Raw genomic sequence first — 144179 nt, 5'->3', positions numbered from 1 at the left:
GTGCAGTAAAGTAGACAACCTGCAGAAAGACAGGTGTGAGGGGATCCACAGACCTCCCTGCAGGAACACTGGACAGACTTTAGGCTAAGGTCTGCTGATGCAAAAGAAAAACAGGCAACCAGGGAAGTGAACACATGCCAACCACCAAACCATCTGGCTTAGCCGGTTCTGGAGCTGCATTCCAGCAGAAGCAGAAGGCCCAAGCCACATATCCACATTTCGGATTGCACTTGACCAGTTTCAGAATTACATTTTTCTGACGTGATTTACTGCTGTAGCAAGGTCTGGACTCAACTACCATAGACATCTCTTGCTAAGCAGTGCTTCTAGCAAGTGCAAACTGAAAGCCAGGAAAAACTAGGCAACTAATTTTGTGGAATTATGTTTTGTGGACTAGGTGGAATTATCTCCTGATGAGCTCCCTGCTACTCCCCACCACCAAAAAAAAAAAAAATAGCCAAAACAAAACCAATATTTTTTTAAAGTCAATGTTCTGGAAGCTTTCTTTACAGGAACAAGGACTTTTAGGTTCTCTCAGACACAGATCTATTGTGTTGTTGTTTGATCATTGACTACAATGGGATCAAGGCCAGCAGTAGAGTTCTTGTGACACAGGCCACGTTCAACAATACTCTGGTTTCTTGAGTCTTAGTTTCAGTGTTAAGCAGACATAATTTACCCAGTACTGCTAGTTACACCAAGCCAGAGCATTGCACCATCATGTGGTCAGTCTGACATTTCTGAAGACCTCCTTCAGGCTTGCCTAGAATAGACAATTCTCTCTGCTTTTCATTTGTCTCGTTCCTGCCCTGCTAGATTCTTCCAAGTCTCACCTTACTTTTCAAAGAGGATTGCCTTTGTGCCAGAAAAGAAGTGACAACAGGCAGAGCCAACTGCCAGGAACCCAAAGAACATGAGATTAAGAGGAGCCATGCAGCCAAATAACTGAGGCTGGGAAGGCACAGATACTCCACACCAAAGCACTGAAACAAGGGCAGAAAGCTCCAAATAGAAAGCAAAACAGGAGGAGACATCACACTGAGCAGAGGAAAGCAGGCAGCAAGGAACCAAAGAAAGGCACAATGACAGAAGGAAAAGGGGAAAACGAAAAATCTGTGCAGAAAAGTTGAACAAAAGAACAAAGGCAACTGAGGCTGAAGAAGTAAATGATGGAGATGCAACATGAAGGTGAGAAAAGAATATGAGGAGGTAGGAACAAAACCAAGAAAAGGGTCTCACGTGACAAAGGATGAAATATAGCCTGCCTGAAGTCAGCCTAGCCCAAGAAAAACTCCAGACAACCATGCTGCAGCTTGCGGAAATAGGAGCTCAGCGGAGGCAGATTCTGAAAACAAGCATCTAAGTACCTTGTCCCTAAACACTATTTCAACTCTTGGGAATAAACAACATTTCACAATGTGGCAGGAACCTGCACACACACATCTGTTCACAGGACCTGACCTGTATTGTCCAAACATCTCAACCAGACCGGAAGTACAAAATAATCACCGGGTGTTCCCAGGGCGTGTGCCCACGTGTGCCATCACATGCACCCTTCCATCACGCAGCCCAGGCAACTGCTAGAACTCACCTGGAACCACCAGCATAACAGCAAGATCCCAAAATACAGGGCAGCCTGGTGGAGTTGAGGCCCAAGTGTTAAGTAATGGCTGTAATCAGCACCTTACTCACATTTTATGTAACAGTTATGAAGCTGAGGAGCAGGAGGGAAGCCAAATGCTGAGCCCAGCAGAGGGGGTGTGCTAGGACTGCATCCTGCCTTGAGCTAAACTTCCCTGGTCCAACTGACATTGGAAGGGCAGATTCAGGCCAAAAGTCATCTCCTTGCTCTTCCTAACATACCTTTCCCGAAGATTTTATTCCTTTAAACAGGGCAGCTGCAACAATGATCCAGGAGAGGAGGAGGCAGAGGGCCAGGTACCAGACGATGCTGCCGGTCTCGTCCAGCCCGCTCGAGCGCTGCAGAGTCACTTTGCTGAAAGCACACGATGCTCTGGTGAGGAGGGGCTGCAGCAGCACACACACAAACACACACAGCTCCTCTCCTCTTCAGCTGCTTCTCAGGAAAAGCGAGTGGTGTGTGTGGCTATGACAAGACTGCAGCCTCTTCTAAGAGCATGCAGTTAGAATTGCACGATTGGCATCGAGAAACTGTACATTTAACTGCATTTTTTTTTAAGCCTACCAGCTCTCATCTCTCCACACATTTTCTGTAAGACCCACCTAAGATATTCTGTGTTAATAATTAAATTCTGACAGGAAGAGAAGAGCCCATACGAATCAGTTTCCAGGAACCCAGGGAACATGAGGCAAATTGAAATCATGGGGCTATAAAGAAATGGCAATTTCACAACAGGCCCAGATTCAGAATAAGGTGAATATATTTTACACAGTAACTCTTGAAAAAAAATAAAACTATATGCTATACGTAAAGATGCCAAGTATTGCCTACCAGGACTCCAGAGAAGAGGACTTCTTTAAATTGGAGTATTTTTCAGTTAGTTAAAGGTTGACTGACTTACTTCTCTTTCTATACATAATTTCTCTTACAAAGGCCAAACTTATCAATTAAATTTTAAGTCCTCTCTCTAGTGATTTGCATGCCTGTGTCCCTTGATTAGATTTTTTTGTGGACTGCAAGATAAGACAAAAATAAAAGGTACATCCAAAACCACAATGAATAAAAAGGTATTTTTAGTAATTTCTTTAAAGTATTTACTTACTTCCAGTATTGCTCACTGGGAAATTGCACTGGTTTGTAGTTTATGGTGCCATTTATACATGTGAGATTGTAGCTCGTGATGAATGAGGAGTTTGCACGAATGATTTCCCCACCCCAGGTTGCATTACAGTCACTGACTGAAATAAAAAAAAAAAAGAATCATTAACACTGGGATGATGATTATTATTATTATTAAAAAAAAAAAAATCAGACTGATACAGCAAATGTGTTTCCTAAGCAATTACAGCTTCAGTTTGCCTGCTAACAATATTTAGAAACAATGTCACTTGCAGCTATGACTTCACTACTTGACTGTAAATCTAAACACTAAGAATGTGTTTTACATATCCTCAAGAATACTCATAAACCTCAGAATTGAGCATAGTTAAAATTGTAGCCTTGGTTACTCTATGAAAACCTTTGTCCCAAACCAAGGAGACACGTGGATAATTTGGTATTCATCTTATTGTGGTAGAAAGCTTATTAAAACACTTTAAATATTTTCCTTGGAGCAGGGTTGGAGGAACGGAAACTAGAGTTGGGAATTTTTTGCCAGAACATACAATAAAAAACACTATCAGAGTACGTATCAGCATTTACTAGAAATACTTGTTGAAGCATATTTCAGGACAGCTTCTTCTGTTCAGTTTTGTGTTCCCCCAAAACTTACAAATTATGTACTGAAATATTTTTTGTTTTGCCAATAAATAATCAATCATCAACTTTTTGTTACATAAGGCATCATAGAAGAGATTTTCAGATATATGGTTGAGGTATAGTTACATTAATACTGAAAACAATGTAATCCATCCTGACCTGTCCTTGTTATTTTAATAATCACTGGTTACCTGGAAGACATTTGCAGCTGCTAACTGGTAATTACCTCCCCAACTTCACCTTTTGCCTTAAACTGGTCTGGTATGGAAACTGGTGATAACAAGTGTTTGGCCCTACATCTGCTGTCAAACACAAGAACAATAGTGTAGAGATACATTCTGAAGAGTTAATGAAGTGTGAAACCAATGCCTCAATGGTGCTCAGGATTACCATTGCCACAGGGGAGGCAAGGGGTAATGAAAAACCTCGATAAAAACTAGTGCAGTAGTTTGTCTCATGGAAGGAAAGTTTTTTCGCCACGAAGCCTGATTAAATGGGTACGCAGTATTTCCAGGGATTGTATGTACTAGAGAAAAGCTGAGGTTTTAGAAAAGAAAAAAAGGATCCAAAAAGGTGATTTCAGCTCAGTTCTCCGTAGATTTCCCAAGCACCCACAACTGGTGGCAGGGAAGTGGATAAGCATCACTCCTCTGTGTTCAGATGCAAATCTCCAGGAAGGATTTTTGAAGCCACAGGTAGATGTACTGTTCCTATACTTCCATCCCGAAAAAACAGTCCAATTACCAAAACCTATAATATTAAACTATCTGGTAAGTATTGTACCTATTCGTGTCTTGCTGCAGAATTCATCTGCCCAGGAAAAGCAGTCTGACCATGGCAGCACTTTTTGAAATGAGGCAAATAAGTAGTAGAGTGCATAAGCAATGATAACGTTGTAGTAGATAGTCACAAATGCCGAGATGATGACCATTGTGACGCCCACTCCTAGGAAAGAGAAAGACACAATGTCTTAATCACCCCAAACTCAGGTTTTTTACAAGCCCACCGAAACAAATAGCCTTCACTTGACTTTTCAAAGGTTACTTGGGAAGAACTTGAAGTTGTATTTTGTTTGGTTTTAAAATTTCTTTAACAACAAACAAACAGTGACATTTTAAACCCATTAATGATGGATATGATCCAAACCGACCCTCTCAAACATGGTTTTGAAATAGAGTTTGAATTAAGCCCATAAAAAAATTGGATTATCTGCAAAGTCTAAAGGAGAAATTCAGTATTTTATTCTCTCCCCACTTAGAGTGAAACTTAGTAAAATAAAACAAACTGTACTAGGACTGCCCAAGCCATTTTAAAGATTCCACTGTAATGAATGCTTTAAACTACAGTAAATCTTGCCAATACTACTGTTCTCCCCCTTGTTAAAATGAGTTTTGTTTTGTGAGTTTGGGAAAGCCTGACAAACCGTACCAATCATCTTGGAAACTATATTTAAGTTTCTGTCTTCACAGACACATAAATGCTGTGTTTAAAAATTTTTGTTTTAAAGGTAAACTCACTGCTTTCATGAAAGGTTCTTGTGCTGCAGAACAGAGACTTGGAAAAAGAGCAAATGTTGGGGCAACCAATTTCTGTAGGTGATGAACAAATTCTTGTTGCATCAGAAGGAAACTTCCTTGTTCCTACATTAACTCCTCTGGTAGATTAAGACAAACAAAACCATTGCATAGTCCTTTACTCCCATGGTACAGGGCTGGGATGGACAGGTGTGAGTAAAGCACGTGCTTAATTGTTGCCAAACAAATCTCACTATGAAATACAAACCCTCACTATCACTACAGCATGCAGTGATTTCTCTTATCACAAGAGGCAGCTCACTTTACAAAGCCAAAATCTAGGCTGTTTTATCACACCAGCAGATGACTCCCAAGGCAGCAATGATTGTGCACAATATTGCACAGAGCACCCAGACGTGCACCTGCACTGGCAGCCAAATACAGAATTAATCCATCCAACACACAATTGCCTTGCAAGCTACACTGGACGTGAAGCATAAAAAAAAGCGATAAACTCAACCTCTAAAATTTATTTTCAATCTGTTGAACACAGTACACCAGTTGTTTTAATGAGGTTTTCCCTCACAGGAAAACAGGGATATTTCCTTCTGCCTGGACAGGTGGAGTGAAGGTGATGTGCTGCTTAACACTGGAAGAATCATCGATAAAACCTTTCATAACCAAGAACTTTTGGGGAAATCTTTACTCAACATCTGTTTATTACCGAATAATGAGGAAGTATGTACCTGGGAACATAACACTGACCCTGTAACAATGGGAATAGTTGCTTCACAGATATCGGTGTCTCAGTAACTTTATGAAGAAATCATTAATTCACAAGGGTGTATTACTGGAATAAAAAAGATCTCAGAAAAGATAACAAAACCAACCTTGGAACAATGGTAGTATTCTCCAGACGGAAACTGGCCCTAGACTGGCAAACTGCCCAAGGGAACATTCCATGAAAAATAAGGGCAAGCCAGCTAACGCCAACATCAGGGTATAAGGGATTAGAAAAGCACCTGAGAGAAGGAGACAAAAAAAAAAGGGGGGGAGCACAGTCAACACACAGAGAAAGCAATGCATATTTCAGCATTTACCCCAGTTCTACCATATTTTATACTCCCCCTTCCCCCCTTGCTCAAACATCCCACTGTAGAGGCTTTTTTCAAAATAGAGAGATTTGTTTCTAAGTCCTGTTTTCTGTAAGACTAAATAGTACCTGCAACCGAGAGACACAGACTGTCAGAACTGCTGATTTAAAAACAATGGCTTCTCTTATAAAAGTAAATTAATTTTACAAAACCTATTGAAGTTGTGCTCATATACAAGCAGGAACACTGCTCGGCTGTAGGCACCATAGCCTTATCCACTTTCTATTTAATCTTTCAGCTTTTAATTTAAAGAGGAACAGAAACATTCTAAACATTTAGCTATGTTTTGCAACTGCCCTCTTAAGCAGCTACTGGACATCAAAGCATGAAGATTATTTTCTACGGTTGGCCGATTCCTGTGTCAAACAACATCTCAGGATGGCTCTTGTTCAAGTCCATTTAAAAGTGCAGGTTAACCTGATATCAGTGAGCGCCCTGCTCTGAGAAAGGGACTGGCAATTCTTTGTGTGTGCACAGAAGACAGGGAAAGCGAGAGCACAAGTTTCATAAACACAACATGATATCCCTGCAGCAATCTGTCCTCATCACTCTCAGTGAATTTAAAGCAATCAAGGACCCAGTTCTGCAAGGAACTGCAAATACCTGATGTAATTTCAGGAAGCAAATTGTCCCAGAGAATTAACTGGATTGCTCCCGTGTTTTGAAACAAGGATGTAACAGTTGTCTTTACCATGCCAATCATGGGCAAGGGGCACAGAAACGGATGCAAGCAGCAGCACAAATATGCTTTAAATGCAAAGTCTCTGCTGCAGCAGATAAGCAAAAATATCAAGTCCAAGGGCCGACATCACAATTTATTTTGTTCTCACAATTTTCTTCAATCAAACAGTAAGTAATGCAAACCAGCCAAGCTTACTCCAATAAAAATTCTGTACTGAGAATGCCTCCTTATATTTCATGTGCATCTGTGTGGACTGTACTGCATTTACAGTCCAGAATTCTACTTCAACGACTGTTAAGCAGAGCAAACAGGTACATATAAGTAAGTTCTCTGCAGTTACTATTCACACACTCTTTAATTACCAGTGGTAGCCTGGCAAGTAGATAAAGCTCTGGAATACAAGCCAAGGAAGCCAGTGCCTCTGCTTGGCTTTGCCCCTATCTCATTGCGTAACTAGGCAGAGGCTCTCTCTGTCTCACACTTCCCAAGTGTCTAATCTGGGTAATTATTAAGCTGGGATAATTATTCCAGTTTATATTGTTTGCATGCAAAACCAAAGGTGCAAAGGGGATTCAACTGTTCTCTATAAACATACCAGGTATGATATATAACATAAACTTACCAGGAGGTAAGCACTGATAAGAGAATAGGTGGGAGAACAGCTATTTAGACAAGTAGAGGGTATTGGCACATGGGTGAAAAGGTGCATGTTGGTTGTGAGTAAATAAGAAGAGTTCTGGAATTCTCGGGTAGAAATTTGCAATTCAAAATGAATACTATTTCCCTTCTCAGCCAAAAAAAGCACATAGATGCCTCTTACTCCCCTCTCCCATGAGCAGGCTCTATCCCAGTTCCCGGGGTGATGCACTTATCCAGCTTTGACAGAACATGCCCAACCTCAGAGCTGGCCATTGGGGCTTGCCCTCCTCTCTCCCGGGGATAGCAAGGTGTGCCCACCCGACCCTGCCATTCAGCACAGGTACCTCCTCCATTCTGGTAGGTGAGGTAGGGAAAGCGCCAGACGTTGCCCAGGCCCACGGCATAGCCCACCATGGACAGCAGGTAATCGCCTTTCTTGGACCAGTTGCCACGCTCCGAGTTCTCATCGTTGTCACTAGAGTGGGCATCTTTTTCATTTGTCAAGCTGAAGTCCTTGGAAGAGAAGAGGGAAGGCTTGTGATCACCCACCAGGCAAGAAAGGCAATCATATCCTCATTTCTCTGTCCAGAGACGTACCATGGGAGGGCAGGCACAGCCAGCTGTGCTGCCAGTCCAGCTGATCTCTGGCAGGACAGCATAGACCTGTGAGAGAGGGTCCTACCAGAGACCCCAAACACCTCCACAGACAGATTTGCTTTAGTCCTTTGTGCTGTCAGTTCCTGGGGGCAGCTTCAGGAGACTCCCCTATTCTGCCCCTGCACGTTGTTCAGATGTTCACATCAGCACATACCTGTATGCCCACTTTAAAAAACACCTGTCCTAGTGCCTTTCACACATGCCTAGGTGCTCATCTCACTTTACCTTCCACTACCTGTTCGGATCTCACCTGCCCAGACAACTTCATACCTGCCCACAGCTGCCGACGTACCCGCACCCTGCTCGCCCGAGTGCCTCTACGCCCACCACAGCCCACCTGCTCAGGTGCACCCACACTTGCCTACGTTCTCGCGCACCTGCCCAGGTGCCTCCAGCCAGCCTCCCCCCGCCGCCCTCACCTTCGTCTTCCCGCAGGACAGAAAGCCGGGCAGGCTGAGCATCCCCATGTGTGCCGCCGCAGCCGCTGCGCTCTGCCCGCGCCGGCCGCCGCCCGGCCCTTTATCGGACCGGCAGCCGCCCGCCCCTCGCTGCCCTGCCGGGAACCGCAGTCCCTGGGCTGCCCCACGGCCCGGGCGGGGCCGCCTCCCGCCCCCGGGGCAGCCCCTCGCAGCCCGATGCCCGCTCACCCCGCGCCCACTTCCTCGGGAACACCCACCCGCCGAGCCCTGCCCGGCCACCTGCCCACTTCCCCTCCTAACACCGCCTGCCCTCCACCCCGACCCACTTCCCTGCCGCCAACCTGCCTGGGCTCGCTCCCCCAGTCAGGGCTCTGCAGCTCTCCTTGCACCCCTGCCTCTCTGTCACCCACCTCCTTCACTTCCAGCGTGTCCCCCCACTCCTTCCCCTCTCCCTCCTCTGCCAGGACCTGCCCGCACACTCTCCTCCTTGTCTCCTACCTCCAGGCTGCCAGCTCCCCATCAAACACTGACCCTCACCTGAGCAGCTGACCCCACTGTTCCTACGGAGCCACTGCCTGCCTCACCTACGTTCACTGCCTGGACACCCTGCTCCACCCCTACCTGCTCCACGCTGGAGTCCTGGCTCAAGAGACGCCGTAAAGGAAAGGACACTAGAGGGTTAAACACCACGGAAATTTCAGCTTCTGAACGCACCTTTCAAGTACAGGCACAGAAAGGGCAGGTCATAAAAGTAAAGTAATTTTTAGAGGAGGAATTTGAACAGAAGGACTTAAAGATTCTTCCAAAGCTTCAGCCACTGACGTGGCTGTGACATTTCACCCTTTAGGGGAAGGGATGTCACAGTGACCTTCCCCAAGCATTCCATAAGGTCACACAGGGGGACACTGGTCAAAGCACACTCTGTGTGCAGACATAAGGAGACATTGATTGATTGACCGGTCGCTTAACTGCTCTCCTCTATTTATAAATGGTCTTTTCCATGGCTCTTTCGGGTCCACAGCTTGACAAATATCCTTTTCTGTCCAAATTAGGGGTACTTTTCATTTAGCAAAGTGTTATCCAGCCTGTCTCCATCTAGCCACAGCTAAGAGGTACAGTACTTCTTAGTTGGTACAGGTATTCCTTAGAGTACCAACTAAGTACTAACCAAGTACCTTAGAGGTACAGCTACTCCTCCAGGAGTGAGGAGGGACAGCGTCTGAAAGGTAGGAAGGTAAAATAAGATTGTATTTTATCACCCTGTACAGCAGATTCTCAAGAAGATTTCTATTTTAGATGCTGGAAAGATGCCATAATACTCTTACCTTGGGAACAAAAAGCTAGTACAGGTGCAGCGTCCTGACAGGACACAGGCTTTCGGAGAACATAATAAATAAAAATTAAAGAAAACACTCCTTTACAGGCTGCCTGCAAAATCGGAATTGAAGTGTCCAAGCTGCAACATCAAGCACTTCAGGCTGATTCTCTATGGAACAATACAGAACTCACTCAGTCCAAGGACACACTGAGAAATGAGTCCTTATTCTTCCATCTGTCTGAACTGTATGTAAACTAAAACCACACTGAATATGTGAAAGTTTTGTTTGAAATGCATTTTCTGTATCTAAAGGAGAAAAGTAAAAAATCACAGCACAGAGTTAAATCCAGGAGTGAGCAGTGGAGAGATGAGGATCTCCAGAGAGGATTGTGCCTGAAGCAGGGCTGTGTTTCTCCTCTTAGCTCAGCAGCTCCACTTGCATTCACTAGGGGCTGAGTCCATCAGGTTGATCCCTGAAGGCTGGTTCCTCACAGCTGGGGTGGCCACCAACCAACCAAGCACCATGCCAGCCAGTCACCCCTGGAATGTCTCAGCTAGGAATACAGAATTATCAGCCTGGCTCTACCATACATGAGATATCCCGTCTCCTGACCAGCAGCCTAACTGACGTCATCTTTCTAATTTGGAAAGCACTCCTGGATTACTATCAATTCCACTTACTGAATCTTCTGTTAATCCAATGGGGAGAAAAAATAATTTAAAAATAAATTAATTATAATCTTAACATGCTGAGAATACAGCAAACAATTCTGACGTTTCCTCGCAGCAGTGAGATACCCATGTTTTCCATTTGGTTGCACCAGTGCTATTATCAGATGTTGGGTATTGCCCTTAGCTAACACCAGCAGCTCTGGTGATACAGCAGATTGTGTTTGATGTGCTTATTTAAGAATACGATGAGTAAATTCTGTTCTTTAACCTCTATCTTCTGTGATAGCTGTGCTTACTAATACTGGCACCTGGCACAGACATCCAAAACTGATTCAGCAGACAAAGCTGGGACTCATTCACCTCTCCCCAACTGGCATGAGTTAAAGTCCAGAAAACCCACTTTGAAAATCACTTTAGAACACACTAAATCCTGGCAGACCAACAACAGCAAAAAACCTCATGCTGGCCTTCAGGATCTTAGGAAGATGACTTAAATCATTTAAATGTCTATTAACAGTATGTAATTACTCTCATTCAGAACTGAACATCTATGTTACACTCTTTAGAGGAGAGGTTCAGAAAGACAGACAGGACTGCTATAAACTGACAGGTGAAGCAAGGCAGAAAACTTAGAATGTTGACTCTTGCAGCTGCAAGAATTATCCTCTCCTTTACAGCTGAACAGAATCAAACCCTACAGTTCACATTTACATTAACGCTTTCTGCCTAAGAAAGCATCAACCTTGATTTAAAGACAAAGTGATAAAAAGCAAGACAATTTCCTTGGTGTTGAACTGATCTACAGGCAACTTAGACCAAACCTTTACTGCTAACTTAAAAAAAAAAATACAAGAAAAACAATCATTGGTCTAGTAGCCCATGAAAGCAAGGCAGCAATCTCCATCTGGTGAGAAATGTCTTATTTCACTGTGAGCCTGCTGTAAGCAAGGTGGAAGTGTACAAGGAGGCATGTCAAGAAGTGGCCCTTCTGCTTAGAAGACAGAATGGAGAGGTGATGATGGTGTTGCCAAGAACAAATTACAAAGGCAATGGTTTCTGAAGTGGCCATCAGTAGCTTCAGAGAGGTACCTGTGGAAGTAGACAGGGTTTATAGCAAAACACAGTGTGGGAATTACCTGCTGAAGAGGCCTCGTTCCAATACTGGCTTGCCTGGTTCTAATGGCCCCCATCCAACCATTTGTGCAACCAAGGTACGAAGCAAATTTTGCTTCCAACTCTGCCAATCCCTTCAGGGTGATGAGGTTTTCCTCCTGGGAAAAGGACTTGACATTTTATATATCCTTCCTGGATCTATTTTTCTTCATCAGTTTTTGTTTTTCTCTGTAACTGGGATGTTCACTGTTGCTGCTCACCAGGCCACCAGGACACATCTACTCAATATGGATCTCTACCCACAAACTTGTTCTTATCAAATGGAAATCCTGAAAAAATCTGAAAGGGAACATCGAAAGTTTTCAGTAATGTGTGATGAGTTTGGTTCACTAATATAAAAGTAAATAATACACACTATTATGAATTATGTAATCATATTGAAGACCTGTATTGGCAAAATATCAATGAGGTGCTTAATCCAATTTTCCTTCAACTTCAGGACTTCGGGATTCATCTCTAAGGCCACCTCAGAGGTGAGAAATGCAGCAAGGTTGCTCCTACTTGCCTCTATGAACAATCTGCTATCACAACCCAAAAGAAGCACTTCACTCATTTATCATTTAGTTGCAAAAGTGCTATAATGCAAAATGCTTCAGCCTTCGAAGTCATTCTCATAGGATGGGTGGAGACTTGAAACTACATGGAAAGCAAATTTGCCTTCAGGCCTTTTCAGCATGTTGCAGCCTGCAAATTGTTTATATTATATGCAGTAATCAAGTTAGTGATGGGGAAGTTTGACATATGCATGTAGGAAAAACTTATAAGGCAGAAATAAATTAAAATATATAAAAAAAACCCTGAAAGGTTCTGCAGAACTGTTCTTCTACAACACTGAGCCTGGAAGATTTTGTTGTCCCAGCTGCTCAAGAGGAAGCCACAGGTCTCCATCCACAAAATTAATCAAGGCATTTTCATTACTCTTGGCAAGACTGACAGTTCTGCATCTATGGTACTTTAATCTCCACTTTAGTTGATTTTATTCAAGACCCGGAATGTACTCCTCAATCGCTTCACCCTCTGACCAAAGCCCCAGGATAACATGGTCTTTCTTGTAGCACTGTCCCTCTCCAGTCCCTGAGAGCTCATCAATCTGTCAAAGATTACTGAAGCTGTCATACAGGAAAATATGGTTGTTCTCGAACACAGAGCTCCATATAGAATAAGGAGAAAAGATCCAAAAAAGGACTAAATGTTGATAAACATGGAAGATGTTGAAATCAAACCATCTGAAAATCTCTGCTGAAATCCAGCCCTATATTAGAGTTACCAAAGCACAGTGAACAACAGCATTTGTGGCCCAGGGCTCCTAATTCCCTCAGTTTTGCTTCCACTTTTGGTTCAGAGCATCTCAGTTTTCCATGAATCATTGCAGCCTTGTGCCAAACAAACATCCAAACCCTTCCAAGATGCATCAGGCAGGTGTCACTCTACCTGCCCCCTCCCTGACCATCCTAGAGGCAGGTTCCAAACACGTTCAGCTTTGAGTAACTGAAATGCTCCGTAAACACAAAACCTGGGGTATCACATGAAGGAAGACATAATAACAGATACAACAAGGAAAAGAGAAGAGATAAAGTATGGGAAAACGAAAAACTGGGAGCATGCAATTATCAAAACTTAATGATCAGGGAGCACATAGGTGTCAGAGTATAATGACTTTCCTATTAGGAAATATTTCAGAGGTGGGGCCAATAGAAACTAAGGAGTCATTTTTAATTGAGTAAAATAAAGCTTAGGAATGAGTACAGTGGTAATTTTCAAATATGCTGTACTGAGTTCATCAATCTCATTAACAGTTTCATTCTTAAATTCTTCCCCGACACCAAGTGCCAATATTTCTGGAGTTCAGCACAGCCAAGAGATGCTGGTAGGTAGTTTTCTTCCCCAACCCCCCAGTTCTATACTTTCTTGCTAGTTGCTAAAAAAAAAAAAACACCTTTTCACAGAAGATAACATAAATGCATATTCTTGAGAAGCTTTTGACTAACAGAAAGGCTTTGAAATACAGGTATTGGCTATCACACAGCAAAAAGAAGACCTTTCAGCTCAGTCCTTTCCTTGAGGTAATTTTACATATTGACATGCAGTCTTGCTATGTGATAGCCAAGAGAACTATCTTTGTGATTGCCCTCCTTCACAAAAGGACAAAAGCCGGGCTGTTAGTCCTGCCTGATATCTTTGGAATGGAAATACCTCCATCAACACTTTCCTCTGTGTGATACCTGTTCCTGCAGGTTAGCAATTACTCTCAGAAAGAGCTCATCCAAGTCAGTGGGGCTTCTCAGGTAAGAAAAAACAATCTCATATCAAGTAGTGACATCATACAGTCACCTGTTGCAGTAACACAATTCTGAGTCCAAAATGAAAAAAGCAAGATTTGCAGGGACACTAGAACAATTACTTAGCCGATCATTTTCACAAATTGGGGGAAAAAAGGGCATTTAAAAGGATTTAAATAGTAGAGGTATTAACATTTTTCCTTCTGGTATCTGGATTTCCTACAACTCTTTTCGTCATTATTCCTAGAAATCCTTTCTAAAAGAAACTGGTCTTTTTACCTTGTTTCAAAGACGGTAGCAGAGGTAGGGGTCAATTATTAATACAGCACAAGTTTAGCAGAGAGCATGTGGACTGCAGTGGTCACCAGCACTAGACCCCATAATTTCTTTAGCTTCACCACAGGACCTCCTCCCCTCTAAAATCAGGGAGTGCATTTGTATTCCCCTTACACAGGGAAGAAAGCTGACCACCCCAAAATAATCCACTACTGACTGAGAAAAAAAAAAAAGCTTTAACACGAAACACCAGAAGCTGTTTTACTGCCCACAGCACTCACCCTGGTTGCCACAAATCTGGTCACTCCCCTGACATTCCTTTCCAGGCCCTCAGGCTCTCTCCCTCTGGCTCAGGCTCTCCTGAGCAGCCCATCCTCACAGCCCAGACCATCCTTTTCTCCTGCAGTATCAGGAACAGCCATATCTGACCCCAAAAGCCCAGGGAATGGCTGGGTGGAAGGGATGTGAAGGCAACTCCCTGTTTCCCATGGCCCTGCCATTAGCAAGGCAGCAGTGGCAACACCTGCCCTGGGGTGGATCCTCTCAGCACACTCTCACCTGACACAACAAAGAGATGCCATTTTCTAATGAAACACCGATTTTAACTAAGCCTCTCAGACCTCCTAACACTGAGGATTTTCCAGATTTTGCCTGACTTCCTGTTCCTGAGCTCAGGGCCACAGATTTTTAAACATGTTAGGCAGCATCTCAGCATGAAGCTACTAGGGTTACAGTTTTGGATTTGTGTTCCACCTAATTGCAACATCAGAGTGGTAATTTATTTGGGGGAAGGGCTGAAATCTCTATCAGGCTTCAAGAAGTCTCAATGTAGAAAGATTAGGGTCTGGGTACTGTCCTGATGTGATGTCCCAGTGCAGCTGTACCTCTGAAAGGTGAATTGCTGAAATTATTAGCATACCCAACAGCAACGACCTGCTTCCACTAGGTTACAGCTGCTCTGTTGTGCAAAGGGTGCCCACTCCAGCAAATGTTTTACTCCAGAGGATAAAAAAACATGCACTCCACTTTCCTGAAAGCTGAAGACTAGTGTATTAAATTTTACACTTATTTTTTTCTAATTCTCAAAGGACCTGCATTTTCTGTGGCTGGCTTTTATGTTCAAGTGAAAAAAAAGTACTATTAAGAGATGGGATTTTTTTTCTTAAAGCTGGGGCAATTATATAAAGGCTGATATCTGGTATATCAACATTTGGCACTCATCTGGACAATTCTGGATTGTGAAGATTTGCTAACTTTTATATAGTCATGACTTTCTTTGCATAATCTTGGTCTGGCAATCCTATAATCTGTCAGTACAAGCTTCTCCTTGACTAGCAAACAAGGGAGTAAAGTTTGAACAGGAGTGCAGGAAGGCAAAATAAGGAAGTGCACTGACGTCCTTCCCATGAGATGAAGCAAGACACATGAACCTGTGCTTATGCACCTGGCAGGGAACACCAGGACAAGTCAGAGACACAACTAAAAACACTGGATTAAGCAGTCCCTGGAAAGTTACCATATGAGCTGTGATGGACAGCAAATCGTGCTCCACAGGGGACTAGCTGTGGGAAATGCTCTGGTTTATGGTGAAGTCTGGGTGTGATGGCTGTACAATGTTCTGTTTCTTATCTCCCAAGGCTCACCTTCTCTCTGTTGGTTTGGTTTTGGTTCTTTATGAAGAATTGCAAAAGCCAAAGGAGACAAGCAGATTTTCTGTCCATGATGGGAAGTCTCCAGGACTGTTCCACACAGCACAGAGCATATGCCACTGCTTTTAGGATCATGTAAAAATGCTCTACAGATTTATTGCTGACTCATGGTACCCAATAAGAAGTTACAAATAGTAGCAAGCCCCAGAGTTTAGGCAGAACGGCTACTTCAAACCCAAGAAATGTGCACAGGGATTGTATTTGTTTTCATATCCAGATACGTGTTTTGCAGCCATACCTCCCACACCAGTACACGTAGGAGCATTTGCCCTGCTTTAGCAGCTTGAGGTATGCAGGTAAAACACATTATATTTTCAGGCTACTGAATAGAGAGGACCCGCCTTGATTAAAGAATTTAATCAAGTAATGTGATTAGATGATTTATGCAAAGCAGATCCTGTCCTACTGACATCACATAACATGATAATTTTCCCAGTTGTAAAGTGCAGCACCTGGAAAAAGTCCCAGGAAACTTCCCTCCGTTATTCCACCCAATTCCATGCACTTCTGAATTGATAACTCAAGGCTTAGTACAATCACTCCAGAGCTGTTGCAGTGAGGAGAAAATTTGAGACAATAATTTTTGAGTCTTAATTTTCATTTAAAAATTGATGGTTTATGTCCAAACCATATTGATCATCACTTTGCAGAATTTCATTTACTAAGCACATATCACTTCCTTCGACAGATGTTTCAAGGTAGCATTTAATTTAGGTCATTCTGGTGGTAGATATTAACCAGAAGGTAAATATACAGCATTGTTTCCCGTGGTGTTTTCAGTGCCAGAAAGTGTCCAGTTTGTGGAAGAAATGTCAACCTTGCTTATACAAGATTTGTGGTTACAAAACACTCCTGTGAGGCAGGGCTTTGTTAGTTACAGGAAAATTTGCTTTCTCGTTGAAATGAGGGGTTCCCTTGCTGTTGTTATTTTTTTATTTGCTTCCTGGAAAGTGAATGTTGAAGTTGGGATATAGTTCCATGTAGAAGGAATTGCTCAGCATGTAACTTGGTCACCTCTATTCTGATACATGTGCAGGGAAACAGAACAAGCTTTTCCTGAATCTGAGTATTCCTAGGGTATAAATCATGGTTTCCTTCTTTACTGGGACACTGGGGGGTGGTCCCAGGTATGTCTGCAGCATTGAGATGACACTGATACCAAAGTAGGCACTGGTAGTAAAAGGGGCAACACATGGACACAAGTCCTTCCAGCTTTGGGCTTAATACTGGCTGCTTTCGTTTTCTGATGTTTCAAAGCTTCCTGTGTCTTGGCTTTTGCCCATAGCAGTGTGGCTTTACAGGCTAAATCACACAGCTTTGTGTTCTTCCTTTTAGTGTCCTTTAGCTAAGTGAACGTTGAAGCAGGAGGGGAAACATTGTGTGTGGTAGAAAGTAAAGCCAGACAAGAGAGCTGTGTTTACTCCCCTGCTTAGCTAAGAAGATAATCACGTTTTCTCCTTTGTATTCAAATTTTATGCACTTGGGACTTACTCTGGGTGTATATACCTGAAACACTAAATAAATAGATATTTTTGTTTGTTAACCTCAACGAGATAACAAGGAGGTTGATGGTGTTATAAAAGAAACATTTTTCCATCAAAGACTAAAAGACTACTGGTGATACGAGTTCAATCAGAAATCCTGGTACATTTTTCTTGACTGCTTCCTAAGGCTTTCCAGGGTTCACTTGACAGTGAATATTCTTTCTCCATGGGCATGCATTGGCTGATGAAGTGGATGTGGATGGTGGAGAGGAAACTGTAACCTAGAGAAGAGTTCCATCTGCCACGCTAGCAAACACATTTACTGCTATGCTGCTGGCTGGTTTATATAAAGATTGAGGTCAGGTCCTTCCTTATTTGCCTAAATCAAGGCCAGATAACATCTCTACTGGTTTGGATATTTCAAGCACAATATTTAATGGACATTTGTTTTAGGCCTTTCGTTTAGAAAGATAATGATTGCAAACACAAGAACACAATCACCACGTGGAACTGAGCAGGGTCAGGAGATCCACAGGCACACTGAGGTCACAAATGATAAAACAGACTGCAAATGGCTAACTTGCTAGCTTTGCTCCAAAACAGGAAGGGTATTTGCCAACTTGGCACCTGGATCTTCTTTACCAAAAGAAGGTAACAAGCATTCCTATTACAAGGTCAGGGAAAAAAATTCTATAAAAAATTGTTAGAATGGATGATCTGCAAGGGTTTATCCTAGTTGGCTTCTGTAGTAGTAAGGGTCACTGTGGTGTCAGGAGGTACAAAGCAGGAGTTAGGAGACAGGCAGATCTAGGCTGTACAATTGAATATTCTTGTGACTAGTAGTGTCATTCCATTCCTCTCAAAATGATCAAACCTCAATTTAACCTGGTAAGATTTTCCACCCACTACTCTAGAGAGAGCATTTCTCCAATCTGGCACCTCAGAAGACAAAATGTTCCTTTAACAACTGTACTTGTCCTTAATTAACTTTCTTTTCCTCCTTTGATTTTCCCCCCTTCTCCCCTTTCCTTCTGTCTTTCCTTTTGCCTTTTTCTACTGAGACCTGTCATGTCTCTTCTCACTCTGGCATTTCTAAAGTAAATAAACCAAATTCCTCTAGTCACATCTCAGTTCCTGTGGTCATTCTGACATCCCTTCTCTGCACATCTTCCAGTCTGGATTAAGCTCCTTTGAACATGGGTAACCACAGGCTTAGGGACAAAGAGCAGGGAGGACAAGGATGTAAACTTTGAAGACAACCTAAGCATCCTGTTTACAGGAGAACCCAAACAGAAGAGGCACATTCTCAAGCCATTTGAAAATGGCTTTTGATCCTAGAAGGGTGATAAAGTAGAACCAGTAAGCCTAAAGTCTTTATCAGGTTAATACATTTATTTATTAAGGTGTTTCTTTGGTTATTCTTTGAAGGTAGTTTCCCACTGGAAACAAAATAAACAACTATATTTGCAGAGCATTAGATCATATTAATCTGCTTTTTGACGAGAAAAGTATCTAGGAGGAAGTCACTGGAGGTGATATGTCTATTTTAAATGGCAAACTCTATAGAACTGACTTTCCAAAGAACTAACTCATCTCCAATTCAACAAAAAATTCAGGCACTGGAAAAAAAATTAAAAGGGAAAAATACTCTAGCATAACTTTTAAGCTTTTATTTGCAAAATATCTTTTAAATTTTGTTGTAATTGCCTTTATTTTTTTTTCTTTCAACTTAACCTGAGCATTTATATGACGACTGGCTCAGACACAGAACAGCTCAGGCAAGAAAATACCTCCAATCCAGACTCCTGCCTATCAGATGAACGGGTTTTTCCCTTTTTTTCTATAAAATTAAGTAAAGAGGATGGAAATCTAGGCTGAAGCAAGCAGTCAGGTTTTGTTTTACTCTGAAACTATTTTTACCTTCAGAAGACAGCCAGGAGAAATAGCTTTTCCTCACCTCAGCGTTCACAGGGGCAATCAGAGGTGGCCTGCTTTAATATTGTCAAACAAACATTTCTGCTAAAAGTTCTGAGATCTATTTTACTGAACCTGTAGTAGTGCAAATGAGTTTCCTGAAAGAGAGAAATTGAGAAAAAACTTCCATACTTAAAAAATCAATACCAAAGCAAAACCCTGCTGGAGATGAGGGAAAGAAAAAAAATAGTGAAATAGAACAACTAAAAGCTTCGAACACCCTAAAATAATTTAAAGTTATAGAAAAAATTAAAACAAGGCTTTGATAGTCACAGAGAAGTAATTCAACAGGAAAAGGCAAAAAAAAGTCAATAATGTTTCTGAAGCCCAGAGATGCAGTTTGGATATATTTTGGCACTTCACAGGCTCAGCAGGCAGAAAGCAGTACATAGGTCATCTCCTCATGCCCTATGAAACAGAAATTTTTGCCAGACTAATGCCAGGAAAAGAGAAGATACTTTTCTGAGAAAAAAACTAACAAACCCATTAAAGACCTGAAGCGTTTCCCCTCCTCAGCTCTTCTGCTGAGATGACATTTGAGATGACATGGGAAACTGAAGACTTGAGAACAGGCAGTAGAACAAGAAATCACAGCTGCTATTGCTCCAGAGTCACTGTTGTGTATCCCATGCTTAGACAATATGGTAGATTCATCACATACACAAATGTTGTGATGATGCTATGAAACCTTTTAATAATGAAATAATAACACTGTGATGTCATCCAAACCCTTCAGTTGTCTTTCTGCAACTCTCTCTCTCTGACTCAATTGGCTGTATCTATTCTCATTGGATTGAAATGTATTTCTAAGGCACTTTTATCAGGTCACAGTACCTGATTTCTCACGTTACTGAAATCTGCTAGGCTCTAAGGTCTTTGGCCACACTTACTTTGTGTCCTGAATGAAGAATTTGCAAATGAAGTAGATAAAGTGTGGGGGAGGTGTGTATTGGCTATTTCCTTTTCTCTTCGAGAAATGCCTTTGCATCTGCTCTTGTTTTTTCCAGTTTGGACCGACTAATATATAACCCAGACACACTTTAACCAACATACACAAAACCTAAGCCACATGCAATCACAACAGAAATTCCAATTTCACAGCAGGATGGTGAGAAAGAGACAAAGTTCAAGCTTGATTGTGGAAGAAGGATAGCAAGCACAACTTGTTTGTTTACTATCACTATCTCCATTCCTCACCCCTCTGCTGAGATGCCGAGCTTAGCCTGTGTACAGGCAAAGTTGAGGTGAGCCTTGGAGCCTGTGTTGGCCACGTTGGTCAAAGACACTCAGATGACCTCCAAGCTCTTTCTAAAAATACCTACTTCTTCCTCTTCCAGAACATGACAGCTGTTTTCTGTAGGAGGCTCACTCGTGTTTACAGCTGCTGAAGAAACCAAGATGTGTTAAGAGGACTGAAACCCACAGGGCTGGTTTTGCTGATGACAGGACCAGTCTCCTCCTCCTTCTCCTTGGCCAAGTTTTCAAACCCCAGCAATGATTTGGGACATTCTTGGACAGGCAGTTTGAAACACCTTGCAATGATGAATGTGCTCTCTGCTACAGCAGCACCTGCACGGGCAGCCCTTCAGTGCTGGGAACGATGGCTCTTGGCTCTGCTGAGGGGCAAATTCAGAGCCAAGAACTGAGAATTTATTGAGAATAAAGCTGTTTGTTCAATAGCAACCTTTGAGTACTGGAACAAACTCCCATGTAAACCATTTTAGTTGTGTCTATTGGGCAAAGCATCTACATAAATTGCCAGTGGAGCAATCCACAGCAAAACACCTTTCTAAATATTTTATTCTTCCTGTCTCCCTTCAGCTCTTTTTATGACAAAACACTTGGATACCATCAGAGGTAGAGTCTCACTCAGTGAAGAAAAGTTCCTTTTTAGATAAGCCTTTCCCTCTTGTTTTTAGAGGTAAGATAGAAGTTGGATAGCATGGACTTATTGTTTGCTTAAGCTAGTAATCAAAGAGTGTTTACATCTTTTGTAAAAGAATGTGATTATTTTATTGTATTTATTCAAAATGAGAAATTATCATCAATTTCCTTCTATTAGCATTTTATTTTCTTCCACTGAATTCTATTCCTTAGATTCAAATAATGTAATGTTTCTGTGCCTACTATACTATATTTTCTCTGGATAAGACTGTTTAGACCATAAAAGAAACATCAGGCTTGTTCTAATTCTTTGTTTAACTACACCATCATCTGTCAGGTGGATGCCTAACAGATGATGCCATTTTCTTTTTTATTTGCAATATATGCAGATCACAGGACTTCTGTATGAGCAAAGAGAGTAATCACAGACCAGGTAGAAAACTGGATTCCAAACGGCTACATAAAATTTCTTTTATTTCCCAAATGGGACACAGTATGTCCCCATGGAAGTTACCAGATTAGCTTAGGTTCCATTCAATTATATCTATTTTCACAAAGCCTGCTAAATAGACCCTATGAAGATATTTTAATTGCTTGAAATATTGCAGTAACCTCCTGCCAAACTAAGCCAAATCTTTTAGTCTGCAATGTCTTTTCCTTGTTCTTCCAAGCTCTGACTCTGTCAGCAAGTCTTGAACAGAGGAAAACTTTAAAGCCTCCTGTGTTGCAAGTCCATGCTGAGCTGAGGAATCATAGAATTATAGAATAGCTCAAGTTGGAAGGGACCCATAAAGATCGAGTCCAACCCCCTGCTCCTCACAGGACTATCTAAAGCTATCCCATATGACCAAGAATGTTCTCCTGACACTCCTTGACCCCTGACAGGCTTGGTGCCATGACCACATCCCACCGTGGAGCCTGTTCCAGTGACCAGCCACTCTTCCAGGGAAGAGCCAGCCACTCTTCCAGTGATGTACCTTCTCCTACTGTCTAATCTGAACTTCCCCTGACACAGCTTCGTCCCATTTCCTCACACTTTGCTGGTCACCAGAGAGAGGAGATCAGCTGCTCCCCTTCCACTGCCCTCCCTGAAGAACCCATAGACTGTGGTGAGGTCCCTCAGCCTTCTCTTCCCCAAGCTGAACAAACCAGGTGACCTCAGACACTCCTCCAAGTCTTGCCCTTGAGACTTTTCACCATCTTGGTTGCCCTCCTTTGGACATGCTCTATAATTTAATGTTCCTCTTACAAAGAAGCATCAAAAGTGCACATGGGACTCGAGGTGGAGCTGCACCAGCACAGAGCAGAGCAGGACAATCCCCTCCTCAAATGGCTGCTGATGCTGGGGTTGATGCACCACAGGACATGGTGCATATTCAGCTTGCCATCAACCCAAACCCCCAGTACAGTTCTCAGGAGTTAAAATACTCAGAAAGGCCTCAGGACCAGGAATGCCTGATTAGAATTAACCATTTCAAGATGCCACAAGGTCTATTTTGTGATTTTGCTCAGCATCCCATGTAACGAGAGGGACCACCAACAGGCAGGTGTGGTCCTAAAAGCAGCAACCCCACTTTGCTCCCAGAGCCCCAGAAACACACACATGCTGTGAAGCCCTGCTAGGTGTAAATGTGGGAGGCTTTAACAGCTGTCATGGAGCTGTGTAAAGAGGCAGCTCCTACATACTATCAATTGTCTGGCTCTGTTTCTGTTTTCTGGCTGGTTTCTTTCAGAGGTGTGAGGTTGTTTTTTTTTTTGAACTTTCCTTAAAGTTACTTGGTCTGGCATTGAGGAAGGTAATTTATTTACATAGAAGGGGCTGGAGTTTAGACACAAAGATGACCCAAGATAGCCTCCCCTTCTCTGTTTTACCCAGAAGGAATTTACTGAAAGCCTTTATCAAACCCTCTCCTCCCACAGACTTGAGAGCACTAAGAGGCATAAATGGATTAGTGCATGTTGCACCTGCAGCAGTCACAGAGTAAAGGGCCAAACAGTGAAAAGTTCAAGAAAGTAGGTTATGTTGTCACCTCACAAAGGTCTGGGGACCGGGTCGGTTGTGAAACACACTCACAGCATGGGGCTGGCCCAGCCTTTGAAGCAAAAAGCTGAAAACAAGATTTAGTCTGACACCACAAGGAGAGGAAGCACTCGAGCTCGATCAGGAGGAATGTGTTGTGTTGCAAACTGCAGGGATTTGTTGCAATTCCCTCCTCCAGTAAAATCACAAGTGGGGATGAGGGGGGCTGGCTCTCTCCCCATCCTTGGCACAAGAGGCAGCTCTTGGCTCTTCAGTCGTGTCTGCTTAAGCCTCTCCTGTAGCTCTGCTGTGCTGGGGTTTAACCCCAGCCAGCAGCCAGGTACCACAGGCCACTCACAGCACTCCCTCACCTGCAGCACTGGGGAGAGAACTGGAAGGGTAAAAGGTAGAGAACTCAGGGGGTGAGAAAAAGTTTAATAGGGAAAGCAAAAGCCATGCACATGAGCAAAGCAAAACAAGGAACCAATTCACTGTTTCCTTGGACAGGCAGGAGATCAGCCACGTCCAGGAGAGCAGGGCCCCACCACACGTAACAGGGACCTGGCAAGACAAACACCATCACTCCAAATATTGTCCCCTTTCCTCTTTCTTTCTTTCTTTCCCCTACTTTATATACTGAGCATGATGTCTTGGGGCATCTTTCTGCAATAAAGAACAGTGTCATAACAGCAAGTACAGTTGCTGCAGAAGGTCATTATTTCATCTGTTCAGAGACATAACCTCACCAGGGCAAGGATAAAGTAGAAATGAATGTGGAAATGTATACCTCCCTCACAGCTCATTTTGTGTGTATTTAGCACTCCAGTGCAAACTTGCAGCTAGTTCTCTGTAGCTCAGTTGTATTCACTGTTTGCTGAACTTTTCTTCAAAAATGAGCAAAAGTTCATGGCTAAATTTGGGTCAAAAGAGAGGACAGTGCTGAGATTTCGATTCAACTTTGTTTATGTAACTGGAAGCTCATATCAGCATTCCAAGTCTGAAAGCAAGACTCAAAATCAGGCAATTTTCATTTTGGATCCTGCTCAGAAGAATCTAGACAGACAATCTCACAAATAAATAAAATTTTGACATCATTATGAGCATCATTAACAACTTGATTGTTTTTCTACAGCTGTCTCTCTGCCAACTGCCTGAAGCTAAATGTCCAGAGTCAACAGGAATATGCTAAAAGAGCTGCAAGAAATAGCAACTTCGTTTTTTCAAACAACATCTGATTGGTATTTTCTGAAGATTGAAGATAAATAAATATCAAACTCCCTAACTTTCCTTTAGCCTAGAAAATCCTGTGCATTTATGAAAACACACACACACAGAGTAGGATTCTATTGACTTAGGCAACATGGGACTTCACCTGTTGCTTGGGTCTATCTTTCTTGCAATTTCCTTCTCTTCAGATAAGAGGAAGCTCATGTATTGCTTAATACAAGGATTTAGGTCCTACAGCTTGTGCTCCTTCCAGCAGCCTCCTCTTCCCACCTAGCACAGCCTTAAAGACATGTAATGTTCTTCCATAAGTGCCAGCAGCAGGGTTCAACAATTTTTCACTTTGTTTTGGTCTCTACTTCACTTACTGCTCTTACCATGACCTGATCTGTCCCAGGATTTACCACAATTAAAACATATTTGTTTTTGTAAGTAACTGGCCTGCAATATTAGCTAAACTACTGATGCTAGAAAGGGGCTCTGTATTAAAAATAACATGCCTGAGATCATGCTGAACACAAAGGATCTTGGAAGTCACATTGTTTTGGAATAAACACACCACAGGGCTACCATTTTTCATTTACAGGTGGCTGGATTTGACTGCTTTGGCAGTGAGTGCCCAGCAGCTGCTGCCTGTGAGTGCTGAGGAGTTGGCACCTGTTAGAGGAAATTCAGCATTAAACACTGTGTTATCTTGCCCTCTCCCTTGATTTGCATAGATAAAAGCTATTCATGCATATGTTTCTGCATTGTCCTAGACACTGATCTGTGGACATGAACCATATCATGGGGGCAAACAGAGCCTGAGAGCGTGCACCAGAATGCTGCTCACACCAGGCAGAGCTCGTGGCCATGGCAGGGAGCCCTGAAGGAAAGGCTGTGACTAACAGAGCTGCAAGAACTGAATGTGAATCACCATCTCCCGAAGTATCAAACTCAAAACACGGCCAGGTAACAGATAGACACACAGAGACAGACAAGCTGCACTTCCCTCACCAGAGCAACACAAAGTGCACTTATTATTATTATTCACTTATTACCTGTTGATAAGCAATCAACACATAATTATTGTTGAAAAGTACACATAGGACCCTCCCTCCCTGTGACAGCACTGCCCCATCCTACTCTTCATATCTGCTACTCCTGCCCACCAAAATATCTGTGTATTTGTGCCGCTGAAGAAGTGTGGGCAGCAGGAGCAGATTGAGCACAGAAACACAGAGGCTGTAGGGCTGCCTGGCAGAGCTCAGCCAGCTCGTGTGGGAGGGGCACCCATTCTTGTACCACCTTTCATCACCATCACCGTGGCATTCAGGTCAAGGTTAGCACAGCCTCAGTCTTCTCTTACTAAATGCAGCAATATCAGCTGCAGGAGTTTGGGTTTTTTTAAGTTCCGTTTCTGCTTCTGATATTGATTTTGTTGGTGCTGTGCGTGCCTGTAAGAGGGATAACACTACATGAACTCAAATGGCAATGGCAATACGAAGATAGTTTGTTTGAAGCACTATAAAAACCTTATGAGATTACACACACAGTTGAGAGAACGTGCAAACAAAAATAAATGTCTTGTATAAGCTGCTACAGCATTCTTAATCAGGAAGCTGTTATTGCTGTCAATCTTAGTCATTACCTTCATTGTTAATTATAACCCTCCCATATTTTTTTTCCATATGATTCTTAAGATCTAGGCTTTCTGACTGAGACAATCTTTGAGGCCAACGCCACAGTATAAAAACCTCTGAGACAGAAGTGCCTGTCTATAACAAAAGGTACAGGGAGGTCAGTCCAAATAGCCAGGTAAAACTTACTGTGCATTGTGACCAACTTCATGGGTAAAAGCTCTATCTGCTCCTAGTAATTTCAATTTTAATATTTTGTTCTAATACAAAGTTACTGTTTCATATTATCTGTAAAACTTATTAAATGCAAGACAAATGAAAATTCTAAAGATTTAGTAAAACTTCAGAACAATATTTCACTTTGGCTGAAGTCACAGTAATCTAAAGTAGGAAATGGGAGTGGACATTAACACTAGACAATGAACAATTTGTTCAAGCAAGTATTTACAATTTGTGAAAACTCTAACGTATTGTGCAAAACACTAGTGAAAAACCCTTCATCCTGTGGTGCAATATCCACACTTCTGCCTAGGTGTTACATGCATATAGATCTTTTGGTTGCTGATTACAGTGACCTCTGTCCATACTTCAGCTCTCAGACTGAAGTGTACTTTGCCACTGAGTTCTCGCTCTTCACGTAAAGGTGGTGTAATGATTTGTATGCTGTGAAGAAATTTTATACTCATTATTAATATAGCAGGATTTCCGTACTTTGAACATCATCTGAAAGACAATCTGTATAGTTTTCAGAATTAAATAATGTGGAAAAAATAAATCTATTGATGTTCCAAAGTTTACTGAGAACAGAATTTATGATTGTTTATGTGCAATGCTCCCTTTTCAACTTGAGAGCACTCCAACAAATATCTAGATTCATTAGGATAGGCTGTCAGGACTTCAAAACTCTTTATGGGACTGCACATAGAGGAAAAATTATAAACTTTCTCATTCTCTAAAGAGATTAAATGCTATGGAAAAGTTGGTTTATCTGAACAACAACTAGGAAACAAGGTCAAGCTCAGAAGTGGAGGCACCAGACAAATTCAGAACCAGAGCTCTGAACTGCAACCCAGATCTTATGACTGAATTTAAATTTGCCTTAGGTGAAATTCCATGTCCTTCCACAGAGCTGGTCAATTAGATTAGAAATCGAGTAGGAAATCATATTTGATGAAGAATTTTTTATGAAGCCATGTACACATCTTAAGCAGAAAGCAGCTTAAACAAAACTGATGGTCACTACTGACTATTTACAGTGCTGCTTTGATATTAACTGGTAGGGAGAATTTGGTTTGGCTTTTGGCAAGGAAATACTTACAGAGGTTATCACAGACTACCACAGGCAGATTGTGAAGTTTGGGGAGTGAGCAAGGGGAAGGATTCTGGGAAAGGAAGAAGGAAAAAACTGGAAATAACTATCAGGTCAGAACCACTTATTCTCTGGAGAACTGGATTTCCCCACTGTAGTAATAACCTGACCTGATTTAGTGGAAATTGTTTCAAGGAAAGGCAAACAAAAGCACACATCAGAAAGCTGCAAACAGAACTGACACTGCAAGATCAGGATTTCATCACCTCTAGGAAAAGACAGTCTGGGCATTTCCCGCAGGGAATACCAAAACAATCTCTCTTGCCTACAGGCACATGACAGGATCCAAAGCAATTGCAGAGGAGAATCCAATCATGTGCCCTTCCAGCAAGGGGCACAGACAGCTCTCAGTAATGCCATGCCCACAGCAGTTACCAAGGATGAACTCAGCAACTACTCTAAAAATAATTGGCAGTTGCCAAACGAAATATTCTGAATGTTCTATTTGTTTCATAACTTTATGTTTGTTTCTACCACATTGCTATGAAAAGCTGTGGCACTTCTCATTAGATGTCTCCAATTCTAAGTTCCTGTAAAAATTATTTGCCACAGAGTCTTAGGGATGATGGAAAAAGCCCACCAGTCTCATTCTTTCAATTGCTGTTAGATCTAGCTGGAAATTCACCCACAGAACAATTTTCCAAAAGAGCAATAACTTAGCAGTGTTGTGTAAGGGTCTTGGGCAACATTAATTTTGTATCTGTTCTCTACAGAAGTATTTTGTTTTGACTTCAAAGAATTCAATGTTAATCTTTCTTTTAGTCCAATAGGATTAAAAATCTTGGGTTTAACACTGCTGAAAAAGCAATGAAATGCCTTGATCCAGTAAAATTAATTATCTTTATCTTGATCATTTAGAAGTAAAATGTATCAGAAAAATTTAATTGTAGTAAATAAAAGTCAGCTTTTCATAATGATTCCAAAGAAAAGAATTCTTAGAACTTCTAGTCAGAAAAAAATTATTTTTTTATTACATTGTAAGAGAAGGTGAGATTGATGGAATTATTCATCATTTCACTTTCTCGTGGCTCATAGGACATTCTTACAAATTTTAAATCAGAGACCATGTAGTTTGCCAGACACAACAGGGAACTGGAAACTGCAAACATCCATCCTGAGTGTGACACAGACTCACTGCTGCTCAATTCCCATCTTCTTGCTCAGCTCTCAGGGAGCCTGTGGGAGGCTGGGAAATGCCTGGAATGCAGACACGTGGCTCAAGGGGGCAATTTCATCTTTCTTTTTCCTCCTATACGGGAACTGGGAGAACTATTAAGCTACAGATCTAATCTAAGATAATCCTTGCACGGCACTTTGTAGTGCTGAGCAACTCAAGACCTTGCACCTGTTTGATTTATCAATAGGACCAGTACAGGGTTAAAGATTATGAGTGATTATTCAAAAAAGCCATGCATAGACGTGTGTTCCTCAGTCCTGACAGCTGATGTGCCTCAACAGAGGCAGAGCCCAGAGCCCTTCCAGAAGCTGAGTGCAGTGAAGACAGAGGCAGAGGTTCATCATATGACCAAAATCTACAACCCCTTAACCTTCCTTCTTCCCTCACCCACCAGCCAATCTGCCCTGGAATTTGGGGGCAGATACCCAATCCCCTGTGGGGTGCTGGCCTGTGTTTGCAGAACATTGAAAGCAAAGCTTGAACAGCTGCCAGCTTGTTCCCAGCTTGTTCCCTGATGGCTGATGAGGATCACACTGGTGGTAAAAATACCAAGACTACATGCTAGGGGAATGACTATGGACTCTGCAGCCCCTGAAGACAACAAAACTGAACTTGAGGCAGGCTCAGAAGCTGATAGCAGACACAGACAGACTGGGGACGAGTGCCAACAACACAAGGAAATACTTCAGCTTTTGTTAAATGGTCATGATACCACAGGGTGCAATTAAGTGTTAGGACAGTGTGGGCTCTAAGGGCTATACTTGTGTATGGGAGAGGGGTGATTTTCTCCCTCCCAAAATTCATGTACACATTCCTCAGCTCCACTGACATCACTGAAAGGGTGGAGACAAGTGAGAAGGACTTCAAAAGATAGAGTCAGTAGTAGAAAGAAAGAAAGGGCAAGACTGAGACTTCCTCCTTCTTCCAGACCCCTATCCCACCATATTCACCCCCTGTTAGGATTCCCCTATGGTCCTGCATTTCAGGGAATTTAAAACCCCACAGCCTGCCTCCTCCAGACTGCATCTGGGGTCTTGTGCCTGTGGTGCAGGTTGGCACAGCGAGTTCCCAGAGTGCCAAGGCAGGGGCACCTCCCCACTGCTGTGAGAAGACAGAGAATTTTCCTCCTGCCTAGGAAAGTCCTTCCCTCAAAGGCTTCTCCCCTCAAACTGATCAGCTGATAAACACCCCTGGGAGCTTCTGTGACTCATACATGGATGTAGTTGGGAAGAAATGTTCCCACTCATCTGGGGCTGGAATCTGACCAGGATGGTGCCTGATTTCCCAACACCAGTTCTCAAGTGGTGCTGGAGATCTGCCAGCTCAGCACAATGCCACAGCCTGGCTCAGGCTGCAGAGGAACAGCCCGTGGTAGATGTTGGATTTGTAATTCTTTGCCTTGTGGTTACTCTGTGCTCCAGCTGGACCCTCCCAAGGTTGTCCTGCTCCAGAGAAGGAACAAAACTGTTGCTCAGTAGGGAGAGTTTTGTGAGTGTATGAGACAAAGCTTCCAAGAAATTGGAAGGAAACCAGGAATGCTTTGGTTGCCAGATTAAAAACAAACACTGAACAGTCCTTCTCCATCCCTCCACTCAAATGTAAACTCAACACCAGCCTTTTCCCCCACCCCACACCCCCCATGTGCTCCCAGCAAGTTTCTGTCCCATCCAAAAAACAAGTAACAGTAAAACCTCTGACCTGCTCCCTGGTGGGAGAAAGAAGAGGAAGCAATGTCACTGACTTTGTTGAATGGTGTCCCAAGGCACATTACTGAGAATTATAGAAATATCTGTTTGGGTGATTAAGACCAGCAAAAAAGTTTAGAGGATTACACTGAAGTAATACCTAACCAGTTTGTCAGGAAGTACTACACAGATTTTTCATGTCAAAATTTTTGAGGGTAGTTTTCTGTGTAATCTATGCAGAGACCCAGAAAAACATCCATAGTAACACCTACACAAATAGTGACTTTTTATGACTCACAGAAGAAGTTTAGAAGGCCAATTTAAAAAATAAATAAATAATAATTAAAAAAAAAAAAAAAAAAAAAAAAAAAAAAAAAAAAAAAAAAAAGCTGAGCTGTAGAAAGCTATTAGATCAAAAATCTTCGACAAACACCACTCTGTTTCCTACGTCAGGCAGTGATCAAGAAAAAAACTATAATACAGAAAGACAATTACGATGAACTAAAGAAAAATCCTCTGGGGAGGTGTCTTCTTGTCCAGTACAGAGCCTGGGACAAATTTAGAAACAGGCATAACTACTGGATGGTTGATTTAGAGCTTTCCTTGGATTTTTCTCAGTGCAGTAGAGAAATGTATTTGCTAAAAAGTAAGAAAATTCTAACTGCAAATATTTTGTCTTATAAGGACTTTCTCTACATGTTGAAAGTTGCAGAAAGAGGATTTGATGCTGGAGGTCAGAGTTGCCTTGACAGCCCACCACACCCTTTCTTCTTAAAGAAGATTTACAGGCTTTACTGGTGTTGCCAAGCATTCCAACTGCAAGAAACTTCATTTTCTGAAGCTGAAATGGAAGAAGAAGCTGAAGGAAAGAAAGAAGCCATAGCCCCCCACTTTGTAAATCAAGCAGCAAAGTCCAGACACTGAAGGAGGTGATGTGGTTGTTTATTTAAAGAAGTACAAGGCAGGACTGCTGTGTTGTACTCTAATAGCTACATGTGCCATCCCAGCACTACTCTCATCATCTCTGTGGTGGGGTTTGAGGGAAGGAAGAGCACAAGGTTAACAAATTTGGAAGAAACTCACTGTAAACAACCAACTCTCAGATCTGACCATGTGCAGCTTGCTGCATTGAAAGTTAAAATCACTCAGCAAAACATGTTTTTTATCAGAAGGAAAACAAATTAAAGCTTACTGGTTCTACTAAACCAAGCAAAGCCAGGAAAAATGAACATGGTGCAGGAGACAAAAGACAAGTAAAATCAGACAGAAAATTCAACTTCATGTCTGAGGAATGCAGTGCTAAAGCTCTGTAATTGCTGTGGACCAAGTAGTAAGGTGCGTGAGTAGAGATGGCCAGAGATTTGCAAAACAGAAAAGGAAAGCTTAAAAAACAGGAGTAGAACCAACAAGGACAAACTGGTTCAGATCTGAAACGCTGGCCTGACAGCTTTGGTAGACTGCACAAAAGCAAAAGGGAGAAAAGGGAATGCAAAGAAGATTTGGCTGCTTCTGTCTTCCATCAGGAGTTATTGTAGTGTATGATACTAATGGGCAGCATCAGATTTCTCAATATTAGCTTTTCTTTGTGTGGCAAATAACAAAAAAAATCTGATAGTATGGTGTTAAACAGAATCTTAGAGAAGAATGTTCCCTCTTGGCCGAAATATGCCATTTTTGTCTGTGTGTGTTCCTTCTACGTGCAATTTTTATCTGTATTATTTCTTCGGTTTTGAAAAGTTAAGACATTAGTACCAGGGAATTTTGAAGCTTATCAGAAAAGCTCTAGAGCATTCCTCCAGTTCTTGTATCTCATGAGTTTATGAACATTTCCTCAGTTGCACAAGACAGAAAACACTAGAGGATTCTGCAGGCAGAAATTAGAGCTGCTGATAAATCTACCACATGGTATTTATTTACTCAAGTAATTACTTTGCTTCAGATAGGAAAGAGAAGAGCCTTTGTAAAGGTACCAGAGACAGACATGGCAAATCTGCTTCTTGTGACCATATATATGTATAGGAAAGAGAACCCCACAGCTCAGCTGCTGCCCAAAAGGTCCCCAGAGGAGGGACTGCTCCTTGCAGTGTCAAACACACCTTTGGTAGACTCTGATTGTAGTGCATTGTTCCTGGACTGTGTTCTGGAAGGGGACACGAAGATAAAGTCTGCTGCTCCCTTCAAAGCTGACAAACCTCCAACAAGACTTCCTAGCAGATAAAGATCGTAATCAGCAAACAATTTGTTTACCTGAAGTATACTAACCTGCATGTAGTGAATAATTTTCTTCTCCATAATCAACCCAACTGGTTTGCAAGTAATACTGGTATCAGTGGCTCATGGGTGGAGGCAGTGCTGTGTAGATGTACAAGGATCAAAAGTGGTGCCTATGACACCTTTTGACTTAAGAGTGTGTGAGTTTGCATGTGCAGGTCTTGTCACATGCACTTTAATTTTCAGCAGGTTCAAATCCCATTCCACCACACACGTCATGGTTTTCCAATCTGATGGAAAGCACAGCTCTGTGGTTTGGCATCTCTTGCCCATGATCCTTGCAGACTGGTGGACTACTTCTACAAAGAATAATTCTTAAAAAACAGCCTTGTAGGACTCTCTCAGTCTTGCACTTTCATAGGATTTTTTTTTTTTTTTTAGGATTCCTATATCCAAACAGTTGGAAAAACACAACCTGGCTGAAGTAGGACTGTGCACGAGATAAGAGTAGTCAATTATAAACATTAGAAACATCCCTCTTATCTTAAAATCTTGGAATTTCAGATATTAGACAGACATAATGAAACCCTTTAGTTCCCACTAACCTATGTGAACCTCTTCAGAACATGTATCCAAGAGCATACCTGGGATGGACTTGATATGGGTCAGATAACTGGGAGGCATTAAAACCCAGCTCCAAGAACTTCTGTCCCTATTAACTTTTGACTAACTTTGTTTTTTATTTGCTGTAATCTAACTGTTTTGCTCTGGAATTTATTTATTACCCACATAGATGTCAGACTGAGTTAGAGCTTCTACTGAAATATGTAAAAGAGCTGGAATTGCCACATGAAACTGCCACACTTTCCAAACATAATAAATAATTCACTTAGGAATAAAATCATATTCATATTTGTGGATTTTGTCACAATGAGCTCTCTAAATATAGCATTTTCTCTGAGGTTATGCAAGTTTAAAAAAGTATTACTATTTTTGCTATTATATTGCTATCCCCATTGAATCTGGTACACAACAACTTATGCCTGCAGCAAAATGCCTCAAACACAGAACAAAGCTGATTTCATCAATATGTAATCTTACATGTAATCTTACCTTACCTTCTGACTTACCCTTCACTTCTATGTAAATTTTTTTGAGAAGCCTTGTACAATAGAACCCCATTCTTATTATAGCTACACAATTAAACTGAATTAAACTGACCTACTGGAATTCCATGTCACCAGGGCGTGCACAGATGACATGGGCAGTCCCATCAGGGCATCCCCTGTGCTTGCAGAAATTACTAAAGCATTGATGTGCATAGTGAACATTTGTAGGGAAGAGGTATTTTCATGATACTGGTTGCATAAACTGATAGAGGCACAAGTGCACAGAGGCATTGATTTTGGGCACCTCCATCTCTGGATGTTTCAAAGAAGTTACTTAGGACCTAATCTGGAAAGTATTAAACTTACAGAAGGTTCCAGCCATCAGTGACTGATGAGTGAAACTAAGCACCAAAGTATGACAAATCTAACATTTAAGAACTTTGTTTCAGCTATCTTTTTGGACAACACTATGGCTCAGGAAGGGACATGGAAAAGTGCTTTTTCTCCTCTCAAGGAAATTGTTTTATGTTGTGTAGATGACTCATTTCAGACAAAACCAGGGATTTACCTGTTACCCTGAACTGTTTACCTGTTACAGATTCACCTTTGAAAGCAAAGGGTGTCACTGGAACTCTGATTCAACACTAAAGCATGCAATAGCAGTATTTAACAGAGATGCCTGATACATGCCTTGGAGGATTATTCATGCCATCTACCTTTGTTATCCAAGAATGATAAGAACAGTCTCCTAGGAGAACATTTCCTCCTGCAGACAATGCATGAAAAGCCAGGTATCTCCAGAGGACAACAAAGACACCTTAGGTCAAACCCCATCAGTTTAGGCCCCCCTCCAAACATAGCAGTACCCCCATGCCCTCATGACAGTCAGTGCAGAAAGAGAAGCAATGCCAGCAAGTAATTCAGATTTATAACAAACTGTGGGGGTACCTTTTTCAACACTGAATATAAAGCAAGCCAGAGATCCTGCAGTGCCAGTGGTATCTCTGCAGCCCACAGGGGTTTTCTGTGGTGCCCCAGCAGCTGGGCTGGCACCAGCAGTTATCATTTATGAACATCTGTTTCATTGCTGAGCTGTGGCAGAGTTCTGTGGGGCACTGGGGTGTTCACAAATGTGTTAGGTTAATTACCAGAGTGGGTACACTGAACTTTCTGAGTGCTACACTGAACTTTCAGGAGCTTACAGACTCGGTTTCTTTGATAAGCAGATCCACCTGTAAAACAGACACACTGAATTTTTAAAGTATGGCTAATTGAGATCTGATTTTTAATGTCTAAAAATCTTGTTGTTTTCTTTTTTTTTAACCTTCCACAGGTTGTATTATTATTTCATTGAAGTTGTTTTCATACCTTCCAAGCAGACAGTCTTCTACAGCAGTCCATAATTCAGCACTAGGTGGCCTCTTTCTTCTTTCAAAAAAGGTCTGATACATCATTACACCACCTAATGACTTAACCAAAAGTAAAAAACATTAAGCAAATCTAAAGAACTTTGTTCAGTGGGATTTTAAGACAAATATTGCAAAACTGCTCATTGTTTCCTAACTGGAATGCATTCACTGCAGCTCAGAATACAGAAATTATTTTCCGTAACTTGGCTTGCAGCCTGAGCCTTGGGCAATGTTTTATCCACACAACTTCCTAGGAGGTACACATAGTATTTTATTCCTGAAAAAAAGCCCAAAAACACAATGTGCCTTAACCCAACTCATAGATGCAGGAGCATACAGAGGGGAAGAGGATGTGAAGATAAAATAATTACACTTTTCTCCTTGGCTTAGGTTTTGCCAGGTGAGATCCAAAATAGAAGTCAGAGCTTCACCTCCCCTGCTCTGAGCAAAGCTCATGCACTCCAACAGCCTGTGCTCTTTGTGCCAAGTGGTCTGCAAAAGCAGAAAACTCTGATGAATAATGGAACATTTAAGAGACTCATGGATGGTAAAAAAATCTAATGGGATTGAGGTTTCTAATGCAGAGACCAGCATAATTGTTTAATTGGAGCATTTAGCTTTCTTGAACAGGCTAACAAGGAAGTGAGCATTGCCTACAGCAAGAGAGCACTCTGGCAAAATGGCCTCAGGAAAGGGGTTCTTAATTTGCCTTTCAGAATTTCCCAAGGACGAAAGCACAATCACTTCATTGCAAAATCACTGTGCTTCTGCAGGATAAGCTTTGTGCTAAATAAATGCAGCAGTATCTGCGATTAGGTGAGATCATATGAGGAAATAAAATATGTTTTGCCATGGTGTGGCTGAACAGCAACTTCCTCTATCCGCTGAAATGGGATAATTTGTTTATAGAGCAGGTAAATGCTTCTTGGTAGGCAAGAATGAAGACTGGAGCCTATAGAGGTTATAAATGTGAGCCAGCAAAAGGGTGATTTATGAAAGGTTGCTTCTCTGGGCAGTTCTATGGACAGCCTCATGAAAAGGAAAGTAGTGACTTCTTGTTCTGTCCCTGTTGTGCTGCTCTGCCTCTGGCTTTAACACCTCTGCTCCTCTGGAGTATTTTACTTCTCAAACAAGTAACAGAAAAGCTTTAAGACCCCACTGAATTTGAAGAGAGATTTCCTTTATGTATTGTCATTAAATGTTTTGTCTGAGAAAGAAAGGAAGCAAGGCCAAAGGAAATGCTCTCTATGGCAGCTTTAGGTGTCAATTGCCAGCATTGCCCTACTTTATTATGAGTTCAGCTATTATGAGCACTACTGCACACCTGCAGTAATGTTACAACAAAGATTATAGGACAGGCACAGGTGGCATCATGAATATATCAAACATTAATGACAGGATCCACGCTAGGAGGGAGCTCTGGGATCTGCCTCTCAATTCTTCATGTGTGTTCAACTCCATCTAACTCAGGTCCCCTGGTGTCACATAACCAGTGTGGCAACACTCAGCACTGTCACCTGCCCTGGGACCAAGGAAAACCCGTGGACACTCCTCAGTAATTATCCAGAGGCTTTCAACAGACCCTCGTGCTGAATCCACCCTGTTCATTCCACATGAATCTCTGGCATTTTTTAAAAGGTGGATTTTTTTCTGATGGCATGCCTTACAAAAGTCTTGCTTAACCCAAATGCTGTCTTTGCAATCAACAAGTACATCATTCCCACCCAGCTTGGGTATGGATAAAATCTGCTCCTGCCTTCAGCATGAAGACTGCTCTGGGTGCTACTGCAGCTGAATTAGCTACAGAGTAGTCCAACATTAACAACTTTTTTTTTCGTTACCGATTTGTGTTCATTCATCCTAAAGTTACCTGCGAAGTATCAAACCTCAGAATAAACATAGCTAGAAAAGCAGCTTGTGTCATAGTTCAGATTCATGTTTGACTCAGAGATGAAGGAATAAACATTCCTGACTCCTATTGATAATTTCTTTTCCGGGTGTTCCAGTGGGTGAAAGAAAAATCTCCGCATTCCTGCAGGGGAGGAAGATCAACATAAAATCAGATGAAAGACTGTCAGATCCCAGGCTGAGTGCCAATCATGTCCACAGGGGCTTTACCCAGTTAATACAGCATATTTAGTGTCATACTTTAAAATCTTTTTTACTTAGATTTGTCCTTGAAAATAACTCCCTTGGGTTGTATAATTTCCCTAGTAAAAGCCCATATATACTGAACTACAGCAGTCTATTAGGACAGATTTAAAAGAAAAATAGTGAATCTTTTCACTATTAAACATGTTGATTACATTACAAAGTCTGTCTTGGTCTAGAAGTACATTCTTAAGTACACCTTTGTCAAACATTTTTACTGCACACTCAATAGAGGTGGAGGAATCCTCTTGCAAAGAAGCACAATCACTTTGAAGAACAAATTCTGCACACTGTACTTATCAAACAGCTTTTCAGAATTTCCCAACCACTGAAATGCTGGGCAGTATTGCTAATACAGTAAAACAAGACACTCAGCACTATATGATCAAAAGGGATTCATAATCACAACAGTAGAGATATGTATAGGGAGACAAATTGCAGAATCCTTCCCTTGGAAAAAACCTGGCTGCAATCAGTGGAGGTGTTTGCAGGGTGAGATGGAGCACATGAGTTTCATAAGATCTATTTCACTCTGTGTAAAACTCCTCAAAGCACTCACCAGAGCAAGTCAAAAACCACAAAGTAATTCTGCTCAGCATCTACTGAAAAAAAACTTACTGTACTCCCCTGCAAGTGAAGGCCCTAAAGAGTTGTATGTCACACAAACATCACCTCTTGGAGAGCTCCATTTTCTCCAGAGACTGGGTACTTGCTACACATTTCCCACCCTGACATGACACAGCTGCACGCCTAGCACACTCTGTATTCGTCGTTTTCACTTTCCTGTCATTGCGAAAGAGCTCGTGTTTGGTTGCTGTCCTGCCTGCTCCTGCAGATGTTCTGCTGTGCTTGTTGGAGGAGGCTTTGCTTTGGGTATGGCACTGCACCCTGGCAGTGGGGCATCCCGGGGTTCCTGGGGCTGGGAGGCACAAAGGGCCAAGTTTAGGGCACAAACCACTTAGTTCAGAGTCCAGCACCATGCCCCCAGCACAGCAAACACCTCCACATGCATGCACTTCCTCCACGATGAATGAACTGCAGAACGTGTGGGCAGACAGATTCATTGCACAACCTCAGGGGCATCACCAGGGAATGCAGAAGACACAGTAAAACCCAAGTTTAAACAGGAATAATTAAATGCTGGTTCTCTCTCCTCATGGATATATTATATGAGTGTGACATCTTTTTATTCCATTTCATACAAGCTCTCTGACACATCGTTCGAGAGTAATTGCATCTCATATATCCAGTACATCCCTGTCTAAATGCATTTAATGATTATACCATTTCCCTTCCTGTTAGAAATGCTTCTTACAGTTGTTGCAAGGCAAGTGTGATTTTTAGAGACAGCCTTGTCTCTGTTCCATTTTAGCTTGTCTGTCATGTAGACTTGACAGCTGTGTCAGATAAGTCACATTTGCACTATTGCAGTTGTTGATTTTCTTATTTAAATTTACAATACTAGAAGCCAAAAATCACACTGGATCCTGGCTTCCCATAACTGCTTGTCTTACAGGGATGAAGCAGAGCTTTGTGATTTTATGTTTATTTACTCCGAAGAGCTACTGGTTGTCAGAAGGGGATAGGGGGCAAATTCAGATCCACCTCATGGTGGGGAAATTCATGTCATGATGCTCATCCACTTCCATATCCCTCTGCTTTGTCCCTGTGAAGTGCTTTGAGGATTAACTGAGTTCTATCCGGAGCTTACAGTGTCAAATCCAGGCTCTGCCTCAGCTGAAGAGGAAGTGGAAAGTAAACATTTGAAAGAGGCAATGAGAGAGATTGGCTTGCTCCCTGTCCTGGGACACTCCACTCCAGGACCCCACTGTTTTCAATAAACAAATCTCAATTTTTATCCCCTTTTAGTATTATTTTTTCTTTCCTATTTTGTTCTAATGAAACCTGGTAAACAGGAGGGAGCATCCTCTCTCAGACAGGTACCTCACTGGATGCCACAACCATAGCAATGGGCTGAACACTGATCCAAACCAGAGGATGTTGAAGACAGCAGCCTGGGCTCCTCCTGTAGACAGGTATCTGGTAAGACAAAGCCATGGGAGACTCAAAACCCTTCCTGGCAGAACCCGCGGGCACAGGAACAAGCCCCTCTCTGCTGCACACAGCTGGATCCTGCAGATGTGAGAAAAGCACATCCCAGGACCTTGGGAATGGAGCAGCCCTTCCCAACAGCAGCAGGCATTTTCCTCCATGGGAAGGAGGTTTCAGATGAGATCAGCAAGGCTGCCAGCTTCGAGCAGAGGCTTCCAGACCACCTCAATCCCCACGCTTCAGCTTTCCTGCATTCCTGCCTGGACCACTCAGAATACCCAAAATACCTCATTTTCATGGGGAAACATGAGCAGTTCATTTGCTCCGTGGCACCTCCTCACCCTTCAGCCAGGACAAGGGGAGGTGTGAAAGAAAGCCAAGTTGTGGCAGTCGGCTGCAGAGTGGCAAGATGATATTCCTGCTCCGAATCTGGCAGGAGCAGGGCTAAGTGTGCTGAGAGGGTGCCAGCACAAGATTCAGGCCGTGTTGACTTCTCAGGGAGAACATGCTGTACCAAACATTTCTTATTGTATATCTTACATAAACAAAACATTTAGCTCACCACCCAGCGCTAGCTCAGAATAAAAAAAAGCCAGTGGCTTTTTCTGTTGTGTACATTGTAGTTGTGTAGTCAAGTCAGCTTAGGGATACACACAGGATGCTCAGAGTCGTCTGAGCAATCATTTAAGCTGAGAGCAATCTACTAGAGCTAAAAAAGGAAGCCACAAACAGATTTTGCTGAGCAAATACAGCAGACTGACCCGTGTAGGAAACCATCCCTTCCATCTCTCTTTGGGGAAAGAGCATCTGACAGATCCAGAAGTGCTCCAGGACATTCCCCTCCCCAAACCCATCAGAATTTCCATATGGTACATCACAAAACACCCCTTCCACAGTGGGCTTTCCTCTCCACTGATGCTGTTGCAACACAGCAGAGCCAAAACCCAGTGGTTGCTCATAAATTCATCTTTCTGCACTTGCAGAGTGGGCAACCCAAAGCGACCACACACTCTCCCAAAGTCCCTGCCAAAACTGTGTGAATGGCTCCAGTGTCCCAAAGTCTGGGTGGGAGCTGTGGGATGGCCAGGCTGATGTGAGTAGGTCCCAGGCTTGCACATCCCATTAAAGGGTTGCAGGACTCCTGCCTTGGAGAGGGGTCTCCATTTTTTATGAGACCCTAAGGCAACACAGGGCTTGCAAAGAACCAGGGTGGGAGATATATTGGGGTCTGACGGACAGAGGTTGCAGCTCTGCACAACTATCAGAATCATTTTAAAATATCAGCAAAATTTTCTCTTGAAAGGAAAAAAGAAGCTTCTAAATTGCAAGGAAAAAAAAATGCTTAAATTTCCATCCACATTCTTTTGCTGAAAATCACAAAAAGATAAACACAACATGCAGAAACTGTGAAACCCCTCCCACACACACATTTTCTGTTAACAGTCCCTCAAAAATCTCATGAGAACTTGATTATGATGGAAGAAATTCTTAGAGCTCAACATTAATCAGTTTGCTCTAAAAATAAAGCGAAATCCTTGATACAGAACCTCCCCTGCTTCCCTCCTCTTGAGACAGAGTTTTTGGGATGTTTGTTTAACCGCACTGCTCAAATTCATGACCTATTAGAGGTACAAGGCAGATCTAGCAAACAAAAATGTCACACTAGGGTCACTCAGTTTGTCACTCTTGCAGAATATGACCTTCAGGGCAGGCTTCTTTTGAAACTGCATTTTGAAAGAAAGAATTTTCCTCCCCTCCCAGTTCACCTCACATTTAATACCCTTTTTTTGTTTCCCCATTTCTAGGAAAGTGACACTGGGTGCAGCTCCCTCAGCCCCTGCAAGTGGCTGTTATCAATCCCTGCCCTCCAGGAGCCAAACATGAGTTTGTCCCACAACAGTGGGAGATGCTGCATTGCTGCTCTCTCATGGGGAAAGCTTTATTCTCATTTTCTCCAGCCTCTCACAGCTGTAAATGCAACTGGATTTCAGATTCCTGTAGTATTTCCCTACCAGCATAAGTGTGCACACCAGGCAAAAGGCACAATCCTTGTTCAACACTGTTGCTTTTTAGCAGGTCCAACCTGACGTGCAGAGAATGTACAGCCCGTGCCTCCTCTCAGGACAGGTAGAGCTGTAGCACAGGTACCACGGAGGTCAGATGGTGCAGGTTAGATTTTGTTTTGAGACTCCAAAGACATCAATTAATGTCCCACTTGTGCTCATTACTGACCTGTATTGCAGCAAAGGTAAAAAGCTTCCACAACCTCTTATTACCCCTCTGAGTTTGCTGCCTTGAACACCTGGTGATTTTCTAAGTATGCTGGTTTGTTTTGCTGTAGCACAACTGTGTCGCTGTTCTCATTGCTAAGCAATTAACAGTTTGTCCTTCCAGAAACATCCAATGCCCCGGACACTATTAGCTCCTCGGAACATTTTCAACAAAAACATTCCAGGGGAGCTGCTTTAGTAGCTCTGCCACTTTCAGGGATAAGCATCTCTCCAGCCACATAGACCACTACAGAACACCAGAGCAGGACAGGGAGAGGGGGTTACTCACGGTCTGTTCCTGTTCTGCCAAGTTCTGCAGGAACTTTTCATCTCACATCACTCTGAGACTGGCACATTTCCATTGAAGAAACTGAGCCCTACCTTTCAGAGAAGTGAACCTGCACCAGGTTCCCATGCCTTCCAGCCAGCTGGGACTTCCAGAGAGGACAGCTGGACCCCCGGATCAAAACTGTGAATGCAAGCCTCAAGAGTAACTCATCAGAGACAATTCCCTGAAACTAATGATCATTTGGAAAAAGATCTGGAAAACCTGCAGGCAGTGGTCAAAGGTGCCAACAAACCAATCTTTTAGACTGAGCCTGTCAAAGAGTCCAAGAGGACCAGTATCTCTCCACCAAAATAAAATTAAAAAAAAAACATCAAAAGCAACCTCAAAATAGAATCAGTATTTCCCAAATACTATTTTTCTCATTCATTCTTTTAGTTGGAATGAGTAAACTCACACCATGATTTTGCTTCTGAGTGACAAGACAGAGTCCTCAGGATTTCTGTATGCAGTACTCCAAGTTTACATTAGTAATTGACATTTTAAATGCAAAAAGTCCACACAATCAGCAAGTCCTTTCCATGAAAGCTGCTGGACAGTGTGTGGGGCTCAGCATGCCCATGTAGCAGTGGGACACTGCATGTTCACTTCCTGCAGCATTTTTGTCACAAGTGACCACACTGAATCAAAGAAAGGACCATCTGGCCTGTGTACATGTTACCTGCTATGAGAAAGGTATAAAAAGGTGCACTTGGTGGCTTTACTTTCCCAAAAGAATACCCTCCTACCTTCAGCAGTCTGCAGAAACGTGTCTCCACACATTATCAGGATCCCAGGCTGAAGCAAGATGGAAGGATATTTGATACATTTTAAATACGTCTCTAGCAATTTATTTTAAAAAATTAAAATATACAAAATAAATGTCAAAATTTTTTTTACAGGTAGGTACAAAAGTATCTGCACTGCTTTATTTACACATTCTCTAGTGAGAATCTCTTTTAGAAAATCAGTTTAGGGCATAATGCTCATCACGTATGCAATTGTAGCTATGGTGTAATGGTCCTTCAGTACATTTAGACTTCTTGTGTTACACTTAACACTCGCCTGATCTCAGCCATACAAAAAAGCTGATATTTAAAATGCCATCAGTATAGTTATTTGTCAAAACCTTGCCTCTGTGTAAAACTTGAGTTCTTGCTGTGAAAAGGAAGGAGGAATAAATCCCCATGTATGACAAAAACAGATTCTCCTTCAAACAACTGGTGAAGGAATGGGCACAAAACAAAGGGAAGAGGAGAGAGGAATGTCACCACTGCGGGGACACCCAGCTGCACTGACATCAGCCCACACCATCCCCAGTGCCTACAGGAAAGACTCAGGCTCCCCTTCCTTGCCCATGGGGGTTTCAGCATCCCTGAAGCAGCTGCCCTTCCTGGCGGAGGAGCTCTCGCGGTGGCTGTTGAGCTGATAAACTCTCCTCTTGAACAGGCGGTGCAGCTTCTCCTGGAACTGGTTGCCAATGAAGCAGTAGAGCAGGGGGTTGATGCAGCTGTTGGCAAAGGCCATGCAGATGCCGAAGGGCAGCGCCGTGTCGATGACCCCCAGCACCTCACAGCTGTCGATGACGTCCATGTGAGCCAAGGCATTCAGGAACGTCAGGACGTGGAACGGCAGCCAGGAAATCAGGAAGGCCATGACAACGGCAGCCACCAGCTTTAGGACTTTGTCCCTCTTCTGCCTGCTTTTCCCAAACTCCTGTGCTTTCAGCAAGTGCCTCCTGATGCAGATGTAGCAGGTGGTGATCACTGCCAAGGGGATGAAGAAGCCCAGGGTGTTTTTCAGGAAGGCGGTTGCCACCGACCATTTTGCATAGTTCTCATAAGGAAAGGCCATAATGCAAGCTTTGACCTCCAAGCTTTCTACATAGTAAGTGTCTCGGAAATAAAACGTTGGGAGGGAGGACAAACAGGCGAGGCCCCACACAACCAGTGCTACAAAATAAGCTTGTTTTGGAGTTCTCCTCTGGGAGTGAATAGGATGGACAATGGCGTGGTACCGGTCCACGCTCATGCACGTAATGAAAAAAATACTTGCAAACATATTCAGACACAGGACAGAACTGGAGATCTTGCACATGAGAGACCCAAAGAGCCAGTTGTATCCCTGAGCATAGTAGGTGGCCCAGAAGGGGAGGGTGGCCAGGCACAGCAGGTCTGCCATGGCCAGGTTGAAAATGTAGATATTAGCAACTGTCTTGGGGCCAGTGTGACGACAGAGCACCACAACCACCACACTGTTACCAACCAAGCCAAGAACAAAAACTGCAGAGAAGAGGGCTGGAATTAGTGAAAACTGATAATCTGAAGAGGTGAGGGGGCAGGGAGGGGATGAGTGTGGCACAGCTGATGAGTTTGTCAGTGCTGTAGACAGGACATGGAGACTTTCCCTGGTGGTGACAACCAGGGAGTAGTTGCTCTGCATGTTGGTGCTGGTGGAAAGGGAGTTTCTTCAGGAAATTCATGGGCTGGCAGCACTTTCCTATCACATCACTCACCTGCAGAACAGAAACCATGTTAGATGTGCACTCTGCAGCTGTCTTAGCCCTGAAACCACACAGATGCAATAAAATAAAAACCATTTGAAGTTACATCAGCAAGCTGAGTGCTAAAATACCAGGCAGCCCTGCTGAACTCCTTACCTCCAACCCACTGACAAGACACAATTAGCCCTAGGGAGGTCACAGCACTTTTTAATTAGCCTGGCAGAGAAGAGAGCAGCTGGGGTTTATCTGTGATTACAGATGGTGCTTTGTGTGGCCAGCGGAGCAGAAGGATTATGGACTCAGGAGCTGGAAACACTTTGGGAACTTCTGTGACCCAAAGGCCACGCTGAAGCTCCTCATGATTCTTTTCTCAGTTTTCTCATGCTATTTCCAGCACTCTGAGCTGTTAAAATAATATAAAAAGGCAGCAGTCATCAGTGGAGATCAGGTACGTCACACCTGAGGGTCTCCTGGGGCTCCACAGGCATGAAAGCAGCCTTTTAACAGGACTATTAGGAAAGCAAGCTGTGATTTATTATTATTATTATTATTATTATTATTATTATTATTATTATTATTATTATTTTCTAATCACAAGGCTGGACACAAAGACATTGAAGGGTTTGCAAAATGTCATTATATCTGCATCTCCTTCCCTCATGACAGCTTTAATCAGAACAGTATAAGAGAGAATTTCAATGTAGACACAAGCAATAAACTCAGTCCTTGCAGGCACTGGATTTAACAGTACTATGTGCCATTCGTTTAGAAATATCAGGACTGGATTTCAGGAGGGAAAATGTAGCTATAAAACAGCTAAAATAAGAGAGTTAATTGACAGGTCTGTCTGTTGCATTTCAACAGCTTGTGTCTGCACTCCGAGCAGGACATTTTGCAAACGTTAAGACTTTCTAAGTCAATGAAGAAGATATCATACCCAAATGTTTTATTTTACATACTAGAAAGAGGCAATTAATTTTTAATTAAGTTTTTGTGGAACCAAAAGGCATTTAAGAATTCTCAAGGAGCCCTAAAAATAACAGAAATTTTCACCAAGACAACAGATTTGGGTAATGATCTCTCATTTAACAGAAGGCAACTGATCATTTCAAACATATTTTTCTGTATTAACAGTTTAATGTACTGTAGCTTATCATTTGCTCAGTGCAAAATATGCAATATACTACTTTGTGTATACTGACAAAAATTTAATTTTAAATTGTCTCAACAATGAAAATTCAGCAGGGGAATTCCTGCAGAGTGCTGGTATTTAAAGTCACAAATAGTTGATCATAAGCCCATGGCCTGTATTCAAACAGGTCCTAAACCCAATGAAAGCTTTTTTGTTTGGGAACAAAAATATTCAGAGAGAGTCTGGAGTCCCATTTCCCCCTTTATGTCCTGAGCCCTTTACTTTAACATATAGAAGCTGAAGTCTCAGAACCAGTCACAAAGCATTACATCCCTCACTGACTCCCAGCAGAGGCACCACACCTTCATTACTTGTAGTGCATTACAGAGAACAAGGTTTCATTGACAAACACACTCCCCCCCTCTGCTCATCAACAGCTGCTGCCTTAGGATCTGCTCCGAGCTCCTCATTCCTGCTCTCGCTGCAGGCATCAGACATTCCAGCACAAACTGAATCCAACCCATGGAAATCGTGTTCTAACAGCAGATAGGAAACTTACCTCTCAAGCCTCGCATTCATCTGGATGTGGCTCTAGAATTCCGTTCTCCTTTTTTCCCTTTTTCTTCTGTGAGTATCACCACCAGCAATCTGCTCTCTCATATCTTCCCTTTTCCCACTGGGAGGCTTTAACCTACATAACTCCAGAACTCAAATATGAATGCCTGCCAGCTTCTTTTCCTTTTGGAAGCAAAACAGTTTGAGAACCCCCCTTTCCAAGGCCACGTGAGCACATGCAGTAAATCAGGAGAGAGTAATAAGACAGCCAGGAAAAAAAAAAAAAAGCAAGCAAGAAAAAGGAAATTCACACAAATATCCCTGTGGTTTTCTACTGCAGCTCTTGGGCCAGGAGGATACACCCACACACAGCCCCTTTCTGCCCTCCACGTGTACACACAACATGTGGGAGCCTCCACGAAAGGATTTGTTCATCTCTGAGGGCTGAGGGATTCCCATGCAGTTCGTGGAGTCCTAGCACTGGGTAACACATTGGAGAATGAAATAGGCTATTAGTCCTGGCAGAATTGACTATAATGTGAACACAGAGAGACAGATCGTGGAGGAACACCACTGCATTCACAACAGCATTGCCTGTGTAAGGAGGCTGATCCCATCTCCCAGTCAGGATGGGAAAGCCACTGCAGGGACTGAGGAGGGCAGCAGGACAAATCTCAGGATTTGTCTCTGCTGAGAGCAGGCTTGGTTCTGAGGCTGCACTGGGGTAGGACATGATCCAAACGAGCTCATGCCATCTCCCATTCCCACAACACAGAGGTTTTACATCTGCCCCTTCATTGCATCACATGCTGTGCCTGGCCCCACCCTCCTCTCCCTGGAACGAGCTCCAAGGGGGCTCCTGGAGGATAAGAACAGGAGCAAAGGAAACACCCATAGGCTTAAACATTTTGCCCTGATGCCTGAGTGTGATCTCTTGTGCAACAACTGCCCATCTGTTGGGGGCATGTGTACTGTGCTCCCCAGCAAGGCTTCATGTGCCAGACAGAAGCAAGCACTGGAGTCCCTGCCAGTGATGTGTCCCTTTGTCCCAGCCTGGCTGCTGGCTGCTTCTCAATCACTAGCCAGAGCTGGACCCAAGCACATCCCATCCTTGGAGCACCAGCACAGCCTTGGAGTGATGTGTATCCACCCGTGGGGCCTGGGAAGCCCCAGTGCCTGCCCTGACTCCAGGACCGTGCAGCACACCAGCAGCCATCACCAGCTCTGCTTATACCAGAGTGACCCCGAGGACAGATGGAAAAGGAAAAACAGCTTTTAAACAGCATCTTCAGGGGAGCCAAGGGCTGAGCAGGCTGTGGAGAGCAGTCTCACCAGTGCCACCATAGCCCAGCTGTGTCTTTGACCAGAAAAAGCTTCAGTGTTGAAAAAGCTTAGCAGCAAACTCATACACATCCATCCCCTGGAGGTGAGTGCTACATTCAAGGAAGAGAGAAGAGTCCTCAGAACAAGTCTTTATCTGCCTCATAATTCAAAGTCCAGTTCTTAGCATTTTCTGTGCTAAAAGGAGACTGAGTTATTTAAAGAAAGGGAATTCCACGCAGCATTTCATTACCACAGTGCAGCGATTTACTGCCCCAAGGACACAATGGCAAAGCAGTTGGTGGTCAGGATGTCAGGCTGCAAATACACAGTGCCTGTGCTGGGAGCAAACACTGGAAGAGAAAGTCATGAGTGCTCCTGCACAGGAGAAGAGCTGCACCTTCTGCCACCGATTTCCCCTGTACACACCCTGCCTGGGGGGTCTGCAGGACTGCTGGCCCACTGGTGAATGACTTGAGATGTCAGCACTCACTCTGAACCATATTTGTTAATTTATTTGGTAACAGGACTTGCTAGGACACCCTCAGCCAGGAGATATTACTGCTAGTTGCACACAAACAATCCGTAATGGTTTTCCTCCATTCCTCAGCAAACACCCAGTGAAGGAAAAAGGTACAAGAATATTTATTTTTCAAAAATAACAAACCCTAGTTGTTTAGGCTAAAATATAAAGTTTTTCTTTCCACGCAACTTTTGATCCTTACAGATACTGACTGTGTTTATTCTGTTTTGCCTACAAAACTGAGACTTTAGCAGACAAGAAATGGCCCTGATGCACCCAGTGCAATGGGGATCATACCTCAGGCTGCCCTTTGACAAGTCCTGCTCCCACTCATTCCCCTGCCAATGCTCAGTGCATCTGATTCCTTATCTGATCCCAAAGCTTCCTCTCACTAATGTACAAATCTCTCTCTCTTCTATTTCCCCCACCATTTCTTTCTTCCTCTCACTATTTCTGAGCATCTTGAATGGCTGTGAAACAGATGCCCAAGTTGTCCATGCACAAAACAACCTCATGCCATGTAGTGCTGCAGCTGAACTAATGCCCCTGAGCCTGTGGGATGTGTTTTCCCCTGCCAGGCTGGTAAATCCAGCACACAGCTCAGCACAGGCAGAGCCTTTTCATTGCTCATCTGGATGCAAAGTTACAAAAGCTGCAAGTTTTCAACACAAGACCTGTTTGATTTTAAATTAGTAGAAGCTTGAGGTTTCTGGGGTTTGTATTTGAGGAATGATTTTAAGTATGTCTTTCACACCAACTAAAAAACTTCACAGTTCAACAGGAGCAAGAAATTTGCTGCAGGGTCACATACAGCCCTTAGGTTTGTCTTTCTATCCTCGAGCCTATGCACCTAAAGAGGTCAAAAGGTGACCAGAAGTGTTTTAAAAAAACCAACAAACCCCAAAAGCCCAAAGCACCACCACCACCACCACACATAATTCAAATAGCACCTTCTGATCAACTGTACAAATAAAAAGGATCCATGTACTCCAAGTCCCAGGTCTTGGACTTTGCAGGGAAGTGCTGCCTCTGTCAGGGATGGAGTATTCCAAACAAGCAGCCTGACTGTGCCAGCAGGCTGTCAGAGCCACCTCTTGAGGTTAAACCTTGCCAGCCTGCCAAAGGCTCAAAGTAATGTGAGATCCAGATGCAAACTGTATTCATGAGCTTGATTTGATCCTTTTGGAGAAAGCAAGAGGAGAAAGAAATCTTTTATAAATGTGCTCCCCTGGATGCATAGATCACATAGATCACTGTGGCTGTGTTTGGTGTTGGTTTACAGCAGGATCCCCTGACTCCCTGGTCCCAGGGCTGGCAGCAGGAGCTGGGGATCCAGAGCGTGGATGGATCATCATCATCAACAACAATGATGATTTTCATCATGCCAGACCCTGGGATTAGCTCAGTTGGATGGAGTATGGTGCTCATAATGCCAAGATTGCAGGTTTGATCCCTACATGGGCTGGAAGAGCTGGACTTGGTGATCCTTGTGGGTCCCTTCCAACTCAGAACATTCTGTTGTGCCAAACAACAGGCCTTCTGTACACAGTCTCCAAAACCATCCTGCCTGCAGCTGGGCTCCCCCAGCATTCCATAAACTTTTCTAAGCATTCCTCCTTCCTGCATTTGTTTGTTTAAGGGTTTTTTTTAGGGATTCATATCTCAATCCTACAAGTAAGATTGGAGAATCTACTTCACCCTTCCCCAGCCCCAGAGCACTCCTTCAGAAAAAGCTGATTGCCTGCATCTTCTCTGGGGACTCAGGGAAGGGGCACTCGTGAGCAATGACCTTGAAGGTTGAAGGCTGAGGCAGTGAGTCCTATTCCCATCCAGCATCCATGGTTATTGCTGGGTCAGTTCTGGGTCTTAGCACTGTCTTGTACCTCTGAAGCAGGATCAGTTCTGGCAGTGGATGTCTGCAAACCCAGTGTTTGGTCAAAAGGGAGAAGGGAAAAGGGGCAAGTCCATGGTCAGTGTTTCATTCTCCCTGCTGGAGCCATGATTCCATGTGGAAGAATTAAGCAGGCCTGGGGAAAGTGCTGCTTTTTCACTTCACAGCAGCACAGCAGTGACCACAAGGGCCACCCAGACAGGGCCCATCAGATACTCAGAGTATCTGGTCCCATTGAATAGACTTTCTATGCTGGAAGGAATCAGTTTTGGAGCAGTTCAGTGAGTGTGACAGAGGCATTTTGGAGGGAAGAGGGATGCCTTTTCCACCTCCAGCATGCAGAAAACTTATCCAAAGCCTTATTTTATGAGAGATGTTTGTGTCCAGCCCATAGCACTGCCAAGATTGAGGTTTCCTCCATGACATTGTTTGTTCAAATTATTGGCTGTAAGCATTTTACAAGCTACTAAAAATAATAAAGAAAACAAGCACATAAGTGATTTTGAAAACAAGCTGCACCCATTGCTATTAAAGGCAAGGAGTGCACACACACCCTGGCACTGCTGCCTGCTCTTGGGGCATGCCTGCTCTTGCTGAAGGCAACAGGACTTGGTCAAAACTCCACTCCTGAGTGCTGCACAGCTCCCAGCCATGCCCCCAACACAGATAAACCACCGGACTCCAGGGCTTGTCAAAAACAGGCACAGAGCCTTCATGGCCATAGCAGCATCAGGGGCAAACACAGCATTTCAGCAACTGAGATAACACAGGGACCCACAGTCAGCTTTCATAATTTATCATCACAGGTAATTTTCTCCTACTCACTTCTCTCAAACCAGGTGCTGTGATGAGCAGCAGAAGTCAAGACACTGGTGCCCACAGCTTGTGGGAGAGAGCTCCTTCCTGTCTAACTTCTCCTTTATTTGTACTAATGCAGTTGTATATAGCCTGGCATTTAAAGGATGTGGGAGAATGCTTCACATTTCTTTTTAGGGTCTCAAGGTGATATTTAGGAAGAGTTAGGACTCTGTGGAAAGTTTTATGGAGTTACAGAGCACCCAAAGGGTCTTTTTCCAGAGATCTTTTAAAAATAAAAATCTTCCTCACTTTGCTATTTTGAACTATAACCACTGCAAACAGCTTTCCCACTTTTTAAGTGTTTTTGTTAGAAATTTCTCTCATGTTCCAAGAATACTGATAGACACACAAAAGAGAGTTCACTAGCTAGATAAAGCTTTGGAGTGTCAAATTATTCCTGACATTTGCATATTCCACCTGATTTAACCAATCATTTAACCAAAAAAGCTATTGAGTGATTCTACTCATTCCATCTTTTTCCAACAAAAAGTTTAAAGAAAGCAAACCTTGCTCTTTTAACTTATTACACCAGCAAGACCATCCCAAAGTAGATGTTTTGACTGCTACCCTCGATCTTCTAAAGAAAATTCATCCCCTTAAAATCTACAGTATTAGGCAAGGCTCTTGACATCAGCTGCAAACAATTTCTGAAGGGGACGTGCTGGACTATAAATCCCAGATGTCAGATAAATCAGTGACTGAAAAAAAAGACAAAAACACCACCATGGTCATGTGGTGGGTGGAATAGGTTTTAACAGAAGACCTGCAGTGGTTCAGCTTTTCCATTAAAGCCGGGTGGATGAGCCACCTCAGCCAAACATGATGCACTCCAGAAACCCTCCAAGCAGATGGAGAGAGACAATCAAAATCCCTGCACGTGGAGCACAGAGAGCTGAGCCAGGAAAAGAGAACCCAAGAGCAGGATGCTAATATTTGAACGGACCATAAAGGGAAAGTTTGTTAAAAAGGCAGGTAACAACTTGTGTGTTCTTCTCAAGGAGCATGTCCTTACCTTGTCTCTGCAATCACTGTAGCAGGGATGCTCAGGAAGCTGGAGCTGCACAGGCAATGCTGAGCACTTCTTGCACAGGGCACTGCAGCACACACAGGACATTCCTGTGGCCATGCTCTTGGGCCACACAAAGCACTCAGCCCACATCAAAGGTTTAGCTCTCCACAGTTTTGAGTGTTGCCATATCACTGCATTGCTTCTACCCAAGGGCAGCTGCAACCAGGGCTGCCATCAGTAAATTCAGGCAGCCACAGCCAAGATCCTACAAGGCAGCTGCCACCCCACCTCCATGCTTAGTGGAATCTTTACAGGGAGAAAATGGAATTGCCAACACTGACAAAGTGTAAAAATCTGATCACTTTGATACACCTGGGCTTCCTTGACCCTATTAGGCTCTAAAGCAAGGAAACATTCTGCAGCTCTATGGTCCTGTTCCACCACAGTGCTTTAGTCCAGTTAAGCAACATCTGGTAGCAATGAGCTCCAGGAGCTGCATGCTTTTGGTCTGAAAATTTCCACTATGAAATCAAGGAGAGTTACAGAAAGCACTGGGCTTAACTAAGAGCTAGAACATGGTAACACTGCTGGAATTACAGCCAGAAATAAAGCCTGTGTAGGATAAAAGGAACACCAGAGCAAGAGATGCATTTTCTTCAGCCTGAGCTACAAACTTCAGCTAAAGGCAAGAGCATTCCCAAGCACACAATGCAGCTCACTTGTCCTGCACAGAGATCAGCAGAAACCTGTCTCCTTCACAGGGCTGCACTGACAAAGTCATGGAGGGGTGGATATTCCTAAGCTGTGCTGCATCAGGAGGCAAGAGAAGCCATGGAGATCTCAGTAGCAGGACACCCCTGCAAGGTGATGTCCTCAAAGGAGCAGTCCCAGCTGAGCCAGGAATACAGAAAACAAAGATTCACCCACCAAAACCTTCAGCCTGACCCCAGACACATTCAGCTGGATGGGATGAGCAGTGCACATTTCCACCTTCCTCTGGGGCTCCCAGGACCAGCCCCTGGGCACAGTTCCATCACTGCTGCTCTTGGTGGAAACCAGATTTTGGCTCCCAGAAACACTGCACCAAAGCCTGTCTAACTAAATAAATGATGTTGTTTACAGCTGGAAGATGGTCACCATTACACAACATAATAATCCTGGCCAAGCTTCCAGGGAGAAGCTGCTCTTCAGGGGATTGTTGCTTGAAAAAACGAAGAAGAAAACAGAACTAGCTAAAGCCAACATAGCGATTTAACAGCACAGGAAACATAATCTGCTTCTGCTGAGAAAACAACAGAGCTGCAAACTTGTCCAGGTCACACTTACTGTTGGGCATGCTATATATTTGGGGGTTTAGCCACTGTCTGGACAGAGCTGGCAGAACAGGGAAAAGAAAACCCAATCTGTAAAACATGAAAAAAAGCAAAAAGCTGAGACAGACCAAGAAAGAGCAAGGAAATGCACTGGAAGGCAGGGGGCTGACAAAAGGTGCTTTAAGCACATCAGAACACATGAGAACTCCAGCAGAGAGTGCAAAAGAAAAATTAAAAGAGTGACAAAAAACAAGAGTAGCAATTGTGTCACTGTCTGGCCCAATGACACATCAGCTGCAAGTCCTGGATTTAGTCCTCCTGTCATCATAAGTAGAATGATAAAATAATGGAGATTGCTGATCCCTGGCCATTGAGTTCATCACTCAGGCCTCCAAATGCACTTCTCTTTGCACTGTGGGTATACGATAAAAAACAGGGCAGGGGAAAGGACACAGATTTTTAAGGACACAGATTTTTAAGGACACAAATCCAGCTCCAGGTGCTCAGTGCATCTTCAGACCTGCTGGAGACAGGCCCTGGGAAGGGACAGTGTGCCATTGGGGTGCTCCATGGGGTTCATCTTTCACCTCTCAGAGATGGCTCAGGGCTTATTCCCAGAAGAGGCACTGCCAGGACACAGCACTCCCCTGTGCTTTCCCAGCTGTCAGAGAACATGAGGCTTGCACAGCTCCTGGCAGTCTCCCATTTTACTGCAGAGGAGTCACAGCCATCACCAAGGCTGTGCTCAGGGCTTGGTCACAGCTGCATTTCCCCGAGCCTGAGCTCAGGGCACGTGTCAGTGTGTGCAGCCACGCTGGGGTGAGAGTCTTCACCTCATACCTGGATGGCAGAGTCATCTTACACTGCCTTTGCTGAAGCTCTAGCTGGAGAAAATCACTAAAACTCCTCCCAGAACAGTTTTTTTGCGCCAACTGCCAAGCAGACTCTGAGAATGAGCAGGAGCAGGAGCCTGTCCCAGACAGGTGCCAGGGGAAGTCTGTTACCTGTTGCTGTTTGCAAAGGGCAGGAGGTGGGAAAAACCACTATCAGAGCATGATGCTGGGCTGAGAAGTCTCCCTGCCTCTCAGGGCAACGCTTAATCAGCTCTGACGTGTCTAAACACTTAATCCCCACAGGGCTGCAGCAGGAAGAACCAGCTGATTTATTTTCACCATCGGGGCACAGTCCAACCAACCCTGCCATGCCCGTGGTTCACCTGCCCAAAAGGTACACGTTCTTTTTCTTGCCTCCTTCTCTACTAAACATCAAGGTATTAGATGCTGTGGCTGATGTGTGGCTGGTCATGTTCTTTCTCGTTATATTTATATTTACTTGTGCAGCAAAGGGTGGGCTGAGTCTGAATGTCTCCAATTCATGCCCAAGCATGTGTAAATGTACACCTGAAGAAACCACACTCTGCCAGAGAGCTGGACTGAAAACCCTACCTGGAGAAATAGCAGCATCCACCATCTCTCTAAACCTCTCCAACAATTATTTGCGGATTCTCAACACCAACACCTTCAGAAATCTGACTTTCCTTCACAGCCTCTGGCTAGATGGGAACAATCTGACTTTCCTGACCCCAGGAGCTTTCCATGCCCTCAGCAGGCTGCAAGAGCTGCACCTCAGCAGGAACTCACGCCTCACCTACCTGCATGCAAACACTTTCAGAGGACTATTAAACCTCATCAGCCTGGATTTGTCCCACTGCAATATCTTCGAAATCCACCCACTTCTATTTTCACACTTGCCTTCTTTAGAAAGGCTTGATTTAGCCTCCAATAACATGAGGTATGTCCCACAAGCCTTTAAGAACCTCTCCAACCTCACGAGGCTGTCCCTGGAGGACAATCACATAGAAGCCATCGGCAGAGATTCCCTGAAGGACCTGGAAACCCTGTACGATCTGAATCTCAGGAAGAATCGGATATGGATCATTCAAAACGGAGCTTTCGCAAAGCTTCTCAGATTGGGCATGTTAAATTTAGGACACAACTTCATCACTGATCTGCCTAATCAGCTTTTTGAAGGATTGATCCAGCTCAAGACCATGCACCTTGAAGCCAACAGAATCACTGCTGTCGACTGCACCTTCAGACAGCTGCTCAACTTGAGAAACTTGTACTTGAACAACAACCAGATCTCCTCCATCTCGGACTCTGCTTTTTTATACCTAAACAAGCTGCACTTCCTTCACCTGAGCAGAAACAACCTCAGCTCCCTGCCCATGCACTTGTTCACCAAACTGCCCAAACTGAGGCTGGTGTTGCTGTCCCACAACCCCTGGAGCTGTGACTGCAGCACGCTCTGGCTCTGGCGCTGGACCTCGGGCCGGGTGGCCATCGAGGGGCTGGACTGTGCCTTCCTGCACCCTCCCAACTCTACAGCACCTGGGCAGCCCCGGCCTGCCCCCCTGGGGGACTGCACGGTGCCACTGGAGCTGGCCAGCGAGGACAAGTGCAGGCTGGCTGGTACCAGCGTGGCTCCCAGGCCCCCTGCTCTGCCCGGCCAGCTCATCCTGCTGGCACTTGCCTGCCACACGTGGTACAGTGAGAGGGGATGGGGCACCGTGGTGGCCACGTTTCAATGATCATAGAGTGGAGGCTACTTACTTATTTTCTTGAAGTTTGTTTATGAACAATGGTTCTCATGGCGGATTTTATATGGAAATAAAGGGATTTTATTATATAGGAATAAACTATTTCATTCATGGGCAATACTCTAAATTGAAATGCTAACATCAAACTTTGCATCAAGGGAAAATTAGGTTGGATATTAGGAAAAAGTTTTTCATGGAAAGAGTGATCATGTACTGGAATGGTCTGTCCAGGGAGGTGGTGGAGTCACCATCCCTGGATGTGTTTAAAAAAAGACTGGATGTGGCACTTGGTGCCACGGTCTAGTTGAGGTGTTAGGGCATGGTTTGGATCTTGAAGGTCTCTTCCAACCCAGTCATTCTGTGAATTCTGTGAATTTCAATGCAATGCTCACATTGACAAGTTCAGGGCTGGGACATGTGCTGGTGACATGGGGCTGGGAAGCATGTTCCCCTCTGTCCTCCCCATTTCCCAACTGACCACAGCCAGGTGTGACCTCCCTGGGAGGGGCTGCCCTTCCTGTGCCCAGCCCATACTGGCCATATCATGAGTATTGCTGAAATAGGAATAAATTGCACAGGCTCCAGTGTATCTGGAGTCCTTAGAAAAGGCCCAGTCCATCAGTGTCATTGTGAGCATGTGGTACCTTCCCACAGCAGGCACTTGAGCATCTCTGCAGTTAGAATGTAAGACAGTGTTGGAGGTGAGGGCAATAAATCACCATGTAAAACATTTTATCACTCAGCTGTCCCTCACAGCACTGAACCTCAGCTAACATGGCTCTGCATTTACCCCTGCAAAGAGGTCATTTGTCTCAGTGATGGTCTGTACAAGTTGTGTCTCCCTGCATGCTATCAAGGAGCTCTGTCACAGCACAGTTCCAGTGCCATATCCCCAGTCTGCCTCCCTTCAGCTGCTGGGAGACAGATCAGCCTTCTCCGTCCTCCCAAACGGAATTTTCCATTAGTGCAGGTATATTAAAAACCCTTATCCAATGTTTACTAGGTGCTTGCAAAAGGAAGCAATGGAATGTGTGCCAGACACACCACATTTGTCCCTGTCCTTAGAGAAATTATCCCAAGCTGATAAGAGGTAAGAGAGAAATAAACCCTTGTTTAGGGCTGAAAACACACAAATCAGCACAATTTGACATGGGAAACCTGCCATGGAGTGCAGAGCAGGACCAACCTTTGCTGTTAGACCAGGGAAGGGACGAAGTGGGGCTTCACAACAAACCCACACATGCTGCATCCTTGTTATATTTGTGATTAGGTTTGTGCAAAGTATTTAATGGTCAACATAAATTTTTGCTTACATTGTTTGTGCTGTTTCACCATCCTCACTTTACTCAGCTTCACATACTTTGAGAAGTAGTGGAAAAAAACTCCAGCTGGTTTCTTGCTTTTGCATTCCTCTCTATCAAGCTGCAATAGAAAAAGGCAGAAGCAAAAAAAGCGAGCAAAGTCCACCTCAGCAATTTCTTAAGTCCCTAAAAGATTTAGATTTTTTTCCTTTGAGTTAATACAAATTGATGAAAAATTTATATGGACAAGAATCTTCTCTGAACGCTTTGAAAAAACATTCCTTCCACTTTTACACCACCACCTCATTAAACAGTAACAGGAGCACAACTAAATTGCTTCCTCTGTGCTATGATAAAAAGTCAGAAATATTTAACAAGTTATACACAGTTTGTTCAGGGAGAACACGTGGCTACATTTTTAATCCACAAAAAATGAAACTTGCAAGGAATACAAGAGGCCAGAAAACACAAGCAGAAAAGTGAGGAGGCCATCTGGGCTTGTGAAGACTTTGAAGGAGGACCTTAAGATTAAGGATAAGGACAACATGCACCCACAAGGGCAGCAGCAAGTCCAGATGTTTTTTAAAAAATCATTATGAACAAAGCTGACACTGCTAAAAAAATCTTGGAAACAAAAAGTACATAATTGAAGAAGCAAAACAAAGTATAAATACTAACAAATAATATTAAAAGAAAAAAAGAGTTGAAGGAAGAAGGAAATGTCCTGAAGTTTACATCCTCTGATGGAAATTTTAGTTGTTTGACAAAACACTTTGAAAACCTGCTTGTTAAGAATATTTACTGGAGAGAAAGCACTGGGTTTGTCCTGACTGCCCTGCTCTGGACCTTCAGTGTGAGGTCCACCTTGCTTGGATCCCAAACTTTTCTTTCTTAAAATACATCTAATTGTTAAAGTACCCATTTATCTTCTTCAACCTGGTACCAGGAAGCAAAAAAGGCAAGACAGGAGACAGATGCACATGGCCACTTCCAAAGTCCAAGAATTTTGGCCTTAACTACACCACGCCCCCAGCCAGTGCCATAAATCACCAGAACACTGTTTCAGTGGCATGCCTGTGACTCTACTTATGGTACATCACTCCATCTTGAGTGAAAACATGCAATTTCCTGTGGGAAGCTTTGTTAACATACTTTTCTTGTGAAAAAAAATTGTACCACTGGAAAGTTTCCAGCCAGCTTTGCACAAGGCTGCATGCAGGGAGTCACTGGGGTGGTTTGCTGACACTCCACACTCAGAGCAGGGAGCACTCCCAGCTGGTGCCACTGCAGCCCTTGCCCTCACCCCTGCAGCAGGCAGGGCTCCTGCTCATCTCCCCCCACGTGCCCCAGCCCCTCTTCAGCTCCCTGCCAAATCCCTCCTTTTCATCATCTGCCCTTTTTTCATCTCTTGCACATAGAAAAATTATCACTCAATTAACCCTCATACAAATGTTAACCTCTGAAGCCCCCAAGGCACAACAATACAGAAGCTTCAAACAAACTTTACTTTTAAGGGACTTTTTCCTGCTGTGCTCCCAGCAGCACCAACCCCTCCACATGCTCTGAAGGACCTAGTGTCAGATTTACATCAGGCCATTGAAGATGAAGAAAGATTGTGTGTGGCACTGGAGCCCAGAGCACGAGCTGCAGCTGAAGACAGGCTGCCATGCTGGGTCTGTGCAAATAAGGAGAGAAGCATGTATTTAAATGTTTTTATTTCAACTAATGCTTTGCCACCATATTACATCACTTTGAATAGCTTGGAATAGCAATATGATCTCAAAATATAGCAAACAGCTTGCCAAAGCAAGAGAATATTAAATCCTATGGATACAGCATCTTCCTTCTTTGGCGACAATGCTTCCTTCCATTTATCTGTAAAAATAATTTTATATTCCAGCACATTTGCTGTTCACTTTATTGAACCCTGCTGTTTATACCATTTGCCTCTTCCCTGCACAAAACCTCTCCACAATATAGTATGGTTTTGTATCTAACAGCATTTTAAATAAAAAAGTTATAGTTTTCATGCAGATTTCTGTAAAAATTATTTTCTAGGTGCACAGAACTGAACCAAGATGCATACAAAAATGCATTCACTTCCACTCTCAGGTGTAACCGTGCCATCAGCAACATGATCATATGTTACTGCAAGAGGTCCAAGGATGGTGGTATTATATAATATGTAGTATAACCTTAAAAAACAAACCAACAAAAAACCCCCTTTTTATAAGCAGCAAGAGAAAAAACTGCCATGCTTTATTTGTAAAGTAATCAAAATAGTTAGATGTACAAAAAAGCACCATGTACAAAGAATACCAGAGGAAGTACATCTTCCTAATTACACGTTTCTCATTTAGCATTGCGAGCTGGCCTGCAGGTCCCAACTTGTACTGTAGCTTTATTTGCAAAATTAAGGATGTGGTCAAACCTAAAATGTGCTTGGACTGTATGACAGAAATTAAAGTGGACTGCAGATAGAAATTAGATTTGTTTCCATTACAACTCATACCAACCACCTTATAGCCCTCAAGGGTAAAAAACCACATGTCAAGTATCTGAGAAATAATGGAGTGAAAACAGCTCCAGAGCAATATTGCAAGATGCAGGTCTGCTATGAATGCATTTCTGTGAGCTCTTGATAAATTAAACTTTCCTTTGGGAAAAGAGCATGTCTGTTGGTTAAAACTCCTCCCCCTGAGAATTTTGATAAATTTGTCTTGCAAAGCAAAACAAAGTCCTTTGAACTTCAACAGTTCCAAGGCCAACAGCATTTCAACATGGTCACAGCCGATCTGCTACTCATGCACCCAGGGTGGCAGGTTGGGTTTTTGTTGCATTTTGGTTTTTTTTTCTTTACATGGATCATCCCTTTTATACTCGCTTCATTCCTCTGCCCATCAAGCAGGCAAACACGGTCATGACCATCTTTGGCTTCACCTCCACGAGATCTTCTGGAAGAGCATAAACTCTGGCACCAATTCTTCTTGCCATGGACACAGCATACCTATTCACCATGGAAAGATGAGGTGGTCAGCACAGAGACTTCTACCAGTAAATGACAAGTCAAATCCTGCCCCATCCAACACGATTTCACTTATTCTTTATTGAGATTCAAGATGTGGAACAGTTTAATTACACCACATCCTTTTATTTTACAAGTTTTTCTCATCTTCTGCCATTTTCCTTTTCCACAGTAAAGTGTTTTTAATGTGCAAATTGACCTTTGAATGTCAAGTCCACTTTACTGACAGTTAAAAAAGAATCTTAATTAATATTTGTTATGGCTAATAGCATATATAATGAAGGCTTAATCATGTAACACTTCCTTTTCTGTTTGCTCCTTATGAATAACAAAGTGAGACGATCATCTGCCAGAAACTTTGCTGTCATTCTGCCACTGCAGAACAGTCACAGAAAACACATTTCAAAGGCATGTTCTAATAGGCATACTTTAAACTTGACAATCTGTGATGATTCAACAAGAGGTAAGACATACAAGGGTTCAATTTCAAAACTCTGAGCCACCAGCTGAACACTTCAAATGCCTGAACAGAGGTGAGAAATAAGAGTATCACTGGTGAGAGCTGCTCTGCATTTCTCTCAGCAAGCCAGAGTTCAGTCAACTGCTCCCTCCAGTGTCACAGGCAAGGACAGCAACTTGATTTCAGTAAGTGCTGTCTGTGTAAAAAGTGCTAAGAGACTGAAAACCACAGCAATAGAGTGTGGTCAAAACACCTGCAGTTTGAGGCTAGCATATCGAATGTGCACCCTTTCAATGCAAAACAGCTTTTGAGAGAGCAAACTTACTTAGCGTTATTTTGTTTGTCATCTTCCGATAGGTGCCCAGTCTTTACTAGGTCATAGTTGATACAACCAGGCTGGATGGCATCGATTAAATCCACAACTGCCAAGCTCGTGCTGATAGTCTTGTCCTAGAGAATACAGGGACACACAAGTGATTCTCACCTCAATTCAGCTGCTCTGCAACGTGCAACCAAAGAAGTTTGAAAAGAGCCTTTTCCAAGCAGTAGTGTTAGTGACTATTCCCAGGTGGACCAGAGGGAAAACCAAACTGCTGCCTCAGCTTTGGTGACAATACTATTACTCCAATTTACTGCAAGTGCTCTGGAAATCCAAAGAAGTAATCATTGTGCAGGCAGCAGCTCTGCCCTGCTGAGCACAGCCCAAGGCATAATGCTCACCTACAAATGCACACCAGCTCCAGCCCCTTTGCTTGCCAGCATCTCAACTTCCCTCTCTGCCCTAGATCCTGACCACCCTCCCTCCCTCCCTCCCTCCCTCCCTCCCTCCCCTGCCACTATTCCCCACTGTGGAAGTCCTAGACAGTCTCCTATCGTGTAGCTCGAAGCCACTCTGTTACCAGCACAGACTGAATCTTGTCCTATTTAAACTCCTTTATAAGATGCCCCTGCTGTTCCTCCAGCTGAGGAAAAAATATTTGGGCACTCGTCTCCTTTTGTAGGCAAGAAGGGAACCTGCACCTTGAAGTTCTGGATGGAGGTGGACTTGCCAGCTTCTTTCAGGGTCTGGTTTACCCAGCTGACTATAATGTCATCATTGGCTTTCTGACCATCACCCAGGTCCTCGAGGACATTCAGTGTGTACCTGAGAACCAGTAGAGAGAACAAGATTAGGCACAGAGCCAGGACCAAGCCATGCAGCCAGGATGCAACATGAGCCACAGCAGCTTGGAAAGTCTTTACATAGTTTCAGGACTTGGGGGTTTTTCAAACTCCTTTAGCAAAAAGAAAGAACCATGTATCTTATCTGAAGTGTTATTTCTGTTAAAGCATTTAGTCTTTCTAGCATTTCATGTCCTTTAATAAGAGCTCACAAAATTGCCTGGGCTCAGGACACTTGTTAAACTGTTTGATCATTGAGCATTTGCTCCATAGGGGTAACACATTCCCTAAAAGGTGTGGATTACTTCAGGAGTTGGCATTCATACCTCTAATGTCAAATTAGGAGCTACCACGCACCTTTTTTCAGACACATATTGGCATAATCTTACAATTCTTCAGAATTGGGTAACAGAAGATCAACTTTATCTGTTTTTAAGTTTCCTCTTTCCTCCATTCCAACACAAAAAAGAGGGCTATGAAGCAGTCCCAGTATGTTTCCCTCTCAATTTCCAATTAAAAATCAGAACATAGTTGTGTAATATTCCTACTCAGGGTTTCTGCTTGTGGACCAGACTTGAGCAGGTGAAAGAGAAGTGATCCTTGACACAGAATGACCAACAGGCTGTCCAGAGGTGTCTGCTCCAGCCTCTCATGTGCAGGTCTATCACAGTTTTGTCCAGTGTGTTTCAGACACCTCCCAGAGGACAGAGGTTTTACAATCATTCTGGGTTACCCATTCCAGGTGCTGCAATACTCTCATGGAAGAAACTTCTCAAATTCTGTACTCTGTTCACAGGTTTCACATGTTTGAGAGGGGTCCTACCTTCTCATCAACTGCCAGACCAAGGCCAGTGTCAGCGTTGGGTTTCCATCATTCAGGTCTTGCCCTCCAATGCCAACCAGGGAGAATTTAGCTGGATGCTTTCCCAAGTCTACAGCGTAGTTACAGTTTTCCAGCTACACAGGACAAGAGTTTAAACACAAAAATCACTCACAAACACACTCACTTGACTGGAAGCCTTGAACAGGAATTTCTAGTGTCCATGGCTTCCTTTAAAGTCTTTTGTCATGTTTACCTTTTTCATATTTGCTCCAAGTTTAGGGTATGGAGGCTTGTTAACCTTATTCCAGTCAACAGGAACTTTGATCTTTTCATATAATTGTAGTATAACCAGTGCATCTTGGAGATCACTAAAGTGGAAAACATGGATTAAGTCTAATGTTTCGGGATTTGACTGCACTCTTTATCACATCACGAATAATTACTATTCTTTACAGGTGGTTGCAACTTCAACAAAAACCCTAAAAAGAAAAAAAAAAAGCTGGGTCTCCCAAGAGCCCAAAGCTTACCCATAGAGGTGATTTACGTGGGGGTTCACACCAAGGGAGTTCATCCAGTTGCGGAAGGTCCGTTCCTCACGCGTCTCTCCTACAGGATGGAAAACAGGCTCACTGCAAATTCTGCAAGTTCAAAGCTGAGCAGGGATTTCCACCTTGCAAGGCAGGGAGCTTTGAGCAGCAGAGATCACCAGGAGGTTTTGAGCAGAGAAAGAGTGTTTTTTTCTACTACAGATTTTTTCAAAAAGAAGGTGACCCTGCTATCTATATCTTGGATATCATTTTGATTTCCTCAGGCCTCAGAAGAGCCTGTTGCACTTTCTGCAAAAAAAAGGAGCAGAAAGGTCTTTCACATGGGTGTTAGCTAATTGCTGTCACAGCCCAGTCCCAGTTGTGCCAATAATTAGTGCTCTCATTAATATCTCACTGCATTTCTGAGGTTTTCTTGCCCATCACAGGAAATGGCAAAACCAAATTCCCCAGCATGGTGAATGACAGGCAGTGTACCTACATGTTCAGGCTCCACAACAGGGTCAGAGAAGTTGAACAGGGTGCCAAGTGCCCTTCTCATCTGCCTCAAATGAATAAACAACCACTGCAGCACTGAAGCCTCAAATCATAGGTGTTACTTCAACAGAGATACCCCTGCAGGGCACAGCCTCCAGTGACACAACTCTTTATTTCAGATAATCCCCCCCATGCTAATTTTGTAATTGATATGGTCATCACCTTCCAAAAGGGTCCAGTCGATGTCCTGGTTTTCAGGCTTGGTAAGTGCTGGGTACTTGTTGAACAGGTTGGCAACGAAGGCCAGGTTCAGTTTGGGGTTGCCACTGACCACATCAGCGGGTGTGACGAACTGCCGGCAGCCGAGGCGATCCGCCTGCTGCAGCATGTACTCTGCCCTGCGCAGGTCATCCTTCTCCTGCCAGGGATCAATGCACAAGAGCTGCCATGGAACACGCTGGCTACAAAGCACATGGGAACCTCCTGACCATGTAGAGCAATGTCCAGATCTGGACAGAAAGTCCACGTTTGGCATCAGTCACTAACTGGGTGAGGCACACACACCAACTCCTGCTGCTGTGCCACTGCCATGGCTTGTTGTGGGCACACACATTTAGAGAGTTAGGGAATTACAGCTTGGAAATTCTTTTCAGGCCTGGATTTCTCTTGACTCTCAAGTCCATTCCCAGGCTGATAAGCTGACTACAGCTTCAGTTAGGGAGGCAGTCTCCCAGAGTGATAACATGGTGAAAAACAGAGTGGAATTCATAATAAAGATTAACACCTGGTGTCTTTCCCGTGGGATACATCCTGAGGTACTGTCCCAAGGATGTTTTTCCCAATTGTCCAATGAACTACTGTCCTGTCCTAGCTGCACATAACACACTTTAAATACGGGCTGTCCATACAATAAAGTTGGCCTTTTTTCCCCAAAGAGGTCCGTGTGTGTTGCTGTCCTTTCTCTCTCTTTTCAGCACAGTAACCACAGCTTGTCTTGCTATTTTTTTTAGCATGGTGCTTTCCAAGCTCACATGCTGTCAAATTTTAATGCTTTTGGAACCTGGTGGTTCAAAGTAAGTCAATATGCTCCCGAATGGAGCAAGCCCATAAAGGATTTCTCAATCATCTCTGTTAATTGGGGGGTAGTGACCAGGCTGGCAGCAAGCACTCATTGAGCACACACCCGAGGTGTGAACATGGCCACTGACACTGACACATGACCACGCTCTAGAAACTAAGATACCAGGTTACCCTGATGCCATGGGGCAATGACAGGGTACAGGCAGTTCATGATTCTACAGGATGAGGACATGACAGCCTGAATACTTACATTGAAACCCGACATGTTAATATCAATCTGAGGCTCTCCTTCTTTCTGCCCTTTGGGTGCAATTTGATTGAGGAGGTGGAAATAGGCTCTGGAATCCTGAAATGAATAAAAAAGAAAATTCAGCTCTCCTGCACAGCAGTGAATACACCATAACAATTCATTTCAAGCTCATTTTTAACAAGTCACCGTGCATAATTGGCTTATGTACCTTTACTGAATTGCCAAAATCTGTAAGCTTAAAAGAGAGCACAATGGTAGAAATCCAGGCAGCAGGAAAGGAAACAAAGGGAAAAGGTTAGAAATATTTAAGATGACAATTATGAGGTTTGACTGTTTGCTACAAGCTCTGGTGTCACAGTCATGTCTGCAGTGGCTGGAGGAGGCAATGACCCCATGCTGCTCACACTCACGGCCCCCAGATGCCCCAAGGCAGCCCTAACCTCTAAACAAGGCAGCCATTCCTACTGCCACAGCAATGATGAAAATGGCTCAGAGAAGACAAATTCCAAGCAAAAAGCTGATTATAAGATGTCTGAATGTTTTCTTCTCTGCCTGCACATTACCTAGAACAGCTTAGAGGAGAGAGGCCAGGGATGGTCACAAATCAGGAGGAGCCAATAGCTGTAGTGATTATTTATCAACTACCTGTCCTTTTAGTCCTCAGCACTAAGGAGGACCTCAGCATATCATTGCAGCCCAGGGGATGCACCAGAGAAGCCAACAGCTATCAGCAAAACTGTAGGTAATTTTGAAGTTGGAAATAAGAATGACCATACATACACACATGCACACAACAGATCACATCTATGCTCCCCATACACTTCAATTACAATTTTTCTTTTTTTAATCTCAAACTTCTTTCTCCTACTTGAAACTGCTGGCCATGTGAATAAGCTCCAGAAAACTGCTGAGACCAGTGTCCAGATGTCACACACTGACCCAGAGTCACCATCCTCCATTTCTCACCAGTGCCCCCATTCATATGTGAAAATCAGCTTTAAGAGTCCCCACTCCCATTCCTGCTAAACCCAGTGTGAAGAATAAGAGGTCTTGCTTCCCTTCCTCTCTCCAGCCCACGATATTTTGATGAAATGCCATCACCTGCCAAGAGTATGAGGAAGTCACTCTCCAGTGAAGTATTTTCCCGTTATCTCCATCAAAACATGGATTAAGGACATTTGAAAACATTAAAGTAATGCCAGTTTCATAGCTGATTAAAACACACAACACCAGCACTGGAGGAAACAGACAGTTCAACACTGGGCTCATTCTCATGGCAAGAGAGAACAGCACGGCAGGACCTCAAATATAACATCCAAAACCCCCCCTGGTAAGACCACTTGTTGTATTAGGGTCAAGAAAGGTCCTGCCTGAGGATGAAAAGCCTCATTTACATATGGAAACCCATCTCTGTCCAGCTCTCAGTCTTTTCGCAAGCACTGCAAATCAGGAGAGCTTTGGTACCTTGATATCTGAGCTGAAGTTACTGATTTTGTGCCAGCCTGCGTTTTCCAGGTGGTAGTTGGCCCATCTTAGGAGCAGCTCTTCTGGGGATAATTTCATAAGGTCTTCCAGATTTTCACCATCACGAAGTAAGGCAGCAAGTGCTACAAGAAAAAAGATTGTGAGGGAATAGTCAAACCTGCGTGCTAGAATTCAAGCTGCAGCAAGATTTCAGGGTGGTACAATACTAACTACTGATTATGTCAAAATATTCTGGGTATTAGCACAGTTTTCCCGAGGTGGTTGTTACACAGAGAGAAGTATAAATTATCTAGAAAAATATGTGTAGAAAGTATTTTCCCTTTTCTTATAACAAAAAAACCAGAAATATAACAAAATTCTTTGGACTTTATGTGCAGTCTTTTAAGCTGATGACAGGAAGCTAAATGCAAATGCACTTCTATCTCAATGAAAAATGCTTCCAAGCAGTTTCATAAGCACCATTAAAAAAACCCAGAGAAGCCAAGATAAGCACCCTTTCAGCTGGCCAGTGCTTCCTTTGCCATGAATTTTCAATCTAAGCTGAACAATGTCAACACTTCATAATGGGGACGCCTAAATAGAAGAAACTGAAGCCCCTCCATCCATCTGGATGCTCTGATAGCACATGCAGGAATATCAGAGTTCTTCAGATGATTTGAAAAGTTTAAATTTGAGGCTGTAATGCAGGACCAAGCAAGCACAGGGAGAGATCTGCAGCATCAGTCTCTCACCACCAAGGACAAAGCAAGAGCTTGAGCTGTACCAGTGACAGTAGCATGGAGGATTTTAGAACCACATAACTACCACAGAGCTGAAGCCCTCCTTTTTAAAATTTTTTTGAGGAAGAAATGCAGTTGTCTATAATCCTAAAAGGATCCAAGCAGCATTTGCCACATCCCAACACTGTTAGGAACCTGCAGCTGGAGCAGCCTAGGGCATCACCAAGCAATGTGCTCATTCACTGCCAGGCTCAAGCCAAGCTGCATCTTGACTTACAGGCTGGTGTTCAGCCAGTTCTCCAAGGCTGATACACATCACCAGGATGGCACAACCCACCTGCAGGAACCTGCTGCACAGCTACAAACAGGCTGGAGAACATTCAGCCTGGCACATGCCCTGATGATCCTTCTTCCAGCAGAGAGGAGGGAGGGATGAGGCAGTGGCAGGGCTGGGGCTGACAGCACAAGCAATGCTGTGTTCATGCTTTAGAAGTAATCACTTAGAATTGAATTTACCTTCATTTCTGCTGAGCTCGATGTCAGCGAACAAGCCGATCTTGATGATCTGCCAGAGCAGCCCAAGGACCAGGTGGGGCTTCCCTTCCCTCAAGTCCTCTGCACCAATATTGACAACATGACAGCCGATGGCAGATGCAGAATTCAAGGCCAGGTTCAGGTTCTCCTGCAAACAGCAAAGCCCAGTCAGACACAGCCCAGGGAGATGCTGCTTTCCCTTTCATCCAGCACCACCAGAGTGGAGGTTTCCCCCTTGTCCTTGCTCCAACAGCAGCAGCTCAAAGGAAACACTCTCTGGTCACTCTCCAGCTGAAATTTTAAGGAAGCTGTGGTGGCAGCAGGTTGAATCAATAAGAACTGAACTAGGCACCAGGGTTTAATTTCAGCCTCTGGTATCTAGTTTCAGCCACCGAGTTAGTTGCATCTAGTGGCATCAGCAAGAATAAGGCTAGAGAAGTGCTAATTTACACACACACACACAGAGGCATCCTCACAAAAACAGCCTGCCCTAGTATGAAATGATTTATAGCCAACACCAATAACCACATTGTTTAAAATGACAGTGCTGTACATAATCACCACAGCAATATCACATGTGCACAACATTTCAGCCACTTTACCCATTTTGTCATTAATGCAGCATTTTTGAACCATGCCCACAGAACTGTCAATTATGCACGGTACAAAACTGCATTTAATAATTAAACAGAAGCTATAAAACTTGCTCCTTTCCAACATTCCACAATAATGCCTTGAGCCACCATGCTACATTCATTAATTTTATCTTAATATGAATTTCAGAAAATAAAATACAGAAATGCTTTATACCTGAATTATGAATGGTGTGAGTTTCTTCTTATTAATTGCTCTTTCATCAATTGTGTCAGGAACAGAAAGATTGATCATTTTGCTGTTAGGAGGAAAACCAATGATATTTGAACAACATTTAGTATTTAATCTGAACAAAACTCAATGCACTGTGACAGTAGTCACCACAGCACATTTCCTTTAGCCTGCTTGTTTTTGTGTAATTTTTTTCATAAAAATCAAGATTGCATAAATCAGAAGTTAATATTTACATTATCAAGAATGTATTTGTAACTAATAGCTAAGCCTGAAACTTTAAACATGTTCCCAGCCACTACTGATCTCAGCTGCTGGAGCAAAAAGAGCACATGAATTATTCACAGTGCAGTCCCTGAACCAGTGAAGACTCACTGCTCTGCTGACATCCACTGCACATTCTAGTAAGACAACAAACTTCCTCCTATTGTAAAGGTTTACTACTGCTGGCAAGAAAATCTGTCCCAAAAAAGAACAAACACTTGGAGAGCTCAGTGGGGAGCATGTGAGCACAATGAATTTTTAATCAACACAAAATATGGCAAATTTAAACTTTATATTATGAACTACTTCCTACTCAGTTCAGTCTTTGCCTAAAGCCATGAATTACTTGAAACTTGGGAAATAAATAAACTAAAAATATGCAGCACAAGCTAAAGTTTAAAAATAAAATAAATTAAAGGTAACTCAAACTTACTTTGTGTATTGATACAGAGTTACTGAAATTCCAGGCTGATGCGGTTCTCTACTATATTAATTCACTTACAATAAAACAAATGAACCTAACCCATAAAACCAACAAAAATCTCACATACAGAAGGTTGCTGGTATTTAGCAGCCCTGGATACCTTCTGTTCTCAGCATGTAACTGAATAAGTCACCTAATGTAGTTAGTGCAGTTATTAAAAAGAACAAGAAGATTCCCAGAAAATCTATTTTTGGGTTAATGCATAATAAGGTCACTAACATTCCCACAGAGGACACTGTCTGCCTAAACATCCAAGAGAATGGGCTATTTATCACATGTGTCCCTCCTCAAGCTACCCAGCACCAGGCTGAGTTTGCACCAGGACATCTCCTGCTCCCACAAAGCACCTCCTGCCCCCTCAGCAAACTCAGTCTCAAACCCAAACAAAAGCACTGGATGAAATTATCATCTGGCACCAAAGCTGAGGCATCACACAATGCTAATGAAAGTCTGAGAGACTGAGCCTCTTTTTATATGTGCAAAACGTTATGCACACACACCAGTCACAAAACCAGCCTAGAATAGGATGAAAATTCCCCTAACTACAGTTTTGGAAAGGTATTTTGCTGATTTTTGACTTTTTTTTTTTTTTTTTTTTTTAATTCCAGAGCCATTATCACTTACCATAGTACAATCCCATCTCCCACAGCTTTGAACAGGTCATCTGTATTTGGGTTCATTGGAATAACGTGTCTACAGTCAGGATCATTTTCCAGGGCTTTGTTTATCCAGTTTACAAAGGCGTATTTCTCTTCCTCTAAGATAACCAATGGGAAATTTAATACAGGTTTTTTCATAACAAAGATTTTCCCAAAAGAAGCAGAGAACAATATCCCAGGGAAATAACAACCTCAATATCATTACCACACATTTTATTAGTCACACAAAGTTTAAGGAAAGAAGACCCTCACTTACAACTATCAGAATATTGCTGTTATTTACTTGTTACTTAACTTTATCATACTCAAGTGTGACACAAGGACTTCATTAGCCAGCACAGTTAATGAAGCAAATAAGAACATGTTTAACTCACACTCTGCTAAATATGCACCATATAAATTCTGTCCTGCTTTCACCCTGACATGAGATCGCTCAGCTCTCACAGAACTAGAGCACAGCACATGGCATGGTGGTACAAATGGGCTGGTTTTGGCACAGGATCTCCAAAGACCCAAGAGAAGAGTGGGAAGCAGAGTGGTACCTGAGTAGGAGTGCTGGGTCCCCTCGCTGGAGAGCTCTGAGGTGCCCCCAATGGCACAGATTCCTTCCTTCCTGTTAATGGCTCTTCGGAATGTTTTAGCAATATCACTGCTTTTCACCTCTTGGAAAATCTACAATTTAAAGTGCTCTGTTAGACAAGAAAAGTCGTCTTCATAAAACAAAAAAGGACCACAGAAGGAGCTATTTCTTCTCAGCTTTAAAGCAAACTTCACAGTAAAATCAGCAAATGTGAAGGGCCCAGCAAAAGTGTAGTGGTATTAAATCTGACGTGGACAGTGGGCAGAGAGTCATCCCACTTTCTCAAACACACACTGCAAGTGCCTACTGAAACAGAGGCATTATGAAGTACCTTGCATATATTTACCTTTACAAGTAGATTTCAAGAGACCACAAGAAAAACCCAAGAAACCTTTGCAGACTGAGCACAGGTAACACATGCAGCAGGTCCTGCAGGACCAAACTTGAGAAAGCTGTGGTGCAGTTTTAACCTTTCTGTGTAAGCCAAATGCTCGTGAGACTGTGAATTTAGTTTACACAAAAGAATTTGTCCACAACACAAGAAACAATTCTCTTTAAGCATATAAGTCAAATCTGCAATAAAGTGTAACAATGAGTGCTCCAGGTAAAGATTCCCCCTTCCTCAACAGCAGGCTTCAGCTAACTGGCAAAACATCTTCTGCTGGAGGGCAGAATAGATGCTTTAGCACAGGAAGACTGCACATGCCATTTGCACAGGTTGGATGCCACTGTTAGTGGCCTCAAGGCCATATAGAACTGAGCAGTTATTAGTAAAAAACACATTCAGTGGCTGTAAAGCCTACTGTAACTCCCTCAAAACTGAACTGAATTCGTTTCGAGCAAGCAGAAAATACAAATGAAATGTGTACAGGTTCTCTAAACACTACCCAGAAAAAGACAATGAAACAGCATTGCAAATCAGGACAACAATGTGCTTCTGCTAAAAGGAGAGGACACCAAGCTGCAGAGGTGTCACTACAGGGCCAGGCTGATGGTTGTCACACCTTACCTTCCCCATCCCTTAAACACAGGGAAGGTGTCAAGTCAAGATGATGATACAAGTGCAGTTAAATCATCTCCTGCTGGAATGCAGAGGCTGATCAGGTAAAGCTGACTGAAGATCTGAGAGCCCAAAAGTTGAGGGATTTCTGTTTGGTTGGCTCTAACCATGGGGATTTTGTTTTAGATCTATTTATTTTAAAATTTCCTGCGTTAACTACTGGTATTGCATATCTTCTTGAGAATATGTGCTCTAATGCTGAGGTACCACTAAGTCACTTTGTCCCAATGTAAAGTCAGTTCATGTCATTCTTTGTAGCATAAACTCCAGCAAAAATGCTCAGTTAGAAAACAGCAAGAGCTCAGTTTGTACAAATCATACAGCTAAGGATTGATGCTCATGTACACCTCAGCTGCCCTAAGACATTTTGTCTTTACTCAATCATTGGTACCTTTCAAATGTGACAGAAGAGATTTATTTCCTCCTTCCTAGTGCAAAGTTAAGAGTTATGGACCAGCTCAAACCAACAGCTGAAACATGCACCCAGCATGCAAGTGTTTACAAACTGCAAACTCCAACTTACTAGTTGACTCCGAACTCAAAAAGTTCAGAGGGTCTGAAAACAATTAAGGAACAGAAGTGAAGACAAATTAAGAAATATCAAGAAAATGAATTGACATGAAAACAGCTCCCTCAATGTACTACACATACTTTAGTTACTCCTTCAGCATTCAGTCATCAGAGCATCAAAAGGATGAAGAACATACATTGAACCATTATCTCAGAAGTCTTGCACTTTGGTAAAAATAAATTTTTTAATTCTGGCCTATTTCTACTAAAAAAGACTGATCCTTTAACTTGTTCTATCACCTTATTCCTGTTCTTCCTTTTCAAGGCAAGAGATTAGAATTTTCCTAGATCAGCACCTAACACAAACCCAGATGTGTTTTGAAATGCCCTTTCAACTCTTTAGCAAATACTTGTAGTCCCATTAAACAGAGAAGGGAAGTTATACTGATACACGAGGAAAACAAGCATTCATCTGTGTGCCCCCCAAAAAAAACGGAATAGCTTCCAGTAAATACTCTAAGCTTGGATCATTGCAAGTCTTCTTTTCCGGTTGTCACCTCATGTGGAAACAGTATTTTGGCCTCCAATGAAGCTGTCATATAAGAAAACCACATTGGTTCTTTTTGGTTGGCTGATTTTTGTTCAAAAATTAACCAATATTTCTCCTCTGTCCAAATCTAAAGGTTGTCAATAACAGTACAAAAGACTGATCATATACAAATACCTGTACAAAGAACTGATTTTTATATGGCTAGTCCTCAGAATTGATCAGCTTGTCAAAAGAAAATTAGGATTAGGGTTAGTGGCTGAGAAGTCAGGTTTAACCTCTTCTATGGTCTTCCTTAGCTTTGTCTAAAAGGGGACCCCAGGCTGCTGGCAATTCAGAAATATCACTTACATAGACGAACTCTTCAAAACTAATCTTCCCATCTTTATTCTTGTCACCATCGATCATGAGCTTCTGGATGATCTCTCTCACTTTGTACCCAGGGAGAGGCAGGCTGGCCTCCTTGAACAGCTCATGCAACTCGTAGTCACAGATGAACCCATTGCTGTTGAGGTCTGAGGAAGAGAAGAGGCAGCAGAAGGTTTTAGAAATGTGCCTTACCTGTCAGAACTGACCCCAACCCAAACCCCCCATGTCCAAGAGCTTTATGGAGAGCAACCTGCACGCTGGGAACCTGCTGAATCCATGCAGGGCATGGGCACACAGCAGGATGGTCACACCAAAAATATCAAGGAGTACATTGTTCAAAAGCACCCATAGGAACCAAAGGCACACAGTAAATACACACAGCACATCCCCAGAGAGTGCCTCCAGCTCTGGGCAACAGCAGCTTTGAAGCAGCACTGACCACGATGACTCTGGGCACATGTGACAAGTCTGGTGTTAAAGTTTCACAACAGAACATCTGTATTTTCATAAACAATCTCCAGAATGCCTCTTTTTACATCTAAATACCACAGCTCTTGCATGTTAAAAATAGATGGCAATGAAACACAGCACCTCTTATTTCCTGAACTAAAAACACCAAGTCAGCTCTGCAGTTGCATTTTTCTCATGCTGTCAATGATGTTCTCCATTTAATGCTGACAGCAAATTGCAACCAGATATTTTACTGCTGCCCAAGAATACTCTGCAAGGACATTTGCTTTCACAGTCTATCACCAAGCCACAGCAGCACCGTGTGTTTAGTGAGATAGTGTCACCTACTAGACTGAGGAAGAAAACAAGAATCTAGTGTTACACTGGAGCTTTGCACATAACAGATCCCAACCTCTGTGGGGACATCATCACATCTACTGACCACACATGGCAAATCCAGCAGCCCCAGACTTTCTTCAGGCAAGTGAGGTTTTCCTGCCACTATGGACAGGCAGGGGTTGGGTGCCTCCTTCCCCAAGCTAACCAGGATGAGCAGAGTGTTGCTCACAGCAGAGCTGGCACCCAGATTTCAGCAGAGTTGGGTCCATAAGGAGACAGAGCATTTGAAGTAGCTGTACAGCCCAGATTTACACCTCAAGACATAGAAAGACCCTCCAAGCCCCATCTTTGGAGAAGCAGGGACTCAGGGCATGTTGTACTGTTACTGGCTCAGTAATAAGATGCTAAAATTTCTTTGATGTTAGAAAGTGCTACAGGCAGCTTGAAGAGCTGCACCAGCTCCAAAACTTGGTTTTCTTCAAGAGGGAATCTCACCACAGCCACTGGGGTCAGTATTTATGCTTAAAGGGAGATACTTTCAAGAATAAAGAAAATAATCAGGATAGCTCTAATGTCCAGGGTTATTTTTTAAACCAAATTGTGGAGGTGAATTTATTTTTAATGAGGATTCTGTTTTTTAGGTTTTGTTCCACAGCAGTGTTCCAGCAAGCAGCACGTTTGCACCACCACTCCAACTGTCCTCATTTTCCAGATCCATATGGGAATATGGGATTTTAAAATTGTTTTTATCAGTTAGCAAGAAAGCGAAACTTTGCTCAGTGGCAAATGTCCAAAGTAACAAGAGCAAACCTGTACTCCCTCCTACACCCCACTCTCTTTGTCTCAGACTAAGGAAGAACATCAATTCCAGTGGATTAATAAATATATTAAACTACTTCATGAAAAGTCAGTGTTTACAATAGTACTGAGGAAATAAACTGGTTTGGGGTAATGATTAATGATTCCAATAGGCTGCAGTCTGGTCCTCAATTTTAGAATTTTATTCTGAAATAATACAAGCTTACAAAGGCAAGATTTATTAACAGTCCAGCCTGAGATGTCATGAGCAAACTATTTCCCCTCTAGATAAATCACAGCTTCTTCCATTACAGTATTTTTATTACTGAATCTAGCTTTACAATATGTATCTTCCCCCCTTCTTACAGCCAGTGAGGAAAGTAAGTCAAGACGGGATTTCCTAATCTCCAGGCCTATGAACCCAAAACAAAACTTTGCTTTCACCCTCAGCCTGCATCCAACTCTCTTGCTTTTGCCTATGCCTTACTGAACCAACGACAATCCCTCAGCATGCTGCCAAATTAAGCAGGTAAATCCAAAAATATCTGTTCATCACTTCTTCCAATCAATCCACCACCTAAGTCTTGCATCTACCCAAATGTTAGACGAGATGTAAGTAGCCGGGAAAGGACAGAGAAAAATAAGACTTCAGTACATACATTGTATCCTTGATGGGATCCAATTTTTATTCAGATTTGACAAAGGTTTTCCCCTTGACTTGTCCAGGTTAAGCATCAGAAGTGTTTCTGATTCAGGCTTGCATGAGCAATGTCTGAGCCTATTCAGATGTGAAAGGGATAAAACCTGATATGGTATTTCATGAGGCAGAAGCCTCCTAGGTGAGACATCAGGAAACTGAGCTCCAGAGTCTGCAACTCCAATAAGGGACACATGGATAAAAGGATGCTGAAACCTATTTGGAGCTTGGTTCTACACACGAAGCCCTGCAGGGCAGGTATGAGGAATTTACTCCAAGCTGGATCAGCATCTGCCCAGTTTGATGGTTTTATTCACTCCTGCAATCAGCATCTCTCCAGTCCTCCAGGTGGGCTTAGTTCAAAGATTTACCTTTGCTCACTAAAAAAACATACAAAATAGGAGCTCTGCCACACAAAGAGCCATCTGAAATGCACACTCACATGGGAGCTCACATAAATCAGGAGCATGGCACAAAGATTTTGTCCATCAGGAAAGGCTGCATTAGCCTTTCAGACAACAGCACAAAATCAAGTATGAAGGACACCTTAATTTATTCAAAACCTATGATTCTCAGGACTCAGGACCTAAACTCTTGAACTTCTTAAAAATATCCCAAACACCCACATGCAAAAGTTACTCTTCCATAGTATTCTGGGAAAAAAAATTAATCACCAATTTACTTCACAGAGTAAAAGGGCATTTATGTGCCAGACACTCAGGAGTGGGAATTACAAGTAAATCAGGTCTGTTAGTTTAACTGTAAGACCACACACCAAGTTACTGGTTTTGCACTGAAGATGCTCTCATTTCAAGTCTTAGCTTCTTGGCCACGGAAGGGCAGATTCAAGTGTTAAAACCTGCTGGTTTTACCATAAAGTGGTGCTGGCCTGTGGTTCTGGCTTGGTAGCAGAGTCAACCAGTGATTGACTATGAGATGGAAAATGGATCTGTTCTTAACATGTCAACAAGCCTGACATGACAAATAGGCCTGAGACCCCTATCCCACAGGGCAGCTGCTTACCTTCCTACTGTCTCTGATCCCCTTCCGGCATCAAATGTACAAAGAAGCAGCATTAAAAAAAAAATCACCAAAAAACTCCACCTCTGCAGTATCTGCCAGCTCCAAAACTATTTCCAGTATCACTGCAGGCCCACCATACAGTGCTTTGCTGAATGTCCTGCAACAGGCCCTGACTTCAGAGAGAACTCTAACAAAATCTGAGATGGTATTCAACAGCTGAAGAGGCTGTCAAAATAGAAGCTTTCCCAAATGAAATCGTTCGGCGGCCTGCCCAGAATTACTAATGGAAGAAAGCGAAATTGTTTTAACAGACAAGCTACAGCCTGGATTCATTATAGTCTGCCTGATGGAAAGGAAACTACAGCACATCTGAAGTTTCCTATTTCTACTGAAAGATGCATGCATGCCAGCATGCTGAACCTGGGAAAGGTCACGGCAGCAGCTCTGCCATACGCAGGTGGTGCAGCAAAGCCGCAGCGAATCCCAAAAGCTGCTTCAAGCTCTGGCTCAGCTTCTTCCCGAGGACAGTACTTAAAATAGCTTAAATAACAGGATGCAAGAGGGGAAAGTAACCCACACGTTTCCTTTTAAGGACATATGCTCAGCAGGACACACTAGCAGGATCACAGATCCCCGTTTGCCCTAAGCCAACATTTCGGAGCATTGTTTTACCACCTTGCAGCACTGAACAAAGTGTTCAGCTGAGTTATGATTTTTGAGTACTTCATGTTTCCAGAAAAGATGCTTATCTCTGCTTATCTTAGAAGGAGGGAGAATGAAGACAAATAAACAGAGCAGATTTTGTTCTGCCATGCCTCCCCTCTGAAGTGTCCCTGGTTTGTCCAAGTACAAACAAACAGGCACCTGTTCCACAAAACAAATTCAGAGATCCAATGAGATCTGGAGCAACCTGCTCTTCTCCCACTAACCTGTGGGTCACTCAAAGCCTATTCATAATTCCAATGCCCCACTAATTACTGTTTTCAAACATTATAATGCTTTTTTCCCCCCACTGCTCTTTACCACCTGGATCAGTTCCAATAACTGCCTGTAGGAAGGTGGGAGCTGCTTGTCTGTGCTATAGCTGGCTTTAGTGATAACCTTAGACAGTGGTTTCTCACCTGTGGATTGTTTTAATAAGCAGTAGGATGTCTATGGACTCATGCCTTTTGCTGGCTGTCAGAGAACAGCACATCAGCTGCATGGGAGAGAGCAAATACCTTCAAGTGGCATGGAAGGCAAGTGGTGACAGAGCACATAGTTACACACCTCACTGCCTTCCAGCATCCCCACATGTCCCAATCCAGTCCAGCTGCAGACAGAAAAGCTGGTCAAACACACACCTTTAAAGTCCCATCAACCTACCCATCCAGAGCAGCAACCTGCCCCATGCTGGAGTTAAAGCAGGTCTCCAGGAAGCCCAACCAGCTGTGCATTTTGGAGCAGGGCACATCTTGATGAGCAGAAATCACCCTATGAACCGTTTCCTTCTCCCCACATCTCCTTCATGACATCCTAGAAGCCAACCAGTTGAGTTTTGCTCTAACCATGCTTCTCAGCTGCATTCTAAATCTTCCAGATAGCTTCAATTTACATAGCAGTCTTAGTCCAACTTCTGTTCACATTCACTGAAGATGCTACTAGAAGTTCACAGTGAAAACCAGTCACCCAGCCAGTGAGCAGCTCTATATCCCAGGGCAAACATAGCTCCTTTAGGCAAGAATAAAGGGAATGAGAGCATTAAAGACACTCCTGACAGGTGTGTCCCACATGCTTGCGGGCTCTACCATGCCCAAAGCACACAAAACAAGGCAGTTGAAAAGAACTAGCAGATCCTATCTCATTTGTGGGTATGTCCAGGATAATTAGCACATTCCTCATTAATATTTAAGTTCTGACACTGTCTTTTTAATTTAAAACCAAACAGGGACCCACTTCCTAAGCAGGGTGAGCTGGTTTCATACAAGAAACCAGGATCTGACTTGCATTTCTCCATATTTCCAACCTAATCTTGATAATTTCCCCCACACTAATGATAAAAACCCACCACATTCCAGAGAGATAAATAATTTTAAATGCATCCAAGGTCAGAACAGGCTGCCTGCATCCCAGCCTTATTGAGATCTGCACTAAGAAGCACATTAGACAGAGAGAAACACTATGCTTCCTCTCAAGGAACATCTCCCTCTGTGCCAGCTCACTTCTACCTGCTGCAAAAGTCTTGAGAAGAGCAATAGAGGAGAGGGAACCCCTTAAAATGCAGCTTGCTTCAAGTTTCAACAGGAAATACTGCTCCATGAGAATCAGTTGCCTCTGAAATTCACATTTCTCTCTGCAGATTGGAAATTCTAAGCAAGTGAGAGTTTTCACAGCCACTCTGCTCTAGAGGGTGGTAACAGCCCATACAGATAAGAAGCAACTATGATTTTGGATATATAACCAGTGCTCAAGTGATGCCCATGTCCAGTTAGGAAAACAAAATGCTGGCTTTCACCACTTGTGCAACTCAATCCTGGCCAGTGCCAGCCCCGGGTGTGGCTCCCCAGCTGCACACACTGACCTCACTCCCCAGGGCTGAGCTCCAGCGCCCATCCCACCCCTCCCTGCTGGGTCTCTGATCCTTCAGTAAGCCTATCAAGAAACTAAACCAACAAAAAACCCACATTTTTTTCCATTATGTCAGTTTTTTTGCCCATTTCAGCTTCCTGAAGCAGCCTGCCAGAGGTTTCTGCAATGCCAATGCAGGGGAAAAGCTGGGAGGCAGGCAGAGCAGCCTCGGGAAGAGGCTGTGCAGCCCCTGGAGCACGGCAGGCTGAGGGAGGTCAGCAGAGATGGAGCCACCAGAGGGCAATGGAGGTGTGCTCAGCACAAGGCATTGATCATCAGCACAATTTGCTCCATGACGGCCAGGTAAACAAATTCCGTTTTGCTTACAAGCCCCAAAATGCACCCAGCACACATCAGAAATGCAGCACCTACACTGCCCATGCACATGGCTCAGTCAATCTGCCAAACACCACCAGAACCAAGCACTGTGCAAGCCCTGAAGTGCTGCCAAGGCCCAAGTAATGCAGTATCTGTTTGGATATTTCTTCTGCCATCAGAAAGCAACAAAGCCCACCCTGGAGCAAGAGTGCAAGGCTGTCTGCCAGTGCTCCCTGATAGCCAGACTGTCCATGTCCCTGCCTTTGTGCTCCTTGGCCAAAGTGACAAGCCAGAAGCAACAAAGCTGCCAAGGGACTCCTTGGCACAGAGACAATCATGAGAGCAGCAGAATCCTGCTGGCACTGCTGCTCATCACAGGGGTGGGATAAATCCAGCTCAAATGTGTAGCAGACTGGAGTGAGGTGCCCTCCTCAGTGTGACTTACCAACTTTAGCAAAAGCCTCCTTGAGTTCCTCCAGCTCATCTTTGGAGATTTGCATGGTGTTGGCCATCTCATGAATTAAGGGAGTACCTAAAGAGAGAAAAAGGACACTGTGTGAAACCAGACTGCATTCAACACCACTCAGTTTCAAACAGCAGCGCAGCAACAATCAGTACCACAGCTCCCGGAACCACGTTTATCTTTCCACTAAGAAAACAGATGTGTCAAACTCAGAGATGGGAAATATACTCTCTAACCAGTTAAAACACCCATCAGGCTTGTTAATATTTAGCTCTGTATATTATTTTATGACTATGCTGTTCTGCGCATATTAAGCTACCTGCTGTCAGTGTATTCTGTAGGTCAGAACTCACATCTCCAGACATTTCCCATAACTTTGAACAAAATCAGAATCCAGAGTTCAAATGTTAATGGAGAGCACACAGCTAGCAAACCCAAATAAAAGGTTCTGAACAGTATGCGAAGAGGGTCTTTCGGCACAAAGTAATATACTTGGTACTGTTTGCAAAAAGGAAATAGTTTGCTCTTCTGCAAGAAAGCTGTTGGAATCAACACCTGCTTGTTTCACCAGAGTCAGACTCCCAAAAAACCGCAAGGAACAGGCTGTTTGCATGGCCACCGTTCTCCTGAATGGCAAAAACCATAAGCAAGCACAGAACAGCAGGCATGAGAAACAGTGAAACCCCGAGTTCACAGAAACTCCACTTGGATCAGATCTGCTTGGTGTTTAAGAAACAGAGAGGACGAAGCACAGAGTTCCTCACCCATCTGCCATCATCCTCCTTTCCAAGTGTTGATTAGGTGCCACCCAGCCAGCCTGAACAGGAGGCATCACCACAGGGATGGAAGAAAGTCAGACACCTACACACATCCCCATCCCAGACATTCGTGACAGGGCATCAGATGCCCTGGTGGCACTCTGGCTGACAGGACCATGAGAGAGCAGCGATTGATGCAACAAGGAACAGAAACACAGGCACTGATAAGCACATTCTAACACCACTGCTAGCTCTAGCTCAGGGTCTGTAATGGGGATTTAGGCAGGCTTGGTGTGACTTCAGATGAGATTTACATCCCAAGATTTTCCAGCTCCCAAATTGTTCACTACAATCCTGAAGTTGAGAAATAAAAGGTTCCTCCTCTGCCTATGGGAACAGACACAGCTGCCTCCTCCTTTGTAAGCAAAAGGATGAAGGGTGGATTGAGGTTTACAGACTGTCAGAAGGCAGGATCCTGAACAGGCTGGCTCTGGCTCAAGGCTCAAGCAACAGGAGACTCAGTTTAACAAATCCTTGTGCTCTGATTAGCAACCCTCTTTTGTCTGAGACTCCCAGCTGCCTTCACAAGCACCCCTTAACTTAAGAACACAGGTTTGCCTGTAGGTGTAAATATTCATTTTCTGTAACACTTCACTCAGTCTGGAAAGAATGAAGTTGTTAGAGATGAGAGCAATGGGCAGGTGTGGCAGCCTGGGAAAGCAGCTCAGACAGGTGCTCGCAGCAGAGAAAGCCAACAAGAAGTTGCATCACTGCAAAGACATGAAGGAAAGCACTTCAGACCCCACCTGCCAGCATTAGCAGACACAGCAAGATGTTGAACAGTCAGTAAAAGCCACCACCAGCAAGACAACAAACTTCATTTTCAAGTTGAAAAAATGGGGCAGGGGGAGGAATCACAGCAAAGGTGCATCAGACTGACAGAGGTAAAAAAATAATTTTTTATAAAAGTAAATTTTTTACTGTTTCACAGATCACAAGTCAGGCTAATTGACCAAGGCAATGCTACCATGCAGGTCCCTGTAAGATGCAGGAATGCTGTGTGCAGCACTGACTGTCCTGCTTGATGTCCAATCTGGGATTTATCTCCAATCCTGGAGCAGCCCCTTCCCTGTAGCACTCCATGGGCACCTCAGCTGAGCCTCAGTGCCACCAGAACCTGACTATTTCCAGGGGATAAAGGAGTTGCTTAGCAAGAAGATCAGCTCTGAGCAAGCTTGTTGCATGATGCAGGAGATGGATTTCACAACTGGCAAAAACACTTGGGAGAATGTTACCAAGAACAGAGCCAGATCTGGATATGCAGGCAGGTGGCATGAGCTGCCAGGCAGGAGAGTCTAAGCTACAGACTGAAAATTCAGCCAAAGCTCCTCTACAAGTTCTGCCTTCTTCCTAATTCTCATTTGCACCAATTTGTTTTTAAACCATGGATTTCCCTTAAAAAGGGATTTCCCAAAGCATCATTGCCTAACTACTTAATTGGAATTTAATTCACTGCTGACTATCTCTAACATCTTTAACACCAAAAGAAGCAGCAAACACCACCATAAGCCAAGAGCTTTTAAAAATGCTGCTCTGGTTGACTTTATCAGGGAAATATTATGCTCTGGATATGCCCTACAGTTGATTGTATGGGTCTTGACTTGAAAAAAAAAAAATCTTTCCTTCTAGTACCTAGACTGTTCAGCTCATTCCATAAAACAGTTTTCCCTCTCAGTTTTTATAGTATCACTCTTCCTTCTGTTTCTCTGCTTGAGAGGAGGGAAGGAGAATTCAAACCAACAGAGAAAAAACAGACACCTGACCTTGTCAGGGCTGTGTGTGAAGGGGAAAGGGTGTATGGAAAGGTTAGTGGGCCACAAAGTTACAAGCTCCAAAGCAATTGTACAGAGCTTTTCTGCAATGAAGAGGTATTACACCATCATTGGGATACTGGGCTGGGGGGCAGGGGACCTTTCCTTTTTCTTGTTGTGTGGGGGTTTTTATGTTTGTTTGTTTTTAATAGCTGAGTCTAGGGCATTCAGAATCGTGTTTTTCATTCAGTTGCATTTTTAAACAAGAGGCTTTGTCTTGTGGGACATAAAAGGGCCTTTTATCACCCTGGCACAGGGATCACACATCAGCTGCCTCACTGGAAGCCCTGTGGGGACACAGCACGCTGCTCATGCCTGACCATGTCACACGCACTCCTGCTGCAAGAAAGCTCCAGCCAGCACATGACAGGCAGAGAGAGGAACTCACATTTAAATATCCATTTCAAAGGGATGAAGAGAGAACAAAAGAAAAGTTTTAATCTGGTGGCTGACAGTCCATTGATCAATGCACAGATAAACAAAGTGTACAAGGAAGCAATCACTGCTCCAGAGCCCTCATCCTGCCTTTATCCTCGCCACACAGAAGAAAAGCACGGGCAGCTCTGTAACACGTGGATGCACAAAGGCACCGACCTACCCAGAGGATGGTGCAGCCTGTTCCTGCCCTCTGAAGGTTACCTGTGATACAGATCAGAGCTGCTGTAAGTACACGTCAGGTTTTGGAGTACCAGGCTGGATAAAGTTCCTGTGCAAACAAATTTTACAGGTTCTAAACACACTGCAGTCACCGAATTTGGGTTAGTTTATTTGCAGAACTGCAATAAGGGCAGGTCAAGGAAAGCTGTCCCAGCTTTGTGTGTTTTGACAGCTGTGAGCCACCTGGGGACAGGCCACTGCAGGGGCTGTCACTGGAGGGATGCCTCTGCTGAGCACTCAGCACTTCCAGCACAAGTGCCAGAAGCTAACCAGGATATTTGGGTGGATTAACTGCTCAGACAGCAACTTAAAAACACTCAAGCACAGAGAAAAATGTTCTCAAGACTCTTCCCCAAGAGGGGAAGCCCTGGAAGCTGCATCCTACACAGAGGATTGGTAGAAAACTGATGAAGGGGGGATATTCAGATATTTGTATGTCTTGAAAGTTGGCAGATTAATTCAAATTTGAAAGCACATGACAACCAAATATTTCCTAACAGCCACTTGAACACTTCCAACAGAAACAGAGCTGGAATTTGCTGCTGATCCAAATGGAAGAATTTACTTTCTTAGCAGCTCTGTGTTACTCTGAAAACTGAGCGCTTCATCCCTTCCAGGCCTGCCTCTAATATCTCTACAATGACTGATTAGCAATATCAACTTGTTTACTCAAACAGGCCAATGCAGAGACACATTAAAGTGTCAGCAAAAAGGTATTAGTATGTCCTATTTCCACCCGATTTAAAGAAAAAAAAATCCAACACAAGTGAGCCAGACTTAGTCTGGAGCAGTGACTCACTCCGTATGTATTCACCGTTTCTGAGGAACCTGTGGTTTTGTTCCCTTATCATGACAAAAGCTCCTGACATCAGAAGACAAGTCAGTTAGCATTAGCTAATTAAAAACAGTCAAACCCCACAGACCTGTGACCACTAACTCAGCACATGTCTCTTGAAACAAGCAATGGGACAGCCAGGGACCCGGTACCCTCACAACCCACAGCAAGTGCCAGAGCCCTGGGGCTTGGGCACTGACACAGCTGCCTGGCCAATCTGGAGGAAACCCAGAGATTCAGCTGACATAGGACCGGCCCCCAGGCTTCCTGTGGCTCACCTAATCCTCCTTTTCCTCCCTGCTCTGCAGGTAGGGCTGGTCTCACTGCGGTGGCTGTGTGCACTGCCCTCCTCACCCTCCCCAGCCCCTTCTGAAAGCAGCCAGCACCATTGTGACCATCCCCAAAGGACTCTGCAAGTTCCAGAGATGCCAGGACAGTCCAGAGCAGCCACCCTCAGGACAGTGAGGGAAGAGTCACTGGCAAGGGATACAAGTGTAAGTTTTCTTTCCCAGGCGACTAGGAGCTGCAGAGGATGCTGCAGCGATCTCCTAACCCTGCAGGAGCCCTCCTCCACAGGCACAGGCCTGGGCTCATGCTGCTTCTGGAAATGTTTGCAGGCAGGACAGGGCACACATACATCCACTCCCATCTCCATCATCAGCTCTGATGGCTGCTTTTACTGGTCCAGCCCCAGCAAAGCCTTTGGGTTTTACAGATAACAGTCCCAAACCTGACAGTGCCAGGAGGACATTACAGTGCACAGACTTGGTCTGGTGAGTCCTCTGAGGTAAATAGTTTCCAATGCTTTGGAGGGAGACAGGAAAGCTGAGGGATTGACGGCCTGTAAATGAAAACCTATCATAAAATCCATCCTCTCCTGCTCATAATCAGTTTGTGTGCTCGTCAAATGCTCACCACAGTGTTTTGCTCATCAAATTCCTACAAGACAGCACCTGCACCTTGCATGTGGTTATTAGCAAACACCAAGCTGATGGAAGCACATAAACTTTTAATTGGCAATTACCTTCCACACAGCCACTGGTCAGAGGTACTGGCTGAAACCAGACCTTCACCACACTTGGGTGATAGATGTAATCCTGGTCAGAGCAGTGATTAGGCTCCACCATGTTAGTGTCTAACTCTTATCATCAGCATGATGATGCAGATTCTGAAATCAATTTGGTGTTTGCTGTTTGCACAATCGCGGTTCTTGTGCTCACAAACACTGTGGTGCTCCTATCCACTCAGGGACAGGAAAGGGGCACACAATGCTTTGAGAGGCATTGCTTTGTGGTGCCAGATTTGGCTGAGTAGCTGCATCTCTCATCTGTGGATCTCCCCTTGAGTAAAGTTTTCTCAGCCCCATACACAGCAGGCTCAACAGCAGCGAATCTACAGCTCTGCTGTCAGGTCTGCAATGCTTTAACTACTGAACACCACTGTACTCTAACACCTACAAAGTCATTACCCAAATCTAGCTTTATTTCACTCTTAATTCAGCCATGCAGAGCACCAAAACACTCACCTCAACAGGCCAAGACCAACTACATAAATTCAATTTTAATTCTTAATTACTTTAAGCTTGCCTGGTTATTTGAATTGACCACCTTAACACCACCTACTTCTCTAGCTCCCTCAAGCTACCTGTACACCTCAAGCACAGTAGACCTTTTGACTGATCCATGCTGGCTGTGTAGCCCAGCAGCTGCATCACAGGGAAAGGACACAGGACTGCAGATAGGGATTCCCACTGCACAGGCACCCTTCAGGTCACTTCATCCCAATTCCATATTGAGACTACCCCCAGCTGCTGTTTCTGAAGCACCTCTAAAACAGCAGAAGTCCCATCAGCAGGTTTTGCTTTATATTCTTTCAGACTCCTGACACTGTCATGCTGGGAGAGTCAAGTTCCCTGCTATGCTTATGTTCACCTGGGAGTGGACTGTGAAACTTTGCTCCAGTTGTTGCACAACTCACCACTGCTGCAGGGGAAAAATCTGCCAAATCCATCAGGAGTAGACACACATATTGGAGTTAGTCACTGCTCTTAGCTTGCCAGAGGTTCTCTCTGGATTTGGAGGCATGTCTCAATGGAGTATCCACCTCTGGACAAGTTATGTTCCTCCAGCAAATCCAGGTTAGAAGCTCAGTTTCTCCTAGCTAGACCTGCATAGAGTGATGCCAGGTATTTTTCTGAGCAGCAGGGTAGATGCCCAGCAGGGGTCTGGGGTGAAGAAAGGCAGGGCCACTCCAACAGTATGGGAACAAATGCAGCAAATCACTATTCCTATGTCTTCTGCTCAGACTTTAACCACTACCCCAACATCCACTGACAGGCTGGACAACCTGATCCTTCCCCTTTTGCATGCTGGACAAAGTGTTTCCTCTCCTTTCATGACAGAACCAGATTCACTAGCTTCAATCATCTTAAATCCTTAGTAAAAGCAACTGCTGACCCATCAGCACATTTACATGCCTTTGACAGCCCTGCACAGCCAAGGAAGTTCTCTGGGGTGTGGTCAGGCCTGGATAATGATCAGCATGATCAGAACCCTGACACAGAACTGAACTGTAGCTAGCACCCAGAGAAGACCCAAAATCAGCATCAAACTTACAGCATCAAATGGGAATCGCACCTTGATAAAAGCTCAGGAGAGCCATGTCCTCCACAGCAGCATCCAGAATACTGAAAGCTGGGGATATGAACAGAAATTCACAGGGATTCAAGTACACTAATCCCTCTGTCTCACAGATAGAGAAAACAGACAGAGAGCAAGCAGCTGAGGATGCTGGATCATGTGACACCAAATTGCCCAGAGGCTAGAAGGAAGCACAAGTTAGAAGAACACAAATGCTTCCACTCCAGTTGCCCATGGAAAGGGAAAAATAAAGTTTCCCCAGCCCCTCAATGAAATTTACCCCAACACATCCCCATCCTCTGAGCCAGAGCTGCCTCTAATGCACGTTAAGGGGTAAGATGCAATTCTGGAGCACAGTGGATGGATGCTTGGTTACTCTCATCTTCCAGAAGAAGGCTGAAGAGAAACATAGACCTGCTTTGGGACTCAAATGGAAGGGAGAAGCACTAAAAGCTTTCTGCAGACCTTACAGTCTTCGAAGGCTCCTGTCATGGAAGACCAGGGCCAAGTGGATTGGATGGATGGTCACAGAGGAGACCAACTGCACTCACACACCCCATCATGCTGCAGGCTCACAGCCAGAGCACACAGACCTTGCTCAAAATCTATTACACATATCTACAGAGTACTTATTATCTACAGGGCACAGTAGGAAACAGATAAAATACTGCTCAAGGCACCAATGAATCAATCCTTAAAAGCCTCTTTGACAAATACTGCTACTAAGTGTTGCATTTTGACACACCTCCAATTTTAGTAGAGCAGCTGCTCCAGGGTTAGAGAACATTTGAAATCCTAACTCACTAGATTGTTTTAACTAACTTTTGAAATAGTTTGTTCATGCCAGTGGAAACAGAACAGCAACATTCTCATTACCTAGCTAGTACAACATGGAACAGGTGATACTTTCAAGACATCTCAGGAAAGGAAGACCTGAACACTCATCCACCTGGAACTTGCAAAAGCAAGTAACACTCAGAGATCATTTAAACTTAAGTGCAAAAAGGTGAAAGAGAGAGGGGCTGAGGTCAGGTGTCAGCTAATGGACTGAAACTCAGAAGGCTTCATTTAAATTCCTGGCTCAGGCACAGAAAAGTCATGCAAGCCTCTCAGGAAATTCTTATGTTGATAGTAATTCTTATTCTTGCGCAGTTCCCTAAAAAAAAAGAGCAGCTTTAACACTTCATTCTGCTTATTCTGTACCATAACCATAAAAGTCTCCAAGAAAGGACCCATCTCTTACCATCATCCATTGCAAAAACTCAGCACCCCTCATTTTATGAGGGGACTCTCAGGGCAATAGTGGAAAAGACAGTGGGTTCCCTGCCAGCATAAGCAAGGAGCAATAAGGTTCACAAGGCTGAATCAGTGCAAATTTTCTTCCCCAGAAGCAACTGGGACCTGCTTGCTGAGACCTGCAGGTTACCCTCAACAAGCTTAAAGCATATGTCTCGATTTCCCAATATTCAGTCCCAAAGGAGCCCAGTTCCTTACAAGGTGGGCTGCAGACCTGAGGCTGCACCCTGGTTCAGGAGCAGCTGGATAAAGCCCTGCAAAGCCCATGCAGCCCAGAACACTCTCCCATCCCCCAGTAACCCCAGCTCTCAGGCAGCACCTTTAGCAGGAAAAGGGATTGATATCCAGTGTGCCATGATAAAGCAAGAAGCATTACTCAGTCTGTTAAACTTCTCCCCCCCGCCCAGGTGGGGGAATCAACCAGATCCCTAAATTAAATCACAATACAGTCACTGCTTATTCAACACCAGCAAACAAGCTCCTGCAAGCCAAACACCCGGCATGACGGTGCTGATCCCCAGCAAGCTGGACAATAGGGAGTTTCAGCTACTAATTTTGGGAGGGTGGGTTCTGTGCAACCTTTTAGAAGGTACAGCTGTGGTCAAGCAGTTTGCAAACTGTTTTATTAGTTGAAGGTAAAAAGAACTGTCTGGAAGGAGAACAGCCATGGCTGAAATTCTGGCTGCCCAGATGATAAGCATTCAGAGAAATGTGCCAAGTAATATTTTCTTAAATAAGAAACAAAACATTAGAAACTACAAACCATACCCTAAGTGTTGTAATTATGTTTCAAAACTGTCTTAAACCCCAGGAATTTCAGTAACAGATCTCTAACTGGAAAAAGCCTCTGATAAAAGAAAGAACATTTTCCATCCTTCCCCAGCTGTCTGTAATCTTATTTAGAAAGCACTTGGGAAAAAGGGAAAAAAGTCAAATTAATTTGCTTCAGAGCAAGAAAGCAACATTAGACTCTAACAAATCAGTGTCACTGCATAGCTATCCTAGTGGCTTATGAAGTAGGAAAAATCTCTGTAAATTCACCACTTATTTACTGTAGAATAGATAGTGTAGATCCCATCTACTCTTCACAAAATCAGAAACATTAATCTCAAAAATTAACATGAAATGGCCAGAAGTGAAGGAAAGCTGCTGGCTTTGCCTCCCAGGAGGTTGCAATGATAGTGAAATCACATTTAGTCTAACTGCAGGGTGTTCCCCACACTTCTCTATAATTTAACTTAATATGGGGAGGAGCGATAGGGAGCCAAAGACAGCAGTCGCCAGTTCAGGATCAGGCAAGCTCTACTTTGTGACTCTTGGATTTTGGAGAAGCATTAATAACCTCCACAAAATGCACTCTATTTATCAGGTTTCAAGGTCAGGTAAATGAATCCAGCATCAAGGTTAGGAGAATGCATCAGGCACTCCTGGAGCCAAGCACTAACTTCTCATTAGGTTCCTTCAAGCTGCTTTGCCTCCTCCTCTTCCCTCTGTTTCGCAGCTCAGCCAGTGCCCAATACCCCTAGGACAGATGTTGTGGTTAAAGAGACGTATGCACTTTAAACAGCATGCAACCTCATCACTACTTTGAATTTCAGGAGGGTATGAGAGTCCTCCAGCTGTGGAAATCATTCTTTAGAGACAGATGCTTTGCAGAATAAATGCAGGGTAAAATACCTCTTCTGAGCCTTTTGGCTAAGAGCAAGTATATTATCAATTTAATAAAACATAACTTAGCAAAACCTCAGAGCAATACACTCAGTATAAACAAAAATACGATGTGAAGAAGCTGGAGGTAGAAGTGTTTTACAGGTTTGCAGACAAGTGAAGCACAAAAAAAATTTTTAGCACAAAAAATTCAGCATTTCAGTTCAATACCTAAAAGTTCTAGTATGCAAGTGCTTTAAGCTAGTAGTGACTACTAAAGTGTTTACAGAGGATCTACACTGGCTTCCAGCATCAGGTATAGCCAGAAACCACAGCAAAATAAACTCCTCTGATAGGAAACTAAATCCTGCCAGCCTGTAATGCCTCATGCCATTGCAGCTGGAATGGCACAGCAGCATGCAGAGCCCAGCCTCTCCAGGACAAAGACCCCAAAAAGTTCAGTGCCACCACAGCCAGCAGCCTACAGCCATTTGCCAAAAGCACTCAGAGCTCCTCACACTTTCTGCAAGGCAGAGGTTTAAATATTTAACACTTTAACATGCAAGTTTTAAGCAGTTCTGCTTCGTAAAAGCCTGAGATGGAACACGACTGTGTCCCAGAGCTCTGAGGACACACCCTGGAACATTAAACCCCGGGTGATGCTCAGCCTGCCCTCGCTGCTGCTCTCGCACGCATCAGGTGCTCCGATAAACTCCAAACTCAGACATATCCAAACCTGAAATTCGCTCTGCCCTCGTGTGTTTTCCTCCATCTACTACAGCAGTAGGAATCACAAGACTTTTCGCAGAGAACAGCAAAGCAAAACAAGTTCTTTGCAGGACAGTCTGTGGCGCGGCCCGCAGCACTCCGAGCAGCCCGGCCCGGCCCGGCCCGGCCCCCCCTCACAGCTCAGCCGCCCTCACCTCCGCTCCTCTCTCCTCCCAGACAGGAATCGCTCCCTCGCCCGGCCCGAGCGCTGCAGCGTCTCCCACGCCCCCGGCCCGGAGCTGGGCACCAGCATTCCTCCCTTCCTGCCTCCCTCCCCGCCCACATGGGAGGTCGCTTCCCAGGGATGCGGTCATGCCGGCAGAGATGCGCGGCAGCCGCCCGAGCATCCCCGAGCACCGGGAGACCGGAGCGGATTGTCCCCAGGAACCACCCCTCGGTCTGCTATTGCTTGGCACTTGGGATCAGTAAGACACAGAGCTTTTAGGTAAGCAAACTCTTTTTTTTTTTTTTTAATTAATAAAAAACAAAACACAAACCCAAAACAAAACAAAAAACCCACAACCCTCTACTGCTCTTCACTCTTTAAAACAAATGCATTTTGATTTGCTAGTTCTCAGCGTGTCCAGTCAAACAGCAACGCAGAGCTTGTATTTGGCTTTATGTACTTATTTTATGGACGTCTCGGAAACAACCAGAAGCTCACAGAATACTAAGGATCCAGACCTATTTGGCCTTAGTCTCCACCCTGCTATTTGACCTGATAGCGTCTCAAAAATGAAAATTAAAAAAAAAATTTAAAAATGGTCTGAATAGATTAGATTAAATTAAATTTAGAGTTCAGAGCTGGCCCACACTCTAATATATTGCATTACCTCAGCAATTAATCCTTGTCTGCTCTAGATGAAACAAGGACAGACATCTGCTGCTAGCCAGGAAGACACAAGCAACAGAAACATCATGTACTGTGTGTTCCTGAGGCAATGCACAGGAGCAGAATCAATCACCAGGAAGGTTAAGTCAGCTTTCCAAACTATAATCATATATTTCAGAGATTTCTGTTCCTATTAAGTCCATAATGTTTGGGCATTTGGATAGGTAAAAGGAAAAGATGTCATTTACTAATTAGTACAATATTTGAATTAGTAAAAAATTTGAAGAACTCATGACTGTTCTAAAAGATATGGTCACTGGGTCGTTTTTTTATTGTTTCCCTTTAAAAATTACATCACCCAGGAAAGTGAGTCACTGCCTGGTACCATTTCTTGGGTATCACCTGAAAATTTAGCTTCCAGCTGTAAAGTTTCAAAAGAGGCATAAAACACACCCCAAAAAACAAAACAAAACAGAAAACCTAACCCCAAACCCACAGCCTGCCAGCTTCCTCAGGATGGTAAACATCATGGAAACCAAAATAGAGGGTTTTATGCCCAGAACTGCAGCTGCAACTTAAAAGGAAAGAAGTTGGATTGAAAAAACACTTCTGCAGTCCACGGAGACCAGGCTGAGTGCACAGCAGACAGGGTTTAGGGAAGAGTAACTTCAGCTCTGCTCTGACTTGCACCAGCAACCAGCTGCAGCATCACACCAGCCTCTGGGTGCAGGGAGCCCATCTGGCTGCTCTGACCAAAACCAGGGACTGCATCCAGCCTGTAAAGTCTAGGGAAAAACATGCAACAAAAATGAGGAAACTCATGTCATGAAGTTTAGTGTCTCCACTTTCCATCCTACATGTGAGTATATTGCACAGCATAAATTCATCCTGTAAGGGTTAGCGAGGCTTTGGGCCTTGAGGGTCCTGGGGAAAGCATGCCAGAGCCCAGCTCCCAAACTAGGTTGTGACTTTCTAGCAGTGGCAGAGCCATTGCACAAGCAATGTCTGCTTTTGGAGGGAAAAAGAAAAGCCTCCTCTCCTTGTCTCTGTCACCTGCGTTGCTGGAACAGCAAGGCAGCACCTGCAGGTGTGCAGGTGGCAGATGCCTAAAAGTCACCAGCCCATGGGTCTTCAGACCTCTGCTTACTCCTTTTCTTTATCAAATAAGTGTAAAGCATCCCATAGGCCTATCAGGTATAATCATTCCATCTGACTGAGAGGGAAAGGACATCCCTGCCCTGTCACCAGGTAGCACAGGCCCTCCCTCAGTGGCTCCACCACAAGGTCAATTCACACACAGTGCACGTGAAATACCCATCTTCTACATTTGCAAAAGATCAGAGATAGCCAGTTTTTCCAGAGCTTTAAGAGGACTCTGCTCTGTGAATACTCGAAATCCAGTCCTGGCGGTCCAACCTGCAATTACAGTCAAACCTAAAATAGCACCTCGGCAGTGCCAGCACCACTCATCTCCACGTCATGTCCCGAGACTGAGCACGCCAGGGTGTGGCCATGGCAGGCAGTGAATGCACAGTTCCCCGGGCACTCCCAGCACACTTCCTCAACACGCCTGGTCTCACACCACTCCCCACACTCTTCCAAAATAGGAATTTTTTTTGGTAGAGCCAGTATACCAGTGTATTTTCCTCTTCTTCACACTTTAAAAAAGCCTTTTAGGGAAGAAAAAAGTTCCTGAGGCGCTCAGGTGACACATCCACTCCCCTGCATGGAACATTGCGATGTAGGTTTGTGCACAAAGAGAACTTCCAGCACTGGCAGGATTCCTCCAGCACATCATTGCGCAAGGGGACACATTTCCTCCACAGCTCCAGCTGCCAAGTTTCACTGGGAGGCCACGAATGCATATTTGCCCTCCAGAAGGTACTCAACAATGGCTGTGGGAGCGGCAGTTGCTGCCTTCCAGGTGACAAGGGAGCTGAAAGGGTAAATTCGCGAGTCATCTTTCACCACAGACCCTCAAGAACAGACCCTTTGCTGAAGTTCTGGGGAAGGAACAGAGCTCATCCAGTGTCCTGGCCTTTGGCTCCAGTGGGCTGTGCAGCCTCACTGCTCTCCCCAGAGTCCAGAAGACGACAACCATCTGCTTCTGGACACCAAGTTCTCCTGCCCAGTCCAGAAGTGATGTTTTCCTCACCAATGCCAAGAGATACCATGCTAATGTTGGAAGTTGCTTGAGATAACTTATGAAATCCACAGTGATAAACAAGTTCCTCAGCATGCTACATCTGTCCCAGTGATTTCTGAGATGGGCTGGCACTTCTAGCTCCTGCCTAAAATATCCGTTTGCTGGGATACAGCCAGCTCCACGGGGGTATAGGACATGCTGATCCACTCCAGCATCCCCATGCTAGAGAAACCTCCATGGCCAGAGAGCCGGGCCACAGCAGCCTTGGGAGATCCCAGAGCCAAGAGAGCATCAGCAGACCTTGGCGAGCCTTCAGGAGCAGCAAAAGTGGCTCAGTCTCCTGCCCCTGCCTGCTCTGAAGCTGCAAATTTAGTGTTTTCAGGAACATTCCCCCTCCTTATAAAAAAAAAAAATTGAAAAAGGCGGGGAGAGAGTGAGAGAGAAGAGGGAGAAGTTCAAAAGAATACCTAACTGAAAGAGAACACCAGGTAACTTAAATAGTCTACTTCACCAGAGAAAAAACCACCATGCTCTGTGAGCCAGGGCTTTAGAGAGCAAAGCTGAGTGGCCAGCCACCACCCCGTTTTGGACTGACATCAGTGAGTATTTACCATGTGCAAGAAGATGTTCTCCTCATCCAGTTCTATCCACATTCTCTTTTAAATGTAAGGATTTTAATGAAATTATGAACAGATAGAAAGGCTCTCATCTGTGCTTTTTGATACAAATTGAGGGTTTATGCACTTTTTGCTTCCTCCCTCAGTGCCAACCAATGGCAGTGTATATCCCATCAATGTAAACAGCTATGGAAAGATGTGACAACTGAGGAGCAAGCATTTGACCTTAACTCCTCAGTTTATCAGTCTTTTCAAAGAAAAAACAGGTCCATCTTTGCTAGACTTCCCCCTTAAAAGCTTCCTGAGCTGCTCTGTCAGCGAGCCTGTCATCTGGAAGAAAGCAAGACATTAGTCAGGCTCATGCTTATTTAATAAAAACCTTGCATATATGCAGGAGGGACTGAAAGTTGGTCTTTATTTTAAAAACGCCTGCAAACTTGAGTATGATTCTGCAGTGCAAAACAGATCTGAGGTCTTGTTCGATTTACCCTGTGCTCCACCAGTGCTCAGCTTAGCAATTAACCAGCTAATTATTCACAGCTTAGATCAGGGAGCCAAGCAGTCACCAAAAAAGTCCACAAGTATGCCCAGATCACCACGCAGAGGATATTTAATGTCTTGCTATTTCATAAGGAAATTGGGAGACTTCAACTGATGTCAGCTCCAGGAAATGAGCCACAGGCAGATGATGCCGGAAGCAGGAGGCTTTATATTTAGTACTGAGTCACCCAGTTTATTAAATTCAAAAGACAAAAAAGGTGGGTGTGGAGAAGGGATAAGTGAAAAAAAAGTGAACAAGTTATTCTCTGGAGATCATGGGCCATGGGGAGTCTAGGGTTGGCTGGGGGATTTTTGTAAAGGGAGAAAGAAAGCAGGAGTTTACCTGGAAACCCTTTCTGCACATCCACTGGAAAAGCAGTTGCCAGATGAGCTGCACTTAGCAGGGCAGAAGGCAGCACTGAAAACACTGCAGGAGTCTGCAGTGCCTTTGAGATCTTTCCAGCCAGTCCTGCAGACCTGACCAGGGCATCACCAGTTCTGAGGCACTTTCCCCATCCTTTCTGCTAAATATTTGAGCCAAAGGAGAAGCCACTGGAAGGAACTTAGAGTAGACAGTATTTTTAAGCCATTTTTACAGCTCCACCTAACCAATCACAAAGTGCACCTTGCAAGAATCACACCCCAAAGAAAACACTTTGGGTGATTACAACAGCATCAGATGAAGCCTGATGGTTCTTACTGAAGCATGGGAGAGGAACTGCCCTGACACAGTAAAACTGCACCCAGGGAGGGCTGACATCATCCCAAGGCCATCCTGGCCCTTTCCTTCTCCTCAGCATTTCAGTCCTCCCGTCCTGGCTGCCTGAGGGGTCAAAAAGACATCAGCACAAGGAAGATGAGGCAGCGAGCAGAGAGCTCACTCTTAGCACAGCATCCCAGTTAGAACCAAGTCAGCCACCCCACACTGGAGAAAGAGTGGCACTGGGTCTGGTAGGAGGGTTTTGGAAACACAAACATACTTTTTCATCTTTCATCTCAGCTGCCAGCTCTGTCCATCACACAAATCTCCTTGACACGACTTAGGCAACCCTCTGCTCTCTTGGAGAACATGCTCTAGGTGGCTCTCCACCTTCAGTCACTACTCAAGGAAAGAGTATTTTACACTGGAACTGCACTATTGCAGAACACAAGTGACTGTTCACACAATATTTCTGAGCAGGGATACCATTCTGATCCATTTTTGGCAACACTCAGACACATCTACAATTGAGAAATATACAGCATTCATGTGGACTGCAACCTCATGGAATGTATTAATATGGAAAAACTGCCATTTAATAGGAATGTAGTTCTTTGAACTAAGGTCTTTTGACATACACTAAAGAAAGTTTTAAGAAGCACCAAAAAACCAACCGTAATGCAAACGGTTGCACAATGCAAATTACAGGAGTACAGATTTGTTTAGAAGAGGTTCAGATTTTCATACAAGTCTGTCACAAGCCTTTTAACTTTCTATCAGTGATAAATACTCTGCAGCCTGAGCAGCAGCAGCACTTTTGCAAAGTTTTCAGCTACTTGAGCAAGATTTCTCCCCTGAGAAGATTCACTTTCTAAATACTAAAACATAAATACTGTTACCAAAGCCAAGCACTGCACCCATTTCCACTTTAAAAAAGTCAACTGAAAACAAGAGCTCTCTCTAATGCCAAACACCACCAGGGACTTGCCTACAGGAGCACCCAATTAGATTACTAATAAATTAGGTGTAATCTTCAAAATAAAATTACAACAGTAAAAAAAAATGTGAAAAATTGTTGGACTGTAGCAAGACTGGCAATTATGCAGAACCAGAGGTCAGGAACTGCTTAATACGTTCCACCTATATGCAAGAAGAGATTAAACCTCTGTAGTCACAGCCTGCTCTGGCCACCAAATGGACATTTGGCTAACTGCTGACCACTGTGCAGACCAGTTTGCTGCACCCACTCCTGGCCAGTGGAGATGACCACTGGGTGGCTCCTCAGTCCCACACGATCCATCTGCATCTGCAGGTGAGCTCCCACTATCAGAACAGAAAGTCTCCTGTAGGATGGACCCACTGGACACTCCAGGGGCTCCCACAACTACTGCACTCTTTTCAAGTATGTGGGGTAGAGCTGGATTACCACTCACACTCCTGCCCTGACACTAAGTTGTCACCCATAGCCTTCAGGTCCCTAGAGCACAATCTGCACCACACAGCTCATTACACTGTTAATTAGTGAGCCATCTCGCATTTTCCAGACCATAAAAAACAGCTACTAGTAGCAGACTGATCTCTGTGCTGTGAAGCCAGTCTTTGCTTTGACAGCAGATTTTTTATATTCTCTAGTCTGCTGTTGCTGTTGAGTTTAATGCTTTAAGAATTAGTGTTAAAGAAACCCTCATCCTAGAAGTTAACAAAACCAAAAACCTAACATTCACAGATCCTACATAAAGCCAAGCAAGGCATGGTATTTGATAGAGAGCATGAAGCGACTTGGGAGCTCAGGCAGAAGAGGTAGATAGCTGGGGGAAATGACACCACAAGGTTCAACACATATTACACCAAAGAGGTCCAAATGCTGAGCAAGAATATCAGTCCTGAGTGTTACATGTGAAAGGGCAATGCACTAAAGAAAGTGCAAGGCCTTGCTATGTGCCAAGTTGATATCAAATCAATGCACAGAGCTTTAATTGCTGAAGTGAATTATTGATTGGTACTGGTTGTAAAGGCTCTTGCATAACAGCAACTTTCAAGGACTGCACAGGGCAGAATTTTACCCCATTTCATGATTTTCAAAACTCCTTTTATACAGACCTTCAGGACACAGGGAGCAAAGGGACCAACTAAAACAACCCTATATAACCCAGAAAAAGTGTATATACTACTTAGAGAAAGGGAAGGGGATGGAGGAATAAAAGTTGTTGCCATTAGTGATGGATCTAACTAATGTTATCATCTGTCAGCACAGCTACAGTAACTTCCAGGAGCTTCTTAGCTGGGCAGAAGCAATGTCAGTTTTTCAAGTTTTTAGCAAGAATCTATGCTGCCTTTGCTTGAGCATTTGGTTTATATAATACAGTGGCAAGAGCCCAGCTGGAAATCAGATCAACGAGAACATTACAAAGGGGTGGGCAGAAGAAGGGCAGGAGCAGGATTGCACAGGAACCTCCCATCCGTGTCCCCAAGGAAGGCTTAGTCCCAACCTCAGCCAAATCGTGCAGAAAGGAACAGGCTAAAGTTGAGGTCAGACATTAAGGCTGCTTATTCAAAATATTTTCAGTCTTCAGAAAGCCTAGTTTCCCCTCTCTCCTTATGGAAAGGTGAATTCTATCAGAGTGAGGATTCAGAAACTTGCTTATTAGTACCAGGAGCACTGAGAAACATGAATGCTTTTGTAAATATATTTTTCCATTTGTTCTCTACTGACCTTCAGAATGTCACTCTCTCAGAAACAGTTCTTAAAAGCAAGGGCAAACTTTCTCCCTGAATGCCTGCCCAATACCAATCAAAACAGGGTAACTTTACATACACCCACAACACCCTATGCATTCCCTAAAATAAAGCCCTCACAATCCATTCTTGGAGGCAAAACATTTTGTGCAAAATTCAGGAAAAAACAGCTTAATTGCAATATTGTTTTAGAACTCACTTCCTTTATTTCAGTGACCAGCTGGAGACAAGCACCTTGTTCTACGCTGGGTCAAGGAAATGTTTAGCTACAGGATTTATAGCAGAATATGCATGTGTATATATCACCACAGCACTGCAGCTGCTCAACAGTTATAGCAGAAGGCAAACACTGGTTTAGCCCAAGGAAAACAGGGATGGGCTGGAATATCAGCCTGCTCATTAATATCTTGCTGCAGAGGCTCCAAAGCAAGAGAGTATCCAAGCCAGTCCCTGGGACAAGACTCAGCATCCTGGAATCTCAAAACCACAGCCCTGTTCCAAACCCAAACAACACTCCACAAACCCTTCCTGGCTGATTAGCAGGAAGGAGCACAAGACTGCAATGGCAGCATAAACAAGGACCCAGAATTTATGATCTTTCAGATCAAGATTTCAGATCCAGTTGAAGCACTGCTTCACAAAATATGAATGCCAATTACAGGGATGGGTAGCTTGAATTCAAGTTTCCACTTGGTTAGTGCTGCACTAGACAGACTGAGAACTGTGGTGCTGGCCCAGCAGTTTCATCTGCCGAGAGGGGCTGCACCAAGATCTCCCATGAAAACAGGGACAGAGACTGTGAAAACCCCCAGGACCTCCTCCAGTTCCTGACCTTCCCAACAGGGCAGAGTCAAAGGCAACAAGTTCAGTCCTACTGTTTGTGAAAGTAGAGCAAGACACTCTTCTACCTTGTAGTAGATAAGAGAGAGTGGAAGAGGCAGATCAGCAGCCCCACTTCCCTGTTATTTTGAGCAGAATCCATAGATCAGAAGTCCTAGCACTTGGGCTTCTGATACCAGGGCTGGGACAGTACCACATGCACCAGCAACATCACTGAGGCAAAGATCAATACAAACATCAAAATACCCCAAATCTCATCAAAAAAGGTACTTTGAGGGAATGAGCACATAGAAAAAAAGGATTTCAGCTATAGTTTTCAGATAATACAACAGGCAAGGAAGAACACTGAAATGGCACACAGATGACTGTGAAAACTTGTTTCAGGAGCAACTCACTGCACATCACCTTCTATCTAATCCAGACAGGATACAAGCTTCTGTTATCCAAGGTCTTCAGTCTGAATTCCAGACATCTTGTGCATTCAGCTCTGGAGAGCCCCTAATTTAATCAATAATACATTGGCAAAAAATAAGCCATATAGATACAATGCAGAATCACATGCCTTCCTATTTACGTTCTAGTATAGAAATACTTTTCATATGTTGACCTTCAGAAAAAAAAAAAGTAAGAGAAAACAACGGGGATTTTTCTAAAGCTTCTTTTCCCACCACCTCAAAGAGACAAGAAGTTCAGTAGCAACCCAAGAGGATGTCCCCAGAACTCTGCAATCAATTTTTTCTATTTTCCCCCTAGCAAGACAGTCACCCCATCATTTGGCACAAGGCAGGAGAAGCAGTTCTAGCACTAGCTCTAAACTCCAGCAGAACCTACACTAACAGGCCATAGTCCAGGGGCAGGATTACCTACAGCCAAAGCTCCATTCTGCAGCTGGTGTGGGAAACACTCATACATCCTATCAGCATTTCTGATGTTACTCAACCTGTCTCATCTACCAGATTATCAGATCTTCTTCTTTATGCTTTTCCCCAAGTTGGTGTTTTGCAGATTTTTCCTTGTCTTGACCTGACCCTGCAGTGGGCAGCAACTCACTTTGTCTTGTGTAAGTTCCTGTATATATATATATATATAATTTTTTAAAACAGCCTGCCTAGTGTATTTTCAAGAAAAATTCAGTTTCCTCTAGCAAAAAAAAAAAAAAAAGTCTGTATTAAAGAGTGTAGACTCCTAAGTGTAGTAGTCAGTTTTTCCACTCTAAGAATTTGAGATATGAATAAATAGCCCCTTGACTCTCAAAGTAAAAATCTGAGTTAAACAAAGACTGAAAGCTCATCCCTAGGCTTTGGGAGAAATAAAATCCTTCTAGTGCCTTTCTACAGACAGTTTAATGACTGTTTACAAAGGTTTTATGAGACAATACTTCACATATGAAAAATATTTCACATTTTTAAGTTTTTTTACAGTCTACTCTAGAATAGAATTACCAGAAACAGAACAGACCAAGGCAGAATCTACAAAAACTGAAGAGAAGGCAGCATTTTCTCTGATTACAGAGAGACCTTTGATCACCAAGGTCACATAAACCAGGCACACAGAGCACGCCAGTCATTAACAGCCATGGGACGGGCACTGGGTTGTCTCCCTGCCCTCCTCCCATCACACTCCATTTGCTCATTTACCCCCAGCCCTGCCCTAAACAACCATAAAGGCCGTGGCTAAGCTGGAGGAATTGCCAGGCAGCACCGCCTGCTTCCAGATCCTGGCTCAGCTGCATCCTGCCTTTCCCCACGGAGCAGCCAGAGCCTGCCAGCAGCATTTCCTACCACCCTGTAAAAGGACTCCCTGCCCACCAAGCATGGCCAAGGACAGTGGAAAACAAATGGAACAACATAAGAGAAGTCAACATTTGAGGTTCATGAGGCAGAAAACAGATGCCCAGGGCAAGGAGACACTCAGATCTTCCCTCTGCTATGCCATGGCCTACCACTCAGACTTGCCTAAGAAGGTTGGATTTTCCAAGAGGCAGTGGGGGAATGAGATCACCACACCAGATACCAGTCAGCCTCTTGCCCTCAATGTTTCTTCTGCTTTATACAAGGAGGGGGAAGTGTGCAGCTCAGGTCTGGACAGACAGGACTGAGCTGGAGGCTATGGGGCAGTCTCCTGGCCACTGGACATCCCTGCAGCACCTGAGCTGAGACATTAATCTTACAGTGGCAGCCTAATGCATTGGCTGTGGACTGGAGTTTTCAACTGTTTCAGGTCCTTCACACTTAAACTTTGACCAACATCTATGATAATTACGTGGCTGGCAATCAGACATCTGGCTCTACAACCTTCCAACAGTGGTCACCTTAGCACTTTTGGATTAATTAGCAGCAAACAGATTTTTCGAGGCATTTTATAGCTGAAGGGCTTCCTGTGTCTGCCAATACCCCAGAAATCAAGACACAGATGTGTTGTGTACAGTTTTCAGACTGATGAAAAGAAGACTATTTTTAATCCAAGCCTACGTAGGGTGGAGCTCAGTCTCCAACCAGGCCAAAAAGCCACTATAATCCACAAGACCAATGCCTGGCAATCTTTGCTTGCAGGCTGATGTCTGTTCTATTTTGGGGATGGGAGGAATTTAGAATAAAAAGATATATAAATTAAAAACAAAGGAGGCTATGAAAAGTGAATAGAGGGAAGGGCCAGACTTATCCTGTGTATTTTGGTCTAAAGAACAGGGCTCTAAAAGAACACAAATCAGAATTACTCCATTTTCCATTTCCCACAGTAGCTTGTAATTTATAACATGGGCTGAGGAGAGTACAGCCCCAGTGTATTTTTTACAGGAGGAAAAGCCAATCCACGGCTCCTTGCACAGCAGAGAGACCCTTGGGAGGACGAGGCAGGAAAACAGTCACCAGCCACAGACATACCACAGGATCCCATACAAGACCAGTACAACAGCTGGTGGGACACTTCACTGTTTTGTGCAGTTGGGACTGCAAAAAAGGCAAAGCAGAGGATTGGAAAAGAAGGCCAGTTTTGCTTATTTAGGGCTTATGGCCAACAGGCAACCAACGTGCTAAAAGCAGAAATTTTTGCTGTACTCTCAGCACCTCAGTAAATCTAAGATCACAGGGACTTCAGACATAACATACCACTAGGTTTTATATTGTTACAAACTCTGTCTTAATTTGGCATTCAAGCCAATTCAACACATCCATTTACTTTGCCACATTAGCCCCACATTCCTTGCAATGCACAGGTTATTTGTCTAAAAGCAGATACAGATAGCCTCTCTCACTGTCTTCAGGTGCCCCTTTACCACCCATCCATAAACTGTGAAACACATGCATAGGCATCAGCATCTCTACAGCTCCTTCACCTGGCCAGGGCTGGATCATTAACCCAACTACAGAAGTCTAAAATGACTTCTCTTGGCAGAAAAGGGCAGGATGGTACACTGGGATAAGTGGAGGACCAACAATGATGAACCTCAAGCACTGCTATCACTTTGGTCACAGACTTATTTAGAAAAAAGCCAACATCTAAGCAACATCGTGAAGTTTAACCCAAACATTACAAGCATAGCATGAACACCTCCACACATGATCATCAACAACTTCACTTCATCCTTCCTTGCTCTGCATATAAGTGACCTCATCAACTACCTCCTCTCACATACATCACTAAGGGGAGTATGTGATGAGGAAACAGTGAATGAGACAGTTAAGTCCATTGTCAGGTTTAAAAAGAAAAAACAAAAAAGCTTACTTAAAACATCAGTAATTAGGCCTCCTGCAGAGACACTACATTTTATCTTCTCTTGAAGATCAGAGTAATAGTCTCTCTTCCCAGCTATTCAGTGGGGACTCCCAACAGCATCTGTGAGCTGTCACTCTTTTTACAGGAACAAAAAACCTACTGAAGCGGCAGGAAAAACAGCTGTAAGTATTTCAGAGAAGGAAATGAGACAAGGAGACTTGTTAGAAGCATATGGCCCATCCGGATTTACATGAGCAATCCGCAGCAGTCCTAACCAGAGCTTCCCATTTCAGACAGTGATCCTGCTCCCCACATCCTCAGACATGTCAAATCAATCATTATTTTATTTCTTCCATACTAGCTCTCAAATGTTTGCAGTGCACAGGCGACCACAGGCCATGAGGACAGCCCGGATGTTGCAGGAGGAGTCAATTTGCCCCCAGGAATGTGTGCATTGCGCAGCCAGCACAGAGGGACACAGGGAAGGGGACCTAAGGCAAGCAGCCCACCTGCCAGGGATGCTGCATTGCATGGGCAGAGTCACCCTCAGCTCAGCTGCTGAAAGGCAGAGACAAACTAACAGGAATCAGCTGGCAAAACAAACAAAAGGGAAAGAATAACTGTAGATAGCTCCATCTCTGCTGGCATGGAAGCCCCCTTTTCATCATCATGCCACCCACAAACCCAGTGCAAAACTAGCTTTAAGTAGCCCAGGCATGAACCCACAAACCCAGAGAGGAAACCTTAGCTGTTAGAGGAGTACACGTGATATAATTCTTCCAAGCAGGCCAGACAGGACTTGCTTATCATCTTTGGCATTTTAAATTTATTACCAAAAAAAGCCAACAGATTATAGATTCCCAGGAGACCAGCAGATGCCACAGTAACTGAGTGGACTGCCTGGCCACCACAGTCAGCACCCTGCCCAGGGAAGTCCACACCCCTGATGGGAACACAATTGCTGGGAGAAGGCAGAGCAGCCAAGCAAACAGTCCTGATGCCAGGGCAGCTGCTGGCCAGCACTGATGTCAATCGTGGTCAGCACTGATGTCACATATGCCCACCACGGGGGAGAGCTCTGTCACCTCCAATGCCACCATCTCCAGATCAAACAGCATGGCACTAACAGAGTACAGATGTGCATGTTTTCTCCTCCCAGTCCACTCTCCAGCCCTATTAGGTGGGGACTTCTGTCTTCAGCTCCATCAAATAACCACATTTTCTTGTTCAGCTGGTACAGACTGCTCTTTACATGGCTGGCAAGATCACACAGGAACACACCAAACACCTGAAATCTCAAACACAGCACCTGCTGCGCCATTTGGGCTCTGCAGCCACAAACACATAACTCCCATTTTTTGGCTATAATCAAATCATCGCCTCAATCCACAGTTAAAAGAGTGGGTTTCCATCACCCTCCCCAGGCAGCATGTCCCCAGTGTCACAGCACACCCACCCCAGGTGTGCCTGTGCCATTTGCCAGTGAAGATGGGGTGGACTAGGGGCTGCAGCACAGCGAGATGAGGAAGGAGGATTTCTGACAGCCAGGATCCCCTGTCCCCACGCTGATGGCACAGCGTGGCAATGCCACCCAGTTAAAGCAGAGGAAATCTACACCTTCATCCTTTCACTTGGGAAGTATCTGCACAAACCAGAAGACTTCAGAGACTGTTCTGCAGTGCTCCAAGTGGATCTCACAACACATGGAAAGGTGCTATCCAAGATTCCGCTTCAGAGAAACTTGACCTAGAAGCAGGAAGGATATCCAGGGCAGGAAACACTAGCAAGGACAGGACAGGCTTGACCCATCACCTACAACTTCAGCATTGAAGAGCACAAAGTAGGCAGCTGCTAAGACTGAAGCTGAATTAATGCTGCTGTGTCTAAACACTACCGACCTCATACTTACTCCCTGCACAGACCACACTGGAGATACCTATTTTTAATTCAATAAATCCAAAAGAGACAGTACGCCCACAGGCACACCCAAAGCCCTGTGTACAGAGCAGGGGACACAACAGTAGTTCATTCACGACCAGCAGTCACACGGCTGAAAGTGATTACAGCAGCCCAGTCACTGTCAGCAGAGCTGCTGCTGCTCAGAGGATCTCCAGGATGTCCCCTGAACATCCCTTCCCCCAGCCACAGCACCTAGGGCCCAGATACTGGACCATCACCCAACTGCCTGCAGCTTTCACACTTCCCACCTACTTACCCACCAGCGGCAAGAGCAGCAGGGTTAGAAAAGAGCTTGAATGGTGCAAGCAGGGACAGCTGATTCTGCGTAAGAGTCTGAGCAATTCTCTGGGAGGGTCACAGGGGAAACAGCCCTTTCATGCCCTCCCCTACCAGCAGTGCTGCAGGCAGAGCTCTGCCAAGACACTACCCACCACAAACACAACCACTGCTGCTTGTGCAATTATCCAATTCCCAAAGTGCCAATAGGAATGTATGTGCAAAGATGTCAACAGATGCCTATCAGGAGGCTTGGGGGCTACGGATAGGTGATGTTGTGACATTTGTTATAGTAACCCAACAGATACTGGTTTAATTCAAACTTGCATCACCCTCATTACAAGAGCTGATCTCGGTTTTGCAACATGCTTGAAAAGAAAAGATATTCAGGAATGTTTTGCCTTGTGTATGCATTAAGGCTATTTGAGAAACTTTTTCAATTCAGTACCCACCTTTCACACATCTGCTGGTAGGGGTTTCTGAATTCATGTTTGGCTTTTTTGATGTAATCAGCAACTCTAATTACTTCATGAGCTCAATGTCCAAAAAGATACACAGATTACTAAATGCACACTAGTATTTAGTCCAAAAAGTGCTGAGCACGCAAAGACCAGCAATTGGTTGATAAATATTAACATATCATGTTGCAGCTATTCCAAATTTGACAAGAAACTTAAAAGAAAGTTAAAAATTAATACCTGTTATTGCACCAGGCAGGTTGATAGCTTGTCAGTCACATGCTTAAACAGCTGGCCTGGAGACATGAGAATCTGCTTTTTTTATGCTGAATTACTGCTCTAATATATGTGGAGGCAAAGTAATATTCAAAGCCTGAACAAAACATCAACTTAAACCATGTTTCTTTTGCTGCTTAGTGCTACTTGGTGGTACACAGATAAAAACCTACTAGCAGCCACATAAATTTCATCTGTCCAACCCTCTGCAAACTGTATAGCAACACTGTAGCAGCTGGCATCTCCCTCCTTGCTTTCCACTGTCTTTGCGGTCAGAAGCAGCAGCATATCCCTGCACAGGGTTAAACTGCCTCCCAGTGTGGCAGGTCAAGAGCTGCCCTCGTGAACACCATTAGAGAGCCAGGACTGTGCTTTGCAGGGCGCTGATGGATCTGTACAAAACCTGTGCTGGAATAATACAAGCAGGCTTGATGCTGCTCTTCCATCACCTCCTCTGCCACAGGCAATTCACATGCAAGAAAATCAAGCTAACAGACCTGTATCTAAAGAGGGACAAATGTCCCCAGAGAATTCCAATCCACATCTCTCATCTCTCAGTTCTATGAAGCAAAGAGATGCAAAACATGGTGACTTAAAAAACCAAACAAATCCCAACCACAAAAAAGAAATACCTCATATTGATATAAAGCAGAACTTACTTGGTTTTTGTCTCTGTTGAAAACACTGCCCCTTTCTGTTTCACCACCTCTTATTTAATGCTGTGGAAAATAGATTACCAAGAACATTATCTGTGTGTTGGGACACGTCACCAAATAAATTACCACTACTTAAAATATCACTACCAAGACAACCTCAGGTGTGAAATGACCTACTGATCACATCATCCACTTAGATAAGGAAGTGCATTACAGCATCTATGATAGGCACACCCTCCCTAAACTCATTGCCAATCATGTAAAAGAAAAATATTTATCTTCTCCCAATGCACTATGTTATACATTGTCAAAAATGCAACCACCAGTCTGAAGCTCCTAGTGGAGCACTTGCAGTTTTACTACACAAAAAGTGCAGATAAAGTGGTTCACAAGGCACACAGATCACTTGGATCCCCAGCAGCTGCTAAAGCACAACTACTGAATTAACTGTCCCTAACGTCCCTTCCAATCAATCACTGAGCAGCACTCTCCTCTGCTTCCCCAAAGTCAGAACGGTTGTATTTCCGCTTCTCCAAAGCCATTTCAGTCATTGCACTAGAAAGCCAAGTAAACACAGGAAAGAGTTATTAGAAGATCCCGCATGAGTGGATTCTGCACAAACTCATTTAACAAGGCTGCAATTCCTTCACTCACCATCTTAATCTCACAACAATTGAAACCCCGAGCAGACAAGTCAGTAAGGGAGCCCCAGGGGAAGGGCTTCCTCTGCATTTATCCAAATACCTAATGAAGTCATCAGTTCCAGGAGCCCCTTCCACCGTAGGGCTCATTTAGCCAAAACTGGTAAATAGATTTCTGAAGTTTGGGGCATTCTTAATCTGGGGAGATGTTTGCGTATTTTACAGGAGGGGAAACTTCATCAGATTAACATTGATAAAGAGAACAAAGACCCTGATTAAACACAATTCTTTATATCTAGCACTGAATAACTGAGTTTAATAATCACATTATGATCTCTTAACTCAGACAAAGAATGAGTAATTCACCTTTCACAAGCAAAAAATTCCTTCAAAGGAGCTTGGTTACAACCAAGCAACATCCTCAAATTGTTAAACCGTTGGCAAGATTAACAGGCTATGATAACAACAGCACTTGGAAAAGGTTTCATTTAACAAATTCTTTTATTACTTTTTTTTCAACATTTATTTAGATGCAAACAAACAGATCTGGAATTTTAAGTCTCAGTGTGTGCACACACCCCAAATAAGGCCATCAAACACCCCCAGGGCAGAATCAGCTGCAGAATATTGCACCCAGGGGACTTGCCTTGTGTCCACTAATCCCCCTGAATCACTGCTTTCCACTCACAAACTACCAGCAGCTCCTCTTTGCACAAGATTTCTTTTCAAAACAGATTGAATTTCTATACATCATTATGCACAGCACCAGCACATGCTGATCCCGGTAACTATTCCCTCTTTATATTCCAGGTTCCAGCTGTTGTCTTTAAAGTTACTCTGAACAAGTCTCCCAGCATCAAGGAGTTTTGCTTCTCAGGTTACCAGGCTCACTAGAGAAGTCACAAGTGTTACTGGCTGAACAATGGCTCCAAGTTGTCATGCAAAAGCAATTTACTTGAGATATCTATTATCTTTTATAGTTGCTTCTACAGATTGACCAAAAACAGGAAGCCCAGCTCTCACATTCCACTGGAATTGTGTAACAGCAATAACAACCTCAAAGGCTGATTCAATGGCATTTGCTCAGATCTATACCAGCAGCTCTCCTGAAAAGAAATCAGTGAGTCCAAGTGATGCCCTGCTCGTAGGTACAGATGCTCTTACAGAGCAAGCACATGCAGCCTGTCCCAAGGAAACACTCACTGGAGGTCGGTTCCCAGCCACATGTTTCACCACTATTTCTACTAAGAAAAACTCACAGCTGGAGCACACTCATGCCTGCAGAGCTGTTACCTCTGAGAGCACTGGGACTTGATGTTATCCATTACAATACTTCCAGCCAGCATTAGGGTGCCCCAGCAAAGAAAGTTTGAAGCTTTAAGTCTTGAAAAATTCCCTGCTCTACTCTTTCCCTTCCCAGGCTCCCAACAAGAAGCCATTGTTAGGGGGAGTAGGGTGACACTTCCTCTCCCAGTCCAAATTAGAGATGTATAAAAATAAACCCACACAGCTGTCCCACGACTTCACTTTATTTCACCCCGCTTCAATTAGATGAGAAGTCGTTCCCATTTCCTCACACTCCCTGGTTTGGGAACACCACCCTGCACAAAAGATAAAAGCGAAATACAAACCGAACCCCTTTTCAGCGCCGCTCTGCGGGAACCCACAGCGGGAAGCGGCACCTCCCCGCCCCTCGCCCGGGTTCTGCTCCTACCAACTCGCACAAAGCCCCAAGCCCGCCGCAGCCCGGGCTCCATCCCGGCGCCGAGCCGCGGCCGCGGGCAGCGCATCCCCCGGGCCGGGCCCGCCCGGCTCAGCCCGGGGCTGAAGTTTTCCAGGGGATGAATCAGACAAGTGCCTTTTCATCGCCGCGGGGAGCCGGCAGCGGCGGCAGGAGCGCGCCCGGCGGACACGTCCCCGCGTGCTTCCCGCACCGACCGCGCCGGGCTCCGCGCCCGCCCCGCTGCCCCGGGACCCCCCGGGGGACACGCCTGGTCGGCAGCGGAGCCGGGCGGCAGCGAGGGCCGGGCCGGGCCCGCCGGAGCCACCGGGGCCGCTCGGCGCCCCGCCGCTGCCAGCACCGCCGGGATGCTCCGTGCGAGCCGGCGCACGACCAGCGGCGGGGCGAGCGCCCGCAACTTTCCCCGAGTTGTATCGGCGCTGGAGAAGCCCCGGGAGCACTCACCCTCCGTGCCGCTCCGAGCCGTCCCGCCGCGCCAGCCCCGCCCGCTGCCCGCGCTCGGCGCGCCCCGGCCCCGCCGCCCCGGCCCCATTGGGCCGCCCGCCCGCACATCACGGTGCCCCGCGCTGCGAGTGGGCGGACAACGAGTCACTCAGGGCAGGGCAGAGCTCAGCCTACAGCCAGGGCACGCCCCGTCCTCTGCCGCCGTCGGGCTGCTCCGCCGTGCCTTCCCCCGCTGTGCTCCCTGCCTTCGTCGCTCTTGTCCTGCTTGTATTCGTCCTCATGCTCTGCCTGTATCCCCAGTCCCGCGCATGCCTCACTCCTGCCCGGCAAGCATCCCTTATTCTTCTCCTGTGTGCAATTCTCCTCCAAGCAGGCATCCTTTCTTCTCTGCAGGCATCCCTGCCCTCTGTGCTCAGACGGACTGTGTCCTGTCTCCCGTGCACACGCAGCCCTGGCTGCCTCAGCCCTGCCACGCAGACAGAGGAGCTCTGGGCTTCCCTTGCAAATTCCCCTTGTCTCCCCAGGAACAGCCCTGCGGGGTGATGCTGAGGATGTCCAGGGAAAGCTGGCACTGGTGGGCATATTGGGCGAGGAGCTCTCCACAGAGCAGAGCCAGGCGCAGGCACAGAGCCTGGCTCCCACGAGCAGTAAGTGCAGTGCAGGTGCCCTGTACCCTGCTATCCCTTGTACCCTGCTATCCCTTGTACCCTGCTATCCCTTGCACCTGTTATTCTGTGCTCCTGGACAGAGAGCATTGCCATGGCCTTTCCCCCCGCAGCCTCTAGCTGTCCAATTTGGGATAGGTGACCTCATAACTGTCCTAATTTCTACATTTGTTACACAGCTATTCACACCGAAAATTGTTAGAAGGGTTCAGGAAATCAAGGGCCTTAGGGACGCTTTTGCGTAAAAGTGGTGGAGAACAGAAGTTAATCCAAATAGGCCTTGAACAGAGAAAGAAAAAGCAAACACCTGCTGTGGGAAGAAGGAGGTGAACAGAGAGAAGGAGATGAGGCCAGAAAAAGGGGAAGTTGTTTCCCCAAACGGGAAGCTTCACACTCTTAGCCGATACTGACAAGTCCACCAGGACCAGGAGAAAACATGGGTTCACGTATTAATGTCTTCTTCTGGTTTTAGGAGAAAAGCAAATATGCATTCAGGCACAAAAAACCCTTTTCAGGCCAGAAAGATGAGACATTCCCATGCCTGGAGGTGAGAATAGCACAAAGTAATAAATTCATATCACAATCAGGAACACTAATGGAAGGTGCTGGCTGTTGTAATGTAAAAGCACATCTCCTATTTTGCTGTTTAACTATTTTCCACCAGTGTCAGAAAAACTAAACTTGCCAAAAGGTGACAGTTACCTAACAGACTATTAATAGATAAAGCACACACCAGCATTAGATCATTCTTTCTCTTCTCTTTCAAACTTAAATGTAGGGCATATTTAGCTGGAAGTGCCCAGTGAAATTAATTGCAATGAGTACTTAGTTCTCTGTGTTGGCAATGTCACAGGTGCACATCTCTGGATCTGAATCACATAGTCTTATGTTATGAATTTTCATATGAATTATTTACAGAAAGGCTGTCAGTCTGATCATCATAACTTAAGGTTAAACACATTTTGTTGTCAAAACTGCCGGGAAATTCGTTTTGCAGTGTTTTTCCAAAGCTACAAAATAACACGGTCTCATAAAGTTGTCCCACATGATAGAAGTGATGTGGCTCACAGTGGGAGTTTCCTCATCACATTAGCAGGAGCAGCTTCCTGAGAAGAATCAGACTGTCTTCCCATCATCCTTTTATTCTTTTTATACAGTTGGATTTCTCATTGGATATCGGAAATTCTTGCATATTCATCAGTTTATTAGGCTGGGTCTTGGAGATAGGAGTGGTAATTTTAGACTGATTTAAAAGATTAGTTCAATTTTAGACTCTGTGGTGGTAGTCCTGTGTTTAGATTAGAGCAATGCTTCACGCTGCATTACAAACACAACAGAGCTGGGAATATTTCTGATTCTGGATTTTAGCAAAAAAATTATACGTTGGATTACTTCTTTTCCCCTTCTCCTAGCATGCCAACATAAAACAACAGGAGACATGAAATCATCTTTGTGAATCTTGACTATTCAGAAAATGCAGATTACACATTTCCATGCCCTGCTTTTGTCCAAAGCAGTGATGTGAAACAGGCAACTCTTTGTTCTCTAAATGAGGGAGTAAAGTATTAAACATATTGAACGTTTACCAGTTTCCTCTTTATTAGGATTTCCCCATGTCTTCTTGCACAAAGAAAGTTGAGCTGTAGTAGACACATCCATTCATTCAGCTACAACCACTGCTTAGTACCTTAATATAGTCATCAAGCTCTGTTTAATATTTTTATTATGTACTCAATGTAATTACCATATTCTGATTAAGATGTCAAAATGTGGAGTTTCATTTACACTTAACTAGTGAACACCTTGTTTGCAAAAACACACAACTGCACGTTCTTGGGTGATTATTTATGGTTAAAAACACTCTAACACAGATATCAGTTTCCCTTTCTCAGGGCTTTCTGAAAGAGTGGATAGACTTTTTTAAGATCACCTGACAGCAGGATTCTTATTTCACTGCATCCACAGGTGATGTAACTGGTGAAAGGCAAAAATTTTGCCAAAGGTCACAGGGGAAAACTGGTCCCTTGAGAAATGTCCCATGGAGATTTTAAACAGAGACTGAAGCACAGGGTGAATCTGGAATATTGTTGTTGGCCAGTTCCTGAAATTATATTTGAGACATTTTTAAAGCCCTTTCAAAAACGTTGCTATTTAGAAAATTACAAAGAGCACTGTTTGCACAGAGGGACTTTCCACACAGTGCCATGAGAACACAGGACTTAGGGCCAGACAGGAGACAGGTATTTCCAACCTGACTTACAACAGGACTAGTGTTATTTAGTATGACTTTTAAATAAGTTATAGTGCAATATTCTTGCAGAAAATATGCAGACAGAGGATTCTGACTTCATAAACTACTAGCACATAGGAACCTAGGAGGAAGGAAATAGGCCATACTTTTTGAAAACCTGTTTAAACAGTGCTTCATTAATTCTCTTCTTCAGCAGAGTACAGTGAATTTAGCAGGTGTTAGAAAATGGTCTGGCTACAGAACCACAATGGAAGGAGACTGCCTGTTGGATTTTTTTTTATTTGTAATGATACGGATTTCTATAAATGGAGTTTATTGCCATAATAATCACCAGCCAGATGGAGGGTTGGCCCTGCATCCAGGATGACTTTGTTACTGATTCCTGTGGAAGGCGGATGGGCCCTTAAGAGACTTTGCCATTGCCAGGTTAATGTTAGTGTGACTCCGTGCTAGAGAACTGAAATGAATTTTTACTATATCTGTTGAAATGTAAGCTTCTTATCTGGCAGCTTAGCAATGCTTCTCCTGTACTGCTTTTCCATTGCATAAAAGTTAAATCATTTCTCTTGGCTGGGTTATTGAACAGTGCTAATATCCACTGCTAAGATAGCTGCCCTAAGATAAAAATCATCACAGACCATAAGTGAGGGGTGGTGACAATCAGGAAGAGGGAAAGGAAGCCTGACAGGGCAATTAAAAAATTGTGTCTCTGATGCACAGTACACCAGGGAGAGGGAGAAACTGCAAAACACACTGTAGGAGTTCATATGGGTTCAGAAGAGGCCTTTAAGGAGGTGGTGTGAAATTCTTCCATTAGAATTAGGGCATCTGTTCTCAACTAGACTTTTGTTTTGTTTTCTACAAATACTTACCCACAACATTAACAGAATATAAGAACTAGGATATTAATGCCAAAAACACTTGTCATCAATCAAAGAGAACAACTGAGTGGTACTGTGAATGGATTAATAATCTGGAACTATTTTTTCCATTGCAAGAAAGCAGATGGGAATCTGCATAATATTTTGAACTACAGAAAATTGAATTTACCTCCCACTAGAAACATTTACTCAAATAATTCTGGGCACTTCTTTACTTAAAAACAACTTTTGGGAGATAACTATCAGTAAGTTTATCCATCAAGTTTGTCCAGTGCAGGGAATCCATATTCAAAGTCTACAGAAATCTCTGAGACTCCCCACGTGAGTGCAGCTTACCCACCAAAATTATCAGCCTGTCAGACTGTGGGCAGACTGCCTTCCCTCTCACTGTCCTGGCTGCTACATAACACATCACCTCATGGGATTCTAGATTGTCTTGTGAAACCACCAGTGCCTCTTATTTACTCTGCTCTTACTTTGGCGAAGGAGCTGCCCAGGGTCTTGTATTGTCTCCATCCTGCAGTGTGTGTTTTATTTGTTTAAAATCATATTCTTTCTTGTCGAGGAGAGTTTTTCAGGGATCACCCATGCAGCATTACAATAGCTCTTCAGTTCCAACTCATCAGTGGCAAGCCAGAGTTACACGTGATACCTTTGTACAGCCCTCAAGTAGAGTGTTTTTATGAGTTGAGCTTATAGAGGACTCATTGACCTTCGAAGCACATGGGAGAGTGGGTGACTTAAGATTTTATTTGCAGCTCATATCAACATCCCTCCTTCACCATTGTGGACTAAAATCCAAAAAAAGCATGACAATGAAAAAGTGATTTTGTCTCTTCTCTTTACTTGATTTATCAACCCATTAAGACTGGATGGCGAAAAGTTAATGAATCCACATTTCCTTTCTCCTAACTAAGGTACAAGCAACTGCTTCCAAAGAAAATAATGTTTCCAGAGAACATGAGATACAGAAGGTTAGGCAAAGATGATTTAGGGCAGAACTGTGGAAAATGCCATCTCTGCCATGTAGCTGAGAGTTGGTCATTTTTTATCTTGGGTGACACTCTGATGTGCTATAACCTGGTTATTTCCAGGGCCTGATGTTCTGCATGCAGCTTCTTATTATTAAATCATGGCAATGTGCTCAGAGCTGGACAACATTACCCTTAAATTAAATTTTTATAAGGGGTTTGAAGAGGGAAAAGCCTGGTGGATCGGCAGGATAGACATGGGACAATACTTCATAAAGTTGGTTTTGCACTGGGGCAAGACTGGAGGCAGGAAGTACAACAGCTGCTCATACAGGCCATTCTGTATGGTACAGAGAGCCTGGGATGGGATGAACAGGGACATGTACAGGGCCTCCAGGGAGGAATCTTGAGTGCACAGTGCTGACCTTTGTGCCAGTCGAGCTTGCAGCAATGGCCTTGCTTTCACTTTTCTCTCCACTCTGCCTTCCTTTGGCTTAAGTCAAAATGAGGTACAGAGACAGCATGGCAGCTAATGAATTCTATTCACCTGCTGCAGGCTAAGAGCTGGAGGCTGTGCTTGATAACTGAGGAAGTGCTCTTCTGCTCAAGGACACTTTTTCTTATGTTCCTAATACTTACTAATTTTACCATATCTTCACCAAAAGAGTTGTCAAGCATTTGAACAGGCTGCCCAGGAAAGTGGTTTAGTCGCTATTCCTGGAGAGATTTAAGAGTCTTGTAGATGTGGCACTGAGTGAAATGGTTTAGCTGTGGGCTTGGCAGTGCTGAATTAACGCTGATGATCTTAAAAGTCTTTTATGACCTAGATTATTCTGTGATTCTAACTAAGACTTCTAGTCTGTAACATATTTGTGAATATTTTGTTCTCATATTCTCTGGACTTTCTCCTTGATTTTTCTTATTTTTTGTGCTCTAGCTTTTGCTTCCTTCCTTTTACTCATGCTAGCACAAAGTTCCTTCAGCTCCTACAAAACTCAGTCATCCTACAGCTTCCAAAATCTATGGTGAACGGAAGTGAAGCAAGGCTGTCTACATTCCTGCAAGCCCAGGGCTTGGGAGATGGTGTGGATGTGTGCCAGTGCTAATAAATAGGGAACTATTAGTGACTGTGTAAGGCAGGAAAATTGCAGAACAAGATAAGACTCACAGAATTCTCTTACACTGATTTTGGATAAGGATATTTACCCAGGGGGAAAAAAATAAAAAAAGTTATCCTTAAAAGCAGTGGTCTCTCTGCAGCCATGTGTGTGTTTGTGCAGGAGCTGTGCTGTGTGTGTGACAGCAGCTGGACCCTGTGTGGAGGTACAGCTGTGACATTTGCAGTCTCACAGCCCAGGCTGTGGCTGTTCCCAGCTCTGAGGCCAGGCTGCACCACACCTGCCAAACCAAACACCCTGTGTAGCTCCACTTGGGCTCAGGACACATGAAAACCAATGCAGTGGCTGGGACAAACTCAGTGAAGCAGTTTCTTTAACAGATCCAGCAACTGCAAGGCTTTGTTTGCTTCTCCTGTGCTCAGATCCAAGGAAGCTGCTCTGTCCTGAGTTGTATCTCCAGGTAGCTGAGTGCTGCTGAGGCAGGGCTCATCCTGCTGCTCAAAACCAGAAGTCTCTGCTGGGTACCAGCCTCCTCAGGATGTGTGGGTGCATCGACTGGTGCTGGTGCATTAGCCCACATTTACATATCCATGCTTTGCATTCCCTAAACTGTATTGCCAAGATCACAACAGCAAAGAGAGAATTGCTTGAAAGTAATGTGACTTTTGTGGTGATTGTGTGTGGAATGGGGGCAGAAAGCAAAGGAACTCCTTGTGGTCAACGAGAAGAACGTAAGGAATTACAGAGACAGGCCAAACAAAAATCAGTCTAGGGTGGTCCAGGTTCATGTATACTGCTGTAGGATATGGCTATTTACCCTCTCCAAGGCACTTCCAGCCTTATCTCCTGCTCTTGTCATTCCTGTTTGTTGCAGGAAAGCAAATTTTATTTCTGGTCACGCTGGGATTTCTCTCCTTTCCCATCCATCTGTGCAGGATCCCAAGCAGCAGAGAGGGTGCAGCCACAGTGCATGGAGCAGCTGCAGGCTGTGTGTGCAATGAAGTTAACCTCATTTCCAGCCCCCATAAGTGGTGCTTAGCTCCATCCCCCTGGCACAGGAGCATGGATCAGTCCTCCAGGCATCAGCATGCAGAGTGTTGCATCCAGCTGGCAGCAATGCTTTCGCCTTCCTGACCCCACCACTGTACTCCCTGTGCTGAGCTCCTGCTGTTCTAGTTTTTGCTGATCTAGACGTGTTAAAATTAATTTTTCTCTTGGTGCCTGACTCTAGGCAAGGTTATTAGATAGCTGGGTCACTGCAGTCTCTGACTGTCAGCTGCTGAAATCATTTGCATTGGGCTGTGGGCTGGTAACCCACTAAATAACCACTTTTGATGACTAATGACCATCAAAACTCCTGCAAGCTTCATTTTAAAAACAAGGAGTATTTTATTCAAAGAGAACAAGAAAATGTATTTCCATGTTGTAAAATTATTGGCCTTCATGTGTCAAGAGCCTAGCTCAATTTCCCTCTGCTCTACATTCTGGAATCATTACCACACTTATTTCCAGTAGTGCAGAAAGTCTTTTCCATATGCCTCCACTTCAGCCAGTAGTCTGTAGGTAGTGTTTAATGTCTCCTAGGCAGGAGGAGACGAGGACAAACCAACAGCTTTACTGTGATGACAACGACTGTAGAAAACATAAAACCTTTCTTCAAAAGCGGTCCCCACCTCTGAAAGCAAGCCCAGTCCTGCAGGGAGTGCTTCAACTCCTCTGAGGAGTGTGTAGTCTTGGGACAGTCTGTAAAAGAAGCTCACAGAAAGCTTCTGTGTCCCAAAAAATCCTCTTTGGCCAGAGCAGCATTGTACCTCATCCTGGCTGAAGGGAGAGAGCTCAGCAATGAAGATGCATAAAGTTAAAAATTCATTTAGACATTTGAATTCGTAACAAAACATTTTTTGCATGGATATTTGCTTTCACAGCATTGAAGGAAAATTGTGCCAAATGAGATGAGTGAGCACAAACTTCATCTTCTGCATTCACATAATTTGCATCACAGGACTTTTAACTGGACAGTCTTGGCATTTCACATTCCAGCTCAACAACAGTCCGCAGATTTTGACCAATGTGCTCACTAAAAAAAGTAATTTACTGGAAAAGGACAGTAAACAGCTCATAAAAAGTGTGTTCTCAGCATCAGCTGCAGACAGGAATTTCTCCCAGGAGCCCCTCTTGCTCCCTTTGTTAGAGCTGATAGGTGCGTGCTGCACCAAAGGGAATTCATAGCTGTGTCATGGCTCAAACACAGAAGAGAATAATACTCTTGTGGAAAAAAAAAAGGTTCTCTAGTGGGCTGGGCACAGGCAGAATTAGAAAACAGGCTGTGTTGTCCTCAAGCAAGGGCATTCCATGTCCTCCTGCTTCTGCAGCAGGCACTGACAGTCTTTTTAAAAGTGGCAGATGAGAGCAGTGAGAGTCTCTCGATTCCCATGTGTGGAGGATACCTGAAGTGACCTGGCCCTGGCCATACTGACCTGTAGAGAAAGGACAAACAAACTGGTTCTTAGAAGGTCACTGTGGGCCCCTGCTCTCAGCAGTGCCAAGCCAAGGATATTCCTCAAACCATGTGTCCCAGCCATGTTATCAGTGTTTAAGGGGACATCTTTTGGGTCCCTGCCTCAGCAGCCACTCCAGCAGAAGAGCCCAAAGCTCTATTTCTGTAGAAATACAGCTTTTTGGCAAGGGCTACAAGGTCCAAGACTTCTCCAAGGGCCACACTTGCAGGAGAGGTGGCCATGTGCAGCCCCCAGGAGCTGTTTTGCAGGGTGGTGGCTGCAGTTACAGCTCTCCCAACCTCAGCCCCTCCTGTGCTCCATGGAGACAAAACAGGGTTAAGAGCCGCCAGCACCAACTACCCAGAGAGAGCAGGGCACTCCTCTGATGGACAAAGTAACATATATCTGTCCCACAGAGATCTCATCTCATTTTTTACTTGGCAGTGGGAAGAGTTTTGATCTCTTACTGCTTTTTTGTTGTTGTTGTTTTAGCATTATCTGTCCTCACTGCTCATATTTTTGATGTTCCATCCAGACCAACATCAACTGCTGTGACAGCTATGAATAAAAGTCTTTCTTCTAGAAGCAGGGCAAGCAACATTTGGCTTTAGTTTTGATTTTGTCCCAAACACTTTTACAATTGACTTAGTTTTTGTGTTCACACATGTATCTCATAAGAAATTTGAGATGAAGCACTGCCAAAGGCATTAACACAAAAAAACATGTTTCAGCCACTAAATATCCCCTCCTGATCTGTGAAAATGGTTCTTTTCCAGTCATTTTATGCTTATGGTCCATCAAATTGGTACTGGAAGAAAATCTGAGGTAGCTTTCTCTGTCACATAGCTGCTACATGCCTCATATTTGCTTTATCTTTTGAAACATTCCATTTTTGGTGGTGATGACATCCATACTGTCTGATGGTTTTGTCAGACCAGCTTGAAGGCAGCTTGAAAAACTTGACCTTGTTTACAAGTGATTGTAAAGGTCTGTGTTCCCTGTGGATTTAATTCTTGTATTAATGTAACTACTTAAGGATTATCTTGAAAGAGCTGTTTTACAAAGAATTGGAAATTACACATTATGAGAGGGCCTGATGGACTGACTGCAGTTCATCAAGAACTGCTCCAGCATGGGTCCCTTCCATGGGGTCAGTCCTTCAGGAAGAGCCTGCTCCTGGTGAATGACAGAAAGTGTGGAGCCAGGTCAAACTCAGCAAATCACCCCAAATCCTAAGGAATACAAATTTTAACCACAGATTCAAGTGCAATATTTCAAAGCACAATCACTTGACATTTCTTTTTGAATGTGAGATTAAACACTTAAAGGAGGCTGCAGGTGTTGAAAATATTCAAGTTGATGCAAAATGAGTTATTTATTTTCACTCCAGCTACAACTTATCCTTTTCCTGTTTTGTTTTGCTAGCAAAACTGTGATTTTCCCATCCTGTAACTGGGAAAAAGAAACTAACTTCCCCACCGGGGACCAGCCTCACAGGCCTGGGAGCTGGAAGATGTGCTGTGTAGCACACATTAAATAAAACCTTTGCCCTGCAATTCAAACAAGCCTATAATGGTTATATGTTCCCAACTGGCAGGAAGATTTTTCCACATCCATGCAGCCTTCTGGTGCATACACAGCTCCTCAGGTTTAAATGTCAGCTTGAGACCCTGACGTCTTCTTCTCATCATGATAATAATCTGCAAGTGAGCAAAACAGAACTTTTAGTTGTTTCCCTATCAAGTCCCACCCTAGCTAACACCACCCAGCTTCTCAATCCTTACAACCTCTGGGTTGGATGTTCTTCTGGGAACAGCCCAACATTTTTTGTAAAGATATGCAATATTTTGCATGATTTTTAAAAATTTGAACTCTTCCTTAACAGTGCTACCTCCTTGAATCCACCACTGTGTGTCTACCTGCCAGCTTTCACTCTTTATTCAGAGAATTTAGATAATTTGGGGTAATGATGATCATGTCCCCTGGCCATGTGCCATCTAACACAGTGGGTGCTGAACACATGTGGATTCTCAGAACCAGGGTTATGGGGGCAGTCATGACATCACAGAGGGGCACAGGAGGGTAATGGGCTGTGAAAGGTCACAGCAATGCAAATCCACGTTTTCTGCAGTGAAGCCCTGGCTGACACATATGATGTGATCTGGGTGGCTTTTAATGGCAGCTTTTCCTTCTGGCCACAGACCTGCCAGGGGCTGACAATGCCTCTGTCCCAAACTGCCCTTTGCCATTTGCCCTTGTGCAGCTCTGCTTTATCGATGCGGCCACTGCCTCCACCCCAGGACAGATCACTCAGTCCCCAAGTGAGCCCTCCTCCACAGTGGGAACTGCTATGAAACCCTGGAGAGAAAAACTTTGATCTTTATCAGCGTGAATATAAAGACTTCTTGGAGGCCATCCTTCCCCAGCTGCTCTGGCCGAGTGGAGCTGCAGCCATTGCTGGCAGTTCTGGGCATGCCAAGGGAATGCTAACACGTGCTAGGGGATTAGGATGACACAACTGTTGGAACAACAGCTGGGTGGGCTGACCCTGGCCAGTGGTGTGGCCAGCCAGGGTGGCTTATGGAATCACCTGTTGCATGGGGTGCTGCTCCTCTCAGCTCTCTTGCACTCCCACATGTATGCAAAACTGATTTTTCATTGCTATTATTAAAAGAATAATTTCCTCATGCAAGGATGTAGTATGTCATCATTTGCTGTGTGAAAATCCTGATTCACCTGGGGACAGTCTGTATGACTGCTTGCAGCTGCATCAGCCTTCTCTTCCCTTTTCCTCACACAGTGCTCTGTGTGGAAGAAAACAGACAGAAAACAGGAGAAGTCCCATGTGGTCAGATTGTTTTAGCAGGATGGTTGAGACCAGAGGCTGCAGTTGTCTGGTAAGGACCACAGATTTACCCAGCAAGGTCCCAGCTGTCAGCAGATCCTCCCCAGGATCTCCTTTACTGCTTCTCTGGCCTTGACCATGAAATAGTTGATCTGAGCTGCTCCCTACGTCCTCCAGCAGCCTTCTGTGAGTCCACAAGCTGCTGGGCAAACACTCTTTGTTTACTTTTTATTGCCTGTGCTATGTCTCTCCTAGCAGCACAGTTATCTGCTGTGTGTATAATACACCAGCTCTCCTGTAAAACCGCCCTTGTTGATGGTTTTGTCAAACTGTTCCACGACATTTCTGTACCCTAAGGAGGCATTGGCAGGAGGATCAGGGATGGCAATACTCCATGGTAAGGGGCTGAGATGAGGGAAGGGTAGAGAGGCCACTTGTGCAGATGCTGAAACTTCCACACATCAGTCTGCTGGTCTGTATCTCTACGTTGCCACTTTTGGCTGTCCCTGATGACCTGGAGAGAGGCTTTAAGAGTGTGATAACCACCCATCCTAAAAAAGTGAACAGTGTCAGGAATCCATCAAAGGGCAGAAAGTGAATCACAAAGCAAGGAACATTATTGTATCACAATGTGTCTCCAAAATGCTTTGCTGAGCTCAAAATCCTCTGAAACCTGGTGTCTTGCAAAGTGAGGATGCTTTCAGGAGTGAGAGCTGATCTGCAATATGGCAAGGACCACCCAAGCAACTGGGCACCATTGGTGCAGCAAGGCAGCCACCCACTCGCTGGGGATGAGAGATGGAGCTGCTCCCATGCTCACCCTCCATGTGGGAGGGTGGGGATGGGGTCTTGTCCTCTGCTGCCACCCAGTCAGGCTGACAGAATAGGTTCTCTGATCTAGGGAATTAGTAGGTGATATAAAACTCACGATAAGGGAGGACTGTGACCCCATCTGCCATGCGAGTACTTACAAGAAAGGTATAAAGGGTAATGCAGGTTCATGGCCTTGGCTCTGCCCAAGTGAGATGTGTAACAAGACCTGCCAAGGTCTTGGCTCTTTTAAAGCAAAAAAATAAAGCCAAGAAGGGAAAGTATAAGTGTCCTTCTTTTCTCCTAAAAGAAACTTCAGTGCTGGTGTTCAGGGAGACCACAGGTTTCTGCAGCTCCATCAGCCTGCTCTGCCACAGCCCAGCTTGCCCACAGGGCTCAGTGTGGCTGTCTCCACCATCACAGTGCTGAACATGCCTTTTCTCAGCTGGCAGGGGAGAAAATGTGCTGGAAAGCAGAGAAAAAGGTTTCAGATTCAAAGAGTTCAAAGCAAATGAGAACACTGGGAGAAAAACAAGAACCTTACCAAAGGTGCACCTACTGTACCCTGGAGCAGGCACAGATGAGAGAGCATTTGTCAGCTCAGAGGTCAAAACAAACCAGAAAGAGAACATGTCTGGGTTAGCAAGACAGGGAGGAGAAAAATATTTAATCTTGAGCAATCAGGAGCATTTTGTTCAACCTGAACATTCCTGTTTCCTAACTCTAAATTTAACTCCCCCTTATACTTAAGGTTACTTTTAATGGAAAAAAATGCACTTTAAAATCTTTCATTGGAAATTCAAATAGTTGCAGAGGTCCTCAGGTGAAACAAAGGGAAAAACAGAAGATGTTGAATCAAACATGTTTTTCAGCTGTAGTTGTTGTCAAAATCTTGAGTACTTTTTTTTTTCCCAAATACCTTTGTGCTCTCATTTTGTGAAGGGGAGATGTGAGAACTACTCATGGGCAGCAGCTCTGAGACTATCCAGTTGAAGAAAAAAATCATTAAAGATTTTAAGAAGAAGGACTCAGCTCAAGCCTGTACTTGTGCCCCGGTGTGCACGTGATGAAACAGGTTCCTGACTGCCCTGAACTGATGGCATATTTGTTATGAACATATAATCATCCACCTGCAAACAGCAGTGGGTGCCAGAGTTCATTAACCTTTGCATCTGGCAAGGGCTCATACTCATAAACCCCTATGGCTTTGTTTTTGGACTACCCAGTGCTGGAGACAGCAATGAGAAAGCAGAACCTCTTTGCCATGGAGCAAGAGAGGCTCAGCAGCTCAGAGGCAGTTGGTACCAGGAGGAGCCAAGGATGAGCCAAGCAAGGGACCCCGGGATTTTTTGCTTCTATGTTTTTTAGGGTACAATGGTGGCAGACACACCTGGGGCTTAATCTCTTTCCGAGTGTTTATGTGGGACTTGACCTTTTGGACTTGCAAAGTGAGGGGCAGCTCAGCCCGAGGGTGGTGGTGCAGCAGGGGACAAAGGGTGTGACATGTGGCACCTTTCCTTCCCTTCTGCCAGGACGCCTCCCAGCCTGAGGACTTTGTAGCAGTGTTTTTCAGGTCACTCGTGTGAGAGCACTTGGAATTCATTGTACAGTACTTTGTCCAAAATTCTGAAAAAAAATCATAACTTTTTCAACAGCTAAAGCATGAAGCAAACAACTGAATTAAGAGGGATCTTTGGTTATTAAGAGTTTTGGAGAGCAGTTTTAGATTCATGAGTTGATTACATAGAGTATGGATGAGAAGGGCAAGCATGAGTGTGTACAGGGCTCTAGCACAGCAGATCCTGGTACAAACAGGCTTTTTGTCTTTCCCTTCCCAGGAACATCACCCCTGATAGCCATGCATCCTATGGATCATAGTGCCTGCTGTGGAGCACTCAGGAAAGGTGTCCCACCCTGCCCTGGCAGCTTTCAGAGATAGCATCTCCCCCACAGCAAAGCTTCAGATGTGTTAGAAAAGCAGTGTCAGCATTAGGAAACATGTGTCCCTCAGCTAGTCTTGATTTGGACTTTACCTTGGACTGTATCCACTGCAGGGCAAATGAAGTCAAGCCTTAAAAACAACTTCATAATGGCTTTTTGTATCATAGGCTTTTTGATCCTGATAAGATTTTCTGTTACCGTATGCTAAATGCCAGAAGTTCCTTGAACCATTATCTTTGAATTTCAACAACACCATTCCATGGGAAAGCAAACTCCTGCACATGGCAGTGAGGTGGCAGAGAGGAGCAATCACTTCTGTCTCTACTGCCTGTTTGTCACAGCAGCCCTGGGAGCACAAGCCACGGACCAGATCCCATGCCATGGGGAGCTCCCACACCCCTGTACTGCTGAACAACTGGCCCTCAAAATCCAATACATGCACAAACTTGTGACACAACCCAAGCACTGCCACCCAGTTTCCCTCAGTGCAATCTGAGAAGCTTTTCCTGCCCTGTCCCTCTTTCACTCTATAGAAAGGCACCTTATCATGACCATGGCTTCTGTTGTAAACAAAGCATCTGATCCCCAAACAATAGGCATCTGCAGCTAAATAAGGGTGCAGTCTGTGCTGTTTAGGGTGGATCTTCCTGAAAATGCAGATTGAGTTTTGGACTAAAAGTACAGGGGAGCATCACCCTTCATAGCAGCAGCACCAATAGAGATGAGCCCTTTGAGGGCCACAAGAACCTGCACAGTTGCCTGCTCAGAATATCAGCAGCAGCCAGCATCAACAGGACAGCAGCACAACAGGAACCACCCTGGGCTGGGGGTGAGAGCTGGTAAGTGCTGCCTTCTCCTCTCTAGCCCTGCAAAGATCTCCCACAGCACTACAGGGAAAGCTCACTGCTTGACCCAATACTCTGCAGAAAGGCCACACAACTTTTGTGCTGCCAATGCTGAAGGTCTCACAGTAGTCATGATGCTCTCTCCCTTTTTCTTTCTTTTCTTTACTCTGTACTTACTTACCATTTAAATAATAACCTTCCTGTTACTCAGCATAGTCAGAAAAATCAAACTCATGTAGCTGAGAAGCAAAGGCCTGATTCATCCATAGGATTTTGGATGTCAATCATAGTAAATCAGTGGCATTCTCTGAAAATGAGCTGCAGAACAAGGACTGAGCAGCAGCCTGTTTCAGCTGTGTCTGTGATTCCTTTGTTATGATTCACCTTACACAAATATCCAAATAAACAAGTTTGCTGCCAGGAATATTCTGGTGAGAGGCAACACGTTGAAAAAAGTCACTGAACTCTTGCTCTGAATGGAGAAATCTCTTCCTGACAATTTGATCACTGAAGGTGCCCTGGCTTGTGCCCACAGACTCTCTGTGCCCGAGGCAGGTACCCACACCATGTGCTTGGCATAGCACACAGTCACACCAGGAATATGCACAGCCTTTTCTTGGCACATCTCAAGGAAATGCATATTTTTCCACTGTGCTGTCTTTTTGAATCCTTACACAGAAAAGTGTCATTAAATGCTGTTCCAGTATTCTCCTTGGTTTTGCTGACCTTGGTATCTGGATGTACTTGATCTTCAAACCAGGACTTTGCCACTATAATAAGGGTTTCTCCCTTATCAGAGACTTCCACAGCCTCTTCTATTTCTTGATAGACTCTATCTTTCTAAAACAAAATTGCTGATTTCCCACCTGCAGTGTCCAATGTATCAGCAGATCTGTTGACTTCAATCGATCAATGAATATCTAATGTTGCTCTTGCTTATGTGGACCAAACCCTTCATTGTGTGTCCCAGGTTTACAGTGTGGCAGCATAATGTGGCCTCGACCCAGAGTGAAGCCACCACACTGGTGTCTGCAAGAATTTAGTACAGTTGCCTGGACAAGCAGCTTGAAAAATATTTGAGATGCTGCAATATATCCCGAAGACAAAGAAGACAACTGCTTCGGACAGGCTGACAAATGAGCCTGTTACCCTCTGTCCCTTAGCAGATCCTGTGCCATTTATTAACTCCTGTCAGAAATGGCTCAGGGCTGATCCCCTGGGTATAATGTTCTAATTTCTAGGGGTTATACATATGGGTCATGCAGAAGTCCAGGCCTGGAGCACACACTGCCTGGAGCTCTGCAGACTCTGCAGCCATCTAGAGTCATTGCACAGGGAAGGGGGTCCATAGAGGGTGAAAAAAGAGCAGAGAGTGAACCCTCCCTCAGATTCAGAGCCACAGATTGTCTCCTTTTTCTCCCACTTAAAGAGTTGACTGAGCCTTTCTGAGCTTGGGCTGTTTGTATGTTTACATTAACACAGGGTTAAGTTGTTACTAAGCAGGTATTCCAGAAAAAGAAAATAAGAAAATACCTCCACTTTTAGATGTATCTAACTGTCTAAATCCTATTGCTAGACATAAGTTCAAAACTAAAACTATTCCTTCTCATTTTCTTCAGACAGTGCACACTTCCAGGATACAGAAATAGCTCAGCATCCCTTTTCAATAGTTTATGAGTTGTCAATTCATGCTCATTGTGTCCTGTGTTTAGAAATCATCTAAAACAGCAGGATGTATGTACCAGGCCCAAGAAGTCTGTTTTATTTCATACACGTCACTATTTAGACCAGCTGTGCTGGTGAGACTTCCTCACATTACTGCTATTGTGAGTAGAGCAAAAGACACTGAAATACTCTATTTCAGAAGGCTGCTAAATGACAATGTTTGAAGTCTTGATTGCAGAGCAAAGTCTTTCTAATTCAGAATTATGGAACTTTCCCTGGAGCCACGTGGACGTTTCAGGAAGTCATTCAAAGGAGCAGTTTTTGCAAAGGGAGGAGGTTTACAGGAGGATCTTTTCCTCTCAAACATGTCTTGAGTTTTTCTGAAAAGAGACCAGTGTGTTGTAAAAGTTGTCTGCTGACTATTTTTGTACTCCTTCATGAGATCTGTGCCACAAGGACACCAGGGAAGGGGTTTGCAGGAGCCCACACATGGTCCCACCCAGCAGGGAAACCCTGCAACCTCCCCTGCTGACAAATGGCACAAGGAGATAACCCCCAGAAATAACGACCATGAAAGAAGCTGGGGAAGGGGCAGAGGCAGATAAACGTGCAGAGACACTGGACACCACCAGCCTTTCTCCAACAGAAGAGAAGTTTTCATTTATAGGTCGTCATTGCTGACTGTAAAGGAGAAATGTACAATGAAAATATTATAATAGCCATCATATACTAATGCAGAAATAATCATTCATTGGTTATGGATCTGCTGTTGAGCCAAGAAGCTCCGTGTACCCCTGACTTTGGAGTTCAGCTGTGCTGCTGGCTGTCCTAAAGGACAAATCCTGCTCTGGCTACAGCTCTCCAGCCATAAGTCACACTTGCTGCTGTGAAGGGCAAGGGAATTTGTCTCTTTCAAAGCTCTTGAAACTAAAAAGTTTTCTTCCACAGTGACTTGAAATATTTCAGGAAAGTTATTCTTTCATATATTATTATTATTTGCTTTTTAAAAATTTGATTTAAATGGTCAGAATTTTTCAAAATCAGAAGTGAAATTGCAAAGAATGTTAAATACGTCAATTTTCTCTAAATCTTCAGATTTGCTCAAACACAACCATTCTCATTTTGCCAGACATCAAAATATTTCTTTAATCCTGCATTTCTCATGAATTTTGTCTGTTTAAACCACAAAAAAATAAAAAATTCTTAATCTTTGCTGGACAAATGAGGGATAAGCTGAGAAGCAGGCTGTAGATGGCCTGCTAAATTGGGAGCAGAGGGATGCAGGCATACCTGGAAGGGAATCAGAAAATGTTCCAGGAATGCTGTCACTATATGAGCTGTGTGTCACTATGTGAGCCCAAAAGCAGCACTGACTGCTGCATTCAGGCACCTAAATGCAGGAGGAGCAGAGCATTTCCATGCAGGTATCACCAGACATCTCCATCTCTGTTCCCTCCTGTGTAGATGTGGTGATGCTGAGTGTAGCCTGGAGCAGAAAGCAGCTGTCTGGAGGAAGGATGCTTCCTGGGGCATTGCCTTTCACATCCAGCTCTCTGCAGCAGCCAGTGCTGTTGCAAATAACAACCTCCAGGCAGGCAGGAACTTTTCCAGTCAGGCAGAGTTTGCCTAGAAATGCCCACATGGTGTGATAGGAAGCATGTGAACAACATCCAGACCGAGGATGCAGGCTCCGGGTCCAACTGTGGAGCCATGCTTAGGGATGGAGGCATCACAGCCCTCTTACTCTGGGACTTACTCTGGGAAACATTTCATACCCCAAAAGCAACTAGGATCCTCATTTTTAGGTCTCTGTGAAAGGATGACAGGAGGTGAGCTTTTCTTCCTTACCAAGCACATATATTTAGGAGACCAAACTCTGTCCAGTCTGGGGTAGGAGCACAAGCCAATGCCCTGTGCCATTCATGATGTGTTATGATTACTGACTGACTAAACTAGGCTCAACTAAGAGTTCCCCAAATGCCTTTCCTTTCCCAATTCCTGCACAGCTTTTTCCCTTCACACTGTGGCCCCAGCAGTGCAGGCTGACCCAGCCCGTGCTGGATGCCATCTCATGTCTTTCCTCCCCACTTCTTTCTCCTCTTGTGTTTTTGCAAAATCTGCAAAATCAGTGTTCCCCAGCAGAGCTGGTTTCTTTCCTGGACCCTTTTTGGGCAGGAGTAGATGGGTGCGTGTGAGAGACAGCAATACAGACTGAAGTTACGGAGAGGCAGAGCTCTAACCCAGGAGGGGCAAAGGAAAATGTCTTTTGTTGTTTTTGGATTAGCTCACCCAGAGTTTCTCTTTGTTTTTCTGCCAGGGCTGCTCTTAAATGTCTGACTGTACACGTTTCAATGCTTATTGAAAGAGCATTGCTTCCCACAGCTCAACATTTTTTCCATGCAGCTCATAAGCCCTGCAGTGCCATGCAGCTCCCCCAGAGCTCTCTGCCCCTCTGCAGCCTGGGGGCAGAGAATGAGGACATCTCTGCAAAATGCATCCTGCTCAGATTTGATCAGCTACAAAGCTGGGAAAGCTCAGAGGCAAAAAATCAGGTGTTAATGGCCCTGAACTCAGTGATAACTTCGTCAGCACTGGGTGTGAGTGAGCTGCTTCCAGCTGGGAAATTGCCGTGGGGTCAATTGAAGGAAATAGCAGAGCAGAGGTGGTGTCTTGGAACACCGTGTCCTTGCAGGCAATGCTGGCACGTGGCTGTGACAGCCTTACCCCTGGGACATCAGCTCCACAGCCCACAGCACCCACGGCAGCACTGCCCTGCTCCCCACGGAGCAGGCTGAGGGGGCACTGGGTGTTGGGGTGCTGGATATCAGGTGCTGGATGTCAGGGTGTTGGATGTTGGGGTGTTGGATGTTGGGGTGCTGGATGTTGTGGTGCTGATGTTGGGGTGCTGGCTGTCAGAGCACTGCTCTGGCTCTCCTAGTTTCTGGTTCAATCCAACCTCCTCACAGCAGCCTCACCCTTAGGCTTAGGCTAGGGAAGTGGCTCAGGCCAGCATCCTCTTCTGAAATATGAGTTTGGGGCAAGAAGTTTTCACGTGCTTAGAAGTGTTTCCTTCCTTGGGCTTTCTCAAAGGCAAAGAGAGATAACTTGCAGGCCTGGAGGGAATATGGTGTCCTGCCATAGCTTTCTTCCTTTTTCTTCCTTAGCCTTAAATGCTGAAATGCTCTCTTCTTTGCTGTCACCAATTTTAATGGTTACAGAGAAAGCAGAGGCCAAGCAGGGAGCATGCTGGGCATGTAAATCCTGACTGAGAACAAGTGCACCATAATAAGGTTTGAAATCTTCCTCTGGCAGATCACCTTGACCCCCATCTGTCTGCAAGGAGCACCAGCAGTGCAGAAAGGCAGCTGGGGAAATGGGATGCCATGGGTGGAGGGAGCTGAGCAATCCAGTCCTCTAGGCTGGGTACCATGTCCTGTACACCAAGGTCAGGGGTAACCCCAAATGGGGCTGATGAGGAGCATGAGCCAGGAGCTGTGTCCCCTCTCCTGAAGGCACTTAAACCCACAGCCTTGTGTAGCACACAGGGTTGATGTCCCTTTCCTCGCCTCTGGCTGCAATTCTGTTTCAAAAGTGTTTTTTTTATTTCTGATTCTCACAGGAGCAACCTGTATTCAGTCATCAAGTGAACTGGCAGCGTTTTGTTGCTCTTAAGTGCTTTCAATCCGTGTGCCTTGCTGGGAAAAACACTGTCTCCTGTAAGAAATACCTACGGTAAATTCAGAATCCCAGGCATCCCAGCAGTGCTCTAAGACGTTTAAGATGCATTTGAGGAAAGCTGCCCTTTGTTGAACTGTTTCATCACGCACTGTTTAATGCAATTGCTGTCTCCTTGCCTTGAATAATGTATATAATAGCTAGTGTTAGCTGTGGTCTCTGGTGTGTGAATAACAAACAGCAGCCGTGGTTGGAGGCTGGCTCTGGTGAGCAGGCACGGTGCTTCCACTCTCATCTCCTTGGAAGAGGAAGTCAGCAAACACTGGCAGCTCTCACAAAATAAATTAATGCACCCTGATGTGCACACAGTGAATATTGGACAGACATATATGCATCCTCTGTCAGTAGTCAATTAGCACCCAGCTGAGGTCAAGGTGCTGATATGCACCAGGAGCAGCAGCATGGGGGAGTGGGGCACTGAGAACACAGCAAAGGACCTGGGCAAGGTTCCTACCATTGCCAGGTATCAGGATGAGGACTGCAGGAGATGAGGTCTTTTCCCAAGCAGTATTTTGTTCTAGTGGCCCCAGGAGCAAGGATCATCTAGGAAAAATGATTGGTATGGTTAGGTGAACCATGGATTGTGTAGGTAACAGTGAACTGTGGTGGTGGGCTAGAGAAGGAGACTGGAGCATGAGGGACAGAGTATTAAAGCAAGTACACAGGGCTGCCAACAGAACAGCCAAGAGAAGCAAAAAGTATTAATGAACATCTTTTTTCCACTATGTTGCAAAGCAGGCACTGAAAACAGTCAGTGGAAACTGGAGGAATTTAAAATATTTTAATAACAACCTCTCATCTTATCAAGGGGATTTCCCCAGTGCATCTCAAACACTTTACTGATGAGCTTAATATCCCTTGTGCTCAAAAAACAGATAAGAAGACTGAGGCTCAGCTGGACAAAAACATCCAGCTATCAGCCACAGAGAGCTCCTGTCCCACAGCAAGTTCTGCCCCCACACTCCCCTGTGCAGAGTTGTGTGCAGCAAAATTCACCTTCTCAGCACACATGGCCCAAAGTGTGATGAAAATGGCAACATTCCTCAGTTACATATTCCTAATGCTCCCACAGTCTGGCTGCCACCCTCCTTGGCATCATGAGCCACGACATGCTGTCACAAGGAAGGTGACAGTGCAGCACATTGAATACACAGAGATTATTCTTTCCAGCTTTTGAGACTGAGATGTACCATGCACACAGAAATGTCCCTTCTGACTTATCTGAAATATCCCCTGAGTTATGTGTATATTACAGCTCAAGTGAAAGTTGAAAAGAGGGAAAAGCCTGCAATCTTTTCTGTAAAACTGTTGGCTCTTCACACCATTTTCTTCACAGGCCAGGCATGCTGTCCTGCAGATGCTCAGCCAGTTTTGCTAATATTTCATTTCCAAATGGAAACATCTTGACCAGCACTGGGTCAAAAACCTGCAGCATCCCTGATTCATGCCTGATGGCCAGTTCAGCTGGTGGGCAGTGTGCTGCATCCAGCTGATCACGTCACACAGAGCAGTTAGAAACCTGTTGTGATAATTATATCCTCTTAATCACCAGCTGCTCCTAAACTTCTCTGTGGCAGGTTTGAAATTAGCTACTGTTTGCACAGTCCTGCTGTTTGACAGCTGCAGAGGACAGGTTTCATCAGTTGCTACTGGGCTCAGCTGTCGTGTTCACTGGTCACCCTCAGCCCCCCTGGCCTCAGGGGGAAATGCTGCTCAGCCCCTCCATGGCACCAGCCAGCTCCACTGGAGCCTTTGGGCAGCATCTCAATGGAAATGAGCAATAACAGAAATGATGTGTTTGTGCACACTCCAGAATTCCAAGGAAGGAACCATATGACACCGTGCCCTCTCTTTTATTTCTGGAGTTTCCTGCCGGAGTACAAAGCTCTTAGGCTTTCAAGGGGTCTAAACTTCCTTGAGTACTAATGCAGGGGAGAGAGAGAAGGCAGCAAAGTGCCCTACTTTTATTTTCATCTTGGCTTGACAGCGCATTGCTGCCGCTAGCACATCTCCTTTCCCGTTCTCTTTTATTAGCAAATGCACTTTGACTGGTTGAATGATTCATGCAAATAATTTACCAGGCCACATAAAGCCAGCTTTTCTCTTCCTGTGTTATCCTCAAATGAAGGGGTACTTTTTTATTGATGTATTTGCTGTCCATAACAGGCCAGTGAAAAGGCTGTGAATACTTGAGATGGGGAGTTGTTTGTGAGCTGCTGTGGGGTTGGTCTGACCTGTCTCTGGGTAAGAGAAGGGAGCAGACAGGCATGGAGCAGTCTGACCCCATTTATACTGGAAGACATGGAGTAACCATTGTCCCTTCTGTCTCACAAGTGTCCTGATTTGTCAGAGCAGCAGCCACTGTGAATATTATCGTAGGCAAAGCCCTGCACCCACGACTGTTTGCACAAATGGGACAAGAAAAGGTGACATATAGTTGAACACATCATCTCAAGTGAACATTTTGCAGCACTAGGTCAGGTCAATTGCTCATCCACCACCAATTTATGCTGTAGGAGCGATTTCAGTCAAATGAAAATCCCAGGTTCATTGTTAGTATTCACAGTTGCTCTGTGAAGGCAGAACTAAGACTTTTGACGAGATTGAACAGTCCTTGCCTGTTACCAAATCATCTAGATTTTCCCCAAGAGTCATATTTTACCAGCAGTTTACCCATCTAGTGTGGCATTTTTTGTTTTCAAGATGAGTTTAAGTACTGGTTGGGCAAAATTTAACTATGCCATCAGGTCTGGAGGCTCTTTGTATTATAGAAGGACAAGCAATTCTCTATTTGTCTATTGTAAAAGAGAAAAAATTTGCTTGAAGCAGTGAAGCAGCACCAGTTTACACCAGGGAAACATTTCCAGTATATATCACAACACCATCCAGCTTCTTTTATGTTTCTTTTATAGACAAGTCATAAGTCTTAGTTGCTGGAATATGGTCTACTGTAAAGAGCATTTTCCATCAAGGAGGTTGTTGTGCTCCAGGAGATAAAGAAAATACAGCCTGTGGTGGCTGCTAGATCCACCTGTATCACTGGAAACAACCAGAAACTATCAAAGGTGCTTCTGTGACTGATAGGCTCAGAACAAACTGAGTCATGTTGTTGAATAAAAAAACAAAAAAAGTGCATTGTAAGAGTGCTCTTTGCAATACAAACTTTCTGTCTTGGTTTAAATTACTGTCATTAATGTGTTCCAGTTCTTCCTATTCTTACCAGATTTTTGGAATCACACAGCTTTTTACCTTGCAGACGTCTTTGTACGCTTTTCTCCTCACTTAGAAAAAGTTTAAGACCGAGAAAGAAGGAGGTGCCATTGCCTACACTTCAGATTTTGCAACCCTCCTAATTCTGATCTGCTACTGTAAATTCAGCCAGATATTAAGTTTTTTTTTTTAACAAATCTGAGTTGCATTCAAAAATTAACTTAAATTCACAATTTATTTCTGCCAGTGGGGGGGAAATATCGTTGTTGTTCAGCAAGATGAATGTGAGCTTTGGATTTACAGTCACTCACAGCTCTGCCCATCACTGCACACTCAGTTTCCTGCCCCTACAAAGACTTTCTCTGAAGAAAAATCTCATTTACTCCATGAACCAGTCTGACAAGGGTTGAAATTAGACTTTTTGAATACCTGAAATTTCATCTCTATTACCTCAAGAGTCTAAAGGAAGAAACGTTATCATACTGGAATTCATCCTAAAACCAAAATTAAGTATCCTCAGAAATGGAGATTACTGAAATGGCTAAATGAAAAGTACCATACTACCACTGCAAGTAATTTTTGCTTAAAAGTAAAATGAAATGAGATTTGAAAGTAATGGAAGATCAGTATTAACTAATCCTGCAGATGCCAGTGCAGTCATCTTCTCACTAATAAGATGGAAATCTTTAAAGTATGTTGTCAATTAGATAAACTTTTTTATTATTATTATTAATATTGTCTAAGTGGAGCCCTGTTAGAAACACCCAGAACTGTCTGTAGTTTACCCTCTACATCTGCCTAGGCAGCAATGCAAAAAAGCAGTACAGGGAGACTAACAAACTACTCCATCAGCATTTCTAATTCCTGAAATTCGGGAATGTAATAACACAGGGCATCGAGTCATCAGCCCCATTCAGCCTGGGGCAATTGCTCCCTGCTCGTGTCCATCGGGTGGGCTGAGCTCACCCCATCCCTGACCATCCATCACACACATGACTGAGAACACATGATTACTAAAGCAGGAAAGTGACAGAGGAGCTGGCAAATGGTGCTCAAGGCAGGTGATTTGTTACACCTGGGTAATTTTCATTGTTCCAAAATTTTTTTCTTGGGTAATGGGACCGTAAAAAAAAAAAAAGGAAAAAACCAACCAAAACCTATTTGCTGACTGCTGGTGAGTTGCTCTGGTTTGAGGGCACTGGTACTTCCCAGCCACCCTCACAAAATGTGTTGGCCACTGTCTAGACTGATGCAAACTCAAATCTTGTGCTGGCACAGCTTGAAACCTCACTGTCAGCCTCAGGTCCTGCTTTCAAATGCTCTTCCCCTTTTTCAGTGGAAACTCCTTAAAAAACAAAATGGTTCTCTGCTAGGCATTCAACTGACAGGCAGCTTTTCTCACACAAAGAATCCATGGTAACTTGAACCTGAGATCCATGCAGGACTGGTACTTGTGCATATGAAGCAGAATTTGGCTCTACTGGCCAAGGGAGTGGAAGAGGGAAAAACAAGCACACAAAACTCAGCACCTTCCATTCTGATGCAAATATATTCCAGGATGCTCAATGCTTGGAAGAAGTTCAAGGGAGAGCCACAAAAATTGCTTGCAATTTAGAAACATACCTTCAGCATGACAGCATGGGGCTGAGCAGTCTGTTTATCCAGGAGGAGAAAGGAGGGTGGCTCCATCACAGCCTGCCTACACGAGGAGGCATTTTTAACAACTAACACTTCTAAAATTGACCTAAAATGGTAACATTGAAATTAAGGTGTAAATAGCTAGTAATGAAGCTAAGTAATCATTAAGATAGAAAGAAGGTACATTTTTCCATCACATTAATAGCAACAGAAAGAGTGGCTGTTGGCCTTCTACAAAATATGCTGCAGTGCAATCAGCAGTGATAGGCTGAATGCAGGAGATGCTCAATGAGAATGTAAAGCCCACATGTCTGTCCTCCAACAGATCTGATCTAGTATCTTTTATTTTTGCTCGGAATATAGCCATGTGTAGAATTCCCAGATGTGAGTGATGCCCTCTATTTGGCTTTAAATAGCAGTAAGTCTTGAATAATTTATTACTATTAACATTAATGAGACTTTTCTTCATACGCCTCCAAGAAGAAGGAAGATCTTCTGTGCTTGTCTGAATTCTATAGCACTGATGACAGATTTTTTCTCTAAAAGACTTCTTAAGAGCCAGGTCATCATGGGGATGTTGGTAATGTAAGTCTACTAGAGAGAGAGTAATTATTCCATCAACCTTTCCAAGATGGCTGTCAGCTGAATTTTTCTTCATATTCAGAGTTCCTAGGGCCTGGTGACCAAAACCCGTGTGATGGTGACACAGTGATTCTGGGATGAAATTATACAAGCAGGAGAAAAAAGTTCAGGTTCCTTTGCAAAATGATGCAGCACCTCTGTCAATGCCACCCTGTGTTTTTGCCATACAGCCCTGAGTTGCTTTTCCACCCCACATTATCTGAAAAATATCTCTATTAAGACATATTAGTTTATGGAGACATTCTTTTCAGGATCTGCTCTGTCTTGGCAAAGATAGAGCACATGCCAGGAATTGGTGACTGTCTCAGATCTTGCTAATGTGATTCTTCCTTATTGAATCCAGATTCTTAAAATTGAGTTTTCTGAAGCAGCACGTGGGATGATGGTGCTCCAAAGAATACAAGACAGCTCTGTGCTGTCAGGTTGGCCTTGGAGGCAGTTCAGGCCTCACAGTGGCACTTGTGGGACCAGGAGAAGGTAGCCAGGATATATGGTCCCACTTTAACCCAGCAGCCACAGAAGCTTGTGGAGCATCAGGGCTGGGATGTGGCACAGGGAGCTCTTGATGGCTTATTCCTCATCCCCACACAGGAATATCCACAGAAACGCTGCCAGGTCAGTGCCAGGCAGGCTCAGCCAGGATTCCCTGGGCTCCTGGGACTGAAGGTGCTCTGGATATGGCTCAAGGTGTATTCAGCTGTGTGTCACAGCCATGGCCATCCCTGAGAGCCATCCCCTTGAGCTTCAGGCTCAGCAACACCCTCCTGTCACTGCTTTTCCTCCACAGCCACAGCTTTTCCTCTCGGACTTGCCATTGCTGATGTGGCAGTTCAGGCTCCAAACTCCAGGTGCCAGTCCAAAGGCATTGGCTTCTCTGCCAGCCAGCTTGTTTCCACTGAGCCCTGAGATACCTTCCCAGAGCACTGAGGGACCAGTCCTGAAAAAATGCACAAGTATTTTAACATTTTCAGTCTTGGTATGTGCAATGGCCAGGGCAGAAAGAGCATATTAGTGTCATGCATTACACAGACTTAAATTAACCAAATTATAACAGTTAACACAGAACCAATTGGATGCAGTGTCTCCACTGTGAAAAAAGACAGTTTAGATATAAAAATTGTGGTTTAGTTTTAAAATAGGAAATAAAGTTCTTAGTTTGCAGTTTGTTGCCACATGAAAAGGCTCTTTACTGTTCTTTTTAAAAAGGAAAAAAACCAAAACAGTCTAAGATGCAAATAACATTTCCTGATATGGAAAGCAGAAAACACTCCTAACACATTTTCCAAGGTCAGCTCAGAAAAGAAAGCTGCTTCCAGACTCCAGCTATAAAAATTAGCAAGCCATAAGTTAGAATTCTCTTCTATAGTTAGCCTGTTCACAAAAAAATCCTGAGCACCTTGGTCGTCTCCTCACCCCAGAAACATCCTGTCTTACACCATTGGGACATTCTGGGTGTTTGGTACTCCCAGAACTTCAGTAAATACCCAAATACAGACTCAGGAGTCTACATTTGAATCTGCTATGTAAAAAAACCCCAAACTCTCTCATTTCAAGCAGCAAGACAGCAGAATAGTAATCTATAGTTTCCATGTCTTCACTACAGTCTAAATCTATTCTCTCCCCTCTTTGTTTACTGTGCAAACTGCTTCCCCACAAAAGGAAATGATCTCCTCAATCCAAATCTCACTTTATTTAAAGCAGTGGGCAAGGAGTTTACCCTGGGAGGTGGTGAGCACACAGCAGTGCTCAGTGACCTCCCCACAGGCTCCTGAGCAAACAGAAACCAAAGTGCTGATTGTGGCAATGTGGCCGTGAAAGGGCTCAGTAGCAAACTGTGCATGTTCAAGATCAGCAGCCAAGCAAAGCACCATCATGAGTCTGAACTTGTGTTTGCTGAGGGCTGCACACTGGTGCTTGCTGTAACTCCACAGATGTGCAGTATCTCAAGAAGCTTCCAGATGTGTCCAAGTATTTTCATCTGGATAAATAAAGGGCATATGCCCATAAACACTTCAGCTCCCCTAACAGGAGTCCACCTCAGTGAGGATGGGTCAAACTCACTGCTTATTTTCCCTTGGTGCTTAGAGCAGCTCTAGGGACAGGCTTCAAACAAGATCAGCTGCTCTTCCATCACCCTTGTCAGCAGAGATGCATCCAGCAGCTGCTCTGGAGGAAGAAGGGACAGGTATCTGTCTGTGGCTGGGCCTGGCATGTCAAGCACCTGCAGGTCAGAGCAATATCCATCTGTTTTCTGTGTAACAGTGCCAGGCAAAAGTAACAGTCTTCTGCCAGGCAAAAGCTCTGGGAGTCCCTGTGGATCTTCCACTCAGAGCAAGGTAGAGACACTAAGAGGCAGGACAACATATCAGGCAAGGAAGCATTAAAAATAGCAAGAAAAAAGAAAGTGTGACTTCTTTGTGTCTTTTTGTTCTGTGATCTTCCTGAAATAGCTCGTGTGATTCAGAAGCAAGCCTAAAGCCACAGCCACTGCCAGCTCCCTCCAGCCTGCTCACAACAGCCACAAGACCCCACTGGCCAGAGGCTGTTGTTCAGCTGCCCTGACTCCAAGTTTAAACAATCCTGGGCTGTACTTGCTATAATGAGTATGATCAAGACTGAGCATATGGGACATAAATAATCCAAACACAAGTTGTACTCACAGTCTAATCCAGTTACAGCTCTAATTTGCACATTTCCTCTTTGAAAGCAGTTCTTTCATCTTCTATATAGAGCTGAACCTCTCCCAGATGCCATTTGAAGCCAGGAGAGGTGCTTTGCATTGGAGCCAAGGCGGCACAGAGACCTGCAGGAGCATTTCTGACCCACCCACCCTGCTCTCCATGCGAGGGGCAGGACAGAGACCTTCCATCAGCTCTTTTCATCAGCAGCCCCTCAGCCTCCCCAGCTTCACAGGGAGCTCTGGCTCCAGGTGGGAGCAGAATTCCAGAGCTCAACAACAGTTCCTTAGCTGAGCTCCCCACTCAGTCCCTTATTGCAGGCAGTGATGGCACAAAGAAGGAGGAGCTACAAAGAGCTGGTTGTTACTGAAGCAGCACCTGTGGCTCTCAGTTATAAAACCTGCTCCCCATTTGCATCCCCAGACACCTCACTATAAAGCAGAACAGGCTAGTATTGACTTTCTTTTCCGAGTTCCTCCCTCAATTCTCTGCTTCTTTCCAGGCTGTTGATGCTCCATGTTATGCTCCTGTAGAAACTGGTGTCATCCCAGCAAGCACAGGCACCCAGCCGTGCTGTTGGGGCTGGGATAGCCCAGACATTTGCTCCTCAGCTTTTTCCTTTGCTTGCAGACCTTTGGCTGTACTTGTCAAACAACAAATTATCACAGAGGCTGTTAAGAGACCTTGTAGGTGAGGTGTGTAGTCAATGACAGAGGGAGAGCACAGCACACAGCCTGTTTTTATGAAAATAGTTATTGTTTACCATTCCAGCATTTCCTGCAGTTTTGGGATGTTATGGCTCAGAGGTTTCATTAACAAGTCTTTGATGAGATTATTCTCTAAGAAATCTCATATATATATAAATAAAAAATCACAAGAAATACCTGCTGGAGGCCTGGCTTGGCCTTGGAAACATCTAAACCTAGTTCCAGAGCAGAGCTGTGTTTGTATAATCTTTATTAGTTAAACTGCTCTGGGAGCCTAGGTGCCAGCTGAGTCTGTCCTTGCAGCCAGGTCTATCTGCTCACCAGAGAAGCTGTGGCTGCCCCATCCCTGGAAGTGTCCAAGGCCAGGCTGGAGGGAACTTCAAGCAGCCTGGGACAGTGAAAATTGTCCCCACCCATGGAAGGGGCCCTGCAACTGGAGGAGCATTAAGGTCTCTTCCAACATAAACCATTTTATGATTCTATCTTTCCTGATGGCATAATTGGAAAACACTGTTAGACACAGAAAAGACATTTTTACCAACTAAGGAAAAGCTTGTATTTTCCTGTGCAGATAAGTGGAAGAATTTCATATTCACGAGTGGAACAAATGCAAAACAAAAACCTGGAAGTGATAGATTTGTTCAAGAATAGTAAGCCTGGCTTGGCCAAAAAGTTCAGCAACAAAATTTGCATCTCAAACTCCTATACTAAGATGATGTTTAGCAAGTCTATTGTTTAGAATAATCACTTTAGCTTCCTTTTGGAAAACAAATGCCAGTCAAGACTGGGGAAAAATATTTTGTAAGAAAAGTAATAGGATAATTCAGTCATGGCCTCCCAACAAAACACTTTTTTTGTTTGTTCAATAGAAGCAAATAATGTTCTAGATCAATACTTGGACTTTGTCCAATTATTCACTGTTTAGCTAAGAAAGTGACAAATTCACTAAAAATTATTATTTGGAAATTGGTAGTGCATATTATAAACCAGTTTCAACTGTTCCTGATCCAGCATAACATGCAGCCTCTGTGATTTTTTAATTTATTATCCTGAATTCCTTAAACACATTCAGTTCCAGCAACTGGCTTCCAAGGCCTGACCCAGTGTACTTTTTTCCACCAGGTGAATGTTGCTGGATGGCAGCTGCAGGTCTTGGAGGAGCAGGGGGTCAGTAAGCTTGGGGCATTAGTGGTGGTAGGTCTGCTGCCATGAGGCACTTTGATTTCCCTCAGGAAAATATTCTGAGCAACTCAGTTCCGATCATTAAAGTCCCTCAAAATATTATTTCAGATAATATGCTGGCATAAATCTCTGATTAGAAGTAATTGCCACAGGAAATTTACCCTTTCCTGTTTGGCTTCTGCAGCACATCAGCTAAAATTTATTCTGTAGTTTGCAGCAGCAGAAAAATGATAAGTGGATATAAACACGTACATTCAATAGAGACACACATGGAACAGCCAAAATCTTCAAGATGCTGTACATAGATAGAATTGTTTCCCTAGAGGAGCTGCAGGTCTAGAATTCAAGCAGTGGTCTTTATTTGGTCTTGCCCAGAAGCCCCTGCCTGATCCCAAGTGATTGGGTGCCTGGGTTTAATGGAAAGGCATCCTTAATAACCCTGCTTGAGACACGGACTTCAGCAAGAACACACTGTCTGGAGCACTGCATTGAGCCTGCTTTATTCTGGGTTGATCACAAGGCAGATCAGAAAGCCCAAATTGCTCTGCCCCCCGAAACCTCAAACACAATGATCCACGTGTTGGGAAAACAAAACTTTGCATGGTAGAGCTCAGGCAGAGATAACTGCAGAGTTAGAAAGGTTACAGATTCTCTCCCACAGGAATTTGGCATTTCAGCCTTTCCAGTCTTCCTGTTTAGAGGAAGACTTACTGGCTTGAAACAGAGTTTCCACACTAATGATGTAGTTAATACTGTGCCTCTCCACTCATGCAGAGTTTCCTTATTGTTCATGCCACGTTAGGTTCTTTCAAGGCTGTCTGCGCTCTGACTGCAGCCCATGGGCTCTGAGGGACACTGCAGCTCCACCTGAACAGCATCACCTTCCTGTGGCAAGGGACCCAGCCTGTCTAGCATTTCCCATGCCATGAGCTGTAGCTCCACGGATCCCAAATGCCTTTGGCAAGCCAGGAGAAATGCTTTGTATGCAGAGACCTGCAGCTTGTGCATTGTTTTCTGCCCTGGATGCTACAGGGAGCAGACCTGGCTGGTACCCAACTGCCTCCCATGGATTAGATGAAACAAATAAACTCAAGCAACTGCTGTAACAAGGTATCTGAAGGCAAACGGGGCTGCCAAGCAATTAGTGTCCAAACAATGCCTAATTAGTCCCTTGGGTGCATCACATTACAGAACAAAGCAGCAGATGTCTGTCTGGGTGTTATATCGGGAGTGTGCGATTCTGATCTGATTTGGGTTGGTGCAAGGCAGGAGGAGCAGGGCTGTTGGATGATCGTTCCCAGGACACATCTGGGGAGACACCTTTTCTTGCTCTCACATCACCGGTGACAATTCAGGCTCAGGGAGGCAGCTTGGGGTGGCAGGGGAGGGCAGGAGAAGAGCTCTCAGTGCCATACAGAGAGCTGCAGGTTTTATTCTGAATTAGCTGTAGTACCTATAGATAAAGATATATCTATCTGTAGACACATCTGTATCTGTATATATATGGAGATACAGATATAAGATATAGTTACAGATGTAAAGGAAGTTTTGTGTAGCCTATTAGAGATACATTGTAGAGCTTAAGACTTTGATACACAATAAATTATACAATGTGAGTAATGTGAAACCTATTGGTTTGGGGGGTAGACACAAGAAGTGAAGCTTCTTATTGATAACATAAGAAATTTCTTAGCTAAAATGAGGCATTCAAAGCTGACCAAATGTTATCATCAAATTCTAGATCCAAAAATAGACACAGTTTGAATGGAGACCGAAATCCTGCTCAGTAACTATTGGTAAATCCCAGTAAACCACACTTCCGTGTCAAAAGGAAAACACAGGCATGCATTGGTTGGCTTTGGCAAAGAAGAAACAAATATGCTTTCCCAAATCTGCTGACAAGTTTATCAGGATAAAGTGAATGAATATATTGCATTTTCCAATATAGCACACAGTGGCAGCTGAAGATAGAAAACTATTTGAAAAGAAATTACAAATTATTTGGCTGCACACAAGGGGCTTTATTTGCCCTGTCTGCACAGTGAATTGCACTTCTGAGCAAGATGAAACCGAGCAGCAAAGCTGGCTGCTGACTGTGGCTCTGGGAAAAGAGTGGTGGGGGAAGTGTGGGGAGAAACAGGTCACTCAAGCACTGCAGCACCCAGCGGACTCCTCCTGCTGTCTCCAACACCCTGGACCTCTGCAGAAGCTGAGAGGTCTCTGCCCTTAATGGGTATTTCTATTTTAAAAGCCTGAAAAATATTTTCAACCGATTTGCTTTAATTCTTCTGTGGAGTTTTCACTCTGCACTGCCTGGTTGGAGCAGAGAACATGCAACAAAAAGGACAGGAGCTAATGATGAAAAATACCCTTTGCTTCCAGCTTTTCGTGTTTGCTGGAAAACAGCATATTTTCTTGGCAAATATCAAGAGGATATTTGTGACTGAGCTTGCTCTAATGGACATGAGCTGTGCTGCTCCTCTAAGGCCTGTTGCACTTTCAGATGATTTCACCACTTTACAATTCAGCTCTTGTGATAACATTTAACACACACTTGTTAAACCATTCAGTGCTAAAGCAGCATAAAGTCCAGCAAAGGACAGCACTGGGCACAATCAGTTTCGAGGTGGAGTCCATCTTACACAAAAACTCAAGTGGTGAACAGCACAAAAGCTGAGGTGTTGTAACTTTTTATGGCAGGACTAGAATTCATTGACAGTGCTAATGTGATTTAAGCCAATTGAGCAAAATAACACTTGGAACTGTCTTTTGGTGCTCTTGTATTGTGTGGGTTTCACTTTGTCACTTGTTTTAAAAAGCAACCAGCAATTTCTGGGAATGCTGAGTTAAAAAAAAAAGAGGAGGGGGGAGGGGGAGAAAAAACTTATCAGGCATTTCTATAGCTTAGTAAAGATGATTAATCTGACTCAGCAAGACTGAATCAAAGAGCTTTCATTGACCAGTTGGTTTTCAGAAACATCTTTGTTTAAATATGGTTTAAAATGACATGAAAATTAGATCTATTCCTGAAACCCTGACACATGCAAAGTTCTTGTTGTCTGTACATCTGGGCTTATGGTCAGATCTATTTTAATGTCTTAAAAAAAATACAAGTGTTAGTAGAAAACCAGAGAGTCATCACAGTTTTTGCAGGGCTTAAAGGAATGCAGACTAAAAACCAGTCTGAAATTAAAGTCTCTGGCCCAAAATATGTTCTGCAGGTGCCCTTTTAGCTGCTCATCTGTGTAATTGCACAGATCTGCTGCTGGCAGGATGAAGGATAGACTCCCCTCAGGTGTCACTTCACCTGCCATGAGACACAGGAGCTGAGTGTGCTCCTCATCCATCAGCATCAGGTACCAAGTGACCCTGAGGAGCAGCAGGCACAGGGACAGGTGGCTGTGGTGCTGTAAATGTGATGTGCCAGTCACTTTCTACCTTAAGTGGTGTCCCCCAATCCTTCCCCTGTGTTGGAACCCTGGTCACTGAGAATTTTAGACTTTCTGTGCTGACAGGCACTGACCCCCAGGAGAACACTGCATTTGACCTGAGGCTGTGGAGAAGCTTCCAAAACTGAATGATAGAACTGGGATTGTGGGTGTGTAGTTTGAATAGAAGTGTGTAATATCACATGGTGTAAAACTTAGAGTTTAAGGTCTTAGAATACAGTAATATATATAAAGCAAGATGGAGGTTTTAGGGTGGAGGCTTGTCCTTCTTCTTCACCTTCTTCTTCATGGGTCTAGGTGATACTGTGTAATTGGATAGAAAAGTCCTCATTGCGGGCCATGGGTGGTTGGTTATTGGGTTAAAAGTAAAAATAATTTAGGTGGCATTTCTTAATTGGACAGTTTACCCTTAAAAGGCCTTGTATAGAGAGAGACAGAGCTCCATTTTTAGTTTGTTAGCTTGAAGTGCTGTAGAACTCATGGTTTGTGAGACTGCAATATAGATAAGAACTAAGAAACATCTCGCTCAGTTAAACCCGACCCTGGCAAAAAGAAGACAAGACTGGACCCCCTGCTCCAGGGGAGCCCCTCCCTGCAGTGTGCCAGGGCAGCAGCTTGGCCCAAGCACAGTCACCCCTCAGCAGTGAGTGTTTGGGCCTGGATTGTGGAAAAGGCCACACTTACATGGCTGTGGGCAGAAACAACAGTCATTTTTGAGTCATTTTTGGGCTTCTCAAGATGTTCCCAAGTTTGGGCAGGATGAAATTCATTGCTGCTGCAAAAATGATGCAGCACCTCTGAGCAGGGCCTCTCTCAGCCCATCTGACCCTGACAAACAGGTCACATTAACTCCTATAATTTGTTGACTACTCTTTGAAAACCTTGTAAAGATTTTCTTTCACTGTCTCCAGAGTTACAGCTTACAGTTCCCAGTAGCTATTGGGGAGGAGAGGACAGATGGATGCAGACAATAGCAGCTCTGGGAAGAGAGACCTGTTAAAATGGCACCTGCAGAGACTGATAGGATGTGGAAAGGAACCCATAAACTGTTGAATGATTCTGGGACTTGATTTAATGTATACAAAAGAATCTGAAAAAAGACTAAATCCTCTATCTTACCAGAACACTTCTTTGCAACAAATAACTCCTATAGCTCCTATAACTCCTTCCTTTTTTTCCCAGCAGTGAGAGCTTCTTGACAAAACACATCATTTTCATTAAAACATTTCTGGTTCTCCTCAAGAGCAAGGGAAAAGTTCACCTGAACAGCTGAAAATGTTTGCAATCAAAATGAAATTAAATTCAGAATTTCCCACTCCTGGTTCAAGCTATCTTGTGTAAGGATTTTATTCATAGGTGATGGCTGCTATCCAGAGAACCAAATGAGGGCATTCAAGGAGAAGCAATGTTTTGTTGGCAGTTTATTTGAGCTATCAAGTGGTGTAGTCCAGGATGAAATAACCTCCCACAGCCCTTCCACCACCTGTCTCTGATGGAAACCTCCTCAGGAATTGTGAATAACTCTGAACTGCTTTTTAGCAGCTCCAGGCTCTTTCTTGGCTCTACCTCCCTCCAGATTTCCCTGGTTGGAAATTGCCAGTGTGTGTGGCTGAGCAGAGCAGGACACCCACAGCTGAGATAACAGAGGATCTGCCCCTGAGGCAGCCAAAATCCTCAGTAGCTCAGATGAGCAGGAAATTACCCAGCTATAAATCAGCAACCTGGCAAATACACCAAAAGACACCTGTGAGATGGAGAGAGTGCTGACCTGGAGACTCATGCAAGGGTTTTCTGCACATGGACCCAGGATGGAGCTGGGCTCTGATGGCTCCAGCACAGTAAACCCCTCTGTGGCAGCAGTCAGGCTGGTGGAGCTGCTCCTGACAAGCCCAGGTGGGCAGAAGCCTTTGTGCTGTGAGCTTGATTCACCTTGTCAGGACACTGCCAGCCCTGTGCTGCAGCAGGAACTGCCCCTGCCCAGGAATGAGGA

The 144179-nt window shown here is 44.1% G+C and overlaps 4 protein-coding genes across 8 annotated transcripts in view; 1 reads left to right on the top strand and 3 right to left on the bottom strand.

The window, feature by feature from the left end:
* The window catches only part of SLC6A14 (solute carrier family 6 member 14), a 15426-nt gene extending 6873 nt beyond the window's left edge, over positions 1–8553 (bottom strand). Inside the window, exons 1-7 of the mRNA XM_014887210.2 lie at positions 8466–8553; positions 7734–7902; positions 5805–5936; positions 4184–4345; positions 2745–2880; positions 1864–1996; positions 1–19 (exon numbers count right to left, since the gene is read on the bottom strand). The exon at positions 1–19 is cut by the window's left edge and continues 122 nt beyond it. Of these exons, the coding sequence (XP_014742696.1) occupies positions 1–19; positions 1864–1996; positions 2745–2880; positions 4184–4345; positions 5805–5936; positions 7734–7902; positions 8466–8513 (799 nt within the window). The 5' untranslated portion in view covers positions 8514–8553. The remainder of the gene's footprint in view (positions 20–1863; positions 1997–2744; positions 2881–4183; positions 4346–5804; positions 5937–7733; positions 7903–8465) is intronic.
* Positions 8554–42679: 34126 nt separating this feature from the next.
* On the bottom strand, positions 42680–46427 carry AGTR2 (angiotensin II receptor type 2). The gene is made up of 2 exons (XM_014886088.2): positions 46050–46427; positions 42680–44370 (listed from the first exon to the last, which is right to left on the bottom strand). Exon 2 carries the CDS (start codon positions 44295–44297, stop codon positions 43179–43181), a length of 1119 nt encoding a protein of 372 aa, XP_014741574.1. The 5' UTR covers positions 44298–44370; positions 46050–46427; the 3' UTR covers positions 42680–43178.
* A 7835-nt stretch (positions 46428–54262) lies between these two features.
* On the top strand, positions 54263–55549 carry LOC106858991 (uncharacterized). Its single transcript, XM_014885934.2, has one exon. It carries the CDS (start codon positions 54263–54265, stop codon positions 55547–55549), a length of 1287 nt encoding a protein of 428 aa, XP_014741420.2.
* A 3008-nt stretch (positions 55550–58557) lies between these two features.
* Positions 58558–108498, bottom strand: PLS3 (plastin 3). Of its 5 annotated transcripts, none has more exons than XM_088173165.1 (16): positions 108459–108498; positions 79394–79480; positions 72699–72862; positions 70193–70322; positions 69616–69748; positions 68229–68310; positions 67401–67566; positions 66145–66287; positions 64681–64776; positions 63573–63768; positions 62856–62934; positions 62582–62696; positions 62329–62462; positions 61365–61488; positions 60670–60794; positions 58558–59866 (listed from the first exon to the last, which is right to left on the bottom strand). In XM_088173165.1, the coding sequence occupies exons 2-16, from the start codon at positions 79458–79460 to the stop codon at positions 59734–59736; spliced, it is 1887 nt and encodes a 628-aa protein (XP_088029291.1). In that variant the 5' UTR covers positions 79461–79480; positions 108459–108498; the 3' UTR covers positions 58558–59733. The 5 variants fall into 5 exon arrangements, with proteins under 5 accessions (XP_088029291.1, XP_088029293.1, XP_014742739.1 ...); XM_088173167.1 differs by lacking the exon at positions 108459–108498 and adding an exon at positions 105636–105692; XM_014887253.2 differs by lacking the exon at positions 108459–108498 and adding an exon at positions 104223–104255.
* Positions 108499–144179: the final 35681 nt, after the last annotated feature.

The sequence above is a fragment of the Sturnus vulgaris genome, chromosome 14 (genome assembly GCF_052056855.1).
Source record: "Sturnus vulgaris isolate bStuVul1 chromosome 14, bStuVul1.hap1, whole genome shotgun sequence".
Classification (NCBI taxonomy): Eukaryota; Metazoa; Chordata; class Aves; order Passeriformes; family Sturnidae; genus Sturnus; species Sturnus vulgaris.
The sequence above is the reverse complement of the archived record's forward strand: the minus strand, read 5'-3'. Positions and strand labels throughout refer to the sequence as shown.

What these genes read in the sequence shown, in the direction of transcription:
- AGTR2 (XM_014886088.2), bottom strand. Translation starts at nt 44,297, where the DNA reads ATGCAGAGCAACTACTCCCTGGTTGTCACCACCAGGGAAAGTCTCCAT.
- LOC106858991 (XM_014885934.2), top strand. Translation starts at nt 54,263, where the DNA reads ATGTTCTTTCTCGTTATATTTATATTTACTTGTGCAGCAAAGGGTGGG.
- PLS3 (XM_088173165.1), bottom strand. Translation starts at nt 79,460, where the DNA reads ATGGCCAACACCATGCAAATCTCCAAAGATGAGCTGGAGGAACTCAAG. An exon ending in ACTTCAGCTCAGATATCAAG is followed by an intron (nt 64,777 to 66,144) that starts GTACCAAAGCTC and finishes TATTCATTTCAG; the next exon opens with GATTCCAGAGCCTATTTCCA. An exon ending in GACAAACAAAATAACGCTAA is followed by an intron (nt 59,867 to 60,669) that starts GTAAGTTTGCTC and finishes CATGGTGAATAG; the next exon opens with GTATGCTGTGTCCATGGCAA.